This window comes from Anolis sagrei, chromosome 2 (genome assembly GCF_037176765.1).
Source record: "Anolis sagrei isolate rAnoSag1 chromosome 2, rAnoSag1.mat, whole genome shotgun sequence".
Classification (NCBI taxonomy): domain Eukaryota; kingdom Metazoa; phylum Chordata; class Lepidosauria; order Squamata; family Dactyloidae; genus Anolis; species Anolis sagrei.
Window position 1 is genome coordinate 17,916,905 of NC_090022.1, and position 103,060 is coordinate 18,019,964.

At 43.0% G+C, this 103,060-nt stretch overlaps 3 protein-coding genes and 1 pseudogene across 3 annotated transcripts; 3 read left to right on the forward strand and 1 right to left on the reverse strand.

Annotated features, from left to right (window-relative positions):
- The first annotated feature begins 9,575 nt into the window (after positions 1 to 9,575).
- On the forward strand, positions 9,576 to 24,908 carry LOC137096353 (zinc finger protein RFP-like). Its single transcript, XM_067465517.1, has 7 exons — positions 9,576 to 9,986; positions 11,998 to 12,093; positions 14,234 to 14,464; positions 15,068 to 15,090; positions 15,899 to 16,017; positions 21,868 to 21,900; positions 24,205 to 24,908. Exons 1-7 carry the CDS (start codon positions 9,576 to 9,578, stop codon positions 24,720 to 24,722), a joined length of 1,431 nt encoding a protein of 476 aa, XP_067321618.1. The 3' UTR covers positions 24,723 to 24,908.
- A 9,594-nt stretch (positions 24,909 to 34,502) lies between these two features.
- On the forward strand, positions 34,503 to 63,769 carry LOC132765698 (E3 ubiquitin-protein ligase TRIM7-like). The gene is made up of 7 exons (XM_067465372.1): positions 34,503 to 34,936; positions 41,108 to 41,203; positions 44,401 to 44,631; positions 48,854 to 48,876; positions 52,956 to 53,080; positions 60,353 to 60,385; positions 62,429 to 63,769. The coding sequence occupies exons 1-7, from the start codon at positions 34,526 to 34,528 to the stop codon at positions 62,998 to 63,000; spliced, it is 1,491 nt and encodes a 496-aa protein (XP_067321473.1). The 5' UTR covers positions 34,503 to 34,525; the 3' UTR covers positions 63,001 to 63,769.
- Positions 63,770 to 80,825: 17,056 nt separating this feature from the next.
- Positions 80,826 to 92,564, forward strand: LOC132765696 (E3 ubiquitin-protein ligase TRIM7-like). Its single transcript, XM_067465365.1, has 7 exons — positions 80,826 to 81,338; positions 83,975 to 84,070; positions 84,478 to 84,708; positions 86,397 to 86,419; positions 88,127 to 88,245; positions 88,653 to 88,685; positions 90,592 to 92,564. Exons 1-7 carry the CDS (start codon positions 80,826 to 80,828, stop codon positions 91,107 to 91,109), a joined length of 1,533 nt encoding a protein of 510 aa, XP_067321466.1. The 3' UTR covers positions 91,110 to 92,564.
- Positions 92,565 to 94,993: 2,429 nt separating this feature from the next.
- Positions 94,994 to 102,843, reverse strand: LOC132765250 (zinc finger protein 420-like; annotated as a pseudogene).
- Positions 102,844 to 103,060: the final 217 nt, after the last annotated feature.

Genomic DNA, 103,060 nt, shown 5'->3' on the forward strand with positions numbered 1-103,060 from the left:
CTTTTAGGGATAACTGATGAAGACATCAAACTTGACCAGAATAAAGACATTTTATTCACATACCTGGTAATGGCAGCCAGAATGGTTTACGCAAAAAAGTGGAAATTGAAGGAGATACCATCCAAAAAAGAATGGGTAAATAAAGTTAGTGAAATAAGAGATATGGATACTTTGACTTTCCACCTGAGGGATTCTAAAGGAAAAGCCATTAAGAAAACAGACTGGAAAAAATACGATGAATACCTGATCGAACACCAGAAGGTCATTTCAGGAAAAAATGACACCAACTGAAACTTATTAGGAAATATTAGTTAGAAGCAGGAAATAGAGCAAAAGAAATTAAAAATGGAGAGAAGCCGAAGACAAAGAAAGAAATTTAGTTCTTAACTGGTTCAGCTTTATTGGGGAACACACGGTGAAGCAGATTGGAAGTCAAGATCCCTACCCACCTATCACCCCCCCCCCTTAACCTCCACCTCCCACCCCCTAGCTTCCACCTCACCCTGACCCTGACCAAGGTGATTTTCCTAGGATAGACAAACACCCGCCCCATTCCCTACAGTCATGTCCCCCTTTTTCCCCTTACCTCCCTCCTTTCTGAATACCCCCCCCCCCCCCGTCTTTTTTGGTTATGTATTTGTGTAAATGGAAAAGTACCTAATAATTATATATATATATATATATATATATATATATATATATATACACAAGGTCCCCCATGACCTTCTGACAAACTAGTCCAATGTGGGCTAGGCAAAACTATGGTGAGGTGGATCTCTAATTGATTAAGCGGACGAACTCAGTGGGTGCTCACCAATACTTCCTCTTCATCCTGGAAAGAAGTGACAAGTGGAGTGCCCCAGGGTTCAGTCCTGGGCCCGGTCCTGTTCAACATCTTTATTAATGACTTAGATGAAGGGTTAGAAGACAGGATCATCAAGTTTGCAGACGACACCAAATTGGGAGGGATAGCCAATACTCCAGAAGACAGGAGCAGAATTCAAAACGATCTTAACAGATTAGAGAGATGGGCCAAAACTAACAAAATGAAGTTCAACAGTGACAAATGCAAGGGCAGGAGGGCCTTTTCGGTGGTGGCCCCTCGACTCTGGAACTCACTCCCTAAGGACATCAGGCAGGCACCAACCCTGGCAGTCTTTAGGAGGAGCTTGAAGACATGGTTGTTCCAGTGTGCCTTCCCGGAATAATGATCCCATAGCACTTTGTCCTCCAAAGCACTTTACACTTTTAGGTCTGGCTCCTCATGTGGGGACATGAGTATGGTAAAATATCAAAACATTCGGGCGTCCCCTGGGCAACGTCCTTTCAGATGGCCAATTCTCTCACACCAGAAGTGACTTGCAATTTCTCAGTGATTCCTCGCAGGAAAAAAAATTCCTAAGGACACAGGATCCTTGAAGTAATAGTGGCAAATGGCACAAGTGACTTCCTCACAGAGATGCTGGATGGGATCCTTAGCATCAGAAGCAAGCCTCATCATAAAGGCCAGGGTGAAGCATCCTGCTTTGCTTGGCATCTGGGAAGAAAGAGAGAGGCAGTAGAGTGAATCTGTCACCCTGCGTGCAGCTGCCTCTCTGCTATGCTTTCTTCAGCAAAACTAGGAAAGCCTCCCATGTTGGGGAGGGGGGGTCCGGAGATGCTTTCACCCTGGTTGGGGGTGGGGCCTCTGTTGGAAGTCACACAATGTTGTGTGATATCAAGCATGGGCTCCGTCCCTTAGAGTGCAACCATCCTAGAATGGTAAATTCACCCATTTGAAAAAATCCTTAGAAAGAACACATTTTGTCTATGTTCCTTGCATTCACTAACAAAGTATTTCCTTGTCAATGACTCAGCATGATGGCAAGGGTATGTGACAAAGACGAAACTAGTTGGAAGACCAGTTTCTAGATAATAATAAACAAACATGCCATGGGAATTTCTTTCCTGCTATGAGAAGAAAGAGAAGAGTAAACTTGTGAACGAGGAAGTTTACTTAAATAAACCATGCCCTTGGGTGTTCCAAAGACAAAAAGAAGGTAACAAACAAAGATTGTATATTTTGAGGAAGCTTATTGACTTGAAAAATCTTCAAAAGTGAAAGATAAACTAATGAGGCAACTGCCCTTCTAGCCCACCCTTTTGTTGGTAGTTTCCCCATTTTTTTCTGGACAGTCCATGTCCTGCTTATCAATGTTAGTCTTCGTAACAAAATATGCCACCAGTTAAAAGGTGGAAATGCAAAAATTACTTTAGTTCCTAACCTTACTTCCATCTGCCATTTTAAGCATTATCCTTAGCCATCTACCCCAAATCAGATCACCCCGCAGAACCATGTGAGTGAGAAATAGCCAGATGGGTGGGATTTCATTCTGTTTTCAATAGCCCCACACTTCCAATATCATTCTATGAGTATTCTAGACCTCTGTCTATTGAAACCCTTTTAGTCTATTCTGCAAACTTGCAACATCTATTCTCCTTTCAGGACCTGTCTCGGGGCTTTCCGTAATGAATCAACACAACTTGAATGAGAAATGTGTTATCAAATTATAAAATAATAATAAAATAATAGCATTGGAAGATGGGCTATCTAGTCCAACCCCATACAGAGAGCCAGAATGGTGTACTCTTTGAGCATTGGACTACAACTCTGGAGACCAGGTTCTGAATTCTTGCTTACTCATGAAATCCAATGGCTGACCTTGGGCAAGTTACAATCTCTCAGCCTCACAGACTTCTCAACAAATATTGCCAAGACAAGGTCACCATTGGTTGGAAATGACCTGAAGACATATAACAACACCAAATGTCTTACATAATTTGTGGTGAAGCACAGGAAGTTCAACTTCTTATTCCCTGTATTACATCACTATTTTCCTCTTGTAGGAGTTTAACATCTTGGCCTGATGAAGAAGTCAATGAAGCTTTGAATGCTTAGGTAATTTATTTTATGATTTGCAGTTGGGACAATGACAATATTGTGACATGTAGATTTTGTATTTTGTTCCATCAATGAGAGGAAAATAACTTGAAGAAGAAGAGAAAATGAAGTGGGGAAGCAGTAGGAACTGAGTGCAGAGGAAAGAAGGAAATGCATTTATTGTCCACTGAAAAAGTTAAATACTTTGGAAAGATCTCCTGGGATAGTGAAACATAGGGATGATGTCATTCAGTGCTCTAACTTAGCCGGTATTGCACCACCTGACATCTGCCGGGAAGTAGCAGCCAATAGTGAAAGGACCAAGGCAGAGACATCTCAGCTCATCCCGTTTGGGTATCAGACAGCACGTCAATGTCTTAAATCTAGAAATAGTTTTCTAAGATCTACAGAGACACTTGCTGGAACACCTCAGCAAGCGAGAGTCCAAAAGTGACAGGCTCAAACCCAGAACCTCAACCAATGGCTGATACCAAATGAGAGACTCCCCCCTGGGCACACAGAAGACTGGGCGACTTGGAAGGCGCTGAACAGACTGCGCTCTGGCACCACGAGATGCAGAGCCAACCTTCAGAAATGGGGCTACAAAGTAGAATCCTCGACATGCGAGTGTGGAGAAGAGCAAACCACTGACCACCTGCTGCAATGCAACCTGAGCCCTGCTACATTCACCATGGAGGACCCGGCCATGTAGGGGGGGGAGGGTTCCGGAGGAAGGGGGTGCCATTCAAGTCGTGTGGGGGAGGAGAATAGTGGGTCACCGATATCCTAGGGAGAAGTGCAACAGAGTCTTTGCGACCCTGGAGAAGATAGGTAGTGGTAGGCTCCATGGCAGCCCCCTTGGTCTTAAGGTCCTGCTGATTAATGCCAGATCCGTTAATGGTAAGACCGTGGCCATCCAGGACTTGATCCTGGATGAGAGGGCGGATCTGGCATGCATCACCGAGACCTGGTTGGACGAGCTGGGGGGAGTAAATCTCACTCAGTTGTGTCCACCAGGTTTCGGAGTGCATCAGCAGGCCAGACAAGGGGGACGGGAAGGAGGGGTCGCAGTAGTCTTTCGGCAATCCATCGCCGTGATCAGATGCACTGTTCCGCAGGCTTCTGGGTTCGAGTGTGTCCACTTGAAAGTGGGGGGCCGTGACAGTGTGGGGTTCCTGCTGGTGTACCGCCCACCCCGCGACCCAGCAGCTTCCCTGTCTGAGCTAGCGGAGGTGGTCTCCAATTCGGCTTTGGTTTCCCAGCGCCTGGTGGTGCTGGGAGATTTTAACATCCACGCTGAGACCACCCTATCTGGCGCAGCTCAGGACTTTATGGCCACCATGACGACCATAGGACTGTCACAGATAATATCCGGTCCCACTCATCAAGCTGGACACACTCTTGACCTTGTTTTTGTGGCGGACAACGAAATGATTAGAGTGGAAGATCAAAACATCCTTCCGGTGTCATGGTCTGATCATTATCTGATCACTTTTAGACTTGCTGCGACTCTTAACCTCCGCAGGGGTGGAGGACAGATTAAAATGGTCCGCCCTAGGAGACTGATGGATCCGGACGGATTCCTGAGGAATCTTGGGGTTCTTCCTGCCTTGGAGCCTGGCGATTCTATCGACGCCTTGGTAACTCTCTATAATGGGGAGATATCCAGGGCGATAGATACGATCGCACCCGAACGCCCCATCTCGTTGCGTCGCGACAGGCCATCTCCCTGGTTCACCGGGGAGCTGGCTGTGATGAAGCATACGAGAAGGGGGCTAGAGCGCAAATGGAGGAAATCTCGGGACGTTTCTGATCGAACACGGGCTAAAGCCTCTCTTAAGGCATACTCCGTGGCTATAGGGGTGGCCAGGAAATCATTCACGACCACCCGTATAGCGTCTGCAGCAAATAGATCATCGGAGCTATTCCGGGTCGTGGGGGAACTCCTCCACCCACCTGTGGTGGAGGAGGTCACTGATGACCCAGCAGCTCGGTGTCGCGATTTCGCACACCAATTTGCAGGTAAAGTCGCTCAGATACGCCTCGAGCTCGACTCCAATTCCATCGCAGTGCCAGAAGAGGTGACGGAGGCACCTGCTTGTCCATCCTTGTGGGATTCTTTTAGGCTTGTTCTTCCTGAAACCGTAGAGGAGGTTCTTGGGGCTGTGAGGGCGACCACCTCACCTCTAGACCCATGCCCATCTTGGCTCATTAAATCAGCCAGGGAGGGGTTGGTTGATTGGTTTGTGTTGATTATCAATGCATCGTTGGAGCAAGGGATTTTTCCATCTAATCTGAAACAGGCTGTGGTTCGTCCACTCCTCAAAAAAGCTTCCCTTGACTCCACGGTGCTGAGTAATTACAGGCCAATCTCCAACCTCCCTTTTCTGGGTAAGGTGCTGGAGCGGGTGGTCGCCTCCCAGCTCCAGAGCTTCTTAGATGATACCAACTACCTAGATCAGTCACAGTCTGGTTTCAGGCCTGGTCATGGCACCGTGACAGCCTTGTTCGCCTTGGTGGATGACCTCCGCAGAGAGCTGGACAGGGGGAGTGTGACTCTGTTGGTTCTCTTGGACATCTCAGCGGCTTTCGATACCATCGATCATGGTATCCTTCTGGGTCGTCTCTCTGGGATGGGCCTTGGGGGCGCGGTTTTGTCGTGGCTCCGGTCCTTCCTGGAGGGACGAACCCAGATGGTGAAGCTGGGAGACGCCTGCTCTGACCCCTGGCCTTTGACCTGTGGGGTCCCGCAAGGCTCTATTTTGTCGCCCATGCTTTTCAACATCTACATGAAACCGCTGGGAGAGGTCATCCGGAGTTTTGGAGTTGGGTGCCATCTTTATGCGGATGACGCACAACTCCACTACTCTTTTCCATCTAATTCCAAGGAGGCTTCTCGGGTGCTGGACGAGTGCCTGGCCGCTGTGTCGATCTGGATGAGGAAGAACAAGCTGAAGATCAATCCTGACAAGACAGAGGTCCTCCTGGTCGATCGTAAACCGGATCGGGGTATAGGGTGGCAACCTGTGTTGGACAGGGTTACACTCCCCCTGAAGCCACAGGTCCGCAGTTTGGGTGTCCTCCTGGATTCCTCGCTCACACTTGAGGCTCAGGTGTCGGCGGTATCCGGGAGGGCCTTTGCACAATTGAGACTTGTGCGCCAGCTGCGACCGTACCTCGTGAAGGCAGATCTGGCCGGGGTGGTCCACGCCTTGGTCACCTCTAGAATGGATTACTGCAATGCGCTCTACGTGGGGCTGCCCCTGAAGACAGCTCGGAAACTTCAATTGGTCCAGCGGGCGGCAGCCAGGATGCTACCCGGGGCTCATTATCAAGAGAGGTCTACCCCTCTGTTTAAGGAGCTCCACTGGCTGCCATTTATTTTCCGAGCCCAATTCAAGGTGCAGGTGCTCACCTACAAAGCCCTGAACGGTTTGGGACCACCCTACCTGCGTGACCGCATCTCCATTTACGAACCCACACGCTCACTTCGATCATCTGGGGAGGCCCTGCTCGTGATCCCGCCCTCGTCGCAAGCGCGCTTGGTGGGGACACGGGACAGGGCCTTCTCTGTGGCGGCCCCCCGACTTTGGAATGCCCTTCCAAAGTTCTCCGACAGGCCCCTACTTTAGCAGTTTTCAGAAGGAACCTAAAAACCTGGCTGTTCCGATGTGCCTTCTCAGATTAGGAATCCCCATCCCAAGTCCTAGAAGCACTTTATCACAACCGATGTTACTGCACACAGCACTTTTACTCCTACGTTCCTCCTGCCATCTCAGCATTTTAACCCTGTACCCCATTACACCGGCCGAACCAGTTTTAATAGTGTCTTGATGTAGTTATTGTTGTTATTTTGCTTAATTGTTTGATTTGCTTGTTTATTGTTGTGTTATGTTCTATTGTATTGTGTTTGAGGCTTCGGCCTGTGTAAGCCGCATCGAGTCTTGCGGGAGATGCTAGCGGGGTACAAATAAAGTTAATAATAATAATAAATAATAATAATCTTGCAGCAACACCGGAAGCACTCCAAGTGGCCACATACTGGTCAAAGGACATTTAACCAACTACCAGACTCACAAGTTTTGTATTTTGTCTCTTTGTTTGCTTTGTTCTGTTAGAAATGTAATATAATGGACTGGTTGCTTTGACACGACAAATAAATAAATAAATAAATAAGTGCTCTAACTCTTAATTTTTAAAATATGTGATGCATTTTTTATTTGTGAGGCATTGAATTTTGCCATTATTACATTGTGTGCCATTTTGAGTCCCCTTAAGGGACGAGAAAAGCAGTATATAAGAGCAATAAATAAATAAAACAAATAACACAAAGTGTCTTCTGCTTCTGTCTTCAGAAAAACCTGAGAAATGAGTTGCTAGTTTAAGGCCTTGCAAATGTTGTTACTAATGATATCGAGCTAGAATTTAGAGGTTCCCACCCAGGAGATTTGAGCCCTTAGATCCACCAAGGAGGATCCGGTACTCTGGTGAGCGAAGAAAAAAGAGCCAATAATTTTCCCTGAATTTTTCCAAATAAATCTCACCAAAGTTGATAAAAAGCCACCGAGTTGTATTTATTTCGTCCAGCTGGAACGGATGTCAAACCGCAATACTTCATCAGGAGAGACATACATGCAGTGAATTTTAATACATTTTTATAGAAAACAGAGCTGTCAAAATTCAAATTTCCCGCCCCCCACCCCTCAGCCGGCATCTCCCTGATTGGCTGTTGTCATCAGCTGGAGGGGAGGCACCAATCAGAAAGCCAGCGCCACTTCGAGCTCTCGGCCAATGGGAGCAGAGGAGGCGGTCCTTGGGAAGAACAATGAAGCAAATGTCCAGATGATTGATTTAAAGTGACTTAATGTGTCCAAATGACCAGCGATAAATCTATGAATAGATTCCTCAAGCTGGTCAAGTTTCTTGAAAGGTTGAGATATGCAGATATGGCTGACACGATTGCCCAGCCCTGGTATTTCCCGGTCACAGATATGAGTTCCAGGTGGCTTCCCCAAGCGGTCCTGCTCCGAGACTCGAGGGGGCTGGGTTATTGTCATGCAATCAGTCCTTGCTTGAAACCTTGAATCAATTCAATAGGGATAAGCCTTGGGAAATGGATTACCCAAGGCTGATGTCATGCTGGAGGTCATGAAAAGGTGGCTTTCCATTTTATATACAAAACATACACGCAGGGTCAGGGAGATACATAAGGAATAATAAAGCATAAGGGAATTTCATATACACCCATCCCACCCACCAGTGTCCAAAAGAATAGAAATCATATCATCCCTCAATCATGAGAAGGGAATCCATAGGGCTTGGGGAAAAGTTCCATAAAGTTTTCAAAAGTCCTTGGAAGTTTGGGAAAGTTGTTCAAAGATGTAAAATCCTGGAAAGGCAAGTGGGAAGAGGTGTCCCCATGTCCACAGAGTCCTTATGGCCATCCACCAACGCTGAGGAGGCGGTGGTTCACAGTATCATGGAGAAAACTACAGATCCGTCCACACCAAGGACCAAGGCGGCCCGCCGACATCTTAGGGATTCCATGGGTTGACCGCGACAGTTTCTCAGGATCAGCAGGCTCCTTGGACATCCACAAAATGGTGGCAGCAAGGCAGCATCTTCAGAAAAACAGCTGGATTCCAGGATATGGTTTTGGGGGCAAATAAGGTTATTCCCGGGGTGGAAAGGACAGCGGAGCTAAATCGAGATAGTCATTAGTCTTAGAATAATCCCAGGAGAAGATTAACACCATTTTCGAGGCGATCCGTTGACCCGCGGGGCCTGAGGGGGTTTCCGTATCCACAAAAATTGCATCCCAGGAGGGCCGGCAGCCATCTGCAGCCCGGGAGAAGAGAGGTTTATTGAAAGAGAAGTTTTGAGGCAGTAAAGGACACAAAGTAACACTATGGAGAGGGAAAGGTTACAATTAATTGATACTTTTTATTGTGGGGGGGGGGATTAGTTACAATGTTAGGAAGGGGAAAAGGCAAAGAAATAAGAATGCTTCTGAGTTTCAGCTGCTGCTGTGCCCATGTTCATGCGGTTGGCCCAAGTGGGCAATGGAGAACTGAGGAACTTACAGGCAGGGAGATCAACTTGAAGCCAGGGAGTTCTGGGTTCGGCCTCACTGTGTCTCCTATCAGCCTCACTCAGCACAGTAAGTGATGAAGAGTGATGGAAGGTTCTATTCAACAAGATCTGTAAATACCTCAGTTCATCAATACCTGCACTTGGCCCTTCATAATAATAGCTAGATATGTAGAGAAACTGAAATGCTACTTCTGAGTTCATGATTGTGAATGTGTGATTACTGGCCATGTTGTCCAAATGCCCAATCATAGTTTCCCAAAGCAGTTAACGTATTTTATTGTCAGTTCATGAGTCAAAAATGGAATACCGTTGAACAGTAAAAGATTTAAAGATGGGCTGAAGCTAACCTTAAAAAATGTAGAATAAACACCAAGAACTGGGAAGCCCTGGCCCTCAAGCATTCAAACTTGAGGTCAGCTGTTAGCAAGAGTACTGTGGATTTTGATGAGGCACAAATAGAGGATGAAATATTTAGAGCCAGTTCTAGAAAAGGAAACACCCTGTTCATGTAAAGTGAAACTGGTTGAGCTGCTCACTTGTTCTTTCTTGCCAGGAAGAACCCATGGCTGCTGCTGAAGATCTCCTTGATGAACTGACTTGTCCCATTTGCCTGGACTATTTTGAGGACCCCATCACCTTGGCAGAATGCGGGCACAATTTCTGCCGGTCCTGCCTGACACAATGCCATGGAAGAAGAAGAAGAAGAAAAGCTGCCTGTCCCCAATGCAGAAAACTTTTTCAAATAGAAAACCTCATTACAAACCGGCACCTGAGGAATGTGGTGGAGATTACCAAGAAAATGCAGGAAGGGAGAGGGAAGGAAGGAGGGGGGCATGTCTGCGAGAAGCACCAGGAGCCCCTGAAGCTGTTCTGCAAAGAAGATGAAGTCCTCATCTGTGTGGTGTGTGACAGAGCCAAGGCACACAAGGCCCATGAGGTTGTTCCTCTGGAAGAGGCTCCCCAGGAATACAAGGTCAGAAAGAAGCAGGGCAAAGCCTCGTGGCATTTCCAGGGGTACATCTACACTGTAGATATAATGCAGTTTGACCCCACCTGAACTGCCATGACTCAATGCTATGGAATCCTGGAAGCTGTCCTTTGATGAAGCCCCAGCGCTCTTTGGCAGAGAAATTTAAAGACCCTGTAGAACTACAACTCCCTTGATTCCATAGCATTAAATCATGGCAGTTCAAGTAGCGTCAAGCTGCATCAGTTAATTTTCTCTAGGCCATGCAAATCATTTTGGACTCCAGCATTAGTTCAAAGCTTGCTTTCATGCTGCAGTTCAGTATGTTATTTAATTATTCTATTGTTTTTAAATTGTTAGGTTTTTAAATGCTTTTCTGTAAGTTTCCCTGAGGTTGTTCATATGTGTGTGTAAGGGGGGTGGGTGGAGTGTATAAAGATTTCAGTAAGTCCATAACTGCACAAGGTGAAACGGTCCCAAGCCATTCCACATAATGCTAAAAATCATGTTTTCACTGTGGGGGCCTAAAGGAGAGATCTCTCCAGCGAAACTATGCAGATTTGACTAACATGATTTTACTCAATCCATTTTAGCACAGTTATGTAGATATATAGTCTTCCCTCTGTGTATTTACCTTTAGCAACTTACCTTTAGCAAGTTCTACTATAAGGGCTTCTTACCAAGTTCTGCTCAAAGGGCATTGTTTTTGCCTCTCTCTAAAGGTTGGGAAAGTGTGACTTGTCTAAAGTCACCCAGTGAGTTTTCATGACCAAGCAGGGATTCAAACTCTAGTCTTCAGATGCAAACCACGACATTAGGCTGACTATCTTCAGACATATTTCTAAGAATACTGACTTTATTAGTGACCATATACAGTCAGTTCTTCACATTCTCTGGGGTTAGGGGCTCAGTGAAAGTGGAAAAGGCTATAAGTGGAAAACATCTCTAGGAATTTCTAGATCAGTAGTCTTAATCTTCCTAATGCTGTGTCCCCTTAATACAGTTCCCCATGTTATTTTCGTTGCTACTTCATAACTGTAATTTTGCTACTGTTATGAATCATAATATGATATGCAGGATGTATTTTCATTCACTAGACCAAATTTGGCAGAAATACCTGATACCCCACATTTGAATACTGGTGGGGTTGAGATGGATTGATTTTGCCATTTGGGAGTTGTAGTTGCTGGGATTTGTAGTACACCTACAATCAAAGAGCATTCTGAACTCCACCAACAATGGAACTGAACCAAACTCAGCACACAGAACTCCCATAACCAACAGAAAATACTGGAAGGGTTTGGTGGACATTGACCTTGAGTGTTGGAGTTGGAGTTCACCTATCTCCAGAAAGCACTATGGACTCAAACGATGATGGATCTTGACCAAATTTGGCATGAATACTCAGTATGCCCAAATGTGAACACTGGTGGCGTTTGGGGAAAATAGACCTTGACATTTGGGAGTTGTAGCTGCTGGGATATATTGTTCACCCACAATCAAAGAGCATTCTGAACTGCACCAATGATAGAATTGGGCCAAACCTTCCACACAGAACCCCTACGACCAACAGAAAATACTGTGTTTTCTGATGGTCTTTGGCAACCCATCTGACAGCCCCCTCACCACCCCCCCCCCCCCAGGGGTCCCAACCCTCAGGTTGAGAAACACTGCTCTAGATCCTCCAGCATGATTATGGGCAATGTCAGGTCAAGGTTCACTGGAGATCTTTGAGAGAACATTTTCAACAAATTTACAAAAGTCAGACCCACAAATTGTGTAGATCTGACTGTATGTCAATAGAGACCTCAGATCTCTCATGTTCAGTTTTTGGTTGGGTTTCCTCTGTGATATTGTTTTTCCATTAAATAATAAATAATTCTATGAACTCAGGGGAATGGGGGATGAATCTTGGGAATTTGATGATGTGAGCCTTGCTGCTTTACACCACTGGATTATCCTTGTGGGTTTCTTTTAAAAAAAACCTACCAAACTGGAGCTTGTATTTTGTCCTTAGGAAAAGATTGAAAATTATCTGAAGAGTCTGAAGAAATTGCAAAAGGAAATGTGTGCATTGAAAATTCAGACAGACACAGAAAGCCAAGACCTGCTTGTAAGTAGTCTCAGTAACTGAAACCGATACCATGAATACTGACCACAAGACACCACCCTATGCTCTGAATCAAGTGGAGGGTCTAGTTCTGAACAAAAGCAGGTGGCCCTGGGTTGCATTCCTGAGCTCTCTGGTGAACTCCTAACGATGTAATGTATTTTTGGCCTATCTCATTCCTTAATAAAAGGCAGAACAATTAGTCTTTCCTCATTTCTGACCACATTCACTCAGAAACCTATGACATCTGCAGTCTATCCATCATTTAGCCGATTTCATTACTCAAACGATTTCTGTAACTAATGTGAATTGCAGGGTCCACAACACTGGACTGAACACTGAAGTCGAGCATATTGGAAACCCTTTCCATCTCACTGTTCAATACTGAATTTAAGGACCTAATCAGAAAGGCCACTGGAATCGCCATGCATTGTGATGAATCCAGTGGTGCCCATCAGGGGGCGTGATGAACCCACTACCCTATGCTCCACATTGCCCAGCTTACCCACAGTAGTTTACCCACAGAGCCCCACTAGAAGTTCCTCTGCATTGTGGGATGGGAGCCGTCCAGTTCCATGGGTAAACTATTCTGAACCGACACATGCCGCTAAAGTAAGTCTTGTTTGATGAGGTCAAATGACCTTGATAGAATTGCCAGCCCTGCCAGCCAGAAAATCCCAAAGAGCATTCAGAAATCCATAGAATCACGGGTCCCATCTACACTGCCATATAATGCTGTTTCTAACTGTATTATGTGGTCAGTGTAAACCAGGCATGGGCAGACTTCACCCCTCCAGGTGTTTTGGACTTCAACTCCTACTATTCTTAATAGCTGGTAGGCTGTTAGGAATTGTGGGAGTTGAAGTTCAAAACACCCGGAGGACCCAAGTTTGGCCATGCCTAGTGTAGACTCATATAATGCCATTTAACTGTACTGATCTGCATTATATGAGTCGACAGTGACTATAAAATGCAATTTCAAATTGCATTACAGCATATGGGAGTGTACATGGGGCCATGGAGGCCCCAGTAGCACAACGGGTTAAACCACTGAGCTGCTGAACTTGCGAACTGAAAGGTTGGTGGTTCGAATCAAGGGAGCAGGGTGAGCTCTAACTGTTAGCCCCAGCTTCTGCTAACATAGCAGTTCAAAAACATGCAAATGTGAGTAGATCAATAGGTACCACTTTGTTGGGAAGGTAATGGCACTCCATGCAGTCATGCTGACCAGATGATCTTGGAGGCATCTATGAACAACGCTGGCTCTTCGGCTTAGAAATGGAGATGAACACCACCCCTCAGAGTCAGAAATGACTAGACTTAATGTCAAGGGGAAACCTTTACCTTTACCTACATAGAGCCACAAAATTAAAAGAGTTGGAAAAGACCACAAGGACCATTCAGTCCAACTCCATTCTGCTAGGCAGGAATACATTATCGAAACACTGAAATCCTGGGAAAGAATAGAAAGAAATCTTCAGACTTGTCTATTAAATCAGGCCTCAACTGATACAGAGAAGCAGGGAGTTGTGTGCAGAAACCAGATTTCCAAAGAACAGGAAACAAAAGGAGGATATGGATGAGGTAAGTTTGCTGAAGTTACTTCAGCAAACAAGAATATAAAGTTTAGGACACATAATCATGTCAGGTCTTCCCTTTACACCACATTGAGCTCACCTTGAGCTCATCATCATCACGCTCTTAATGTTTCTTGACATTCATATGTCCCCATTTTCATCTGTGAAATATTCAAGAATATGTTGGAATTGACCCAAATTATATTAAGGTCACTGTTTGCTCCTTATACTTGTTGTGATACCTTCGTAAAGTCACAAATGTCTTCTTATAGGTTTCTCCTAGGGGCATACGTGCTGTTGATTTAATGTCATTAAACCCCATTTTAACTGACAAGGCTCAATGATGTGGAACCATGGAAACTCCAATTTAACAAGGTCTTTAGCCTTCTCTGACAAAGAGTTCTGATGCCTCACAAAACTACAAATCTCGCAGTTCCATAACATTGCGCTATGGCAGTTAAAGTGGAGTCAAGCGGCATTCATCCTGCAGTGTAGATGCAGCTTGATATTAATTGCACTGATTGGTGATCCGACTTGTTTTCCCTTCAAAAATATATTTATTGCAGAAGCAAACACAAGCAGACAGAAAAAAAATGGTGGCTGCATTCAAAGAGCTGCATCAGTTTTTGGAAGAACAAGAGAAGCTTCTGCTCTCCCAGATGGAAGAGGTGGAGAAGGAGATTGCTAGCAGAAGAGACAAGCACATGGCCAAATTGTCAGAGGAACTCTCTAGTCTTGAAAATATCATCAGAGAGATGGAGTTGAAGTGTCTTCAGCCAGCAAGTGAATTTCTGCAGGTAAGTGGAAAGGTGGCTTTTGAAATTTTGTGTGCATCTGTCATCTATACAAGTTGTGCCATGGATAGGTCTGATAACATGATTGAGCACTCAAATGGAAAACTGATGACTTGTTTGATCTAGTTGTACAGTTGGCCATATTTGCAGGGGTGGTTTTTGTGAATTTGATATATTTGTGTGATTTTGATTAAAATGTTGCAATTCCAAGGAAGTTGCCTTATAGTTATGCTGGAGGACCTACAGACTCCTAGAGAAATCTTTTCAGGGAAAAAAAAATACCAATTTGTTATTTGCATATGTGTTCCCCCCCCCCCCCCCCCACTTTCATGGCTCCTTTCCCCTTCAATGAAGTCTCTGTGCGTGTGTTTGCCTTCAAACAACATTTAATATTACATATATTAACATCTGGTTTTACAAATGCATCTCATCTCTTTCAGTTTTTTGGGGTTTACATGTGTAGGGCTCCTACCATTTTCCAGTTATTGCAATTTGGTTTTGTGTTTCATTCCAATTGATCAACTATGCTTGAACAGTATATCACTATGTTTCATCCACACTGTATCCAAATCAACAACAAAAATTGTCCTTTTCCCCTCTCCTTAGGACATTAGAAGCACACTGCAGAGGTAAGCAGATCTGACCTGTGTCTCTTCATTGGTCATGCTTGTGTCAAGAAGTGGGCAGATAACTACGTGGGCTAAGAATGCAACTTCAGCATATACTACTGATGAACTGCTCAGGAGGTTCTTCTAATATTTAAGTGGAATTTCTTTTCCTGTAGTTTGAATCAATTGCTTTGATTTTTTTAAAATATGCTTTAGCAATATATAATTATTTGCGGCTCATCTTCCATCAGTTGTGTTTCAAGGAGAGCACATCCCAACCCAAAGACTCCCCCCATTCATCCAACAATTCAGAATTTGACTGCCAGCCAATGGATAGTCAAGGTAGAATTTGTTTGGGAGCCCAATTGTACCATTGCCCGTGACTGGGTGAGTGGATGAGGAACCCTCTGGATGACAGGATCCTCTACTGTATACCATCTGTACCATCAATAAAGTTTAAGCTATAGTAATAACACGTGTCAGCATCTAGAACAGGTTTCAGATTTATGATACTGTGCCTGTCTGTAGTCCTGCCTCGGTGTAACACTTTAAAAAATACCAGTGCTCAAAGAGGCTGTTATGGAGCTCATGTGGCCTCACATTACGTCAATGATTTTGCCTCTTAGCTAAGAAGTTCTATTATCTTGAATAATCATGTTTAAGATTTCTATGATTTTTGCACATGGCAAGTGATGGAGTGGGAGTAAGAAAATTCTATACATAATGACATTTCATAAAATATCAAGTTTCACTGACTAGACATTATTGGAAAGATAACAAGATATAGGCTGGCTGTTCAGAGTGATGAATTGACATACCTTCCTTTCAGGTGTGAAGCAAGAAAGGATTTCAGGAAACCTGTTGTCTTTCCTCTTGAGCTGAAGTGGAAGATCTGGGACTATGGAGATATAGTTCTGTATCTGGAAGGTTCCATGAAGCAAAGCAGAGGTAAAAAAATGCCTACAAGTGGATATTTAAGTGTTATGTAAAGAAATGTTTTCATTTCGCTCTGAAAAGGGCTCTGGCAACCTTAGCTCAGAATGGCAGCTAAGGTTGCCAGAGATGTGAAGACATGAAAGACTTCAATCCTGGAAACCAGGTTGAAAGCATCTGGATAAGAATTAAGGGTAGAAGGACCAAAAAAGATGTAGTTGTGTGGGTCTACTACAGACTTCCAAGCCAGATAGAAGAACTAGATGAAGTCTTCCTTGACCAGATGACCAAACATGCAGATAGAAGAGTTATAAGGCAGCCCTATATCCCAGAATATCAAGGCAGAAAATCCCACAATATCTGCTTTGAACTGGGTTATCTGAGTCCTCTCTCAAATAATGTGGTATTTTCCACCTTGATGTTCTGGGATATAGGGCTATGTGGAAGGGCCCATAGTGGCAATGTGGGATTTCAACTACTCTGATATTTGTTGGAAAGCAAACTTTGTCAAGAGTATGGAGGCCAACAAATTCCTCACTTGCCTTGCAGATAATTTTATTATCCAGAAAGTATTAGAAGCAACAAGGGGATCAGCTATTCTGGATCTGATCCTAACCAACAGTGAGGATCTGGTCATTGGAGTGGAAATGTTGGGATCCTTAGGGGGGAGTGACCATGTGCTCCTGGAGTTTGTGATGCAAAGGAAGGGTGAATCTAAGGACCCTTCTGCATAGCAATATAATTCAGAATATCGAGGCAGATAATCTACAATTATCTGAGTCCACACTGCCATATAACTCAGTTCAATGTGGATTGTATAGAGCTCTGTGGAAGGGGCCTAAGAAAAGTCAAACACTAATTCTAGACTTTAGGAGAGCTGACTTCAGGAAATACAGGGTTAGTCAAAATGCATAGGCCAATAAGCCATTAAATTGAATGGCTTATTGGCCTATGCATTTTGACTAACCCTGTATAAGGAAAACACTGAGCAAGATTCCATGGACAGGAATACTAAAAGGGAAGGGAGTTAATGATGGATGGAAGTTTCTTAAAAGTGAGCTACTGAACATACAATAGCAAACAGTGCCAGCAAGGAGTAAAATATAGAAGTGTAAAGCAACCAGAAAGGGTATCCAGAGAACTTTTAACTGAGCTAATATTTAAAAGAGACATGCACAAGAATTAGAAAAGGGGGAAAATAATCAAAGAGGAATTCAAACAAATAACCAACATATGTAGGGAAAAGGTTCATAAGGCTAAGGCACAAAATGAGATCAGGCTTGCCAGAGAGATCAAAACCAATAAAAAGAGTTTATTTGCTTATGACAGTAGAAAAAGGAAGAAAAAAGAAAATGGTAGGGTCTCTGTGTGGAGAAGATGGTGAAATCCTAACAGGGGATAGGAAAAAGGCAGAACTGCTCAAAACCTTTTTTGCCTCAGTCTTATCCCAAAAGGAGATTGGTGTTCAACTGAGCAATACGGAGTGAATAAGGTAGCAGGGGAAATACAACCCTAAATAAGTAAAGAAGTAGTCCAGGAATACCTGGCTACTCTAAATTAATTCAAGTCTCCAGGGCCAGATAAACTACATCCAAGAGTATTGAAGTAACTACGGTAGCAGAAGTCATTTCAGAACCACTGGCAATGATATTTAAGAATTCTTGGAGAAGAGGAGAAGTCCCAGCAGATTGGAGGAGGGCAAATGTTGTCCCTGTTTTTTTTCCTTTCAAGAAAGGAAAAAAAGAGGACTCAAACAATTACCGTCCAGTCAGCCTGTCATCGACAGCAGGGAAGATTCTGGAGCAGATTATCAAGGAGGCAGTCTGCGGCCACTTAGAAAGAAATGCTGTGATTACAAAAAATTAACATGGACTTCTCAAAAACAAGTCATGCCAGACTAATCTGACCTTTTTTCGATAGAGTTACAAGCTGGGTAGATGCAGGGAATACTGTGGATGTAGCATATCTCAATTTCAGTAAGGCCTTCGACAAAGTCCCTCCATGATGTATTGTCGAAGGCTTTAATGGCCAGAATCACTGCGTTGTTGTAGGTTTTTTTGGGCTATATGGCCATGTTCTAGAGGCATTCTCTCCTGACGTTTCACTTGTATCTATGGCAAGCATCCTCAGAGGTTGTGAGGTCCCCCCATGATCTTCTTCCAAGCAAACTAACCAAATGTGGGCTAGGCAATGCTATTTGGTGGATCTCTAATTGGTTAAGTAAACAATCCTGAATTGTGAATTGTGCTCACCAATGGTTCCTCTACATCCTGGAAAGATGTGACTAGTGGGTGCCTCAGAGTTTGCTCCTGGGACCAGTTCTGTTCAACATTTTTATGAATGACTAAATAATGGTTTAAAGGGGATACATATCAAGTTTGCAGATGACATCAAATTAGGAGGGATAACAGGATCAGCATTCAAAATGACCTTAACAGATTAGAGAGCTGGGCCAAACTTAACAAAATGAATTTCAGCAAGGACAGATGTAAGACACTTAGGCAGAAAAAAGTAATGCAAAGATACAGGATGGGTGACACCTGGCTCAACATGTGAGAAAGATCTTTGAGTCTTAGGCCCCTTCCACACAGCTGAATAAAATCCCACATTATTGGCTTTGAATTAGGATATATGAAGTGTACTCAGATGACCCAGTTCAAAGCAAGTATTGTGGGATTTTCTGCCTTGATATTCTGGGTTCTATGGCTGTGTGGAAGAGTCCTTCAGAACACCAAGTTAAACATGAGCCAAAAATGTGATGCAGCAGCTTAAAAAGCCAATGGGATTTGGGGCTACATTAAAGGGAGCATAGTGTCTAGAAACATCAGAGGTAAAATTCAGGCAAAAATGGGCATGATAAGAAACAAAGATGTCAGGGACCTAAAAGAAGCTGAAGAGATCAGGAGAAGGTGGTGAGACTATACAGATGATCTGTATAGGAAGGATAATAATATCAAGGATAGTTTTGACGGTGTGGTGAATGAATTAGAACCAGACATCCTGAGGAGTGAGGTTGAATGGGCCTTAAGAAGCATTGCTAACAACAAGGCAGCAGGAGACGACGGGATCCCAGCCGAACTGTTTAAAATCTTGAAAGATAATGCTGTCAAGGTGATGCATGCCATATGCCAGCAAATATGGAAAACACAAGAATGGCCATCAGGTTGGAAAAAAATCCACTTATATCCCCATACCAAAATAGGGAAACACCAAAGATTGCTCAAACTTTCGTACAGTGGCCCTTATTTCACATGCAGTATGGTAATGCTCAAGATCCTGCAAGGAAGACTCCAGCAATACATGGAGCGAGAGTTGCCAGATGTACAAGCTGGATTTAGAAAAGACAGAGGAACAAGAGACCAAATTGCCAATATCCGCTGAATAATGGAGAAAGGCAGGGAGTTTCATAAAAACATTTATTTCTGTTTTATTCACTATCCTAAAGCCTTTGACTGTGTGGATCACAATAAATTGTGGCAAGTTCTTGGTGGGATGGGCATACCAAGCCACCTTGTCTCTCTCCTGAGGAATCTGTACAAGGATCAAGTAGCAACAGTCAGAACTGACCATGGAACAACAGACTGCTTCAAGATTGGGAAAGGCGTACGGCAGGGTTGTATCATCTCACCCAACCTATTCAACTTGTATGCAGAACACATCATGGGATGTGCATGGCTTGACGAATCCAAGGCTGGAGTTAAAATTGCTGGAAGAAACATTAACAACCATAGATATGCAGATGATACCAATTTGATGGCTGAAAGCTAGGAAGAGCTGAGGAGCCTTCTAATCAAGGTGAAAGAAGAAAGTGCAAAAGCTGGGTTGCAGGTAAACATAAAAAATAAAACCAAGATTATGGCAACAAGAATGATTGACAACTGGCAAATAGAGGGAGAAAACGTGAAGGCAGTGACAGACTTTGTATTTCTAGGTGCAAAGATTACTGCAGACACAGACTGCAGCCAGGAAATCAGAAGACATTTCCTTCTTGGGAGGAAAGCAATGACCAATCTCAATAAGATAGTGAAGAGCAGAGACATCACACTGGCAACAAAGATCCGCAGAGTCAAAGCCATGGTATTCCCCGTAGTAACCAATGGATGTGAGAGCTGGACCATAGGGAAGGCTGAGCAAAGGAAGATAGATGCTTTTGAATTGTGGTGCTGCAGGAAAATTCTGAGAGTGCTTTGGATCACAAGAAGATCAAACCAGTCCATACTCCAGGAAATAAAGCCCGACTGCTCATTGGAGGGAAGGATAGCAGAGGCCAGGATGAAGTACTTTGGTCACATAATGAGAAGACAGGAAAGCTTAGAGAAGACAATGATGATGGGGAAAATGGAAGGAAAAAGGAAGAGGGGCTGACCAAGGGCAAGATGGATGGATGGTATCCTTGAAGTGACTGGCTTGACCCTGAAGGAGCTGGGGGTGGCCATGGCCAACAGCGAGCTCTGGTGTGGGCTGGTCCATGAGGTCACAAAGAGTCAGAAGCAACTGAACAAATAAACAACAACAACATCTAGATCAGTGATTCTCAACCTGTGGGTCCCCAGGTGTTTTGGCCTACAACTCCCAGGAATCTCAGCCAGTTTACCAGATGTTAAGATTTCTGGGAGTTGAAGGCCAAAACATCTGAGGCCCACAGGTTGAGAACCACTGGTCTAGATGTCATGGTGGCTCTCTATTCTGCTTTGGTTAGACCTCACCTGGAATGCTGTGTCCAATTCTGGGCACCACAGTTTGAAAGAGAGATTGACAAGTTGGAAGGTATCCAGAGGAGTGCAACTAAAATGATCAAAGGTCTGGAGATCATGAATCCCTATGAGGAGTATCTTAAAGAGCTGGGTATGTTTGGCCGGTAGAAGAGAAGGTTAAGAGGAGCCATGATAACCATGTATAAATATGTGAAAGGATGTCATAAGAAAGAGGGATCTTATTTTCTACTGCCCTGGAAACTAGGACTCAGAGCAGTGGGTTCAAATTACAGGAAAGGAGATTCCACCTGAACATTAGGAAGAATTGCCCTGCCATACAAGCTGCTCAACTGTTGGAACTCTCTGTCTCGGAGTCTGGTGGAAGCTCCTTCCTTGGAAACTTAAGCAGAGGCTGGATGCTTTGATTGCAAAAGGTTGGACTAGATGGCCCATGCGGTCTCTTCCAACTCTATTATTCTTTGATTCTATGAATTCTAGGGTGGGAGTTTTCTTTGGCCCCTTCCACACAGCTGAATACAATCTCACATTATCTGCTTTGAACTGGAATATATGGCAGTGTTGGCTCAGGGCAGAAAATCCCACAATATCCACTTTGAATTGGGTGAGCCGCCTTGATATTCAGGGTTATATGGCTGTGTGGAAGGGCCCTCAAATATTTTACAACTCCTTTAAATACTGCAGAAACTCTTTGGCTACAGAAGGAGTTAGCTTTGTGGCTGGACTAAGCAATATCGTTTGATACTGATATATTTGGATAGTTGCAGCCTTTGATTGTATTCCTCTTAACAGTGTCTTATCTTGAGATCTTTTCATTCAGAGTAGACGGGACATTTGAGCATTAGGATTGCCTGCCCTTTTTCTTGAGGTGCTAATTCCAGTGAAGTTTGAAACCAATCTTTTGTTTTCAAATTCATGAGCACCTAGAAATGTTGAAAGAATTCCCATTAGAATTCACATAAACAAATCTGCATACTTGCAAGGATACAGCAGTTCAGAGATTTCAGCTAAAACATATAGATAACCATTATGTTGTTATACCTATGTAGTCATTTTGGACACAGGATTTGTAACCTTAACACTGGATGGCCTGTGTGATCTCTTCCGACTCTAACAATGTGGCATATTACCTTTCTTCCTTTTCCTTCTATAGGCGAGCAAATATCTGGATTTACACTACAGAAAGGTAAGATTTGGAAGCACCAATTATCACAAAAGAAGAGGGCTTCTCAGAAACTTGTTGGTTTTTCACTAGAGTTCTACAGTTCTGCTTGTGTTTCTGTTTAGAGTCCAGAAAACAAACAATTTCCTTCAGCGGTGGCATACTGAAGGGGTGACATAGCCAACACCCAAGGTTTCATGAATTCCCCACATTTATTACTAAATGTACATGGCTTGATTCCAGACTATATGAAAGTCTGTACCTTTTTAGAGATATGAAATTCTTAGAGGATTTATTTTGATTCCACATTTGCCACAAACATATTTTGTGAAAATGTGGGAGATGGCCTTTTTAGAAGAGATCTTTCACATGAAGGGATATGCAACTTAAAACGTTCTTGATTGAAGCCCATCTAGCATCTCTTTAAAGACTTCCAAAGGAGAGCACACCAGTCTCCAATGCAGACAATTCCACTCTCAGACAGCTTTTACAGTAAATAAATTGTTCCTAGGTGGAATGTACCCACAGGGTTGAGAACTACTGAGGTAAGGGATCAAGACATCTCCCATCAGCATTCTCAGGCACTACTGTGGTGCTTCAAGTGGTCATCGATGAACTCACACAGCCCCATGTGTCCTCCCCTCACTGTGTCTTGTTCTTCTTTGCTCTTTAGCTGCTGCTGCACTAGTATCTAGGAAACAGGGAATTGAGCAGGAACCATGTTGGTCATGGGTACAGAGGATGGAGGTACCATACCACCTACCCATGACCAGAATGCCTCCTGCTCGAATTTGTCAGTTTCCTAGATTTCAAGGCACACAAAGAGTGGGACCCTGCAAGGTGGAGATGAGTTATTTGGATGGGTTCACAGATGACCAGGCACAAGCTATAATAGGTAAACAACCTGTTATTCCCTCTCCACAACATCCACTAGTTCAAAAGCACATCTGCAACCTAACAAAATCCCTGGGCCAACAAACACCAGATTTTGCATTTGTGTGGAACTCTGTCCTTCCTTTCCCCTATACTGATGCAGAATTACATCACATTTGAAGAGGTAGGGGTTGAGATAGTGATGAAGCAGCTTTTCGCCCATGTATTTCTTGTATGTGCAAAGAGCACAAGCACAGGAGGTATCGAGGTAAAAAGAAGGAATGAGGAAAGCAGTTCCTACCCCCTTACAAAAGCACTTGAGAACTATCTCGCAGGCTCATGCCAAACCCACTATTATATATCTAAACATATTTATTTATTCAAATATTTCTATTTTTGGAGATATGGTATCAAACATACAACCATCTCTGGCAAGGTTGAAAGCAGTAAAAGTAACTATTTTATAAATCTTTAAGCTGTAGATGTGTAAAACAAATTAGATAAAATAATTTAGATTTATAAAATAATGTATAAACAATTGAACACTGGTTGAGATCCTGCATGGGATGCATGGAAGCCTAAATACCCCAAAGGCATTGCATTCCATTTGATATTAGAAGCTAAGCATTGCCATCCCAATACTTGGATGAAAAGCCACCAATAAATCCCAGGTATGAAGGCTCTATTTCATGGGAAGGAACTGGTGAAACTACCTGTAACAGAGCAAGGAGTAAAGAGGGCCCTGCCCTTAGAAAAACTAAACTATCTGTTCCCACATTAAAAGAAGCCTCTGGGAGGCTGGAAAAACACTGGCCATTGGATAACAAACAGCTTGGTATTTGAGAAGAATGTGGGATCCTTAAACATTGTTCATGTTTCATTAACATGTATCCCTGAACTGACCCACCTTAAATGTTAAAAGTGTCTTGATTAGTGGCACCTCAGTGAAGTATCCCACAGGCAAATAATTCACAAACTGTGGGTGGGTAAGAAGAAAAAGGCAGGAAAGGGCATGGTGTACAGCAAGCTCATAGTGCCCATCTGGACAGAGGAAAGTGATGTCATAGCTCTTACCCAATAGGTCCAACAGGAGTGTGCTCAAAAGGGATTGCCAGTCTACACTATGGACCCATTCACATTGCACAATTATAGTGCTATGGTTTTGGTTTTACCACTATGGTAACATTCTGCAGAATTTTTGTGATTTGCTGTGGAGATAGAGATATTTTGAAGTTTCAGGCGGAGAACCTCCACAAACTGCATGTACAGTATAAGTAAGTCTGGGTCCCATTTGGGAGCAAAGCATGATTTACATCAAAGACAATTAACAGCAATGCATGGAAATCCCATTGATTTGAAAGTGAGACCAATGAATGTGAATAGAGTGTGTTAATAATTCACCTAGCTGATGATCCTTTTTATCTTTTCTTCCTCTTCTCTCCCTATTCCCAACAGCAAATGTAACTCTGGATCCAGACACAGCTTATCCTAAACTCATCCTGTCTGAGGATCGTAAAAATGTAACATACGGAAACATATATCAAGATCTTCCTGACAATATGGAGAGGTTTAACAAACTTGCTTCTGTCCTAGGATGTCAAGGATTTTCAGCAGGCAGACATTTTTGGGAAATCTGTGTGGGAGAGGAGGAAGAGTGGCTGGCAGGGGTTGCCAGAAAGTCTATGAAGAGAAAGGGTGAGGTTGTCTATGGACCTGAGGGAGGAATCTGGGCTATAGGGAAGTGGGGTGGTGCATACAGAGTTACTAACAGTCCTCATTACACAATCTTGTCTCTGAACAATGAGCTCAAAAGAATCCGAGTGTCTCTGAACTATGCTGGAGGCCAAGTGGTCTTTTATGATGCTGACAAGGGAGTCCATCTCTATTCATTCTCTGGGGCTTCGTTTATAGGGGAGACACTTCTTCCTTTTTTTAATGTGTACAAAAATGGCTATGTGAGAAATTCTCCTTAATGTAGGCAAACAAGTCGTCCACAAATCCTGCAAGATTACAAAATAGATTAATGTATTGGATGTATCTCCTGTAGAGGGCAGAGGTAGTGCATTTGTGCCATGGTTCCCAACTGTGTTATGTAAAATCTTAAAATGCCGCAAAGGCATAGTAGGGCTTCCATGAAAAATCTTTAAAATTACATTTAGAAAAGACTAGCTGTGCCCTGCCACGCGTTGCTGTGGCCTATAGTAAAACTTATCAAAGTTGAGGTAGATATCTGGACTATTATGAAAGAGAGGTACCTACCTATTCCTTCCCCCTTTCTCTCCTTTCTTCCTTCTCTACCTCTTTCTTTCTTTCCTTCTTTCACTACTTGGTTTCATCCTTTTCTCTTTCCTTCATTCCCTCCCCCTTTCTTCCTTTGCCTTTCTTCCCTCCCTGTTTGCTTCCTTCTTTCGCTTTTTATTTCCTTTTATTTCACCACCATCATAACAATAACAATAATGCAATGCATTGCCTCTGGGACCTGACACCTCTCCCATTCCCCCTAAAAGGGTCTCAGAGGAACAATAGCATCATCATAATAATAATAGAAATAACAACCTTTACCCGCCACGCATTGCTGTGACCAACCTTCCCTCTTTCTCTCCTTCTTTCCCTCCTTCCTTCCTTCCCTCCCATCTTTCCTTCTCCTCTTCCTTCTCTATCTCCTTCCTTCCCCCTTTTTCTTTCTCTTCTGGCCTCTTTCCTTCCTTCTCTCTTTCCTTCTTTCCTTCCCTCCCTCTTTCTCTACATCTTCCCCCTTCCTTCACTCCCTCTTTCCTTCCTTCATTCCCTTTTTTCTTTCCTTCTCTCCTTCCTTCCTTCCCCCCTTTTCTTTCTCTTCTGGTCTCTTTTCTTCCTTCTCTCTTTCCTTCTTTCCTTCCCTCCCTCTTTCTCTACATCTTCCCCCTTCCTTCACTCCCTCTTTCCTTCTTTCATTCCCTTTTTTCTTTCCTTCTCTCCTTCCTTCCTTCCCCCTTTTTCTTTCCCTCCCTCTGTCTCTCATTTTTCCTTCTCTACTTCTTTCCTTCCTTCCCCCTTTTTCTTTCTCTTCTGCTGTCTCTCTTTTCTTTCCTTCCATCTTTCCTTTTCTTTCCTTTTCTTCTTCCTTCTTTCTCTAACTTTCCTTCCTTCCCCCTTTTCTTTTTCTCCCTTTCTCTTCCTTCCTTCCTGTCTTTCCTGGATTTTGACAGGGCGGAAAGGGGTGCGGTGGGGTTTGGAGGTGGCGTGAAGTAAAAGGAGGTAAGATTGGGGCAGGCGAGTGATGGAGCATGAGGTTGTGTGTGTGTGTGCGGCAGTGGGGGGAGTGATGGAGCGTGGGGTTGCGTGTGTGTGTGCGGCAGCGGGGGGGAGTGGGGTTGCGCGTGTGTGTGTGGCGGTGGGGGAGTGATGGAGCGTGGGGTTGCATGTGTGTGTGCGGCGGGGGGAGTGATGGAGCGTGGGGTTGTGTGTGTGCGTGCGGCGGGTGTGTGTGTGTGCGGGAAGCGGCGCGGCGGGGCTTGGAGTGGGCATGGCTTCCGCAGAGGGAACTGTGTGCGCGCGGCAGGGAACTTGCGGCTGGGCACCAATGCGCATGCTCAGTTGTTTTGCCGTTTTGTGAGTGTGTTGTTGTGTTGTTTTTCATTTTGAGTAGATATGTTTGTACCTTATGGGTTGTGTTATGGGCATGGGAATTTTGGTTAAGTTTCGTTGGGGGGTTTGTGAGTTTTGTTGATTTGCCGTTTTGTGAGTGTGTTGTTGTGTTGTTTTTCATTTTGAGTAGATATGTTTGTACCTTGTGGGTTGTGTTATGGGTATGGCAATTTTGGTTAAGTTTCGTTGGTTTTTTTTGAGTTTTGTTGTTTTGCCGTTTTGTGAGTGTGTTGTTGTGTTGTTTTTCATTTTGAGTAGATATGTTTGTACCTTGTGGGTTGTGTTATGGGCATGGCAATTTTGGTTAAGTTTCGTTGGGGGGTTTGTGAGTTTTGTTGATTTGCCATTTTGTGAGTGTGTTGTTGTGTTGTTTTTCATTTTGAGTAGATATGTTTGTACCTTGTGGGTTGTGTTATGGGCATGGCAATTTTGGTTAAGTTTTGTTGGTTTTTTTGAGTTTTGTTGTTTTGCCGTTTTGTGAGTGTGTTGTTGTGTTGTTTTTCATTTTGAGTAGATATGTTTGTACCTTGTGGGTTGTGTTATGGGCATGGCAATTTTGGTTAAGTTTCGTTGGGGTTTTTTGAGTTTTGTTGTTTTGCCGTTTTGTGAGTGTGTTGTTGTGTTGTTTTTCATTTTGAGTAGATATGTTTGTACCTTGTGGGTTGTGTTATGGGCATGGCAATTTTGGTACAGTTTCGTTGGGGGGGGTTTTGAGTTTTGTTTCCTCGTTGGATGCCCCTAACAAATTTATATATATAGATTTTAAAATAAAACCACAAGCAACTAACTATTTGATTCTAATGAGAAGGAAAGGGGAGCACAGACAATATCCAAAGACCTTTTCAACTGACGTTTGCACCAAACATGAATTTAGAAGTCAAATGAATGCTGCCCTATATTTACATATTCAACTTTCAAGCATGCGAGTGTGGAGAAGAGCAAACCACAGACCACCTGCTGCAATGCAACCTGAGCCCTGCCACATGCACGATGGAAGACCTTCTTGTGGCAACACCAGAGGCACTCCAAGTGGCCAGATACTGGTCAAAGGACATTTAATCAACTACCAAGTCTGCAAAATTTGTGTGTTTTTTTTAATCTGTTTGTTTGTTTTGTTCTGTTAGAAATGTAATATAATGTTCTGGTTGTGGATGACACGATAAATAAATAAATAGTAAGCAGACATGCTTCAAAAGCTAAGTCCAGGAGTACACCAAAACTGCAAAGGGTGAATATAACCCATCGAACATAAGCTGAATCTCTATGCCCTGATCTGCCTGTTAACTGATCAGGATTACCTCTGCCTTATCTGGATTGCATTCCTCATCCAATTCATTATTGGTGAGAAGTGTAAAGATCCCTTACCTTTCCAGCCTGGATGGCAGGGCCTAGGAGAGGCAGGCTAGTTAGTTTCAGCCTTAGAAGGCCTGGCAGAGGGCAGCAGGAGCCATTTTAGTTTAGGGAAAGCACCATTTCAGAGAGGGGGAGTGGCCTAGGCCTGAGTCAGCCTTAGAACAGCCAGGATTGGTTTATTAAAGGGGGGCGGAGTTTAGACTGTTTGGAGGGAAAGAAGAGGGCTTTTTCAGTCAGTCTGTTGATGTTAGAGTTTAGAGCAGTATTAGAGAAGTTTTTAGGAGTTCGTGTTAAGAGTAGGCAGTTTGCCTTAAGTTTGCCAGTGAAGTAAGCTGTAGCAAACTGGGTACAGCTATTTAGGGAAGAAATAGCTGGATTTTGTAGTTAGCTAGGCCACAGTGGCTCCAGCAAAGGATCACCGCCTTGTCGGGGCGCTGGAGCTTGAGCACCTCAATGATGTCATGAGCGAAACCGTGAAGGGACACCCAAGACGGGACGGTTGTGGCAGAGAGGTCAGACCAAGCGTGATCCCTGGGGAAGGCAATGGCAAACCACTCCAGTATCCTTGCCAAGAAAACTAAATGGACCAGTACAACCAGAGATATGTCGGTATGCCATTGGAAGATGGGACTCCCAGGTCGGAAGATGGCCAAAATGCTACTGGGGAGGAGCAGAGGATAAGTTCAACTAGCCCCAGATGTGATGACGCAGCTAGCTCAAAGCCGAAAGGAAGGCTAGCGGCCGACGGTACTGGAGGTGAACGACGAATCCGATGCTCTAAAGATCAACACACCATAGGAACCTGGAATGTAAGATCTATGAGCCAGGGCAAATTGGATGTTGTTATTGGTGAGATGTCAAGACTAAAGATAGACATTCTGGGGGTCAGCGAACTGAAATGGACTGGAATGGGCCACTTCACATCAGATGACCACCAGATCTACTACTGCGGACAAGAGGAACATCGAAGAAATGGAGTAGCCTTCATAATTAATAAGAAATTCGCTAAAGCGGTGCTTGGATACAACCCAAAAAATGACAGAATGATCTCAATTCGAGTGCAAGGAAAGCCTTTCAACATTACAGTGATCCAAATATACGCCCCAACCACAGCTGCTGAAGAAGCAGAAGTAGATCAGTTCTATGAGGATCTGCAGGACCTACTGGATAATACACCAAAAAGAGACATTATTTTCATTACAGGAGACTGGAATGCCAAGGTGGGAAGTCAAATGACAACAGGGATCACAGGCAAGCATGGTCTGGGAGAACAAAATGAAGCGGGACGCAGGCTGATAGAATTCTGCCAGGAAAACTCGCTGTGTATAACAAACACTCTCTTCCAACAACCTAAAAGACAGCTTTATACATGGACCTCACCAGACGGTCAACACCGAAATCAGATTGACTACATCCTTTGCAGCCAAAGGTGGCGGACATCCATCCAGTCAGTGAAAACAAGACCTGGGGCTGACTGTAGCTCAGATCATGAACTTCTTATTGCCCAATTTAGAATAAAACTAAAGAGATCAGGGAAAATACACAGACCAGTTAGATATGATCTCACTAACATTCCTAGCGAATATACAGTGGAAGTGAAGAACAGATTTGAAGGACTAGATTTAGTAAACAGAGTCCCAGAAGAACTATGGACAGAAGTCCAAGACATTGTTCAGGAGGCGGCAACAAAGTACGTCCCAAAGAAAAAGAAAACCAAGAAGGCAAAATGGTTGTCTGCTGAGACACTGGAAGTAGCCCAAGAAAGGAGGAAAGCAAAAGGAAACAGGGATAAGGGGAGATATGCCCAGTTAAATGCGCAATTCCAGAGGTTAGCCAGAAGAGATAAGGAACTATTTTTAAATAAGCAATGCATGGAAGTGGAAGAAGACAACAGAATAGGAAGGACAAGAGACCTCTTCCAGAAAATTAGAAACATTGGAGATAAATTTCAGGCAAAAATTGGTATGATAAGAAACAAAGATGGCAGGGACCTAACAGAAGCTGAAGAGATCAAGAGAAGGTGGCGAGACTATACAGAAGATCTATATAGGAAGGATAATAATATCGAGGATAGTTTTGACGGTGTGGTGAATGAATTAGAACCAGACATCCTGAGGAGTGAGGTTGAATGGGCCTTAAGAAGCATTGCTAACAACAAGGCAGCAGGAGACGACGGGATCCCAGCTGAACTGTTTAAAATCTTAAAAGATGATGCTGTCAAGGTGATGCATGCCATTTGCCAGCAAATATGGAAAACACAAGAATGGCCAACAGACTGGAAAAAATCAACTTATATCCCCATACCAAAAAAGGGAAATGCGAAAGACTGCTCCAACTTCCGTACAGTGGCCCTTATTTCTCATGCCAGTAAGGTAATGCTCAAGATCCTGCAAGGAAGACTCCAGCAATACATGGAGCGAGAGTTGCCAGATGTTCAAGCTGGGTTTAGAAAAGGTAGAGGAACGAGAGACCAAATTGCCAATATCCGCTGGATAATGGAGAAAGGCAGGGAGTTTCAGAAAAACATCTACTTCTGCTTCATTGACTATTCTAAAGCCTTTGACTGTGTGGATCATAATAAATTGTGGCAAGTTCTTAGTGGGATGGGCATCCCAAGCCACCTTGTCTCTCTCCTGAGGAATCTGTACAAGGACCAAGTAGCAACAGTCAGAACTGACCACGGAACAACAGACTGGTTCAAGATTGGGAAAGGCGTCCGGCAAGGCTGCATCCTCTCACCCAACCTTTTTAACTTGTATGCAGAACACATCATGCGATGTGCGGGGCTGGATGAATGCAAAGCTGGGGTGAAAATTGCTGGAAGAAACATTAACAACCTCAGATATGCAGATGACACCACTCTGATGGCCGAAAGCGAGGAGGAGTTGAGGAGCCTTTTAATCAAGGTGAAAGAAGAAAGCGCAAAAGCCGGGTTGCATCTAAACGTCAAAAAAACCAAGATTATGGCAACAAGAATGATTGACAACTGGAAAATAGAGGGAGAAACCGTGGAGGCCGTGACAGACTTTGTATTTCTAGGTGCAAAGATTACTGCAGATGCAGACTGTGGCCAGGAAATCAGAAGACGCTTACTTCTTGGGAGGAGAGCAATGTCCAGTCTCGATAAAATAGTAAAGAGTAGAGACATCAGACTGGCAACAAAGATCCGCCTAGTCAAAGCCATGGTCTTCCCTGTAGTCACCTACGGATGTGAGAGCTGGACCTTAGGGAAGGCTGAGCGAAGGAAGATCGATGCTTTTGAGCTGTGGTGTTGGAGGAAAGTTCTGAGAGTGCCTTGGACTGCGAGAAGATCCAACCAGTCCATCCTCCAGGAAATAAAGCCTGGCTGCTCACTGGAGGGAAAGATACTAGAGACAAAGTTGAAGTACTTTGGCCACATCATGAGGAGACAGGAAAGCCTAGAGAAGACAATTATGCTGGGGAAAGTGGAAGGCAAAAGGAAGAGGGGCCGACCAAGGGCAAGATGGATGGATGGCATCCTTGAAGTGACTGGACTGACCTTGAGGGAGCTGGGGGTGGTAACGGCCGACAGGGAGCTCTGGCGTGGGCTGGTCCATGAGGTCACGAAGAGTCGGAGACGACTGAACGAATGAACAACAACAAGGCCACAGTGGAGGGTAGCTAAGCTACAGTTGTATCTTGGCAGAGATTCAGATCCTGTCAAGTATACTTGGTTTTAAAGAGAAGAAAATCTCTATATTTGTAACAAAGACAGAACCATTCACATGTAACCATCCCATCCTGAACTAATGTGCAACTTGAAGACAGAAAGGGGCAGTATGAATACAGGAGACAGACTCAAGAATTAAAGAAGAATTCTTCTTTAATTTTCCTGTAATTGATGTCGAGCACCCCCCCCCCAAATAAGGGATAGTGACTTATAGTTCTACAAAGGGCAAGGGCACCAGACTACACAACAAGGGTCAAGTCTTGGTCACATTGCCAAGGCACTGACAACAACAAGGACCCCACGAGGCTTTTGGGAAACGGCTGGATCTTGGGACTTCTGCCCTCCATGAGAGTTGTAGTTTCCCAAGGACCAAAGTGTGACTCAGTTGCAGCACAGCTGGGGTTTCATCTGCCAGCCTTCCCAATGATCATGGACTCTCTGCCTGCATGTCTTGGACTTCAGTACATACCATCTCCCTCATGAACTTTCCTCAAAGACCTTTTAAAACATTGGACTTCAGGCTTCTTCATGAAGATTAATCCTCTTATTAAATATACTTGGGATGTGGGACGAAGATGGGGTTTTTGTTGCTATGAAATGCTTATTATTTGAATGTATGTATCTTGCTATGAAACATTGCTTGTCCTCCTGTCTTACCCCCTCACTTTTGCCCTAAAAAATGTGACCCAGGACTGTTGAAATGCCTGAGGCAGGACCACCGCCTCCCTGGAAACTTACTTGATTATTCCACATCTGCATGGACAATAACAAGTTGAGATTTCCTTTCCCATTCTCTGAGTTTTGTCTGGCGGGCAGGGAAGTCTATTTGGACACTTTGATTGATTCACAAAAGGACAGGAACGACCCCCGGGGTCCCCTGTCCTGACCCTGTTTGTTCCTTCTACCGAAACCCATCAAGGACACTCCTTATCTGATCAAAAGCAGGAAAACCTTTCTTAAGGAAAATCGCACCTTTGCTGGCCAAAACAATGCCCCTCTTCCATCCTGCCTCCCTCTCCCTGATTTGCTAAGGAGCTGAAGAGGGAGGGAGTTTTGAAACTTTCAAACCTGTATTTTGCCTATAAAAATGCCTGTAAAATTCTGTATTGCTATGCTTGCAGTGGAACTATTCCTACAATGCATCCGATTGCAGCTGAATCGCTAATAAACCTCGGTGCCACTTCTTCGCCTTGGCAAGAGTCTCATTTCAATTATTAATATCAATAAAATTGCTGGAATCAGGCTTCCCTGAAGGCTTGCCAAGGTAGCGTTCCCTCTTTGGTGGGAACTAAGGGTCATCTCTCCTTGGAGTTGACCCCCTTAAAGTCTGAGTTGGCTTCATAATACTATGCATCAGTCACGAACTGTAAATAAATGAACCTTTCAACCAATAAGATTGCGGATCATAATTTACACCAGCAAATATCTGTTCTTTCAAATGTTTGTCAAATGTACATAAAACATTAATGCTTGAAACTGATATGTGTCAGATTTGCAAGATTTTCCTTAACGTCTTGGCAAACGAAGCAATACATTGAATTCTGATCCTGCCCTGCGATCTCTGCCACCCGGATCCTGGACCAGTGCCTAGCAGCTGTGATGGACCGGATGAGAGCTAACAAGCTGAAGACAGAGGTCCTTCTGGTCAGTCACAAGGCCGATCAAGGCATAGGGTGGTTAGCTGTGCATGATGGGGTTACATTCCCCCTGAGGACACAAGTCCGCAGTCTAGATTCAGCCCTGACACTTGAAGCTCAAGTGGTGGTGGTGGCTGGTAGGACCTTTGCACAGATAAAGCTTGTGTGCCAGCTGCAACCATACTCAAAAAGCCTGACTAGTTACATCTAGACTGGATTATTACAATGTACTCTACATGGGGCTGCCTTTCAAGACGGCTCGGGAACTGCAATTAGTGCAAAGACCGGCAGCCAGGCTCCTAACTGGAGCTAACTATGGGGAGCACACGATGGCCCAATTAAAGCAGCTCCATTGGCTGCCAATAAGTTTCCAGTCTGAATTCAAAGTGCAGGTTATCACCTATAAAGCCCTAAACAACATGGGAATTCTGGGATCTAAATTCCTGTTTAAAGAATCTTGTCAAACACATCCAAAGAAATGAAAATTGTATAAAGGATGTTGCATTCATTAAGATGCAGTCATTACGGTTTCAACACTGGCTTTATTGTTAACAAAATTAGAAAAAATGACATTTGAATGACTGAAAGCCCATTCTAGCTTACCATAAAAAGCTATTTTTGTTTCTGGGGAAAACTATTTCTTAAAAGACAAGACATTTTTAAGCGTGTGCATGTGTGTGTGTGTGTGAGAGAGAGAGACAGCGAGTGAGAGAGAGACAGAGAGAAGAAAACTGAAAGGGAAAACATTAGACTACATACTACACAGAGAAGCCACTGAAATCCACAAGCAATTTCAACAGAAAGGAAGAAACCACAAAAATGAACACAGTTTGGCTACCAGTATTAAAAATACTCTAAAAACAGGACAGTAAAGAAAGAACAGCACTCAGAAAACAGGGGAATTCCAGTCAAAAATCAATCAGCGCCAGCTAACAGCTCCCAACAAAAGATTCCCCCAGACAGGAAGCATCCAGACCTTGAAGCTGAAAGGACATTCAGCGCTAATCAAGGTGGCCAATTGCAAGATTCATACTTGTCTCCAACAGACAAGAGTTCTTTCTCCCACCCTGGACATTCTCAAAAATATATAAACCTCGCTTGCCTAGTTTCCAACAGACCTCACACCTTCTGAGGATGCCTGCCATAGATGTGGGTGAAATGTCAGGAGAGAATGCTTCTGGAACATGGCCAGACATGGCCAGAACACTCACAACAACCCAATTTTAAAACTGGCTGAGTCTTCACTGCCATATAATCAGTTCAAAGCAGATGATCTGGATTCAGAACCTGGGTTATAGGGCAGGGTGGATGGGATTTGCCTGAATTGAGCAGATTACCCCACATGACACAGGCATGGTTTGAACTCAGCAAAGATTCGGTGTGATTTCCAGGAAAGGGAAGCCTCGCCCAGCTTCTGTAAAGAGAGAAAGTGAAACCAACTTTGCTGTTCAAAGAAAAAGTGAGAGCCATGGCTGCTGCTTCTGGAAATCCAGTGGGGAATTTCTGCCAGGAGGCCACTTGCCCCATCTGCCTGGACTATTTCAGGGATCCGGTGACCATTGTAGAGTGTGGGCACAATTACTGCCGTGCCTGCCTAGTCCAATGCTGGGGGCCCTCGAAGCAAAAGGCCTCCTGCCCCCAGTGCAGGGCGAGAGCGCAGCCACAGCAGCTCATCCCCAACCGGGCCTTGGCCAACTTCGTGGAATTGACCAAGAAACTGAGCCTCCGGGGGGAGGAAAGGCTCTGCCAGAAGCACCAGGAGCCCCTCAAGCTCTTCTGCAAGGAGGACCAGAGCCCCATCTGCGTGGTTTGCGACCGGGCCAAGGAGCACAAAGATCATCAGGTGGTTCCTGCAGAAGAGGCTGCCCAAGAGTTGAAGGTAGGGAAGCTTCCATCCTTGGGTGCATCTCCACTGCAGAATTAATGCAGCTTGACATTACTTGAACTGCCATGACACAGTGCTGTGCAATCCAGGGAGCTGGAGTGAGGCACCAGCACTCTTTGACAAAAGGGTTAGAAGGCATGATCATCAAGTTTGCAGACGACACCAAATTGGGAGGGATAGCCAATACTCCAGAGGACAGGAGCAGAATTCAAAACGATCTTGACAGATTAGAGAGATGGGCCAAAATTAACAAAATGAAGTTCAACAGTGACAAATGCAAGATACTCCACTTTGGCAGAAAAAACGAAATGCAAAGATACCGAATGGGGGACAATGCCTGGCTCGACAGCAGTACGTGTGAAAAAGATCTTGGAGTCCTCGTGGACAACAAGTTAAACATGAGCCAACAATGTGATGCGGCGGCAAAAAAAGCCAATGGGATTTTGGCCTGCATCAATAGGAGCCTAGTGTCTAGATCTAGGGAAGTCATGCTACCCCTCTATTCTGCTTTGGTTAGACCACACCTGGAATATTGTGTCCAATTCTGGGAACCACAATTCAAGAGAGATATTGACAAGCTGGAATGTGTCCAGAGGAGGGCGACTAAAATGATCAAGGGTCTGGAGAACAAGCCCTATGAGGAGCGGCTTAAGGAGCTGGGCATGTTTAGCCTGAAGAAGAGAAGGCTGAGAGGAGATATGATAGCCATGTATAAATATGTGAGAGGAAGCCACAGGGAGGAGGGAGCAAGCTTGTTTTCTGCTTCCTTGGAGACTAGGACGCGGAACAATGGCTTCAAACTACAAGAGAGGAGATTCCATCTGAACATGAGGAAGAACTTCCTGACTGTGAGAGCCGTTCAGCAGTGGAACTCTCTGCCCCGGAGTGTGGTGGAGGCTCCTTCTTTGGAAGCTTTTAAGCAGAGGCTGGATGGCCATTTGTCAGGGGTGATTTGAATGCAATATTCCTGCTTCTTGGCAGAATGGGGTTGGACTGGATGGCCCATGAGGTCTCTTCCAACTCTTTGATTCTATGATTCTATGATTCTAAAGAGGTGAAAGACCTTAGAACAGTGTTTCTCAACCTTCATAATGCCGCGACCCCTTAATACAAGTTCCTCATGTTGTGGTGACCCCCAACCATAAAATTATTTTCGTTGGTACTTCACAACTATAATTTTGCTACTGTTATGAATCATCATATAAATATCTGATATGCAGGATGTATTTTATACAAATACATGCTATGTCCACATTTGAATACTGGTGGGGTTGGGGCGGGGGGTAACTGATTTTGTCATTTGGGAGTTGTAGTTCCTGGGATTTATAGTTAACCTACACTCAAAGAGCATTCTGACCTCCACCAATGAGGGAATTGAACCAAACTTGGCACACAGAACTCTCATGATCAAAAGAAAGTACTGGAAGGGTTTGGTGGACATTGACCTTGAGAGTTGAAGTTGTAGTTCACCTACATCCAGAGAGCACTGTGGACTCAAGCAATGATGGATCTGGACCAAATTTGGCACGGATACTCAATATGCCGAAATGTGAACACTGGTGGAGTTTGGGGAGGGGGGGATAGACCTTGACATTTGAGAGTTGTAGTTGCTGGGATTTATAGTTCACCTACAAACAAAGAGCATTCTGAACCTCACCAACAATAGAATTGGGCCAAACTAACCATATAGAACCCTCATGACCAACAGAAAATACTGTGTCTTCTGATGGTCTTTGATGACCCCTCTGACATCTCCTTGTGACCCCCCTGGGGGTCCCGACCCCCAGGTTGAGAAACGCTGCCTTAGAATCATAGACTCCGAATTGGAAGAGAACTTGTGGGCCATCCAGTCCAACCCCCTTGCCAAGAAGCCGGAAAATCGCATTCAGAGCACCCCCAACAGATGGCCACCCAGCCTCTGTTTAAAAGCCCCCAAAGAAGGAGCCTCCACCATTAATATAGGCTATTACCATTCATCCTCAGATTAAATTTACTGGCCATATGAATTAATACAATATAGCTTACTTAGATGTTTTGGCCATTAAAAACCAATAAATTGATTGTCAATAATTATCAAAAACTCACAGACAGGAATGCATTTTTACATTATAACAGGTTTGAATCAGGGGAGCAGGGTGAGGAGATTCCATTTGAACATGAGGAAGAACTTCCTGACTGTGAGAGCCGTTCAGCAGTGGAACTCTCTGCCCCGGAGTGTGGTGGAGGCTCCTTCTTTGGAAGCTTTTAAACAGAGGCTGGATGGCCATCTGTCAAGGGTGATTTGAATGTAATATTCCTGCTTCTTGGCAGGGGGTTGGACTGGATGGCCCATGAGATCTCTTCCAACTCTTTGATTCTATGATTCTAGGGTGAGCTCCTGCTGTCAGTCTCAGCTCCTGCCAACCTAGCAGTTCAAAAACATGCAAATGAGAGTAAATAAATAGGTACCACTCCAGCAGGAAGGTAACAGCACTCCATGTAGTCATGCCGGCCATATGACCTTGGAGGTGTCTATGGACAATGCCGGCTCTGCAGCTTAGAAATGGAGATTAACACATGGGGAAAGAAATTCCGAGATATATCCACAAGGTTAAAAATGTATAACTTACAAAACAAAAACAACCCTTATAGAAAATTGGAAACAAGAGAAAAACTTAGTGAGAAATTAATTGGGTCTTGGATTGACAATATTCATAAAATTAAACATATGAGTGTCAAAGAAACCCAAAGGAAAATAATCTCCAAAAGGTATAGAACCCCACCCAATTAGCAAACATAATGGGAAATAGCTCAAACAAATGTTGGCACAACTGTGGGGGGATCGGTTCATTCTCCCACATGTGGTGGGATTGTAGAAAGATTCAGAACTATTATTGTAAAATAAGGACGGTAATGGAAGACATAATAGGGAAAGAATTAATGTGGGATAAAGCCAGATTCATGTCCCTCACCATAAAGGCAAAGGAAGATAACAATAATTGGAGAGAAATCCTAAAATATATTTATTTATTTATTTTTATTTATTTATTATTTAAACTTATATGCCGCCACTCCCCTGGGGCTTGGAGCGGCTTACAAGAATGGCTAAAATCTAACAAAATTTAAAGGCAGTTTAAAAACAATTTAAAAACAGCAATATTAAGCATTAAAAGCCTGTCGAAACAGGTATGTCTTACATGCCCTGCGGAAAGCTAGTAAGTCCGCAAGGCACGGACTTCAGGTGGCAGAGTATTCCAGAGTGATGGTGCCACTGCTGTGAAGGCTCTGCGTCTGGTTGCTGTTAGACGCAAGGTCTTGACACTGGGGATTTCCAATAGATCTTGGTCCTCAGAACGGAGGGATCTCTGGGGTTGGTGGGGGGTGACGCGGTCCCTCAGGTACATCGGCCCCAGACCATGCAAGGCCTTAAAATATTACAGCCGCAATACAGGCCACGATAGCCCGGGGATGGAGAGATGATACAAAATGGGATTTGAAAACCTGGTGGGCCTATCAGAATATATAATTAATGATTTTATCAATCAAAGGAAAAACAAGTATATAAATAGTCAAATAGAACAAGACTGCTTTAGGAAATGGTCTGTGCTAATTGACAAAATAGACGGAGACAACAGATATAGCATTTTGAACCAGGCTTTCCACACGGTTAAATTGATGCAATGACATGATTTAAAATTGCTGTTCCAGGGGGGTGAGGGGGGGGGGGGGGGAGAAAAAGAAATAGAGATGAGCACCAGCCCTCAGAGGCAGACATGACTGGACTTAATGTCAGGAGAAAACTTTTACCTTTACCTTAACAGTTTTCACAGCTTACCTCTAAAAATAACCTATCTTATAAATGCTGGGAATTAAACACAACTGTACCCAACAACAGGATCTCGAGAATCGTATTTATTTATTTATTTATTTACCATATTTGTATATCGCCTTTCTCAGCCCAAAGGCAACTCAAGGCAGTTTACAGTTGGCAACAATTTGATGTCCAGATACCATAAAATATACTTAAAAACATCTACCATATAATATAAAAATCAAACAGAACCAATAAAAACATATAAAACATATATCACCAGCGTCTCCTTATTAAAATCAATGCCAAATCACATCATTCCGTTGTTCTATATTTGCCTGTTACACTGCATTTGTGACTCTTGCTCAAAAAGCAAGCTTTTGACTTTTTTTTACAGAATATTAAAAAGCAAGGGGCCAATCTAATATCTCTAGGGAGGGCTTTCCACAGCCGAGGGGCCACCACTGAGAAGGCCCTGTCTCTCTTCCCCACCAGATGCATCTGTGAAGAAGGCGGGAGAAGAGCAGGGCCACTCCAGACGATCTTAGTATTGAAAAAGTTAAAGATCAGTTCAGATCCAAGTTCAGGGCTGTCCAGAGCATCTCATTAACAAAACTAGCATCAAGGTACCAAAAGTCCCCGAACCAGCCTTTTGGGGGACAAAACGAAACCCAGAGACAATAGACTGGTATGGCCTCTTACATTAACCAACTTGTCCAAACACGTAATTAAAATTGTGAAAAAATACTGGAATCTTGTAAGTGATATACCCGGCTGTGGGAACCTTCCTATAGTCATCCATAAGAGAACACAAAATATTAAAGATATGTTGGGACACTCTGATATAGATTATCAGCTACAAACTATTTTTTTTAAAAAAAAACCCATATTTTATTGTGGTATAAACACAAATCAGCAAACCATATTCCAAGTGTTACAAACATAAATCTCGAATAGTTCAACAAATATTAATGGCATTATGCTAGTTTACACTAATGTAAATTATATTTTTCATTCCCTCCCTCCTCAACCACAGTTTATTTCTACTAATCTTGCAGATCCAGCCACTGGTGCAGTCTTTGTATTTTTTTTCTTTGATGCAATCGTTGGCTCCTCCATTTTTCACCCAGTTGAAGTAGACCTTCCACCTATTTGTAATGTTGTTTTGTTTATCCGTTCTTGTTGCTTGCTTAGTCATAATTCCCATAATAACTAACAACACTTGATCATACACATAATCATTCCAATTATTTAATGTCCATTTCGATTTGTGTTTCCATCGTCTAGTGATCACCGCATGTGCTGCTCTTATTGTTACTTTCAATAACTCCTGGTAATTGATTGTTATATTTGGGTGATCCAAAACTCCCCATAGTAGCAAATTATTATTAATTTGAATTTTTATCTGCAATATCTCCTGAATTTTTGCTTGTATCATTTGCCAGAATTGTTTTATTTCAGAACACTCCCACCACATATGTGAATAAGTACCTTTTTCTTACCATATAAGCCAGTTGTTCAGGGGTTCTATACCATCTTAATACCATCTTTTTTCTAATTCATTATATTTTTCTGTTTTTATTTTATTCATGTTCCTAATTATTTTCTCTATTTCTTGTGTCCGTAAAGATTTAACCCCACTCCATTTGTTATGTATTGCTGTAATCATAAACTCCTTATCTTCTACCATTCAATTGTATTTCTGCCACTGTTCCTTTACTTGTTTTTTCTCTTGTGTTTAGCAATTTATCTACCTTTAATTCTTCAGTGGGGTGTCCAACCTCTTTTTGTAACCTTTTCTCAAATCCCTCTTAATTTTTACCAATTCTCCTTTCCCCCTTTTTCCAAAAACTCTGGCCAATTAATTATCTCTCCATTTTTTTTCCACATATCTTTTACCCTCCTTAATCCCTTTTCTTCTAAGTTATTTGCTAATCTTTTGGGGAGTCCCATGCTCTTAATAGGAGATTTTCCTGATATTTTATATGCCCATAGTTTTTGCCGTTTTTGCCTTGACATTTGGGAGTTGTAGTTGTTGGGATTTATAGTTCACCTACAATCAAAGAGCATTCTGAATGCCACCAATGATAGAATTGGGCCAAACTTCCCACGGAAAATACTGTGTTTTCTGATGGTCTTTGGCAACTCTTCTGACACTTCTCGCGATCCTAGGTTGAGAAACTGCCCTAAGGGAAATTAAAGCAGTTTCCAACATATACCTATGTGTGTGTGTTTGCGTGTATCATTTTTTCTGTTGGTGGTACTGAAATTAATATGTGTCTAACCATTGATGGCATCTTGGAAATGGAGAAATATGAAATAATTCTTTTTTAAAAAAGTAGAAAAACAAACTAACAACTTTTGTGTCTTTTCAGGAGAAGTTACATGGAAACTTATGGGAACTAAAGAAAAGAGAAGAATACATTCTAGCAAATACAGAAAAGATAAAAAAGGAAGGCCAAAACTTACTTGTAAGTGTCAATTTTACTAGGAAGCAAAGAGGTGCTAACTTCGCCGCACATTTATTGATTACACAGTTCAAATAATATGCAGGATTTTATCCCATTTGTCAAGATGAAACTTCAGAATCTCTTTGAACAAGGCTCCCCCCCCCCCCCCCCGTCGCCATTTATTTATTTACTGCATTTCTATGCCGCCTTTCTCAGCCCAAATGCAACTCAAGGCAGCTTACACTGGCACAATTCAATGCCACAATGAACATAAACAAAATTAAAACAGAATTAAAAACAATTAACACACATTTTAAAAACTCTGTAAAAGCATTAAAGGCATCAAACACTAGTAACTTCCTATTAGCTCAATTTTCATTAGCATATTAGGCATAACTTCCCCTAGTCCAGCCCACCCTCCACCCTGTTCTCTATGAAAACAACCCTTTTTGAGCTGCACAATAAATCTGCCAAACCCGAATAAACTTTTTTGGTTAATAAGAGCTTTCCCTAGAAGCCTCTACTCAAGCATATGGTTTGTTGTTTATTCATTCAATCGCTTCCAACTCTTTGTGACCTCATGGACCAGCCCATGCCAGAGCTTCCAGTTGGCCATGGCCACCCCCAGCTCCTTCGTAGTCAAGTCAGTCACTTCAAGGATACCATCCATCCATTTTGCCCTTGGTCGCCTCCTCTTCCTTTTTCCTTCCATTTTCCCCATCATAATTGCCTTCTCTAAGCTTTCCTGTCTTCACATTATGTGGTCAAAGTACTTCTTCTTTTCCTCTAATATCCTTCCCTCCAATGAGCAGTCTGGCTTTATTTCCTGAAGTATGGACTGGTTGGATCTTCTCACAGGCCAAGGCATTTTCAGAACTTTCCTCCAACACCACAATTCAAAAGCATCTTCCTTCACTCAGCCTTCCCTATGGTCCAGCTCTCACATCCATAGGTTACTACGGGGAATACTACGAGCTTTTACTATGCAGATCTTTGCTGCCAGTGTGATGTCTCTGCTCTTCACTATTTTATTGAGATTGGTCATTGCTCTCCTTCCACTTTACCATTCATGTGAAATGTGGTGCTGGAAGAAAATTATATAGAACTGTAATGCCAGAAAGACAAATAAGGCAGTGCAATCATGGGGTCTTTCAAGGGCATTTGCCTCTATGTTCTTTTGAACCTGAGAGAGTTGACTTGCTCAGGATCACACAGGCTGCACCTACACTGCCAGTTTCTGAATCCAGATTAATTTCTTTGAACTGGATTATATCAGCCTACTATGCCATATTATCCAATTCAAATCAGATAATCTGGATTCAGAAACTCGGTCATATGGCAGATGGGGCCCCAGTGGGTTTCCAGCTGGGGACAGTGATTCAAACCCTGGTAAAATTTGCTTTTTGAATTTTTGGGGGGAAATGAATATTTTTGCACCTTTATTGAATCCATTGATATAGAATGTGTGGGGTGACTGCACTATTTATTTACTCATCTTATATTCAGTCTGTTTATAAGTGTAAATAATGCTAATATATATAATCATAGATTTGAAATATCTTGTCCAATCCCCTGCTATACAGGAAAAGCACAATCAAAGTACCCCCGACAGATGGCCATCCAGCCTCTGTTTAAAAGCCTCCAAGGAAGGAGCTTACAACAAACTCCGAGGCTGAGAGTTTCACTGCTTATTTACCATATTTATATACCACCCCTCTCAGCCCAAAGGTGACTCGAGGCTGTTGAACAGGTCTTATGGTCAGGAAGTTCTTCCTAACATTCAGGTGGAATCTCCTTTCCTGTCATTTGAACCCAGAAATTATTATAATCTACTTCTCCCAAAGAAACTCAATTCTGAGTAAGTCCACAGCCCCAGAAACTTTGCATCACTCAAGTAAAGTGCACATGTATGTAAAAGTATCTATGCTAAATGTGTTATGGTATGCCTTCAAGTCATTTCCAACTCATCATGTGGTCTTCCTGGCAAGATTTGTTCAAAAGGGCATTGCCTTTGCGTTCCTCTGAGGCTAAGAGAGTGAGACTTGCCTAAGATCACCCAAATATAAAATAGTCACCAAAAGGGCAGATCTTTGAAAGTCTCTGAGAACTGCATTGTCTCTAAATTTTTATGAGATTTTAATGAAATGTCAGATGTTACCTTTTTTTGTACAATTGGCATCATCTTCCTGAAATGCTGCAAAAGATAGCGGTATGCCAACTTAGAATCATAAAATAATAGAGTTGGAAGAGACTACATGGGCCATCTAGTCAAACCCCCTGCCATGCAGGAAAATAACAAAGCACCCCTGACAGATGGCCATCCAGCCTCTGTTTAAAAGTTTCCAAGGAAGGAGCTTCTACCACACACCGATGCAGAGAATTCCACTGTTGAACAGTTGTTGAACAGCTCTCAGGAAGTTCTTCCTAGTGTTCAGATGAAATCTCTTTTCCTGTAATTTGAACCCATTGCTCCTAATCCTAGTTTCCAGGGCAGCATAAAACAAACCTGCTCCCTCTTCCTTATGGCAACCCTTTACATATTTATATATAGCTGTCATGTCTCCTCCCACCTTCTCTTTTCAGAGAGTGGACTGTTGTCGAGCCAGGCATCACCCATTCTGTATCTTTGCATTTCATTTTTTTCTGCCTAAGTGTAGTATCTTACATTTGTCCTTGCTGAAATTCATTTGTTAGTTTTGGCCTAGCTCTCTAATCTGTTGAGGTCATTTTGAATGCTGATCCTGTCCTCTAGAGCAGGGGTCCTCAGACTTTTTAAACAGAGGGCCAGGTCACTGTCCCTCAAACTGTTGGAGTGCCGGATTATAATTTGAAAAAAACATGAATGAATTCCTATGCACACTGCACATATCTTATTTGTAGTGCAAAAAAACCCACTTTAAAACAATACAATGTTTAAAATGATGAACAATTTTAACAAATATAAACTTATTAGTATTTCAATTGGAAGTGTGGGCCTGCTTTTGGCTGATGAGATAGGATTGTTGTCATTGTTATGTGCTTTCAAGTTGTTTCAGATTTAAGTTGACCTGGGCGAGGGCCAGGTAAATGACCTTGGAGGGCCGTATCCGGGCCCCAGACCTTAGTTTGAGGACCCCTGCTCTAGAGTATCCGTTATCCCTCCTAGTTTGGTGTCATGTGCAAACTTGATACGCATGCCCTATCCTATTTATTTTTCCTGCCCCATCTCTTTGTTTCAGATGCATACAAGAGCAGAAAGGGAAAACATGGTGGCAGAATTCAGAGAACTGCATCAGTTTCTGGAAGAACAAGAGAAACATCTGCTGGCCCAATTGCAGGAGGTGGAGAAGGAGATTATAAGGGAAAGAGAGGAGCAGCTGGCCCGGGTGGCCAAGGAACTCTCCAGATTTCAAAATCTCATTGCAGAGATAGAGAAAATGAGTCAGAAGCCAATGAGTGAGTTCCTGCAGGTATGACTTGTTTTAATAGAAAAAAATAAGAAACTGGAAACATCCAATTAAACCTGGAATCTACTCATAATTATAGTATTATAATTCCAATTGTAGCATCCTGCTTCCTATAGCATCCCTAAATTTTCAATTTGTTGTTGTTCTGTGCCTTCAAGACATTTATGATTTATGTCAGCCCTATGATAGAATCATTGAGTTGGAAGAGACCACAAGAGATATCCAGTCCAACCCCCATCCATGCAGAAAAAGCACAATCAAATTTCTCCTGACAGATGGCCATTAAGCCTCTATTTAAAAGCCTCTAAACATAGATAAATAAAACTGTTGATACCAGTTGTACAGATCCAAGGACATACTGTGCTTCAAAACCCAAAAACATCCACATGGAGAGTTGAGATAGTGACAAGTTTGCTTTCTGGGGTTTACTGTACACAAACTTTATTTGCTGCCCAGTTTACTGTATTGTTGCACTTTGCTGCGCTCCTGTAAAAATGTATTGCACTCATTGAATCTGTAGCTCAGCTATGTTTCTTTCAGCCGTATTGTTTTTATATTGCTTTCAATTGTGTTATTATTTGTTTTATCTGATGTTTTAATTGGTCAACATGTGTGTTTTAATTGTAATCTTGGGCATGTCCCTTGTAAGCCACCCCGAGTTCCCTAGGGGAGATGGTTGGTGGGGTATGAAATAATAATAATAATAATAATTATTATTATTATTATTGCATTGAATTATTTAAAATATTATATAAAACTAGCTGTGCCCTGCCACGTGTTGCTGTGGCCTATAGTAAAACTTATCAAAGTTGAGGTAGATATCTTGACTATTATGAAAGAGAGGTACCTACCTATTCCTTCCTCCTTTTCCTCCCCCTTTCTCTCCTTTCTTCCTTCTCTACCTCTTTCTTTCTTTCTTTCCTTCTTTCACTACTTGGTTTCATCCTTCTCTCTTTCCTTCATTCCCTCCCCCTTTCTTCCTTTGCCTTTCTTCCCTCCCTGTTTGCTTCCTTCTTTCACTTTTTATTTCCTTTTATTTCACCACCATCATAACAATAACAATAATGCAATGCATTGCCTCTGGGACCTGACACCTCTCCCATTCCCCCTAAAAGGGTCTCATAGGAATAATAGCATAATAATAATAGAAATAACAACCTTTACCCGCCACGCGTTGCTGTGGCCAAACTTCCCTCTTTCTCGCCTTCTTTCCCTCCTTCCTTCCTTCCTTCCTTCCTTCCCTCCCTCCCTCCCTCCCTCCCTCCCTCCCTCCCTCCCTCCCTCCCATCTTTCCTTCTCCTCTTCCTTCTCTATCTCTTTCCTTCCTTCCCCCTTTTTCTTTCTCTTCTGGTCTCTTTTCTTCCTTCTCTCTTTCCTTCTTTCCTTCCCTCCCTCTTTCTCTACATCTTCCCCCTTCCTTCACTCCCTCTTTCCTTCCTTCATTCCCTTTTTTCTTTCCTTCTCTCCTTCCTTCCTTCCCCCTTTTTCTTTCTCTTCTGGTCTCTTTTCTTCCTTCTCTCTTTCCTTCTTTCCTTCCCTCTCTCTTTCTCTACATCTTCCCCCTTCCTTCACTCCCTCTTTCCTTCCTTCATTCCCTTTTTTCTTTCCTTCTCTCCTTCCTTCCTTCCCCCTTTTTCTTTCTCTTCTGGTCTCTTTTCTTCCTTCTCTCTTTCCTTCTTTCCTTCCCTCCCTCTTTCTCTACATCTTCGCCCTTCCTTCCCCCTTTTTCTTTCCCGCCCTCTGTCTCTCATTTCTTCCTTCTCTACCTCTTTCCTACCTCACCCCTTTTTCTTTCTCTTCTGCTGTCTCTCTTTTCTTTCCTTCCATCTTTCCTTTTCTTCTTCCTTCTTTCTCTAACTTTCCTTTCTTCCACCTTTTTCTTTACCTCCCTTTCTCTTTCTTCCTTCTTTCCTATCTTTCCTGGATTTTGACAGGGCGGGAAGGGGCGGGGTGGGGTTTGGAAGTAGCGTGAAGTAAAAGGAGGTAAGATTGGGGCAGGGGAGTGATGGAGTGTAGGGTTGTGTGTGTGTGTGTGCAGCGGCGGGGGGAGTGATGGAGCGTGGGGTTGTGTGTGTGTGTGCGGCGGCGGGGGAGTGATGGAGCGTGGGGTTGCGTGTGTGTGTGCGGCGGCGGGGGGAGTGATGGAGCGTGAGGTTGTGTGTGTGTGTGGCGGCGGGGAGTGATAAAGCGTGGGGTTGCGTGTGTGTGTGCGGCGATGGGGAGAGTGATGGAGCATGGGGTTGTGTGTGTGTGTGCGGCGGCAGGGGAGTGGGGTTGCGTGTGTGTGTGCGGCAGTGGGGGAGTGATGGAGCGTGGGGTTGCATGTGTGTGTGCGGCGGCGGGGGGAGTGATGGAGTGTGGGGTTGCATGTGTGTGTGCGGTGGCGGGGGAGTGATGGAGCGTGGGGTTGCGTGTGTGTGTGTGGCGGCGGGGGGAATGATGGAGCGTGGGGTTGTGTGTGTGTGTGCAGCGGCGGGGGGAGTGGGGTTGCGTGTGTGTGTGCAGCGGCGGGGGGAGTGATGGAGCGTGGGGTTGTGTGTGTGTGTGCAGCGGCGGAGGGAGTGATGGAGCGTGGGGTTGCGTGTGTGTGTGCGGCGGCGGGGGAGTGATGGAGCGTGGGGTTGCGTGTGTGTGTGGTGGCGGGTGAGTGATAAAGCGTGGGGTTGCGTGTGTGTGTGCGGCGACGGGGAGACTGATGGAGCGTGGGGTTGCGTGTGTGTGCGGCGGCAGGGGAGTGGGGTTGTGTGTGTGTGTGCGGCAGTGGGGGAGTGATGGAGAGTGGGGTTGCATGTGTGTGTGCGGCGGCGGGGGGAGTGATGGAGCGTAGGATTGCGTGTGTGTGTGCGGCGGCGGGGGAGTGATGGAGCGTGGGGTTGCGTGTGTGTGTGCGGTGGCGGGGGAATGATGGAGCGTGGGGTTGTGTGTGTGTGTGCAGCGGCGGGGGAGTGGGGTTGCGTGTGTGTGTGCAGCGGCGGGGGAGTGATGGAGCGTGGGGTTGCGTGTGTGTGTGCGGCGACGGGGAGACTGATGGAGCGTGGGGTTGCGTGTGTGTGTGCGGCGGCAGGGGAGTGGGGTTGTGTGTGTGTGTGCGGCAGTGGGGGAGTGATGGAGAGTGGGGTTGCATGTGTGTGTGCGGCGGCGGGGGGAGTGATGGAGCGTAGGATTGCGTGTGTGTGTGCGGCGGCGGGGGAGTGATGGAGCGTGGGCTTGCGTGTGTGTGTGCGGTGGCGGGGGGAATGATGGAGCGTGGGGTTGTGTGTGTGTGTGCAGCGGCGGGGGAGTGGGGTTGCGTGTGTGTGTGCAGCGGCGGGGGAGTGATGGAGCGTGGGGTTGCGTGTGTGTGTGCGGCGGCGGGGGAGTGATGGAGCATGGGGTTGCATGTGTGTGTGCGGTGGCGGGGGAGTGATGGAGCGTGGGGTTGTGTGTGTGCATGCGGCAGGGTGTGTGTGTGTGCGGGAAGCGGCGCAGCGGGGCTTGGAGTGGGCATGGCTTCCGCAGAGGGAACATTGGCCGGAAGGCTGTGGCGCGCCCAGGGAACTTGTGGCTGGGCGCCAATGCGCATGCTCAGTTGTTTTGCCGTATTGTGAGTGTGTTGCTGTGTTGTTTTTCATTTTGAGTAGATATGTTTGTACCTTGTTGGTTGTGTTATGGGCATGGGAATTTTGGTTAAGTTTCGTTGGGGTTTTTTTTAGTTTTGTTGTTTTGCCGTTTTGTGAGTGTGTTGTTGTGTTGTTTTTCATTTTGAGTAGATATGTTTGTACCTTGTGGGTTGTGTTATGGGCATGGGAATTTTGGTTAAGTTTCATTGGGGGGTTTTTGAGTTTTGCTGTCCCGTTGAACCAACCTAACAGATTTATATATATAGATGAGCTCTGGGCATTGCCTTGTTAAACTTACACATATGTTGTGGTTAGATTTGGGTATTCCAACAAACAGGGGGGGAAATCCAAAACACTTCTGTCCCACGCAATTCAGGAAAAGGGATACTCAACTTGTATCACGTTTTGTTGTAATAATAGTTATAATTTGCTGCCAAATCTGCTTTGCTTCATGGTGACTTGATGAACGAGAGAGATCTAAAAACCCTTGTCATAAACAGCACTGTTCAGACATGCATTTGTACATTTCCACATTTAAAAAGTATCCACACTTTGGGTAAGAATATTCTTAAAAGAACCTTTGGCAAGTACTGAACAAGCCACTTCTTCTGTCTCTTTCTTCTTAGGACATTGAAAACACCAGGCAAAGGTAAGTGGATCTCACTGTTTCCCTGTACTGAAAATGGGTTGGATACTAAGAGTGCAACTACACAGTAGAACTAATGCAGTTTGACACGACTGCCATGGCTCAAAGCTGGGAGTTGTAGTTTTACGGAGTTTTAACTTTCTCTGCCAAAGAGTGCTCATGCCTCACCAAACTACAAGTTCCATGATTTTATATTATTTATCTGTAACAGTTTACACTAGCATCATTGAGTCTACACTTACATATAACTCAGTTCAAAGCAGTGTAGATAAGGCGTGGTGTAATCCTACAGTGTAAGTGCATCTTGCATGTGAGCGGCTGACTTCAGGCTGCTAATGAATTTGTCTTTCTATATATTATTCCTTTCATTTCCATTACTCATTGCTGACATTGTTCAAGAAATTTATTGATTAGCCCTTAGGCTATATCAAAATAACAAACCAAATAAAAAGGCTTGATAAAACATGATTACACTCTATAGTAAGTTAAATAAAACACTTATAACAATACAGTAAATAAATATGATAAAACTGAATATATACATCACGTTTCTATATCACTTCTACAAAAGTTATGAATAAGGTCAAATACGCAAGCTAGGAGAGGCTCCACAGTGATTTAATAGAGGACATTGCTGACATCTTTTGTGACTGTTTGTACATGGCTGGATCTGCACTGCCATATAATCCATGTTATGAAAGCATACAACCCAGGTTATCTGCTTTGAGTTAGATTATGAGTCTACACTTCCTAATAATAATTGATGGAAGTCAATAGTAGAAAACAGTTGAAAGTGCAAAATTATTTATTTATTTATTTATTTATTTATTATTTACTTTGCTTCTATACCGCTGTTCTCAGCCCAAGGGCGACTCACAGCGGTGTACAACATGGGAAGAACAAAATACAAAACACAGTATAAAAATAATTCTCAAACCATTATGCAAAAAACATTATACAAAAAGCATTATACAAAACATTGTCATTATTACGAAACCATTCAGCGTCGTCTCGTCGTCCAAACCACAATCCAATATCATTTTCCGTTATTCCATTCCTATAGTCATTACCAATCATTGCACTTCTTGTTCGAACGCCTTCTTGAACAACCAGATTTTTAATTTTCTGTGGAATATCAACAGGGAAGGAGCCTGTCTGATGTCCACGGGAAGGGTGTTCCACAGCCGAGGGACCACCACCGAGAAGGCCCTATCTCTCGTCCCCGCCAGCCGTGCTTGTGAAGCAGGCGGGATCAAGAGCAGGGCCTCCCCGGAAGATCTCAAAGTCCTGGTGGGCTCGTAGGTCGAGATGCGGTCAGATAGGCATCTTGGGCCGGAACTGTTTAAGACAAATAGTAGGTACTGAGAAAACTGGCAAAAAACGCTCTCCAGGAACAGTTCCTGGGAAAAATTGAGAGCAGAATTGAACAAGGAAAAAACATGGATGTGGCTCACAAATGGAACATTTAAAAAGGAGACGGAGGGACTGATTCTGGCAGCCCAAGAACAAGCCATTAGAACCAATGCCATCAAAGCCAGAATTGAAAAGTCGACGACAGATCGACTCTGCAAAGAAGCAGATGAAACAATAGATCAGCTGCTGCAAGATTGCGCAGACATACTATAAGCAGAGGCATAATACTGTTGCTCAGATGATCCACTGGAACTTGTGCTACAAATACCATCTGACTGCGACAACAAATTGGTGGGAACACAAGCCTGAAAAAGTTACACAAAATGAACATTTCTTTTTTTTAAAAAAATAAAACTGTTTATTTTTGTTATGGCACATAACAGAAAAGCAAATCATGGCAGATATAATCAGATTACAATATTTTTGATGTGTACATGCCAATCTACCTTAGACAATCAACCATTTAATTCTGACATTGAGTACAAATTATTATCAGTTACTTAACTTAATACTCATAGACTTGCTATTTCTGCCTGTTTTCCACTACTTTCTGTCAAAGCTTGCTATTCAATTTTTTTTCCATAACATTAAGAAAATCAGCACATGGCATTTTACACACAGCAGACCATACACTCATCCCAAAACCCCTATCCCACAAAATAAAACCTCTTCCCCACACCCGTGCACCCTTCACCATGACTTTCAAAATGAACATTTCAAACTATTTTGGGACTTCCAAATTCACACTGACAGAGTTTTCATATAATCATAGAGTTGGAAGAGACCTTGTGGCCATGCAGTCCAACCCCCTGCCAAGAAGCAGAAAAATTGAATTCAAAGCACTCTCGACAGATGGCCATCCAGCCTCTGTTTAAAAGCCTCCAAAAAAGGAGCGTCCACCATATTCCGGGACAGAGAGTTCCAATGCTGAACAGCTCTCATCGTTAGGAAGTTCTTCCTCATGTTCAGATGGAATCTCCTTTCTTGTAGTTTGAAGCCATTGTTCAGCATCCTAGTCTCCAGGCCAACAGAAAACAAGCTTGCTCCCTCCTCCCTATGACTTCCCCTCACATCTTGATAAATGACCCTCCTCATGTCTCCTCTCAGCCTTTTCTTCTGCAGGCTAAATGTGCCCAGCTCTTTAAGTTGCCCCTCATAGGGCTTGTTCTCCAGACCCTTGATCATTTCAGTCCCCCTCCTCTGGACACATTCCAGCTTGTCAACATCTCCCTTCAATTCTGGACACAGTGTGATTCCAGGTCTGGCCTGACCAAGGCAGAATAGAGGGGTAGCATGATTTCCCTGGACCTAGACACTAGACTCCTATTGATGCAGACCAAAATCCCATTGGCTTTTTTTGCTGCCGCATGACATTGTTGGCTCATGTTTAACTTGTCCAGGACGACTCTGAGATCTTTTTCGCTAGTACTGCTGTCGAACCAGGCACCCCCCATTCTGTATCTTTGCATTTCATTTCTTTCTGCCTAAGTGGACTATCTTGCATTTGTCCCTTTGGAGTACAATACTCCTGACCTCACAACTGTGGGAAAAAACAAAGTGTGGATTGTCGATGTTGTAATGCCAGTCAACAGCTTAATTGACGAGAAGCAACTGGAAAAGCTGACCCGATATGAGGACTTAAAGATCGAACTGCAAAGACTCTGGCACAAGCCAATAAAGGTGGTCCCAGTGGTGATCAGCACAGTGGGTTCAGTACCTAAAGACCTTGGCCTGCACTTAAAAACAATTGGCGCTAATGAAATTACCATCTGTCATCTGCAAAAAGGCACCCTACCTGGATCTGCACACATTATTCGCCAATACATCACACAGTCTTAGACACTTGGGAAGTGTCCAACATGTGCATGAATACAAAAGCCGGCATAGTGATCTTGTTTGCTGTGTACTAATCTTGTTGTTTATCAAATTATTATTATTATTATTATTATTATTATTATTGTTATTATTTCTTGCCCGCCTCTCCTCACGGCTCAAGGTGGGTCACAATATTGCTAACACACATATTCATCTAATAACATTTTTAAAATACACCTACTAAACATATTTTGACAAAATACTTAAAATATTAAAATACATATAATCATGTTAAAATCTGGATTGTATATAGCAGTGTAGATGGGACACATGTCTGCAGTGTTTTGCATTTCCTCATAGTAGATAAAAGATAGGTTCTTTTCTCCCTGAAGTAAATTTACATGATGTTTTCTTTCTTGTCTCTGATTAGTTATATACTACCATCTAATCAAGTATCTCATCCCAGATTATCTGCTTTCAACTGGATTATATGAGGCTGGATCTACACTGCCCTATATCCCCTTATCTGATCCCAGATTATCTGCTTATTCCAGATTATCTGACAGTGTCAACTCAGTCTCCTTCTACACTGCCATATAAAATCCAGATTCTTTGTTTTGAACTGAATTATATGGCAGTGTAGACTGATATAATCCAGTTCAAAGCAGATAATGTGCTTTGATAATCTGAGTTATATGACAGTGTAGAAAGAGCCTCATATAATCCAATTCAAAGCAGATCATCTGGGATCAGAAACTGGATTATATGGCAGTGTAGATGAGGCCTTTGTCTTTCCCTCTTTTGCTCCTCTTAGAATTCTAGATTAGTGGATTATGAGCTTGTTTCTTTTGCAGATGTCAAGAGGAGTTGAATCTTCCTGATAAACGGCAGTATCGTATTTCTCCTACTGTGAAATGGAGGACTTGGGAATTCTGTGACATTAGTTCCTTCATGAAGTGTGTGATGAAACAATTCAAAGGTAAAGAAAATTAAGTGGGAAAGCATTGCTTTATGTTTTTTGCCCATCGATTAGTCTAGGTATGGATATGAGGAGGCTATGAGAATGCCTGCAAGTCATCTGTTTCTTATAGGACTTCATCACATTGAAGCAGGGAAGTGTTTGGTAGAGTAGGTTTATCATAGAGCTCAGTAATACTCCGTTTTGAAATGAAATTGATGATTTTCCTCTCTTCATCACACTGTTAAATGTGTCAGTGTTTATCAGTTGTACTCAGTTGATTTGCCATCACTTTTTTTCCATCCCCCAAGTCTTATAGTGGACATTGCATGCAATGAGGTTAGGGAGATGTAGATTTCCCCCCACTTTTTTGCAGCTTGAAACTTAAAGACACACTCCTTTGGGGTATTAAGGCTTGAGTCCATGGAATAGTAAGAATATATTTGAATATGCTGCCTTGGAATGTGTTGGAAACTCTTTGGATGGACACTTTTACCATATACTAGCTTGGATACCTGGTGATGCCTGGATTATTTGAAAATGGCATGTTTTGTTTTGGGGTGTTTGGTAGTATCAGTTTGGTCATTTATTAGAAAAATCTCATCTTTCCTTTTGTTATTTATGAGTGCACCCATTAGAAAATGCATAAGAATGTGGGTGAACTACAACTCCCAAATTTGTGGATCAATCACCCCCAAACCCTGCCAGTATTCAAAGTTGGCTACTTACTTACTTAGGTGATCCCTCGTTGGACGAGTAAAATGGTCTTCCATGATGGGTTTACTTGTGGATTCGTAGGTGGCTGTGGAGCCCTATTCTTGCTCTGCATCTTCTCCCACAGTGAAGGCATTGGTTTCCAGGTGGAAGGCGGTCCCGGTCGGGGTTGGCTTGACACGCCTTCCTCCTGGCACGTTTCTCTCTTTCACCCTCCACTCGTGCCTCCTCGAATTCTGCAGCACTGCTGGTCACAGCTGACCTCCAGCTGGAGCGCTCAAGGGCCAGGGCTTCCCAGTTCTCAGTGTCTATGCCAGGGTTTTAAAGGTTGGTTTTGAGCCCATCTTTAAATCTCTTTTCCTGTCCACCAACATTCCATTTTCTGTTCTTAAGTTCAGAGTAGAGCAACTGCTTTGGGAGACGGTGGTCAGGCATCCGGACAACGTGGCCGGCCCAGCGGAGTTGATGGCGGAGGACCGTCGCTGCAATGCTGGTGGTCTTTGCTTCTTCCAGCACGCTGACGTTTGTCCGCTTGTCTTCCCAAGAGATTTGCAGGATTTTCCAGAGGCAGCGCTGATGGAATCGTTGCATGTGACATCTGTAGACAGTCCACGTTTCGCAGGCATATAGCAGGGTTGGGAGGACAATAGCTTTATAGACAAGCACCTTGGTATCCCTACGGATGTCCCGGTCTTCAAACACTCTCTGCTTCATTCGGGAAAATGATGCACTCGCAGAGCTCAGGCGGTGTTGTTGTATTTCGGCGTCGATGTTGACTTTGGTGGAGAGGTGGCTGCCAAGGTAGCGGAAATGGTCATCATTTTCTAATGTTACACCATTAAGCTGTATCTCTGGCATTGGGGAGGGGATGGCTAGTGACTGCTGGAACAGCACTTTGGTTTTTTCAATGTTCAATGACAGGCCAAGCTTCGTGTATGCTTCTGCGAAGGTGTTTAGAGTGGCTTGTAGATCTTCTTCTGAATGCGCACAGACAACATTGTCATCAGCATACTGGAGTTCTATAACAGATGTTGTTGTGACCTTGGTTTTGGCTTTCAGTCTGCTGAGGTTAAACAGCTTGCCATCTGTCCGATAGATAATTTCCACTCCGGTGGGAAGCTTCCCGTCAACAAGGTGAAGTATCATAGTGATGAAGATGGAGAATAGAGTTGGGACAATAACACATCCCTGTTTGACACCCGATTCCACCTTAAATGGGTCACTTTGGGAGCCACTGCTGTCCAAGACTGTTGCCATCATGTCATCGTGGAGGAGCAGCAGGATGTTCACAAATTTGTTTGGGCACCCGATTTTTTGGAGGATGGTCCAGAGAGCGCTGCGATTCACTGTGTCAAATGTTTTTGCAAGGTTGATGAATGCCATGTATAGAGGTTGATTTTGTTCCCTGCATTTTTCTTGGAGCTGTCATGCAGTGAAGATCATGTCCACGGTTCCTCTGGAGGGGCGGAAGCATTCTGGGGGGGGGGGGTGTCTTCTCAGAGGGGCAGAAGGCGGTTTGCAAGGATTCTTGCGAGGATTTTCCCAGCGGAGGTTAGAAGGGAGGTACCTCAATAGTTTCCGCAGTCTGTTCTTTCCCCTTTTTTGAAGAGGGTGATGATGGTGGCGCCCTTGAAATCTGCTAGGATTTTCTCGATCACCCACACTTTTTCTATGAGCTGGTGAAGTTGGTGTGTCAGCTCGGGTCCTCCCTCTTTAAAGATTTCAGCAGGGATCCCATCAGGTCCACTGGCTTTGTTATTCTTTTGTTGGCTGATGGCATTGCTGACTTCTTCCAAACTAGGCAGTGCTGCAACTCATCCCTGGTTTGTTGTTGTGAGATTTGTGAGAGGACCTCTTCGGCCACATTGGAGCTGCCGTTCAGGAGGCTTTGGTAGTGTTCTTTCCAACGTAGTGCAATTAAGTTTTGGTCCTTCAGGAATTTGGTTCCATCTGATGAGCATAGAGGATGTATGCCATGGTTTCTTGGTCCATAGATTACCTTTGTGGCTTTGAAAAATCCCTGAGCATCATGGATATCTGCCAGGTTTTGGATTTCTTCAGCCTTCTTTGTCCACCAGATGTTCTTGAGTTCTCTTGTCCTTCTTTGGACCTCAGCTTTTGCACTGGCGTAGATCTTTTTCTTAGCAGCACAGTTGCTGTCTTTCTGCCATGTTTGGAAGGCTTTCCTTTTCTTGTCAATTAGCTATTGGATCTCGTTGTCATTTTCGTCAAACCAATCTTGATGTTTCTTGGCTTGGTATCCAATAGTTTCTTTGCAGGCTTGGATGATGGAGGTCTTCAGTTTGTTCCAATGTTCCTCAACATTTTTGTGGTGTTCTGTGGGTAGATGGTTCTTGAGTGCTGTTTGGAGATGAGCTCATCTGGAGGGCTCCTGAAGGGCTTGGGTGTTCATTTGCGTCGTCTTTCTTCCTTGGAGTCTGCGCTTGGGGGCGATCTTGATAGCCATCATGGATCGGATTAGCCTGTGGTCAGTCCAGCAGTCGTCAGCACCTGTCATGGCTCTTGTGAGGAGCACGTCATGGCAGTCTCTGGCACATGTGATTACATAGTCTAAGAGGTGCCAATGCTTTGACCGGGGGTGCTTCCATGATGTCTTAAACTTGTTTTTCTGGCGAAAAAGAGTTGGCCACATTGGGTCTGTGTGCCAAGTGTAGTCCAGATCTGTCATTGGTGGACTTCAGAGTGCTCTCTGGATAAGGATGAACTACAACTTTTAAGATCAATCACCCCCAAACCCTGCCTGTATCCACAGTTGGCCATGTTGGGTTTGTAAGCCAAGTTTAGTCTACATCCAAAATCGGCTAGGTTCAGTGCTCTCTAGATGTGGGTGAACTACAACTCCCCAAAATCCAAGTCAATCCCTCCTCCTAAAAAAATACCCTGCAATATGTTCAGTTTGTCATGGAGGTTCTCTGTGCCTAGTTTGGTCCCAGTCTGTGGTTGGTGGGGGTGACAGTATCTCTTGATGCAGGTGAACTACAACTTCCAAAAACCCAAGTAAATTTCCCCCCAAACGCCTGCAGTATGTACAGTTGGTACAAGTATGGTCCCAGTCCATTGTTGGTGGGGGTCACAGTACTTGTCGATGCAGATGAACTACAGCTCCCAAAAATAAAGGTCAGTTCCCCTCAAACCCCTGCAATATGTTCAGTTGGTCATGGGGGTTCTCCGTGCCCAGTTTGGTCCCAGTCCATTGTCAGTGGGGGTCATAGTGCCTCTGGATGCAGATGAACTACAACTCCCCAAAATCAAGGTCAATTACCCCCCCCCCCCCAAAAAAAAAAACCTCTCCAATATATTTAGTTGGCCAGGGGACCTCTCTGTGCCAAGTTTAGTCCAGGTTGGTCACTTGTAGGGATCACAGTGTTCTGTTGAAACCGGATCCAAAGCAGGTGAAAATACTGCATATCCCATCATCCGTGGTCCATCCATGATCAAGAAGGCAGAATAGAGTTGGACAAGAGGGGGGCATTAAAGGAGCAACCGGAGGCCATCCACCCTCCCCTCCACTTTTCCTTAGAGGAGGATTTCCACAAACTGGGTGAGCGTATCATTTTAAACCCGAGAACAATGAATGTCATCACATTACAGAATTTCCCATTTTGCCCATTACATCTGGATCATTCCTCAGATATTCATTTCCCAACCAGCTCCTGAAGGTATGAAAAGAAAGCTGTTCCCAATGCTTTAGACACAGAAAGAATGCTCTACCACACACTTGAACCGAAATGTGATGAACACAGTGGGTTGCCACATTTTGAGTGTAGAACTCAGTGGTAAATGTAATGAAGTGGATAGTGATCCTATAAATTTCTTAGGGTTTTCTTAGGCAAGGAATCCTCAGAAGAGTTTCTTTCCAGTTACTTTTTCTGAAATACAGTTTGCCCTTCACATCTGTAGGCTTTACTTTTTTTGCAAATCTGATTAATATGGTCTTTCTGGGACTGGATCTACACTGCCCTATATCCCAGGATCTGATCCCAGATAATCTGGTAGTGTAGACTCATATAATCCAGTGCAAAGGAGATAATCCAGGATCAGATCCTAGGATATAAAGCAGTATAGATCCTGCCAAAACCCTCCAGTGCAATACCTTAACAAGTTTACATCATGTGAAGCAACTAAAGTTTTCATGGCTTCTGTGATGACCACAGGTACGGATGTTTATACATTTAGTGGGATCTGTATCCTAGATCTAGGTGTCAGGATCAAGATAGATGCCTATTGGTTGAGTAAGCTCAATGCAACATCTTAGGCCTCATGTACATTGCCATATAAAATCCAGATTATCTGATTCTCTTTCAGAAGGAAACTAAAAACATGGATATGGAACCAGACCTTTGGGTAATCTGGCAGACAGACAAAGGACAATGACAACTAGAGTTGGATAGTAGGGCTGTCCAAACACGGAAAAATTTGTTTCTAAACTTGATTCGTTTTTAGGGGGTTTTTGCATTTCGTTATTTAAAAGAATTCCGAAATTTTCCTTTAAAAAAGTTCGATATTTACGAAATTTCGGAAATCATAAAACAATTACGAAACAATTACGAATCGATTACGAATCAATTTGTTAATGGCAGCCGCGATCGCGCAATACGCTAAAAAAACTTCTGAATCTTCCCTCTCCCTCTGTTGTTGACTGTTGGTGTGATAATTATATATTTTTTTCACTGAGAAAACAAACAGCAACCCTAAAACTTGCACCAGACATGCGGAAATAATAACAAAACATTTACAAAACAATTACGAAACAATTACGAAACAATTACGAAACGAATTGGAAAAATTCGTTTCGTTTTTTAGTTGCTCCTGAATGGTTCAATATCGCTTCGTTATTAAAAAAAAATAACGAATTTTTAACGAATTATGAAATTACAAAACGAAACCGCCCAGCCCTATTGGATAGGATTATGACAATGTGGAATGAATTTACGGATTTTGAACTTGGCAAATGTTGATCACTGGATTTACTCTTATTAGTTGTTATTGTATAATTGGACTGTTTTAACTATTTATAACTGTCGCTGCTATGTATTTTATCTTACTATGTGTATTGCTGGCATCGAATTGTGCCTTTTGTAAGCCGCCCTGAGTCCCCCTTTGGGGGTTGAGAAGGGCGGGGAAGAAATGTTCAAAATGATTAATTAATTAATTAATTTGAACTAGATTATATAAGTCTACTCTGCCATGTAATCCAGTTCAACACAGATAATCTGGATTTTATATGGCAGTGTCGAAGCGGCCTAAGGGTCCTTCCACACAGCCATATAATCCAGAATACCATGGCAGATAATCCAAAATATCTGCTTTGAACTGGAATATCTGAGTCCACACTGCCATCTGATACAGTTCAATATGGATTTTATACAGCTATGTGGAAGAGGTCTAAGTGTAGGATTTAGGTTCCAAGGAGATGAGTGACAAGTGTAGTGCCATTGTTCCAGTTCAATATGGATTTTATACAGCTATGTGGAAGAGGTCTAAGTGTAGGATTTAGGTTCCAAGGAGATGAGTGACAAGTGTAGTGCCATTGTTCCAGTTCAATATGGATTTTATACAGCTATGTGGAAGGGGTCTAAGTGTAGGATTTAGGTTCCAAGGAGATGGGTGACAAGTGTAGTGTCATTGTTTTAAGTAGTGTGAGTCTCCTCGTGATCATTTTTAACACTCTTCAAGGCACTTAGTATAATTAAAATCACTCACATTTGCTCTGGTGTTAGACCCCACATTATTTGTAGCTGTGGGTGTGCAGATTCCCAGGCCTCGCCGTGCATTGCCTGTCATGGTTCTATTATTACTTTTCAGTTTGTGTAGCCTAAAGATATGCATGGGAGCTGCCGAAGAAGTCTCACTTGACCTCTGCCTCTTATGAATGTTAAAAGGAAATTGAAACTGTTTGAATAACACAGGCTGGATCCCTTGAACTGGATTATATGAGTCTGGACTGCCAGATGACTTGGGTTGCTGCTTGTTTATTCGTTCAGTCGCTTCCAACTCTTTGTGACCTCCTGGACCAGCCCATGCCAGATCTCCCTGTCAGCCGTCAACACCCCCTGCTCCTTCAAGGTCAAGCCAGTCACTTCAAGGATGCCATCCATCCATCCATCTTGCAGTTGGTCAGCCCCTCTTCCTTTTCCCTTCTTTTTCCCCCAGCATCAGTCTTCTCTAAGTTTTCCTGTCTTCTCATGATGTGGCCAAAGTACTTCATCTTTGCCTCTACCTTCCTTCCCTCCAATGAACAGTCAGGTTTTATTTCCTGAAGTATGGAATGGTTGGATCTCGTGGTCCAAGGCACTCCAGATGACTTGGAATAAGCAGTTAATCTCGGTTCAGATCCTGGGAAATAGAGCAGAGTAGCTCCAGCCACAGCAGATGAACATCTTCATTAGGTGGTTTCATTCAGTAACTGGGTACTATGTGTGAATTACCCATTTTGGAGATGTTTAACCTTGTGCTGATGTGGAACTATTGAACAACACTATTTTAACTCTTGGATATGCAAAGTCTCGTGTTCATATATTACATAGTATTTAATCTCTGTCCTGTTTCCTTCTTTAGACAAGCTCATTTCTGGAATTCAGCTGCAGAAAGGTAATTTTTCGTTGGATGGGATGATACATTATTTATCCAAGATAAATTATTGTTATGTATACCATTTCCCCAAAAATAAGATATCCCCTGAAAAGAAGACCTAGTAGAGATTTTGCTGAATTTGCTAAATATAAGGCCTCCCCCGAAAGTAAGACCAGCAAAGTTTATGTTTGGAAGCATGCTCCCCCTGGTGGCCAGAAGCTGCAATACCATCCCTGTTGTACAAGTGGTCCAGGAACTGCTGTGGGAGATCCTTACAGTCTCCAGACAGTGTATGGCAGCCAGGTACTTTACAGCCCCCCCCCCCCCTTTTTTTGTGGCCCTGTGTGTGGTGGCCGGTATATTTATTATATACTGACAACTATTGTACAGTATATAATAAATGCTCAATTTTTTTGGTTCAACAATAAATGTGAATTCTTCATGGGAAAATAAGACCCCCTGAAAATAAGACCTAGCACATCTTTGGGAGCAAAAATTAATATAACACACTGTTTTATTTTGGGGGGAAAGGGCATAAATATTGGTATACCAGAATATGAAATCTAAAACACTTCTGGTTCCAAGCATTTTGAATAAGGGATACTCAGTCTATATAAATAAAAATGTAATGTTCCTTTGTGGGATTAACATAACTCAAAAACCAGTGAATGAATTGACACCAAATTTGGACACAACAACGAGTGACCATCACGCATAAAAACACTGAAAAACATAGAAGGGATTTTAAAAGCCAAAAAAGCAAAAAGTCACTACCGCGCATGTACAAAAACAACTCCCCTGGCAAACAAGACACATAATAGCATATCCATACTCTCTTCTGAACTGCAGCTCCCAGCATCCCCTAGACCAGGCCCTTTAGGCGAGGAGGATGATCCAAATGCACTGCTTCCAAGCTGCAAGCTTTCTTCTCCTTCGATTTCTTTGAGAGCATCCCAATCCCTGTATATTTCCAATTTCCTAATCCTGGATTGCAACTCCCAGCAATCCTCCAGATAGATAGATTAGATAGAGATAGGTATGTGTGTATATATGTATGTATGTATATATATATATATATATATATATATATATATATGGATCAGGAGGACTGCTGGTAGTTGCAATCCAAGAATAGGTAGAGAAGGAAGAAAAGGGAGAAAGAGGAAGGGAAAGAAAAGGTATGGGGTAAGGAAGGGAAGAAGGAGAGAAGGAAGGAAGGATGGAAGGAGAGAGAGAAAAGGAGAGAAAGAGGGAGGGGAGGTTGGCCACAGCAACACTTGGCAGGTACAGCTAGTTTGTATTAAAAATGAATTATGTCAGCAATATCCAGGGTACTTTCTGTCCCTGACTGACATGCTGCAACATTCTGCTTAGGTTTGGAGTAATGGTCTTTTAAAGACAAAGGGGAGCTCCCTAATCTCAAAGACCACTCTATTCTACCTTGGTTAGACTACACCGGGAATACTGTGTCCAGTTCTGGGCACCACAATTGACAGGGGATGTTGACAAGCTGGAATGTGTCCAGAGGAGGGCAACTCAAATGATCAAGGGTCTGGAGAACAAGCCCTATGAGGAGCGGCTTAAAGAGATGGGCATGTTTAGCCTTCAGAAGAGAAGACTGAGAGGAGACATGATAGCCATGTATAAATATGTGAGAGGAAGTCATAGGGAGGAGGGAGCAAAATGCCCTGGAGACCAGGATGCAGAGCAATGGCTTCAAACTACAGGAAAGGATATTCCATCTGAACATGAGGAAGAATTTCCTGACTGTGAGAGCCGTTCAGCAGTGGAATTCTTTGCCCTGGAGTGTGGTGGAGGCTGATATGCTGCCACATTCTGTTTAAAAGCCTCCTTCTTTGGAGGGCCATCTGTCGGGGGTGCTTTGGATTAGATTTTCCTGCTTCTTGGCAGGGGGTTGGACTGGATGGCCCACGAGGTCTCTTCCAACTCTATGATTCTCAATTCCTGTGATATGCTTAGACTTCAAAAACTTAAGCCAGTTATCGCAGATGGTATCACCTCTCTTAAACCTCTTTCTTCTTCTCTGTTCTCTCTCAACAGCAAATGTGACCTTGGATCCAGACACAGCTCACCCAAGGATCATCTTGTCGGAGGATCGTAAAAGTATGAAACTAAACTCTAAATCGAAAGGTCTACCCCCAAATCCTAAGAGATTTGACCATTATTTGTTTGTGCTGGGACATGAGGAATTCACAGCAGGCAGATATTTCTGGGATGTCAGAGTGGAAAGTGACTACTGGGCTGTGGGAGTGGCGAGGAAATCTGTGAGGAGAAAAGGCCAGTTTAAATGTGGTCCAGAGGAAGGTTTCTGGGCTGCAGGGAACTATTGGGGAGAACATACAGTTCCTGACTTCACTTCCATGAGTGGGTGGGCCAGCATAGTACGGGTGTCTCTGAACTGTTCTGGTAGGCGGGTGGCCTTTTATGATGCAGAAACAGCAGATCTTCTCTCTGTTATCTCAGGAGTCCCATTCTCTGAGGAAAGTGTCCATCCATTCTTTTATCTGGGACCAAAAAAACGTGGCTTCATAGCTACAATTTTGGGTTTTTTTGACCTCTTACACTCACCCCCTACAACAGTCGATGGGCTACCGGCCCTCGAACTAGCTTGATAATTTTAGAAAGAAACTGGAACACTCTGTGTGTGTCTTCATAACAGCCTCTGTTTAAAAACCTCCAAAGAAGGAGCCTCCAGCACACTCTGGGGCAGAGCGTTCCACTGCTCAACAGCTCTCACAGTCAGGAAGTTCTTGCTCATGTTCAGATGGAATCTCCTTTCTTGTAGTTTGAAGCCATTATTCTGCGTCCTGGTCTCCAGGGCAGCAGAAAACAAGCTTGCTCCCTCCTTCCTATGACTTCCTCTCACATACTTATACATGGCCCTCTCCATGTCTCAGTCTTCTCTTCTGCAGGGTAAACATGCCCATCTCTTTAAGCCGCTCCTCATAGGGCTTGTTCTCCAGACCCTTGATCATTTGAGTCGCCCTCCTCTGGACACATTCCAGCTTGTCAACATCTCCCGTCAATTGTGGTGCCCAGAATTGGACACAGTGTGATTCCAGGTGTGGTCTGACCAAAGCAGAATAGAGGGGTAGCATGATCTAGATCCCTGGATCTAGACACTATACTCCTATTAATGCAGGCCAAAATCCCATTGGCTTTTTTTGCTGCCGCACCACATTGTTGGCTCATGTTTAACTTGTTCCCCACGAGGACTCCCAAGATCTTTTTCACATGTACTGCTCTCGAGCCAGGCATCCCCCATTCTGTATTTTTGCATTTTATTTTTTCTGTCAAAGTGGAGTATCTTGCATTTGTCACTGTTGAATTTCATTTTTTTAGTTTTGGCCCATGTCTCTAATCTGTTAAGATAGTTCTGAATTCTGCTCCTGCCTTCTGGAGTATTGGCTCTCCCGCCCAATTTCGTGTCATCTGCAAACTTGATGATCATGCCTTCTAACCCTTCGTCTAAGTCAGGGGTCAGGAACCTTCGGCCCTCCAGGTGTGGTGGACTTCAACTCCCACAATTCCTTGAGGCTCGGCATTCGCCCCAAAGGCTTACCTTGGCCTCAAGGAATTGTGGGAGTTGAAGTCCACCACACCTGGAGGGCTGAAGGTTCCCCATGCCTGGTCTAAGTCATTAATAAAGATCCTGAACAGGACCGGGCCCAGGGCGGAAGCCTGCTTATGGCACTCCACTCGTCACTTCTTTCCAGGATGAAGAGGAAGCATTGGTGAGCACCCACTGGGTTTGTCTGCTTAACCAATTACAGATCCACCTCACCGTAGTTTTGCCTAGCCCACATTGGACTAGTTTGTTTGCCAGAAGGTCAAACAAACTTGTATTATCAAAGCAGATAATACAAATACAAAAATTTTAACATTGGAAGGTTTAGACTTAGATCGGGCTGGAATCCATATCTGTGGTATGATAAAAAAAGAAAGTAGAGAAAAAAAATGGAAATATTTTGTCACATCAGCATTAATAAAAATCTGGGAAAAATACAAAAACAGATTTACCTGTCCGAATGTATTCTCCCCTATTATATTATATTATATTATATTATATTATATTATATTATATTACATTATATTATACATCTTTATTAATGACTTAGATGAAGGGTTAGAAGGTATAATCATCAAGTTTGCAGATGACACCAAATTAGGAGGGAGAGCCAATACTACAGAGGACAGGGGCAGAATTCAAAACTATCTTGACAGATTAGAGAGATGATTGGCCTCCAACTAACAAAATGAAGTTCAACAGTGACAAATGCAAGATACTCAATTTAAGTATAAAAAATTAAAAGCAAAGATATAGAATGGGGGACAATGCCTGGCTTGACAGCAGTACCTGTGAAACAGATCTTGGAGTCCTCGTGGGGAGTAAGGGGAACATGAGCCAGGAATGTCATGCTGCAGCTAAAAAAGCCAATGGGATTTTGGGCTGCATCAATAGGAGTCTAGTGTCTAGATCCAGGGAAGTCATGCTACCCCTCTATTCTGCCTTGGTTATACCACACCTGGAATCACACTGTGTCCAATTCTGAGCACCACAATTGAAGAGAGATATTGACAAGCTGGAATGTGTCCAGAGGAGGGCAACTAAAATGATCAAAGGTCTGGAGAACATGCACTATGAGGAGCGGCTTAACAAGCTGGACATTTTTAGCCTGCAGAAGAGAAGACTGAGAGGAGACATGATGAGGGCCATGTATAAATATGTGAGGGAAAGTCATAGTGAGGAGGAAACAGGCTTGTTTTCTGCTGCCCTGGAGACTAAGACCCAATGGAACAATGGCTTCAAACTACAAGAAAGGAGATTCCATCTGAACATTAGGAAGAACTTCTAAACTACTAAACAAATCTTCTGATGGATTTAAGAAAATAACAGGCTGGACATTAATAAGACACTATATGCTACAAGAAAAAAAAACTATGAATAGACTTACAGTGAAAGTAAAGACAAAAATTGAAGTTAAGGAGGGAGAGCAACACTGAAAAGATCTAAGAACAGAAAATTGTGACCACAGTGGAGAAAACTGGAGGCCTTTTTTCCCTCTTCTATACCCTAATATCTCCCCTTAATACTAACAGATGCCAGTATTAAGTGTTTATCTATAGATCTTACCCTTATTATCTTTCATTTGCCCTTTTGTTTTCTCTTCTCCCTCTTTTATGAAATTATTATATATTTTTTTAAAAAGCAGATCTGCTTTGAACTGTATTATATGAGTCTACCCTTCCATATAATCCATCTCAAAGCAGATAATCTGGATTTTATATGGCAGTGTAAAAGGGGCCTCTGACAATTCTATAAATATAGCCACTGCAACTCGAGTAGCTATAATTGTCAATCCTGAGTAGTTTTTCTTTCTGTTCTTCATGTCTAAGCAAACTGCGGAGGTGCAGATCTAAAATCCCATCCTTTTTTAGTACGAATGATCAAAATCGTGTACTTTTTAGGCAAAATCTGTATCCAAAAGGATCCCAGCTGTTTTGAGTAGACCATAGGAGAAGTTCCAGTGGAAACACTTCCATTGGATTCCTGCACAGTGTGCAATTAAGCTAGGTAATCCTTTTGTCTCCTTCAAATTTACTGTCCCCCCCCCCCCCCAAAAAAAAAAGGATTCAAGTCTAGCTAATTCTGGTGATGTTATTCTGAAGGAAGATGGCATGGCCATGTACGTATTTAAACTGTGGGTCCTGACCCCAAATGGAGTCCCCTTAGCTTAATGTTGGGGTCCCGATTCTTTTTTCTTAGCATCCCCCATATTATGCCATACTATAAACTCTGTTTTGGCTTGATGATAATATTGAAGTACAGTAATTGAAAGCAAATTAAGACCAATAAAGTCAAAATCAACTTAATGTAACACAGTTTTACTGTATTATAGAAACAGGTTTGCGAATGTAGTATGCAATCTTAGTTAAATGCAATTAACACTAAGTTTATTGTAATTCTTACTTTTGCTAGTCACATGAGAGTTCTGGCTACTTGTGTTCCTATATGCTGAGATTGTATTGTATTTGACTTTAAACTAGTTAAGAAAATGTAGGCCAGGGATTTTCAAACTGAGGGGGGGGGGATGCCAAAGTCATTTACCCGGCCCTCGCTCAGGGTCAATCTAAGTCTGAAACAACTTGAAAGCACACAGCAGCAACAACAATTCTATCTCATCAGCCAAAAGTAGGCCCACACTTCCCATTGATATATTAAGTTTATATTTGTTAAAATTGTTGTTCATTTTAATTATTTTATTGTTTTTAAGTGTTCTTTGCACTACAAATAAGATATGTGCAGTGTGCATAGGAATTCATTCTTCTTTTTTTCAAATTATAATCTAGTCCCCCAACAGTTTGAGAGACTGTGACCTGGCCCTCTGTTTAAAAAGATTAAGGGCCCCTGGTGTAGGCAGCAACATCGAGGCTCTGAATGAGGCATTTTAATCCCCTAATTCAGGGGTCCTCAAACTTTTTAAACAGAGGGCCAGGTCGCAGTCCCTCAAACTGTTGGAGGGCCAGATTATAATTTGGGGAAAAAACATGAATCCCTATGCGCACTGTACATATCTTATTTGTAATTCAAAAAACACTTAAAAACAATACAATAATTAAAATGAAGAACAATTTTAACAAATATAAACTTATTAGTATTTCAATGGGAAGTGTGGGCCTGCTTTTAACTGATGAGATAGAATTGTTGTTGGTGGTGTGTGTGCTTTCAGGTCATTTCAGACTTAGGTTGAACCTGAGTGAGGGCCGGGTAAATGACCTTGGAGGGCCTTAGTTTGAGGACCCCTGCCCTAAATCATGTTTTGTTGCAGAATCAACTCAGAATATTAATCTGTATTACGTGCATGCCTATTTTGTATCAGCATCTTTGTTCACTGACTAAGTAAATCCAGGCAGACACAGCTCTTTGTTGTATTGATTCTATCCTGAAGAGTTGCCATAGGTTTTTCAGGAGGAAAGATAGAATCTAAGTTCAATAAACAAATAAACAATGTCTGTTGTTGCTTTCATTTGTCGATCCAAAGTTTTTATTTTGCACTATTTCTAGAGAGCTCCGTGGGACATCTGCAGATTCTATCCTGTGTTATACTCACAATACCAAATCGCATGCTCAGACCTATAAGCAATGTAATGCAGTGGTTCTCAACCTTCCTAATGCCGTGACCCCTTAATAGAGTTCCTCATGTTGAGGTGACCCCCACCATAAAACTATTTTCATTGCTACTTCATAACTGTAATTTTGTTACTGTTATGAATCGTAATGTAAATATCTGATATGCAGGATGTATTTTCGTTTACTGGACTAAATTTGACACCAGTATACAGTGGGCCCAAATTTGAATACTGGTGGGGCTGGGAGGGGATTGACTTTGGTGTTTGGGAGTTGTAGTTATTGAGATTTATAGTTAATCTGTGATCAAAGAGCATTTTGAACTCCACCAATGATGAAATTGAATCAAGCTTGGCACACAGAACTCTCATGACCAACAGAAAATACTGGAAGGATTTGATGGGCATTGACCTTGAGTTTTAGAGTTGTAATTCACCTACATCCAGAGAGCACTGTGGACTCAAATAATGATGGATCTAGACCAAACTTGGCACCAAACTTGCTTCTTGGCAGGGGGTTGGACTGGATGGCCCATGAGGTCTCTTCCAACTCTTTGATTCTATGATTCTATGAATACTCAGTATGCCCAAATGTGAACACTGGTTAAGTTTGGGGAAAATAGGCCTTGGCATTTGGACGTTGTAGTTGGTGGAATTTATGGTTCACTGTAAAATAATTGAGGCTGTATTTGGGAAATAAAATTCCCAAAACACTGAACACCACTTGTGATTGGAACGTGGCTTCTGTGATTAAAAGCCAAAAATAAAAGCTGCACTAAGCTGGAACTTTCTCCTGGCCGAAAAAATCTTTTTGAAAACCTCCGGCCACCACCAAAGTTAAAAGCACTGATAAGCCCTTGGCTTACTGGAAGTATCTTAGGGAAGAGTGTGTTGGATTTAGTACTCAGGCTTGTGTTTCTGAGGTAACACTAAAAGATTGTTCTTTAAATTATTCGCTGCCACCATAGACTCTTTTTTGCTGCAGGAAACTGCTTTTAAAACTTCACTCACAGAGGCACACATGAGGCAGATGTTGTGAACAACAAAACTATGATGTTTATTTAAGAGAACTGGAACAATTCAAGTATAAAGCTTAGCTGTTTCAAAGTATCGACTTGAAAAGCGTGTGGTTACTTTAAGCAATTCAGACTTAGTTACACAGGAACACTTCTCTCTCCCTCCACAGAATTTACTGATAGGATTTCCTTTCTCAAAGTAATTCTAAACACCTCCACAGATAATCCTACTGAAGTCAATACGGACTTTAGGAGGGTCTCCCCAGTAAGAGAGACCCCTAGGACTGCACCAAAGAGGGCCCGCAACCTTGGCAAGGACAGAGAAGACGAATTCCGGCAATAAAAATAGCAAAAATAATAATTGTCTCACCAAAGCGGAAGAAGATGGCGACCGAGGCTTTTTATTGAGCGATTCAGCTGAGTCGGATGTAAATGCTGGGATAGCTCACCCACAAGCATGCCGTTACAAAGTTTGCAAGCATTTTTATAGCCAAAACATATACAGAGATTTCAAATTTCCCGCCCGCCCTTCCCCGCCCAGCTTGATGGTGATTGGCTGGTGGCCAAACAGCTGGGAGGAGGCTTGGCGGCCCGCCCTCAGCCTAGGCCAATCACAAGGCTTCCCTGCTTCTGGGGAGCCTATCAGGAGACTTTCCCCGCTTCGGGGAATTTGTGAATCAAGGAAGAGGAGGTGGGACGATCAGGGACAATGGAGGGTAATGGGATTATGACATCTTGAAACTTACGTGTCCCTGCGTCCGGGGGGATTCGGCCATCTGGGACATTGAGTTATTGTCTTGCTGATGAAAACGTTGATTGACTTAAGAAGAGTTTTCCTGTCCCTGATCTGATAAGAGATGCTTGCTTTGTGTGCTGGGTAAAGGAAGATGGAACTGGGCAGTCTGGCCTGCATTGTTTATAATAATCAAAACTTGGCCGTAGGAAGCGTCTATCAATCAGACGAACTCAGAAAATCAATAGAAACTTCCTTTACTATTGTCCATGCAAGAGTTCGTGGAATGTTTGTTTTGTGGGGGCAACAGCCCCCCTCGGGCACTGGTTGTTTTCCTGGTCGCCTTTCTAAGGTTGGGCAAGGGGCCAAGGGCAAAGCAAAGGGCAAAAGATAATTCATAGGAAGATACATACATTCCAATCATAAACATTTCATAGCAACAAAACCCCATCTTCGTCCCACATCCCAAGTATATTTAATAAAAGAATTAATTTTATTTGGAGGCTCTGAGTCCAGTGTTTCTGAAGAAAGTTCATGGGGAAATGGTGTTTTCTGAAGTTCCAAACAGGCAACAGAAAGTCCTTGGTCTTTGCAAAGGCTGGTAGATGGAACTCCGGCCGTGCTGCAATGGATTCACCCTTTGGTCCATGGAAAACTAGAATCCCTTTCCCAAGGTCCGGGGCCCCTTGGCCAGGCTCCTCTCCAAAGTCCCATGGGGGAACCGCATCAAGTCCCCGGGTCCAGAGCTTGGCAGAGGCGAGCAGTAAGCGAGGAGCAATGAGGCGGCAGCCATGGAACCGGCATTTTGACAATCAGCTGTTTCTAATAAATTATATTCTCAAAACTCGAGAGGTTATTTCCCAGGCGTAGGTATCCAAAATAAGAAAAGTGAGATAACAGATAGGTTTAGAATTTAGTACAGAAAAATAAGACATTAAAATGGAGCCAATCCATCATTTTGTGATTTTGCGGATACCGAGATCCGAAAGGAGTGACCCCTTATCCACGGTTTCAAATAACGCAGATCCGGCATCCCTAGAATGCCAGGGAGGCATTCCGGGCAGGCTCGCGGTTCCCCGGAGCCTGGAAGAGGTTACTTTCATGCAAATTGATAGTTCAGGCAGGGAGAGACACAAAGTATCAAGCGAGAAAGTTAAAAAGTTGCAATTTCAAGTATCTTTATTAGGGGAATAGTTACAATGTTAGGGCTTGGGGAAAAGTGATAGAAAGGCATAGAGACTGAGTGCAGTCCCAGTTTGAGCTGTCTGTTGGAGCACATTTGTCCCGATTGTGGCTTCTAGGAACTGCAGAACTCTCCGCTGCGTGTCAGACCAACTTGAAGGCGGGGGCCTCCGCTGCCCTCGATGACACTACCCTGGATCTATCTCTACACCCCTCCACCAGCTATTTCCCTAATAGCTGTAGAAATCTTTTCACTAGCTATCTCTGCTAGGCAACTGACCAATTTCAGGCCTCTCTCACTAACCCTTCACCACTCCTAACTCCCAGCTCCTTCTTCTTAGACACCCACAGTCAATCTCTTTTGATGCCCAAATTCAATCTTCCTGACAGTTTCAAAACCTTCCCTTGAAGTCATTTTTTTTTCTTTTGCCAAGTTAAGCTCCACCCACTCTCAGCCAATTACAGTCTTCCCTCATTTCCCTCCAAAGCTGCTCTTTCTAAACATTCCCCCTTCAGGAAATGAGTAACTAAAATGGATTTCCCCAACACCCTTTCCAAAATGGCTGCTGAACTTCCTGGGTCTAATTTTCCTAGGCTTTTGTTAGCCTAACAGGTAGGGAATTCAATACATTCAGCTACAATCAAAGAGCATTCTGAATCTCACTAACGATAGAATTGGGCCAAACTTCCCACACAGAACCCCCATGACCAACAGAAAATACTGTTGGTCTTTGGCAACCCCTCTGATATCCCCCCCCCTTGTGACCCCCCAGGGTGTCCCAACCCCCAAGTTGAGAAACACTGATGTAATCTGCTTTTGTAAAATGTGGAAAATATTTTAAGATTGTGTATATCTTAGCTAAGTCATCAAACAAAAAGGGGACTGTAGCCAACAAATCAGAAGAAAAGTAAGATGGGAGGGCAACTATATAGAAATTAGAGGACAGCCCCATATATAAAGATGTATTTTTAATACCAATGTCGCAGAATGATTTCTGTGGTTGTGCTAAACAATGAAGAAAGCTAACAAGAAGAAAATCAAAGTTCATCAAATGCTACAGATCTGACAAAAAGAGATATAAATGGGTCTAGGAGAAATTCAGTGATTCATTAGAAAACAAGCTACCTCTGTGAATGACACACCTGTAGAATCTCAGGGTGCATCTACACTGTAGAATGAATGCAGTTTGACCAAACTTAAACTGCCATGGCTCAATGCTATGGAATCATGGAAGTTAGAGTTTCACAAGGTCTTTAGCCTTCTCTGCTAAGAGTGCTGGTGCCTCACCAAACTACAACTTCCTTGATTTCACAGTTTGAGCCATGGCAGTTAAAGTGCTGTCAAACTGCATTCATTCTACAGTGTAGATGTACCCCGAGACAATACAGGTGTGTCTTGTAGAGCTAGCTGGCTTGAGTTGAAACTAAGGCCCCATCTATGCTGCCATATGAAATTTTGAACTGGATTATATGGCAGTGTAGTCTTATAGAATCCAGTTCAAAGCATCTAATTTGATAATCTTGATTATATGGCATTGTAGAAAGGGCCTAACTTAATCAAAACGTACAAAAAATCTGAATAAAAGCTTGCTCAACATGACATGAGATTTCTTTCTTCATGACAGTGAAGAGAAAAAGAAGATGCAGACAGCTATACAACTCTTTGCTCACTACCTTTAGAAGGTGAAACTCCAATATTACTTTTGCCATATTTTAGTGACCCTTTGAGTTATTCTATTTCTTCCAACTACGTGTATCCGTTTCCCTCAAACATCTACTTTGGACACCTGATTACCAAATGTATGCAATGTGTGAGCAGGACACAAGGAAAAATTGGTCTGGGTTGTGACAACTGTGCAGTTGGAGCCTTATTCTACATTTCTCAAGACCACAGAGATCCAAGGATGCCAAATACCAAATCCTGCCCCAATCATGTCTCCTGCAAGTGGAAACCAAGGCATTTTGCTGCCTTGGCAACAACTAGAACCCGTCTATACAAGCCTAGGCATCCTGAAAGCCAGCCAGGTTGCTTTGGCATGGGAAATCTCATAGCTCCTGTGACTTCCTTCACAATAGAAAGAGATAATAACTATGGAAATTATTAGCAATTTGTATCTTTTGTGGCACCTCCAAACTTAATGGCAGGTACAGATTATGTATCCCTTATACCAAACCCCAGCCAGCCCTTCACATCTGCAGGTTTGGCTTTTGCAGACTTGATCATTCATAGATTTTAGATTTAACTGTTTGCTCTAGGAAACTGTGTGATTTTATTGTCAACATCCAGTAAAGATTGGCCATAGGGTCACTCTGGAAGGCCTAGAGTGCTCTCTCAGTTAAAATTGATGTAGGGTTTCTTATATGCAGTTTTCTCACTTTTGCTGGGATCCTGGCTCCTCAGTCCCAGCAAATGTGGAGGGATGACCCTACTCCAAAATCATCCTCCTGGGTGGCTAAAATAGTGACACCATTGCTTTCTGATGATTCAGCAGACACAAACTTTATTTCATGCACAAAATTATGTTTAAATATCTATAAAATTACCTTCAAGTTGTATGTATAAGGTATATACAAAGCATAGATAAGTTGATAACATCTACAAAATAACTCATTAAGCAAATATTCAAAAATTCACCCCAGCCCAAATTCTGATATACTCAACACTTCTGCTTCTGCCTTCAAACTCTGTCACATTTTTCTTGGCTTTCAATGTAACATGGCATGCCAGGCAACAAACCTACACTCCTCCCTTGTGGCAGATGGCTGATTCCAGCAACATCTACACTAAGGATATTGTGACAACATAAGAAAAGACGTTGATGTTCAACAAAGTCGAAGGAATAGATGAACGCCATATCAGAGTGGGAATGACTCAATAAAGGAAGCCACACTGCCCTGAACCTGCAACTCTTCTGAACTGGCTCTTGATGACTGAGTAATACAGAGATCTTTCATGGAAAGGCTCACCATAAGTTGAAGCCAACCTGACACCTATCAACAAATAGGCAGACCTGCTTTGCTAATTTGCTTTGTGAGATACATCAGTATAAAACACAATAATGGGGATTCTGAGAGTCATAGAACACTGAATTACAGTAGTTTTCTCATTACCTCCTAAGACACCAAGAAAGTCAGGCAATCTTTTCTGGGAAAAGAAGTGCCACGTGTTAGGGAAAATGTCAACCTCTTCAGCCACATTGGAACTGCGGTTAAAGAAGTTATGGCAGTGCTCTTTCCAATGCAGTGCAATTGATTTTTTTTTCCATTAGAAATATGGTTCCATCTGACAAATGTAGAGGGTGCATGCCATGATTTGCTGGGCCACCATTGTGGCTTTGAAAAATCCCCATGCATCATGGACATCTGCAAAGTGTTAGATTTCTTGAGCTTTTTATTCATTTATTTCCAGTTTTCCTACCCTGTCCTTCTCAACCCTGGGAGGGGGACCTAGGATGGCTTACATTTGGCAACAATTCAATGTCATTATATATATCATAACAATATAACAATTAAAACAATAAATAGAACATTAATAAAAACCATAAAACAGTATTAACAATATTAGCAGCTATATCATCATTCCAGTCACATTCCAAATCCATATCCAAAGTGCTATTTATGCCTGGTCCCAGAACCATGATTTTAATTTCTTTCTAAAAGATAGGAGGGATGAAGCCAATTTTACCTCTTTGGGGAGGGAGTTCCACAGGTGGGGGGACACAACCAAGAAGACCCTGTCTCAATTCCCCAACAGATGTATTTGCGACACTGCCAGGAGCAAGAGCAGGATCTCCCCGGATGATCTTAAACTGTGAGGTGGGACGTAGGGGTGGATGCGTTCGGACAAGTAAGCTGGGCCAGAACCATATAGGGCTTTATAGGTCAAAACCAGCAATTTGAATTGAGTTCGGAAGTGGACCGGCAGCCAGTGGAGCTGATACAAGAAGGTGGTATGTTCCCTGTATGTTGCTCCAGTTAGTAACCTGACTGCGGCCCATTGGACTAGTTGGAGTTTCTGAACCAGGTTCAAAGGCAACCCCATGTAGAGTGTGTTGCAGTAATCTATTTGGGGTGTAACAAGATCATGGACCACCATAGCCAGATCAGACTTCCCAAGGTATGGGGGCAGCTGGTGCACAAGCTTTAACTGTGCAAAAGCTCGCCCAGCCACCGTCAAGACTTGGGGTTCCAGGCTCAGCGATTAATCCGGGATCACTCCCAAGCTGCAAACCTGCGTCTTCAGGGGGAGTGTAACCCCATCCAACACAGGCTGTAACCCTATGCCCTGTTCGGCCTTTCAACTGACTAGGAGGACCTCTGTCTTGTCTGGATTCAACTTCAATTTGCTAGCTCTCATCCAGTTCGACACAGCGAACACAGTTCGACACAGCCTCCTTAGTAACAGGTGGAAAGGAGTGACAGATTTGGATGTCATCTATGTACAGATGTCCACAAGATGCTAATGAGTTCTCCAGCCCTTCTTTGGACCTCAGCTTTTGCACTATTGTAGATCTTTTTCTTAGCAGCACAGTCAGTGTCTCTTTGACATATTTGGAAGGCTTTCCTTTTCTTATTGATTAACTGGTGGATGTTGTTAACATTTTCATCAAACCAATCTTGATGTTTCTTAGCTTGGTGTCCAGTGGTTTCTTCACAGGCTGTAATAGCAGAAGTCTTATTTATTCCAATGTTCCTCAATATTTTCAGGGTGTTCTATGGGTAGAGGATCTTTGAGTGTTGTTTGGAGAAGGGTTCATTTAGAGGGCTCTTGAAGGACTTGGATGTTCGTTTTATGTCTTACCTATCTTACTTGCAGTCTGCATTTGGGGGAGATCTTGATGGCTATCATGGATTGAATGAACCTGTGATCTGTCTAGCAATCATCAGCACCTGTCATAACTCTTGTGGGGAGCACATCATGACAGTCTTTGACACATATAATTACATTGTCTAAGAGGTGCCAGTGCTTTGTCTAAGGGTGCTTCCATGATGTCTTAAACTTATTTTTCTGGCAGAAAAGTATGTTGGTAATGACAAGGTTGGGTTTCACACATTTGGTGAGAAGTAAGAGGCCATTCGAGTTGCTGTTTCTAACCTCATCTTTTCCTATAGTCCCTGGCCTCAGGTCAAAATCTCATCCAACTCTTGCATTAAAATCCCCTAGGAGGATGATTTTGTCTTCCTTAGGTATTGCCAGTAGGATGGTGTCCAGCTGACAATAAAATTTTGCCTTGATGTATTCGTCAGCATCTAGTGTTGGTGTGTAGCCACTTATGATAGTTCTCTGCTGCGTTTTGACAATGTTAATTTGAAGGGTTGAGATTCTTCATCAGATCATTTCTGATAGCAAAGCTATCTCTGTGTATTCTTCATTATTGTTCAGGCAATCCCTTCCAGAAGAAGGTGTAGCCTCCTTATTTATTTATTTATTTATTTATTTATTTAACACCTTTCTCACTCCTGGGGAAACTCAAAGCGGTTTCCAACACAAACATAGCAAAATTCAATGCCGAACATACATGTGAAAACCCAGAACAAAAAATCAAAACAACAACATGTAACTACAAATTAAAACTATTAAAATCATATAAAACCATAAAACACAGGTAACATTTAGACATTAAAACATATAATTAAAGCTTATTAGTATAAACATTAAAATCACATAATCCAGAATCATTATCCAAAGCCATTCCAACTGTGAATTGCTATATTCCCTATTCATTTCTTGCAGGGCTCACTAACCAAAGGCTTGGTCCTAGCCATGTCTTTGCTTTCTTTCCGAAGGCCAGGAGGGAGGGTGCTGATCTAATTTCACTGAGGAGGGAGTTCCATAGCCGAGGGGCCACCACTGAGAAGGCCTGGACTCTCGTCCCCACCAGCCGCACCTGGGACAAAGAGCAGGGCTTCCCCTGAAAATCTTAATCTTCTAAATGTTTCATAGAGAGAGGTGTGTTCAGACAGGTAAGCTGGGCTGGAACTGTTTAGGGCAATATTTCTCAATCTGGGGGTTGGGACCCCGGGGGGGGGGTCATGAGGGGGGTGCCAGAGGGGTCACCAAAGACCATCAGAAAACACATATTTCTGATGGTCTTAGGAACCTCTTTGGTAGAGAAAGCTGAAGATCTCCCCACCTATCCTTTTCTTCCTTTTTGGAAACAGACGATGAATCCTCCCATCAAAAGCTCTCCTTCTGCCGTGATTGGGTGGCCTCTGAACTAGCCTCTCAGCCAAGGGGAGGGCTGTTTCTGAGACTCCAAGTGGGGAGAGCAGACGTGCTCAGAGTATGACAGCATATTTTATTTATTTATTTATTTACAGTATTTATATTCTGCTCTCTCACCCCACAGGGGACTCAGGGCGGATTACAATATACGCATACATGGCAAACATTCAATGCCATAGACACACAACACATATAGACAGACAGAGGCTATTTAACATTCCAATTTTCTGGCACCAGGGGAGCTGTCGCTTCACCCTCCATCTGCGACACTGATGAAGTACTTTCTGCATTCCCCGCATGCTTTTGCTGGAGATTTTTTTTATGGCCTCATAAATCTGTTAAATTAGCCTCCCCACACATAGGTGGTACCTAAATTTCCTACTTGACAGCTGCAACTGTCTTTCAGGTTCCAAAGGTCGACAACAAGCTACACAAATTGGCCGGAAGCTCACTCCGACCTGGGCTGGCTTCGAACTCATGACCTTTCAGTCAGTAGTGATCTTAATGCAGCTGACACCCAGCCAATTGCGCCACAATCCTGGTGCATAGTGAACAGGCACGTGCAAGGGAGAGCATGTGAGGCTGTGGGGGAGGCCTTTCAAGGCGGGAGTGGGGGGAAGTCCCCATGCGAGAGTGGCCCAGCAGCACCAGAAGGAGGAGCAGCAGCAGAAGCAGCATAGGTGATTTGTAACGCCACTTATTAGAAAAAAGTCAGTATTTCCTTTTTGTTTTTTATTAATACTCACATTAGAAAATGCATAAGGATGTGCGTGAACTATATCTCCCATGTTGGGTCTGTGTGCCAAGTTTATTTATTATTTATTTACCATATTTGTATACCGCGTTTCTCAGCCCACGGGTGACTCAAGTTTTGTCCAGATCCGTCATTAGCTAGGTTCAGAGCTCTTTGGAAGTGGGTGAACTACAACTCCCATATGCCAAGGTCAATCATGCCCAAACTCCACCTGTATTCACCATTGGGCATGTGTGGCAAGTTTACTAGTTCCATCACCAGTTTGGCACAGAGTGCTCTCTGACTGTTGGTGTACTACAATTCCCAGCATTCAAAAACATCCCCCCTCCCCCCAACACCACCAGTATTCAATGTTGGCCATATAGATAGTGTGCCAAGCTTTGTGCAGATCCATTGTGGGCTGGGTTCAGAATGCTCTTTGATTGTAGGTGAACTATAAATCCAGCAACTACAAATCCCAAATGCCAAAGTCTATTTTCCCCAAACTCCACCAGTGTTCACATTTGGGCATATTAGGTATTCATGTCAAGTTGATATCGAGCTCTTTTGGAAGGGTCTCCCCAGCGGAGGAGATCCCCGAGGACCGCTCAAAAGGGCCCTTGAAACCTTGGTGAGGTCAGCGGAAGCCAATTCAAAGATTAAAAAATATATATTCAAAATAAAATAAGCTCACCGAAGGCGGAAGAACTCAGCGACCGAGGCGTTTATTTGCGATTCAGCTGCAATCGGATGCAATTGTAGGGATAATTCCACTACAAGCATGCCAATACAAGGAATACAGGCGTATTTATACAGAAAAGACAAAAGAAAGCAGTTTGAAACTCCCGCCGCCCTTCGCCGGCTGGCTTCACGCTGATTGGCTGAGGCTGGAACAGCTGGGAGGAGGCTGGGCAGCCCGCCTCCGCTTTGGGCCAATAGGAGCGTTTCCTTGCCTCAGGAGGGCCAATGGGCACCCTCCGCTTGCCTCCGAGTTTGGACCAATCAGAAGCGAGGAGGCGGGACGACCATGGACAATGGGGGAAATGATAGGATTAGAAGTTTCCTGCCCGCTGGAATGCGGGCTTTGTTTCAGGCCGTCAAGGTGTGATCACGACAAACAAAAGCTTTCCTGTCCTTGATGGGTTTCTGGTGATAAAGCAATCATATCTAGTTCGGTCGCGGACCTCCGGGGAGTCAACGCGGCCTTATGCAAATACAGTTCTTTTTTCCAAATTTCCATAAGACCCCTTATCCCATCAGGCATGCTCAGAAAACAGGTAGGGGGTCATCATGGTTATTGTTCCATGCAGGATGAAATGATCAAGGGTGATTGAGGGAGAGGCTGGAGCCCTCCCTCGGGCAGTTCCTGGTCACAGCAGTTTTTGTGGGGCAAGGGTCAAGGGGACGAGGGTACAGAGGAATTTCATAAGGTTACATACATCAAAATCATAGGGAATAGGCATCACTGATACAGAGTTATTTCATAATATCATATATACAACCCATAATCCATTCCGCACCCAAACCATTATAGTAGAAAATATTCAATTTATTTCATAATAAAGAAACTAGAAATCCCAAATTCCCGGCTGAGAATCATGGTGGCAAGGGGTCAGCCCATGGTTCTGGCTGGCCAACAGAAGATCTGCTTTTCTTGAACAGAAGCTGGAGCTGAAGGGGGAGCAGGGTTCCATTGTTCTGTCCTTGGGGAAACTGGAGCTCCCAACTGAGGATCGGGCCTCCCTGCCCGATCCTCCTTCTCCAAGGCTTCCCTTTGGGCAGCGGCGGTGGGTCCGCAACGGCGGGGGCCATCCAGGAATGAGCGGCAGCAAGCGGAACGGAGCGGCTCGGCGAAGCCGGCTGGATTTTGACAATCAGTTGTTTCCCTGTTCGAATTTATTACTCAAAACAAAACAATTATTCCTCGGGTGTGTGAGTCCAAATTGAGAAAAGCGAGATGGCAGTTAGTCTTAGAATTAGTTGTAGAAAAATATAAAATTTAAATGGGGCCGATCTGCCATGTTGTTGTTTTGGCGGATAAGGGGGCCCAATAGGAAAACCTCCGTATCCGCGGTTTGGACTAACGCAGATTCGGCAGCCCGGGGGTGCCGGGAAGGCATCCCCGATGGGCTCACGGGTCTCCGGAGCCCAGAAAGAGGTTAATTTCATGTTTAAAGAGGCTTCAGGCAGGGAAAGACACAAAGTATCAAGTGGAAAAGTTTTAAAGTTGCAAAACTCAAGTACTTTATTAGGGGATTGTTACAAAGAAAGGGAGAGGAAAAGTGAAGGAAGGTTTCATGCAATCCTAGGAGCTTTGAGCTGCTGGCTGGGGCACATTCCATCAGTTGGTCCCAATTTGGCTCTCCGGAACTGCGGAACTCCCTGCTGCGCTTCAAACCAGCTTGAAGGCGGGAGTCTCCGCTGCACGCGGGGACAAAGTTTGGTCCAGATCTATCATTGTTTGAGTCCACAGTGCTCTCTGAATGTAGGGGAACTACAACTCCAACACTCAAGGTCAATGCCCACGAAACCCTTCCTGTATTTTCTGTTGGTCATGGGAGTTCTGTGTGCCAAGTTTGCTTCAGTTCCATCGTTGATGGAATTCAGAATGATCTTCGATTCTATGTGAACTATAAATCCCAGAAACTACAACTCCCAAACTCTAAATCCCAGCAACGACAACTCCCCCCACCCCCACCAGTATTCAAATTTGAGCGTATTGGGTGTTTGTGCCAAACTTGGTCCAATGAATGAAAATTCATCCTGCATATCAGATAGTTACATTACGATTCATAACAGCAACACAATTACAGTTCTGAAATAGAACAACAAAAATAATTTTGTGATTGGGGGTCACCACAACATGAAGAACTGTATTAAGGGGTTAAGGCATTAGAAAGGTTGAGAACCACTGGTTTAGGGTTTTATAGGCTAAAGCCTGCACTTTGAATTGTGCTTGGCAGCAGACTGGCAGCCAGTGGAGTTGATGTAACAGGAGGGCTGTGCGTTCCCTGTACGCCGCTCCAGTGGGGAATCTGCCCATTGGACTACTTTAATCTTTCGAACAGTCTTCTGAACAGTCTTCAAAGGCAACCCCACATAGAGCATGTTGCAGTAGTCTATTCAGCTGTACCTCTCCTGCTCTCCGGGTAACAAGCTCAGATTAAAATGTTTTAAGTCATATGCTGGGTTTGAAAGGAGTTTAAGAGCAGGATTAAAATAGATTATATAAACAATATAACAATTATAATTGCATGCGACATTGGAGGCCCTGGCAGATTGAGTGCAAGTGCTTTAAATAAATAAATAAACACACTGTTGCAGTTTTGCTAGAGCCCTGGTGCCTTGTTTGTAAAAGGGAATGTTTTTTAGAAACTGTTTCTCCAAGGTACTCCTCCCTGTTAAGAGCTGATGTTGGCATGCTGAGCGAATCATTTACAGCTATTGCTCTGCAAAGAAATGCAAAGGAAAGTGAAAGCAACTGTTATCTTTGTAAGTCAGACATGGCTGCTACTCCAAGAGCACAGAATCCCTTTCAGGATCTTCGTGAAGAAGCCACTTGTTCTGTTTGCCTGGATTATTTCAGGAATCCTGTGACCTTAGACTGTGGGCACAACTTCTGTAGAGACTGCCTGACTCAGTTCTGGGAGAATCCGGGCAACCCAGAGACCTCCTGTCCTCAGTGCAGAGAGATTGTTTCACAAAAGAACCTCAGGACAAATCAGCAGCTAGCCAACTTTGTAGAAATAACAAAGAAATACAGTACTCAGGGGTCCAAGAAGGCAAAAGGCAAGGAGAGAGTCTGTGAGAAACACCAGGAGCCTCTGAAGCTTTTCTGTAAAGATGACGAAACCCTCATCTGTGAGAGGTGCGACAAGGAGCACACTGATCATCGAACAATTCCTCTGGGGACAGCTGCTCAAGACTACAAGGTAAGGTGGAGTTTGATGAGGGAAGGAAATGCCTGTGGAAGTTTCCTGGGGACTTCTATGAAGATGAGCTTCCATTAGAAATTCTTATCTGTATTTAGTGGGTGGCAGGGGGCAAACATATTTTTCAACTACTGTACTCACTTTCATTCCATAGAATCATTGATTTCAAAAAGACTCCAAATGGCACTCGGTCCTCTTTCCATGTAGGAAAACATGGAACTCCTGATTTTGAAGGGAGACTGGATGGCCATACAGTCTCTGATCAAAAACCTCCAGAGAAAGAGACTCCACCACTTTCTCAGGAAGCAGCCTATTCTACTTCTGAACAGCTCTGACCGTTTAGGTGGAATCTCCTTTTCTGCAATTTCAATCCGTTGCTGATTGTGTCTTAATCTCCAGAGCAGAGGTCCTCAAACTAAGGCCCGGGGGCCGAATGCGGCCCTCCAAGGTCATTTACCTGGCCCTCACTCAGGGTCAACCTAAGTCTGAAACAACTTGAAAGCACACAATAACAACAACAAGAGTATCTCATCAGCCAAAAGTAGGACCACACTTCCCAATGAAATACTAATAAGTTTAGATTTGTTAAAATTGTTCTTCATTTTAATTATTGTATTGTTTTTAAGTGTCTTTTGCACTACAAATAAGATATGTGCAGCGTGCATATGAGTTCATTCATGCTTTTCTTTTTTTTTTCAAATTATAATCCGGCCTTCCCAACAGTTTGAGGGACTGTGGCCTGGCCCTCTGTTTAAAAAGTCTGAGGACCCCTGCTCCAGAGCATCAGAAAACAAACCTGCTCCTTCCTCAATGTAACATGCTTTCAAATATTTAAATGTGGCTTTTGTGTCCCTTTTGAATGTTCTCTTCTCTGAGCTAAACATAACCAAGATTTGAACAAATACCTAGCATGTGAAGGGAGAAAGCCAGAAAAGCCAAAGTGAAGTGTGAGCTATACAAACTACATATAATAAAAGAGGGTGTTTTTTAAAGTTATATTTATAATAAAAGGGAAGAAGAAATAAACGATAGGGCCATGGCACACATCTGATGGAGAAATGCTAATGGTGACAGAGAAAAGGCAAAACTATTCAACATCTTCCTTGCTTCGGTCTTCCCCAAGACGTTAACACTGTTCAACCTGGGGATGATGGAGTAGAGGAGAATGCAGAATAGGTAAAAGGTACAGGAATACCTGGCTAATCTAAATAAATTCAAGTAAGGCCTTCCTTTGACAAGTTCTCCATGATCATCTGGCAAACAAACTAGTCAAATGTGGGCTAGGCAACACGAGAGGAGCAGAATTCAAAACAATCTGAACAGATTAGAAAATGAAGTTCATCAGTGACAAATGCAAGATACTCCACTTAGACAGAAAAAATGAAATGCAAAGACACAGAATGGGGGACGATGCCTGGCTTGAGCGCAGTACATGTGAAAAAGATCTTGGAGTCCTTGTGGGCAACAAGGTGAACATGAACCAACAATGCCATGCAGTGGCAGCAAAAAAAATATGAGATTTTGGCTTGCATAAATAGGAGCCTAGTGTCTAGATCCAGGGAAGTCATGCTACCCCTCTATTCTGCCTTGGTTAGACCACACCTGGAATCACACTGTGGACACCACAATTGAAGAGAGATGTTGACAAGCTGGAATGTGTCCAGAGGAGAGCGACTAAAATGATCAAGGGTCTGGAGAACAAGCCCTATGAGGAGCAGCTTAAAGAGCTACACATGTTTAGTGTACAGCAGAGAAGGCTAAGAGGAGACATAATGAGGACCATGTATAAATATGTGAGGGGAAGTCATAGGGAGGAGGGAGCAAGCTTGTTTTCTGCCACCTTGGAGAATGGGACGTGGAGCAATGGTTTCAAACTACAAGAAAGGAGATTCCCTCTAAACATTAGGAAGAACTTCCTGACTGCAAGAGCTGCTCAGCAGTGAAACTCTCTGACCCAGAATGTAGTAGAGGCTCCTTCTTTGGAGGCTTTTAAACAGAGGCTCCTTCTTTGGGGGCTTTTAAACAGAGGCTGGATGGCCATCTGTCAGGGGTGCTTTGAATGTGATTTTCCTGCTTCTTGGCAGGGGTTTGGACTGGATGGCCCACAAGGTTTCTTCCAACTCTATGATTCTATTATTCTAAGTCTCCAAGGCCAGATAAATTACATCCAAAGATATTAAAAGAAGTGGCAGAAGTAATTATGGAACCACATTGAGAATTCCTAGAGAACCGGTCAAGTACCATTGGACTGGAGGAGCGAAATGTTGCCCCTATCTTCCAAAATGTGTTTCCCAATGACTCCTCTTTCTTCTAGAGAGAAGGAACTAGTGGGAGTTCGATGGGGCTCAGTCTTGGACTAGTGCTATTCAACACTTTTGTCAATGACGGGTGACAGAACAGAAGGCATGCTCATCAAATTTGCAGATGATACCCCTGACGACAGAGTCAGAATCCAAAGTGACTTTTAACAGATTAAGGAGGTGGGCCAAAACTAAGAAAATGAATTTTAACACGGAGAAATATACAGCATTGCACTTGGGTGAGGGTGTGGGTGTGAGGGGGGAGGAGGGGAAGAGGGAGGGAGAGAGCTGTCACTCTTACCTTCCAATGAAAACTGAATATTTGTTTCTCTGCAGCTTTTAATGGGTGTTCGTCAGGATGAGCTGGTGAAGGTGAGAGAAAAGATTCTGGAATATAAAGCAGAGTCAGAAAAGGAAGCCCAAGACCTGTTTGTAAGTATGGGAGTAAATGTTATTACGAAAGGAACACAACTTAAAACAATGTGCAAAAATATGTTCTAAAATGCAGCTTCATCATATAAATCTTTGGATGGCATGAAGACTAATCATGAATCCCACACTGTGACCTTGAGTGAGTCACCAATTCTTAGCCTCAGAGGGAGGCAAGGCCACTCACCCTCAGAATGCATCTGGTCAAGAAACCCCCATGACAGATTCATCTTAGGGCCAGCATAAGAGGGAACTGACTTGAAAGCAACAACAACAACAACAAGGAGTTTCACCTGATTGTTTGTCATGAAGCCTCTGTTGAAATTCCAGAAGCCCCCTCTATTTTTCACTTCAGCAACTGTATCTTAATGTGATACTTGTTTACCTGCTTTTCTCCCTGCTCACTGTAGAAGCAGACAAAAACAAAAATGGAAACAACCTTACAAGAAATCAGAGAAATGCAGCAGTTTCTGGCTAAACAGGAGAAACAGCTCCAGGCCCAGATGGAGGAGCTGGAGAAGCAGATTGCAAGGAAAAGAGATGAACGCTTTATCTTACTTTCCCGGGAACTTTCCTCTCTGGAAAGTCTCATCCAGGAGACAAAAGAGAAATGTCAGCAGCCACCAGCAGAACTGCTGCAGGTAAGACTCGGCAAAAGAAATTAATTGCTGGCCAAGGGAAAGCTAGATACAAAACTAATATCTTGGAAATCGTTTTTCTGGCATGGACAAAATCCATTACAAAATATCTGCTCTTTGGTTATTATTGAATCAATAAGGCATTGTTTTGGTTAAGCATAGCTGCCTGCATTTTGAATCTGCTCTGATGTTGTTCTAAACTCTAGAGCAGGGGTCCTCAAACTAAGGCCCGAGGGCCAGATACGGCCTCCAAGGTCATTTACCTGGCTTTCACTCAGGGTCAACCTAAGTCTGAAATGACTTGAAAGCACACAACAACAGCAACGACAACAACAATCCTGTCTTGTCAGCCAAAAGCAGGCCCACACTTCCCATTGAAATACTAATAAGTTTATATTTGTTAAAATTGTTCTTCATTTTAATTATTGTATTGTTTTAAAGTGTTTTTTGCACTACAAATAAGATACATGCAGTGCACATAGGAATTCATTCATGTTTTTTCAAATTGTAATCCAGCCCTCCAACAGTTTGAGGGACTGTGACCTGGCCCTCTGATTAAAAACTTTGAGGACCCCTGCTCTAGAGGGTGACCTGGGTCCATTTACACAACACACATATGTAGCACTGTATTTTCTTTAACTGCCATGGCAAGATCCTATTGAATCCTGCATTTCAAATTTAGCATGGGAGATATAGAAGTCTCAGCCAGAGCACTCCAGTGCTTTTTTCAACTACACATCCTAGGGTTTCATAGCAATCAAAGTGAAATAACTATTAGATTTGTCTAGCCTGAAGAGGGCCCTCAAAATCTACTACTCCAACACTGGTACAGAAGGAGTGAAAGGACCCAGCCTGATGTACTGAGAGACAACTCTATTCTATATATAGGAGCTCCCAAGATGCACTGGGTGTATGCATGAGCCCTTAACCTCCTCAGAAATGTTTGGGATTTTAATTCATTTGTATTTATAGAGAATTACATGGATAAGTTAATTGAAATCAAAACCCTTATTTAGTATTTTCATGGAACACAAACTTGTTAATAGCTGTTTCCTGTTTGTCAGCCCTGCATGGAGCCCCCGGTGGCGCAGTAGGTTATACCTTTGTGCCGGCAGGACTGAAGACCGACAGGTCGCAAGTTCGAATCCGGGGAGAGGCAGATGAGCTCTCTCTATCAGCTCCAGCTCCTCATGCAGGGACATGAGAAAAGCCTCCCACAAGGATGATAAAAACATCAGATCATCTAGGCATCCCCTGGGCAACGTCCTTGCAGATGGCCAATTCTCTCACACCAGAAGCAACTTGCAGTTTCTCAAGTCGCTCCTGACATGACCAAATAAAAAACCCTGCATGTCCTGAATTTTGATTTTTCCTTTTGCTCTTTTGAGGCACTCATGAAGGAGACTGAGGAGGGCTTGGCAGAAAGAAATTCCAATCCGAGAGTGTATCTGTAGGCAAGAAATTGAGATGACAGTCAATTCAAAAGAAGAACACACCAGGGAACTCTTAACTGTCCCTTTCTCACCTGTTACCCTCAAGGGCACATAGTCTTTGCATAAGGATAGTTAAACTATTCCCGGTTTTGAAGTTGTAGAAGTGTCCTTTTGGAGGGACAGACTGCCTTCTCATTCAGCGAAGAATCAGATATGTGAGCAATGACATCCCTCTTCTTTTGTTCTTCTCCCCTCTAGGATGTGAGGAATCTCTTGCAGAGGTAAGTGGATCCCAAGCCTTTCCATTAGACATATCTAGCAGGTAGACACTGTGACCCTTTGATGCTCTGTGGAAGAAAATGAAGGCCTCTAACATGTCACAGATAAAATATTACCTTCGTTTTGACATTATGGTACTCATCCCATAGCTAGTGTCACTGCCATATTGATATCTCTACTCATCGTTTGTTGTTTTTGTTTACTCAGCAGTATTTATCCTGAAATGGTAAGCTCTCTCTGTACCTTTTTAAAAAGTGATTTTCAGGACTCTCTCTCTCTCTCTCTCTCTCTCTGTCACCCTTGCTAATCTATGTTATCAATATTTGGTAGGACAGTAGCCAATTTGGCAATAGGAACAACAACAAAAATAGGTTGGATGGCACGTGGACTCTGGCTGAGATCCTAATATCTTCCACTGCAACATTTCTACTGGACTTCTGGATGTTACCCAGCCAATCAGGATACTTGAGCTCTGAAAGGATGACAACGGTGGTTCTCTTTCCCAGAAAGACAGAAACTGGTTTAAAGAAATTTAGCATCTCCTGAAGGAATGGCAGCGGTTGTGGTGGAAGAGAAAGAGAGCCTGTCACACAATGAGGATGAAAGTAACTATGAAAAGTGTCTCCCATGCTAAAAAAAGCAAAACAAACAGATAACAGCATAAAATAAATGTAAGACATTATGAAATAAGAACACAGCACTGTCTAGCTGCAAAACTTGCTAATCGAAAGGTTGCAGGTTCAAATCTGGGGAGTGGCGTGAGCTCCCGCTGTTAGCTTCAGCTTCTGCCAACCTAGCAGTTTGAAAACATCCAAATGTTAGTAGAACAATAGGTATCGCTCCGGTGGGAAGGTAACAGCGCTCCATGCAGTCATGCCAGCCACATGACCTTGAAGGTGTCTACAGACAACGCCAGCTCTGCAGCTTAGAAATGGAGATGAGCACCAACCCCCAGAGTCAGACACGACTGGACTTAATGTCAGGGGGGAAACGTTACTTTTACCTACAGTCATCCTTTTTTCCCTTCTTGAAGATTGGGACCACATTGGCCCTCCTCCAATCTACTGGAACTTCTTCTGTTCTCCAAGAACCCTAATCTCCTATCTTATTGTTTTCTTGCTTTAAATATTCTGTTATCAAAATCCCATGTTCCTATAATGGGGGATTAATTTCTGGAGATTAATTTCCGGAGAAAGTACAAGGTGTTGGTTTTAACCTTTAAAGCCCAACATGGTTTGGGTCCAGGGAACCTACGGGATTGCCTTTATTATATAATTATTCTAATAAAAAGAATAGCTAGGCTCAAAGAGGCTGTTGTGGAGCTCATGTGGCCTCACATTAGGGCACTGATTTTGCCTCTAAGATAAGGCCTCTTCTACACTGCCATATAATCCAGATTACCAAAGCAGATAATCCAAATAATCTGCTTTGAACTGGATTATGAGTCTACACTGCCATATAATCCAGTTCAAAACGGATAATCTGGATTTTATATGACAGTGTAGAAGGGACCTAAGAAGTTATGTTATATCGAATCATCATGCTCAAGATTTCCATAATTCTTGCACATGGCAGGTGATGGAGTGGAAGTATGAAAATTCCACATATAATGATATTACAGAAAATATCAGGTTTCATTAGCCATTACTGGATTGATAACAGAATATAGGCTAGCTGTTCAGTGGTGAGTTAACATCCCTTCCTTTCAGGTGTGAAGCAAGAAAGGAGTTTAAGAAACCTGATGTTTTTCCTCTTGAGCTGAAGTGGAAGATCTTGGACTATGGAGATATAGCTCTGCTTCTGGAAGTTATCATGAAACAAGTCAGAGGTAAAGAAAATACCCGCAAGAGTAAGGAACCCATGGTCATTTAAGTGTTATTTGAAGAAATACTTTCATTTCTCCCTGCTCTCTGTCCCTCACTGTCCTTCTTTCTTCCTTGCTTTTTTCTTTGAGTGCTTCTTAGAATGATTGACCACATATTTACTCAGTAATCTCAGTGATTTTTACAACTCTTTTATTTTCAAAATCCAGGAGCAGCCTGATAGCTAGGACTGCTGAAAGAATTCACATTAGAATTCACCTAAACAAATCTGCATACTTGCAAGGATACAGCAGTTTTCAGTTAAAACATGTAGATAACTATTATGTTGTTATATGTATGCATTCTTTTTGGACACAGGATTTGTAACACCTGACAATGCAACGTATTACCTTTCTTTCTTTTCCTTCCACAGATGAGCTAAAATCTGGATTTACACTACAGAAAGGTAACGTTTGGAAACACAAATTCTCAAAAAGGCTTCTCAGAGAGTTGCTTGTTGGTTGTTCACTAGAGGTCTCAGTTCTGCTTGCATTTTCATTTAGAGTTCAGAAAACAAACTATTTCCATCAGTGGAGGCATAATGATGGGATTGCACTTTGACATTGCCAATACCCAAGGTTTCATAGATTTCCTGTATTTATTACTAAACTAGTTTGGGGACCCGGCAATGCCCAGGTTTAGTAATACATAACACTATTTATTAGAGAAAAAAAATCTTTCTTTTTGTTTTTTATGAATGCTCCCATCCATAAGGATGTGGGTGGACTATAATTCCCAGAATCATGGGTCAAGCCTTCCAAAACCCTGCCATTATTCAAAGTTGGCCATGTTGGGTCTGTGTGTCAAGTTTGGTCCAGATCCAATATCAGCTGTGTTCAGTGCTCTCTGGATAAGGGTTAATTACAACTCCCAGATTCCTAGGGCAATCACCCACAAACTCTGCCAGTACTCACAGTTGGCCATGTTGGTTCCAATTGACAAATTTGTCCCAGATCCATCGTTTGCTGGGTTCACTGTTTTCTGGATAAGGATAAACTACAGCTCCAAGATTCTCAGGGCAATCACCCCAAACCCAGCCAGTATTCACAGTTGCCCATGTTGAGTCTGTGGTCTAGATACATCGTTGGTTGGGTTCACAGTGCTCTCTAGATGTAGGTGAACTACAACTCCTATAAATCAAGGTCAATTTCCCCAAACCTGGTCATAGGGATTCTATGTGTCAAATGTGTTCCTGGTCTATTATCAAAGGGGCTAACGGTGCTCTGCGTTGATGCAGGGTGAACTACAACTTCCATCCTGGTGAGTCAGTTCCCCAAACCCCTCCAGTCTGTTCAGTTGTTGATCAGTTCCTCTGTGTTTGCTGTGTGCCATAGGAAAGGAAAGTATAGGAAAGGGTTAAGGGAGAGGCAGTGGGTGGGATCATGCAAATTTCAAACAAAGAACCCTAGGATGTCTGCATGTGGTAGAGGAAACACATCAAATCTAGGATGAAATTGTCCCCAAATGAAAAGATTCCTTGGGTGGTGGGTTGTAGTGTTTGGGGAGGACATTGGCAGTGTTTGGGCTACATGTTCATGGCTCTCGTTCTAACATGAAAGTCATTTGAGGGCGTACTTTGGAGGCTTCTCAGCACTTGGAACTATAGCCTGTTTCTGGAGGTGGGAGGCTGTCTGTGCAAGTGGACACCACATACATTTATACACAGTTTTCATTTTTATTATGTATGTAGATAGATAGATGTATGTGTCTTGCTTACCTGTAACTGTGGTTCTTCAAGTGGTCATCTATGAACTCACGCAGCCCCATCTGTCCTCCTCTCCCTGTGTCTTGCTCTCCTTTGCTGCTGGAAATAGGAAGTTGAGCAGGAACCTTGCCAGTCAAGGGTACAGAGAATTGGAGGTACCATACCACACACTCATGACCAGTGCACTTCCTGCTCAATTTCCTCAGTTTCCTGAATTCCAAAGCATCAACTGAGATGCAAAAAGAGCGGGTCCCTTCAAGGTGGAGATGAGCTATTTGTATGGGTTCATAGATGACCAGTCACAAGCCACAGTTATGGTTCTGCTTTTACTGCTATGGCAACATTCTACAGAATTCTGGGATTTGCTGTTGAGATATAGGTATTTTGAAGTATCAGTCAGAGAGCCTCCACAAACTGCATATATGGTATAAGCAAATTTGGGAGCAAAGCAGGATTTAAATCAAAGAAAATTAACTGCAATGCATGGGAATCCTATTGATTTGAGACTGGCTGAGACTAATGGATGTGTCTATCATGTGTTAGTAATTCACCTAGCTGGTGATTCTTTTTTTATCTTTTCTTCCTCTTCTCTCCCCATTTTCAACAGCAACTGTAACTCTGGATCCAGACACAGCTCATGGGCACCTTATCCTGTCTGAGGATCATAAAAGTATAACACTTGGAGACAAATCTCAAAACCTGCCAGACAACCTGAAGAGGTTCGACAAATCGACTTCTGTCCTGGGATGTGATGAATTTACATCAGGCAGACATTTCTGGGAAATCTGTGTGGGAGAAGAGGATCAGTGGCTGGTAGGGGTTGCCAGAAAGTCTATGGAGAGAAAGGGCGACTTTGTCTATGGGCCTGAGGGGGGAATCTGGGCTATAGGGAAGTGGGGCGGTGCATATAGAGTTGCCAACAGTGCTCATTGCTTGACCTTGTCTCTGAAGAGTGAGCTCAAAAGAATCCGCGTGTCTCTGAACTATACTGGGGGCCAGGTGGCCTTTTACGATGCTGATACAGGAGTCCATCTCTATTCATTCTCTGAGGCTTCATTCATAGGAGAGACACTCCTTCCTTTTTTTAATGTGTACAAAAAAGGGCATCTGAGAATTCCTCCTTAAGGCAGCAAAACAAGTTGACCACATTTACCCTATATCCTGCAAGATTGCAAAATGGATTAATGCTTTGGATTTATCTCCTTTAAAGGGCAGAGATAGTGCTTTAGTGCAGTGGTACCCAAACTCTTCTGTGGAACCCTAGGATTTGACAAAAGCATAGTAGGGCGTAAAGCCCAACTTCAGTAGAATTTAATTACAAAGATTAAACAATTTAATATATCAATTCTTTTTGAATCCAATAGTTTCTTGTACAAAAATAAAGATTAGTGATTGTATTTTAAATGTGTCCTCTTCATTGCCAAACCTAGTACATTACACAAAACATTCAGTCAATAGGAATAATGAAAGAAGAAAAAATCTTAATATATTCTGACTTAAAAACAGGAATAGACTTCTAAAGGGGAGTGAGTCTTCTGAAAGGTTCCATGACTGAAAACGTTTGGGAACCACTGCTTTCTTAGTAAAATTGTGAGTTCTTCATTCGTTCAATGAGGTAAATAACAGAATATTAGAGACGTCAAGACAAGGAGGGTTCCTTTTGTTGATATGTCATGGACTTGTAGTAGATGGTCAAAACTTAGTTTGGTTATACAAAAAAAATAAAGTTAGATCTTATAATGGCATCAGACATATATATATATATTTATTTATTTATTTATTATTCGAACTTATATGCCGCCACTCCCCTGCGGCTCGGAACGGCTTACAAGAATGGCTAAAATGTAACACAATTTAAAACAATTTAAAAACAGCAATATCACAAATCAAAGGCCTGTCGAAACAGGTATGTCTTACATGCTCTGCGGAAAGCTGATAAGTCCCGCAAGGCACGGACTTCAGGTGGCAGAGTATTCCAGAGTGATGGTGCCACTGCTGTAAAGGCTCTGTGTCTGGTTGCTGTTAGACGCAAGGTCTTGACACTGGGAATTTCCAATAGATCTTGGTCCTCAGAACAGAGGGATCTCTGGGGTTGGTAGGGGGTGAGGCAGTCCCTCATATTGCTGGACATTAGTGATAAAACATAGGAAAGTAAATATATGTTAAGTTTTCACTATATGGTAACAGCAGCAATAATATTGTTTGCTCAAATGTGATAATCGACTGAGGCACTGACAATGGAGGAATGAATTGTTAAGTTTGTAGAGGCAGCTGAAGATTTTTTGAATAACTGGAAACGGTTTATAGTTTGGGGTTTTTTAAGTAATAAGAAATCTAACAATGAAATCCATGGCTATGGGTGTTAAGTAATTTTAGTAAGATTGTTTATCTTTCTAGATCTATTATATGATTTTTTTGTTTTGTTTTCATAGCAATTAGGATGGAGGAGTAAGAGCCCTATTATGTGCTAGTTATTTTTCTTTTTCCTCAGTGTCTCTTTATTTTTTGAATACATGCCATTCTGATTGTAAATTACATTGCTTGAGTTAAAAATCAATTAAAGAAAGAAAGAAAATCTTACATGGTGTTCTGTTGAATTGTGTATGACGCCACTGGGAGAATATGGTCATAACCATCAAACTCATATGCATGGACTGTCAGATGTGCCATTTTCTCCTTTGTGATAAGGCCCTGGGTTCCACTTCTCTTGGTTATTGGAGTTATTTGGAGTACTGTATCTCCTTTTAGTAGCCCATGAGATATCTACCCCCAGTGGCACAATGAGTTAAACCCTTGTGCTGGCAGGACTGAAGACCGACAGGCCGTAGGTTCAAATCAGGGGAAAGCACAGATAAGCTCCCTCTGACAGCTCCAGCTCCCCATGCGGGGACATGAAAGAAGCCTCCCACAAGGATGGTAAAACATCAAAACATGCGGGCGTCCCCTGGGCAACATCCTTGCAGGCAGCCAATTCTCTCACACCAGAAGCGACTTGCAGTTTCTCAAGTCACTTCTGACAAACAAAAAAATCTGCATGGTTTGGATCCAGGCTACCCACAGTATCCCCTTATCCCATACAATCTGTCCCAAACACTCTGAAGGGCATTGACTCCATCCTGCCAGAGCCCTTCTGGTGACCATCACAAGAGGACCTTTTCATCGGACGCCCCAAGACTGTGGAATGACCTGCTGGAAGATATTTGACAGGTAGAGCAGCTGTCAGAGTTTAAGACACAATTGAAAACCCATTTCTTCCAGCAGGTCTATCCAGTCAATTTGAAGTTGTGAGTTTTAATCTGGATTTTAACTTGCAGTTTAACTCTTATGTGTCTTGTTTTATATCTTTTAATGTCTTTTAATAGTGTTTTATGTCTTATTTTAATGTTGTTGTATCCTGTCTCAAGCCATAGGGAGAGGCGGCTAATAGTAGTAATAGTAGCAGCAGCAGCAGTAATGCTTGGACAACCCTTTCTCTTTTCTGGGAAAAGCTGACAATAATTTGGGCAGAAATCACGTACTTCAAAGCTGCTAGTCAGGAGCTAAATTACAATGATGGAAAAGAGAAGTCAAAAGCTCAGGAGATTTATCTTAGGTTGCGGTTCGGTTTGGAAATACCACGAAAATCTGGCAACAATTGGGGATACCTATTTATTTATTTATTATTTACTTTGCTTATATACCACTGTTCTCAACTCGGGGGCGACTCACAGCGGTGTACAACATAGAAAGAACAAGGTTCAAAATTCAAGACACAATATAAAATGATCCACAATCCAGCATTAACAAAAACATCATCATCAAAAAACATCATCATTACTACAAAAGCCATTCCTACGTGTCTACAAGAGCAGAGAAAACTTCTGAATTATCTGGGGTGTTCTAACTTAACTGAATACAAATTTTGTTTATATAATTTATATAGGATTCACTTTTAAGAGTCTCTTTCAGTTGAATAAAATAACTCAAAATATGAATTTTTGTGACTCAAGTCTTATTCAAGGCTGTATGAGATGAGATCATATTACTTAATAATTTATTTAATTAATAAATATTGGTCTTCGGACCATAATAAAAGTGTTGTTTGTTAATAAATGTTAAATAAAAATCTTTTTATATTCTGAAACAAAAATCCTCAGCTGAACATCTGTAAACATAATTTAGAGATCCAAAAGAAGTGGGGGCAAAGTAACCATGCCATGCAAACACAACACATCTAAAGGTTGAATTTATTTTCTGTACTTTGACCATATCATGAGAAGACACGTCTCACTAGAAAAGACAGTAATGCTGGATAATTTATTTTATTATTTAAAACATTTATATTCTGCCCTTCTCACAATCAGGGCAAAGCACAACATATATACAGCAAACATTCAATGCTGGGACATAAAACCATAAATATATACAAACATTAAAATCACTTATATTGACATTAAAAGTTGCTTTAAAACCATCTCAGGACACCATAAGGATAACACAGAAGACAGTATGAAAAGAGGAAGGCTACATTACAAATAAAGACACCCAATCTGAGAAGCAACAGCCTTGAGTTTGCAAGATCAAAGCAGGACTGTCGATGATGGGTGACTTGAAGGTCTTTCATTCATGGGATCTCCATAAATTGAAGTTGACACGATTGGCAGTTAACCACAACAACATACTGCTACGTACACAGTACATTTTTGCTATTTCACATGTTACGGATTCATTATGCAGATACATTTGAGGTTTCCATTTTTTCCCTGCGGTTTTCTATTTATAGGGCTTCTCAATCCAAGCATTGCTTCTCTCACAGAATCATAGAGTTGGAAGACATTACATGGGCCATCCAGTCCAATCCCCTGCCATGCAAGAAAACACAAAGCACCTCCGACAGATTCAGCCTCTGTATAAAAGCCTCCAAAGGAGTAGTTTGTGTAAACATACTGGTGGGTTGCCAGGTAAAACATTTCTAATACTACTGGCATTTGGATGATTTATCTCCTATGTGAGTTTCCTGATGCCTAGAAAGCTGTGAGTTATAAGCAAAATTCTTTCCACACTCTTGGCATTTGTATGGTCTCTCTCCTGTATGAACTCTCTTGTGGCTTAAAAGGGCTGAACTGAAGTAAAAACATTTTTCACACTTGGGGCATTTGAAAGGTTTTTCTCCTGTATGGACCCTCTGGTGCTTCACAAGGTCAGACCTGTAAGCAAAACATTTCACACACTCCTGGCACTTGTATGGCTTCTCCCCTGTGTGGACTCTCTGGTGGGTGACCAGCTCTGAATTGCAGGGAAAGCATTTCTCACATTGCTGGCATTTGTAGGGTTTCTCTCCTGTGTGGACTTTCTGGTGTCTGGCAAGTATTGAATTTTGAGCAAAACACCTTCCACAGTCTTGGCATTTGTATGGTTTTTCTCCTGTGTGGACTCTCTGGTGGGTGACAAGTTGGGAACTGCCAGGAAAGCTCTTCCCACACTCCTGGCATTTGTAGGGTTTCTCTCCCGTGTGGATCCGCTGGTGCTTCACAAGGTGTGAATTCTGACCAAAACATTTCCCACACTCTTGGCATTTGTAAGGTTTCTCTCCTGTGTGGACTCTCTCGTGGCTCATAAGGGCTGAAATAAAAGCAACACACTTCCCACATTTCTGGCATTTATAGGGTTTCTCTCCTGTGTGGACTCTCTGGTGTTTCACAAGATCCGACTTGTAAGCAAAGCATTTCTCACACTCCTGGCAGGTATATGGTTTCTCTCCTGTGTGAACTCTCTGGTGAATCACAAGGTTTGAAATACGAGCAAAACACTTTCCACACTCTTGGCATTTGTGGGGTTTCTTCCCTGTATGGACCGTCTGATGCATCACAAGGTGCGAGCCATGCGCAAAGCATTTCCCACACTCCTGACATCTGTAGGGTTTCTCTCCTGTGTGTACTCTTCTGTGGATCACGAGGCTTGAGATCCGAGCAAAACATTTCCCACACTCTTGGCACTTATGTGGCTTCTCTCCTGTGTGGATGATCTGATGCATCACCAGTTGTGAATTGCGGGTAAAACATTTCCCACACTCCTGGCACGTGTGGGGTTTTTGTCCTATGTGGACTTTCTGGTGGCTCCCAAGGTGTGAGTTGTGAGAAAAGCATTTTCCACATTCTTGGCATTTGTATGGTTTCTCTCCTATGTGGACCTGCTGGTGGTACGTAAGCATCATCATTTGAGCGAATTGTTTCCCACAAATGGCACATGTATAGAGTTTGTCTCTGGCAGAACTTTCCTCTCTTGCATGGCTTTGCTCTTGTCTGAGAAGATCTGGTATCACACTTATCTTTGTTTTGGTCCACGTATCTGCTGGAAAGAAGCATAGAACATACTGAATCCTAAGGCTGAGCAGGAAAAAAGACTTAGGGAGTAGAAAAGTATTTAAACAAACTATAAAGATCTTGAAAGAAACCCTTTTAAACAGATATGCAAGAGAGAGTGTTTTTCCACTTTTATAGACATTTGGGGAATTTATGCTCTAAGTGAAGCCAGACATGTTTTTGCGCTTATATTTTGTATTATGACACATTTTCCAGAGGATCTTGCTGATACAGAGGATAAAAATTTGACTATAAAGACATTATAAGACAAAATACTTGCTCTTTTTTGAAAATAAGGCCAACTTGGCCACCAACCAGTAAACACTGATATGTAAATGCACTGTTTTTACACTGCCATATATTTCAGTTTCTCAGTCCAGATTATCTGATTTGAACTGGACTATATGTGTTTACACTGCAATTTAATCTAGTTCAAAGCAGATAATCTTGATTCAGAAATGGGATTATATGGCAGTGTATGCTCTGGAATCTGAGAAAGCTAAGAATTGTGGGGAGTGGGGTGCAACTGCATTTTTCCCATATTAGAAATAGTTTACATTTGTTCCAGTCAAATTAAAAGAAAAAAAATCAGGATGACAAAGACCAAGTAGAGACATAAGCACTGGTGGCAGTTCAATGCTAACACAGTTGAACACACTGGTCCAACATCTCTTATCTGCAATTTGAAATTTGAAATATAGTACTCCAAAATTAAAATTGTCCACATAGCTTTTGCTTTCTGCTGGTTCAAAGTATACCTACTTTATTTCATGCACAAAGGTATTAATAAATAATGTGTACAATATGACCTACAAGCTATATGTATAGGACCAGGTTGTGGCGCAGCTAGTTGGGAGTCAGCTGCATTAAAATCACTACTGACTGAATGGTCATGAGTTCGAAGACAGTTCGAAAGACAGTTGCATCTGTCAAGTAGGAAATTTAGGTACCTCTTATGTCAGGAGGCTAATTTAACTAATTTACAACGCCATAAAAACTCTCCAGAAGCATGCAAGAATGAGGAAGTACTCTATCAGTGTCACAAGTGGATGGTGAAGCAAGAGCTCCCCCGGTGGCCAGAATTCAAAAAGCATACCCTCATCAAGCTGAAAAGTTAAATAGCTTCTGTGTGTCTATCTATATATGTTGTGTGTCTATGGCAATGAATGTTTGCCATGTATATGTGCATTGTGATCCACCCAGAATCCCCTGCAGGGTGAGAAGGGCGGAATATAAATACTGTAAATAAATACATAAATATGTATACGCTGTTTATAACATATCAATGCATTTTCTGTTTATGCTTGGGTCCCATCTTCAAGATATTCCATTATGAAAAAATGGGCATTCCAAAATCTGGGGGGGAAATCCAAAACCCTTCTGGTTACAAGCATTTTAGCAAAATAATACTCATTACTCAACCTTTATAGAGATTGAAAGAAAGCTGTTTAAGGGCCAAGGAGACAATTCCAAAACTGCCCTTGATAAAATATCTCCCACCCTCAAGGTCAAAGGTTCTGAGTGGAGAGAAAGATCCTCTGCCTGAAATGCCAAAGACAAGCTGTCATGGAAAATGCATGCATAATCCAACTCTGTAAACAGTATGGCCAGCCCTGATAGTCAGGCTCCAGTGATGCAAGCCACTTCATTACCTGGCTGGCTGCTAGCAATGCTTCCACTGTCTTCAGATCCCTGGCTGCATGGCTCCCCTTCCTCTTCCTCTTCCTCTTCCTCTTCCTCCTCCTCCTCCTCCACCTCCTCCTCCTCCTCCTCCTCCTCCTCCTCCTCCTCCTCCTCCTCCTTTACTACAATCTCTAAGGGGAGATACAAAGGCAAGAGCAGTAATCACAATTGCTTGCAAAGATAAAGGGGTTCTGTCACAGTGAGAATTACAGCTGAAAGAAGCAATACCACCTGTAACACTAATATGGACAATCAAAATGGCTAAAAGGGGGAGTTAGATATTTTTCCCCCTCCAGAATGATCATGTTTTCTTTGGATGGAAGTGAGGCAATTACCTAAATTGTTTTTAACCAGGCGATGGGACCAGGAAGCAGAGGCGATATCACCTTCTTTTTTCAGGTTGGTACTCCATAAGCAGTTGGAATTGAAAGAAAGCCTCTTCCATCGGCCTTTCCGCATCCCTCCTAACTCATCTGGGTTTTGACATGGCTCTCAAATCAATCAAACAGAGACTGTGGGGCATTGCCTTTTGTGAGCTGCACTCTCGGTCTTATGTATCTAGCTCTCCTTGTGCCCTGTCCATACATTATGTTGGGCCATTTCATGCAGCAAACTATCTAAAGAACTTGACTGTGGCCAAATACCGCTGCCTATTTTCCAAAGCAAGGTGCAATGTGCTCCCATCGGAAATGCTGCAAGGGAGATTTGCAGGTACCTCATATAATGATAGACTCTGCCCATGTAACAAACAGGAAGTAGAATGCATCTATCACATTCCACTGTCATGCAGTTTCTATGAACAGGCCCAAGCACAGATAATTAACCCCCTATTAAGGAGTTTACCTGCAAGTCCAGTGAAATTTTATATGAAGTTTCTACTTAGTGACAACCTTCCCCACATGACATTGACAGTTGCCAAGTTTCTTTCTGAGGCAGATAGAATTAGAAAATTCCCAATTTTAGACACAGATTGAAACACAACAGCACTTCTTGTAATCTTTTACCTATGTATTTAGCCAACATGGATTTTAAGCAGTTTTTAACTGTTGTAAATGTTATCCATTTGTGTGTCCAATCAACAGAATGTTCTTAATCTCATTACCTGCATACCTTGTATGCCTACAGTGTAATACAGTGTAATAAGGGTCTTTGGACCATAATAAAATATAGGTTGGTACTCTCATTGACCATTCTGACTGAGGATGGTAGGATTTCTAGTTCAAAATCAGTGTAGTGAAGGCTTTTCTCTCATCCCTTATTATTGAAGCAAAACTAGTGCAACTGCATTAGTCACATACTCTTCTCCTAATGGCATCCTGTTTGTTTTTTGCTAGGTTGTCTGGAAGAATATGATGGGGGAGGGGGGGTTGTTGACAGTTTAACCTTTATTCCCGCTGTTGAAGGTCATCCAGCTACTCTTCTTTTTCCAGTTTCCCGGTCATCTCATCAAAGCCTGGTTAGAAGGCTCCTCTGCTCCTTCTCGCTTTCAGCCATCAAAGTGGTATCATCTGCATATCGAAGGTTGTTAACACTTTCCCCAACCCAGGCCTTCCTTGTGAAATACTATACTTTACCTGAGTCAGTCCTTGGGAAAGTCTCTTGTTGATGGAGGACACATGGTTTTATGTCTTCTTCTTCTTCTTCCAGCTTGACAACAATATTCAGGAACCCTGAACAGAGAAAAGAAGGAAGAAAATGGAGATGAGAGTCATCTTTCCAACCCAGAAAAGAGGAAAAATTATAAATATAAATTTAAAATGACCTTGAAAAAATAGATTGGCCTATCTATGGGTTAGTGTAAGTACTGTACATTGACTCTAACAAAAAGAGGAACAATCTCCTTCTCTGAAAAGAATGTCAAAAAGTGAATCATAAAGAAACATTGACCCCTTCTACTCTTCTGTGTTGCCACTTCTGGCCCTTTTTGAATGCCTGGGCAGGAACTGACAGTGAAAGTCCATAGAAGGTTGGCCATCTGCAGTGGCATTGGTGTTTTCCCCTCTCCATAGAATGACCATCAACTTTATCCACGGGTCATTATAAAAATCCATAATTTCAACCCCAAAACCTGCCCTCAATTTATACATGAGGCTGATATATACATAAGTAATATATATCAGGAATGGGAAAACTTCAGCCCCATAGGTGTTTTGGACTTCAACTCCCGCAAAGTTTGCCCATGCCTGGTATATGTGATAATTCTGCACGAAATCTCTAGAGCACTTGTGTGAGTAATGTAGCTCTACAGACACTGCAGGATAAGTGCTAGGAAACTGTGTTGCTTTTACAACAAATATTCTGGTTGGGAGAACTGTCTAGTTACTATACACCAAATGACTAGGAGCTGGACATATATGAAGCAAAAATAAGCAGAAGTAAAGGCTCTTAGAAGGCCACTTTCTCACCTGAGCTGGCTCCTGGTATGATATGAGATTCTTCCTGATGTAGACCGAATGGTTTTTCTTCTTCTTCCTGCTTGACTGCCATGTCCAGAAGGGCTAATCAGGAGAATGGCATAAGAAAATGGGGCTCAGAAAGATAAGTCTCTCAAGAACTGTATCTTCCCATATAGGGCACAGGTCTGCCATGAAAACTGGGTGACCCACACACTCTTTGCTTCCGAAAACCTGGGATAGGGTTGCCATAATTAGAAACAACTTGAACACACACAGCTGGAAACAACAGTCTTCCCATATGAGCCTGGGAGTATAAAACCAGGCTTAGAAAGGCCATATCTTCCCAAAATGAGCCTAAATATTTAAAATATATTGTTGAAGGCTTCCATGGCCGGAATCACTGGGTTGTTGTAGGTTTTTCGGGTTGTATGGCCATGTTCTAGAAGCATTCTCTCCTGACGTTTCTCCTGCATCTGTGGCAGTAGATGTGGCTCTTAATGACACATGCCGCATCATCACGGGGTGTCTGCGGCTTACACCACTGGAGAAATTACACTGCTTAGCCGGTATTGCACCACCTGACATCCGCCGGGAAGTAGCAGCCAATAGTGAAAGGACCAAGGCAGAGACATCTCCAGCTCATCCCCTGTTTGGGTATCAGCCAGCACGTCACCGACTTAAATCTGGAAATAGTTTTCTAAGATCTACAGAGACACTCGCTGGAACATCTCAGCAAGCAAGAGTCCAAAAGTGGCAGGCTCAAACCCAGAACCTCAACCAATGGCTGATACCAAATGAGAGACTCCCCCCTGGGCACACAAAAGACTGGGCGACTTGGAAGGCGCTGAACAGACTGCGCTCTGGCACCACGAGATGCAGAGCCAACCTCAAGAAATGGGGCCACAAAGTGGAATCCATGACATGCGAGTGCGGAGAGAAGCAAACCACTGACCACCAGCTGCAATGTACCCTAAGCCCTACCACATGCACAATGGAGGACCTTCTTGCAGCAACACCAGAAGCACTTCAAGTGGCCAGATACTGGTCAAAGGACATTTAATTAACTACCAAGTTTGCAAATTTTGTATTTTGTTTGTTTGTTTGTTTTGTTCTGTTAGAAATGTAATACAATTGACTGGTAGCCCTGACAAAACAAATAAATAAAAAATAAAAATACCTTTTCCACCCCTAAATATATATTACTTTAGATTGGAGGATGTCAAGGTAGTGATCAAAAATGTATTACAACAAGCAGGCAAGTAGAGAGAGAAAATGATCCAAACAGTCACTCTGGGCTGTGGCACAGTGAGCTGATAGCCAGCTGCATTAAATCACTACTTACATAGAGGTCATGAGTTCAAAGCCAGCCCAGGTTGGAGTGAGCTTCCAGCCATTAGTCTAGCTTGCTGTCAACCTTTGCAACCAGAAAGACAGTTGCCTCTGTCAAGTAGGAAATTTAGGTACCGCGTTATGCGGGAAGGATAATTTAACTAATTTACTACGCCATAAAATATTTCAGCAGCGTGCAGAAGAATGAGGAAGTACTCCATCAAAGGACTCAGTGTCACAAATGGACGGTGAAGCAGCAGCTCCCCCTGTAGCTGGAATCGAGCCGCAATCGCGCATACCCTCATGTAGCCAGAAAGCTGGAATGTTAAAATTGCCTCTATCTGTTTATATATGTTGTATGTCTAATTGGCATTAAATGTTTACCATGCATATGTGCATTGTAATCCACCCTGAGTCCCCCGCAGAGTGAGAAGGGCAGAATACTGTAAATAAATAAATAATAAATATGCAGAAAAATTGGCAACTACAAAACCCAACATTCAGGTGTGTGTGTGTGTGTGTGTGTGTGTTTGCAGAATCATGTAAACGTGGGGTACACCTACACTGCAGAATGGATGCAGTTTGGCACCTTTTATCTGCCTGGGAGTTTTAGTTTAGGGAGGAACCAGCACTCTTTTGCAGGCACCTTATAAAACTACATGATTCCATAGTATTGAGCCATGGAAGTTGAAGTGGCATCAAACTGTATCAATTCTATAGTGGAGATTCAACCTCAGATATTGTTTTCCCAAATCTCCCTTTGCAGCCCCCTTTTTCTCCCCCTCACTTTCTTACAAATACAAGGATGCAACCAATGTATCCCCTGCCAGAAATGGCTCCTTTGTCCCTTTTTGCCTCTCCTTTTTGCAAATCCTCCTCTTGCTTTTCCATTTCAGCCCCAGTCCTGCCTCCCCATCCTCTACCTCTTCTTGATTTTCAGGATCTGGATCTCTAATCTGGAATACAGTCTCCTTCCAAGGTCATAATATCCCACTGGCTTTCCTCTTCTCCTTTGATCTTGCTTTTATGAAAATGGAAATGCAATCAGCTCAGCTTCCACTTCTCGTCATGTGAGTGAAGCCTTCCCAGGCTCCTGGCAAAAGAAAGGCAAGACCCAGCTAATCTATAAGGATGTTTCCAAAATACAGATGCAAGCAGGCTGTAGAATGAATGCAGTTTGACACCACTGTAATTGCCATGGCTCCATGTTATGAAAGTTGTAGTTCTGGGAGACATCAGCACTCTTTGTCAGAGAAACCAAAAATCTTGCAAAACTACAACTTCCAAGATTTCATCACATTGGGTCATGGCAGTTAAAGTGGTATCA

Bases quoted from the DNA above. Each gene is read 5' to 3' on its own strand.
- LOC132765698 (XM_067465372.1), top strand. From the start codon at position 34,526: ATGGCTGCTGCTTCTGGAAATCCAGTGGGGAATTTCTGCCAGGAGGCC. The intron at 44,632-48,853 runs GTATGACTTGTT...CTTTCTTCTTAG, and splicing joins CAATGAGTGAGTTCCTGCAG to GACATTGAAAACACCAGGCA. The intron at 48,877-52,955 runs GTAAGTGGATCT...TTTCTTTTGCAG, and splicing joins ATTGAAAACACCAGGCAAAG to ATGTCAAGAGGAGTTGAATC.
- LOC132765696 (XM_067465365.1), top strand. From the start codon at position 80,826: ATGCTGAGCGAATCATTTACAGCTATTGCTCTGCAAAGAAATGCAAAG. The intron at 81,339-83,974 runs GTAAGGTGGAGT...GTTTCTCTGCAG, and splicing joins CAGCTGCTCAAGACTACAAG to CTTTTAATGGGTGTTCGTCA. The intron at 88,246-88,652 runs GTAAAGAAAATA...TTCCTTCCACAG, and splicing joins TATCATGAAACAAGTCAGAG to ATGAGCTAAAATCTGGATTT.
- LOC137096353 (XM_067465517.1), top strand. From the start codon at position 9,576: ATGGCTGCTGCTGAAGATCTCCTTGATGAACTGACTTGTCCCATTTGC. The intron at 9,987-11,997 runs GTCAGAAAGAAG...TTTTGTCCTTAG, and splicing joins AGGCTCCCCAGGAATACAAG to GAAAAGATTGAAAATTATCT. The intron at 12,094-14,233 runs GTAAGTAGTCTC...TATTTATTGCAG, and splicing joins CAGAAAGCCAAGACCTGCTT to AAGCAAACACAAGCAGACAG.